At 39.7% G+C, this 144179-nt stretch overlaps 2 protein-coding genes, 1 long non-coding RNA gene and 1 other non-coding gene across 7 annotated transcripts; 1 reads left to right on the top strand and 3 right to left on the bottom strand.

Annotated features, from left to right (window-relative positions):
* Positions 1-5130: 5130 nt before the first annotated feature.
* Positions 5131-5237, bottom strand: LOC137952417 (small nucleolar RNA R71). Its single transcript, XR_011112250.1, has one exon. It is a non-coding gene; the product is annotated as a small nucleolar RNA R71 (small nucleolar RNA).
* A 22823-nt stretch (positions 5238-28060) lies between these two features.
* On the bottom strand, positions 28061-32927 carry LOC137951355 (probable protein phosphatase 2C 78). 3 transcript variants are annotated; one of them, XR_011112122.1, is made up of 5 exons: positions 32459-32927; positions 31651-32024; positions 29352-29588; positions 28958-29269; positions 28061-28436 (listed from the first exon to the last, which is right to left on the bottom strand). XR_011112122.1 is itself a non-coding variant. In XM_068797960.1 (5 exons), the coding sequence occupies exons 1-4, from the start codon at positions 32712-32714 to the stop codon at positions 29015-29017; spliced, it is 1122 nt and encodes a 373-aa protein (XP_068654061.1). In that variant the 5' UTR covers positions 32715-32927; the 3' UTR covers positions 28061-28436; positions 28987-29014. The 3 variants fall into 3 exon arrangements, 2 of the variants coding, with proteins under 2 accessions (XP_068654061.1, XP_068654060.1); XM_068797960.1 differs by having other exon boundaries at positions 28987-29269; XM_068797959.1 differs by lacking the exon at positions 28061-28436 and having other exon boundaries at positions 28495-29269.
* Positions 32928-43068: 10141 nt separating this feature from the next.
* Positions 43069-43750, top strand: LOC137952352 (uncharacterized). The gene is made up of 2 exons (XR_011112231.1): positions 43069-43340; positions 43457-43750. It is a non-coding gene; the product is annotated as an uncharacterized lncRNA (long non-coding RNA).
* Positions 43751-48331: 4581 nt separating this feature from the next.
* On the bottom strand, positions 48332-120552 carry LOC137951445 (uncharacterized). 2 transcript variants are annotated; one of them, XM_068798105.1, is made up of 17 exons: positions 120009-120552; positions 116520-116925; positions 116342-116413; positions 116169-116231; positions 101989-102177; positions 94316-94849; positions 87337-88092; positions 86955-87239; positions 79298-79453; positions 74589-74977; positions 73691-74492; positions 60734-61484; positions 60581-60639; positions 56456-56944; positions 49330-49368; positions 49005-49180; positions 48332-48892 (listed from the first exon to the last, which is right to left on the bottom strand). In XM_068798105.1, the coding sequence occupies exons 1-16, from the start codon at positions 120380-120382 to the stop codon at positions 49007-49009; spliced, it is 5538 nt and encodes a 1845-aa protein (XP_068654206.1). In that variant the 5' UTR covers positions 120383-120552; the 3' UTR covers positions 48332-48892; positions 49005-49006. The 2 variants fall into 2 exon arrangements, with proteins under 2 accessions (XP_068654206.1, XP_068654207.1); XM_068798106.1 differs by having other exon boundaries at positions 48332-49180; positions 116580-116925.
* Positions 120553-144179: the final 23627 nt, after the last annotated feature.

The following is a 144179-nucleotide window of genomic DNA, read 5'->3' as shown; positions in this document are numbered from 1 at the left end:
TCTTCACTGCACATGCACTTATTTTTAAGTAACCGACTGTCCCGGTGCATGTCCCTGGGTTAGCCTAAGCTGTTTCTGAAGTTATCTGTCTTTTGCAAGCAAGAGCATTTCCATTTGCATTCATACATTACAACAAGGAATTTCACTGAGATATAAAAGGAATGAGTTCAAATAGGCATACAAGACTATTCAAACTAACATAGATCAACACTAGATTTATATGTTCTCTTTTGCAACTAAGTTCCAAGTCTAATGCAATAGTAAGTTATCCCACTGAATTCCCATGGATCACAACAAATGATATCAAATTTCTAATAGGCATATTCTACACAGTTTTACGAAAAATTTTGAAACACATTTGAGCAACTTATTTTACGATACTAAGTGTTAGTCATATGCTAATGAGGAGTAAATTTTCTTCACTTTTCTTTTTATATTATTGATTTAGATGAATTTTGTGGGTAAATTCCATGCAAACCCTCACGAGACATAACTCGTCCACTACTGTAAAGTAGGGGTTTAACGGATTGTTGCATGCGCTAAATGCAATCGTGTTCCCTACGAAAGTGGCATTTTGTTTTCCAAGGCTTAATTTAGGTTCTATTGTTGTTTTGCTAGGGACTAGCAAAGATTTAGGTTTGGGGGTGTGATAGATGCCATATTTTGACGTGAGAACTAGGTTAATTATAATAGAATAACCCTTATAATTGTGTTATAGGTGGTTATTTATCGGTTTTTAAATGAAACATGCATTTATTGAATTTGGTATTAATCACTATCTATATTGCATATTTATCTCTCCTGAATTATATTTCATTGGTTTTAGGGTTTATTTCTTCCTGAAATGCTTTTTATGGATTCAATTATGGAATTTCAGGAGAATTTTGGTGGAGAAGGAGATATTTACCAAAATGCCATTAGTGAAAGGGAGGTGATTTTTTAGGGCAAATCGTATTGAAAAGGGGAGACCGTCGACCGAAACAAGGGAGGCCGCCTACCGAAAGAAGGGAGATCCGAGAGGATTTCTAGCCGTCGTTTGTCGTGCCACTGTCGTCCACCGCTGTTCGGCAACCGAGAACAGACCCGAGGAGAGCTCGAGAGAGTCTCCGTCGCAGCGAGTTCGACACTGCCAGTTTCTGCTCGCCAGGCCGAGAGGTGACCCGAGAGGGCTCCTCCGGCACCGATTTCGCATTCCGACCATCCTCCGGCGTCGATTACCCATTTTCGACCATTTCCAGAGTTACTCCGACTATGACCGAGACTCGAGAGAGCCAGTTAGAGGATTTCAGCTCCGTTCCGTTCTTCGCCGATCGTCACCTCCGTCCGTGGGTTTCTATCCTTCTTCGCCGGCGTCGTCTCTACATCCGGCCACTCGGTCTTGCTACCCGAAGCCATCAATTTCAGGAAATTGCAGCACCCGTGAGAACGAGTCTGTTGCCCGAGCGAGAGGAAGGAGAAGGGGAGTAATCCATCATTTTGGAATTTAATTTTCCTATAGTTTGTACTTAGGTTTTGAATGTTTATTAAATTTGATTTGAGAATTAATGTTTATCGAATATTTGATTAAATTGGACAGTTAGGGTAGGATTGTAATCTAGGTTGGATTTTGGTATTTTAATCAGATTTCTGTCTTTCACTCTATGCGCCCGAGAGGGGATAAATGCAAGGATTGAGAAATCGGATTCGTGGTTACGTGGCGCTCGAGAGAGGCATGAATCACGGTAAAATCCAGAGTTTATAATTTTAGCATCATCATAATAGGAAATTGATTCTCTGCATTCTATTGTAATTTGATCTCTGTCATTAACTCTAGGCGCCCGAGAGGGGCTAGACGCAAGGATTGAGAATCCGGATTCGTGGTTACGTGGTGCTCGAGAGAGGCACATATCACGGTAACATCCAGAGATACGTTTCCTGTTGTGCAAGTAGTTAATCAGATTATTGCTTGATAATTTAGGATATAATTAGTGTTTAGTTTAGATTAATTCATCATATTTGGTTAGGCTAGTTGACTGAAGAATACACAAAATTCAGTCCTCCCTGTGGATATGACCCTCGCTTCCCGCTAGATTACATGAACGATTCGAACGCTTGCGAGGTATAAAAGCCGATGTAATTAAATTTCACATCATGTTTTGGGCTCTGTTGCCGGGGAATACACTCATTGTTACTCCACCTGAATCAATGTAACCCATAAGCAATTACTTCAATAGAACAAAGAGGCAACAAATAATAATAAAATCCTAATCACATCACAATTAAGAGAAAATAGTAGAGTATGCCTGTTGTCTGACAATCTCACAACAGAAATATACCAATTTCAATCTTGACCTGCAACTTCTTTCAAATTACAATTCATCATCAAAGTTAAGGAAACTTATTGCTTCCAGATTTAAACCCATTTTACGCTATTACCAGCGCATTTTTGCTATTACCAGCATAATTTTTGTTTCACTGAATACTTTTGGTATTACCACCATTTTGTATTCGCCTTCACTGCACATGCACTTATTTTTAAGTAACCGACTGTTCCGGTGCATGTCCCTGGGTTAGCCTAGGCTGTTTCTGAAGTTATCTGTCTTTTGCAAGCAAGAGTATTTCCATTTGCATTCATACATTACAACAAGGAATTTCACTGAGATATAAAAAGGAATGAGTTCAAACAGGCATACAAGACTATTCAAACTAACATAGATCAACACTAGATTTATATGTTCTCTTTTGCAACTAAGTTCCAAGTCTAATGCAATAGTAAGTTATCCCACTGAATTCCCATGGATCACAACAAATGATATCAAATTTCTAATAGGCATATTCTACACAGTTTTACGAAAATTTTTGAAACACATTTAAGCAACTTATTTTACGATACTAAGTGTTAGTCATATGCTAATGAGGAGTAAATTTTCTTCACTTTTCTTTTTATATTATTGATTTAGATGAATTTTGTGGGTAAATTCCATGCAAACCCTCACGAGACATAACTCGTCCACTACTGTAAAGTAGGGGTTTAACGGCTTGTTGCATGCGCTAAATGCAATCGTGTTCCCTACGAAAATGGTATTTTGTTTTCCAAGGCTTAATTTAGGTTCTATTGTTGTTTTGTTAGGGACTAGCAAAGATTTAGGTTTGGGGGTGTGATAGATGCCATATTTTGACGTGAGAACTAGGTTAATTATAATAGAATAACCCTTATAATTGTGTTATAGGTGGTTATTTATCGATTTTTAAATGAAACATGCATTTATTGAATTTGGCATTAATCACTGTCTATATTGCATATTTATCTCTCCTGAATTATATTTCATTGGTTTTAGGGTTTATTTCTTCCTGAAATGCTTTTTATGGATTCAATTATGGAATTTCAGGAGAATTTTGGTGAGAAGGAGATATTTACCAAAATGCCATTAGTGAAAGGGATGTGATTTTTTGGGGCAAATTGTATTGAAAAGGGGAGACCGTCGACCGAAACAGGGAAGGCCGCCGACCGAAAGAAGGGAAATCCGAGAGGATTTCCAGCCGTCGTTCGTCGTGCCTCCGTCGTCCACCGTCGTTCGGCAACTGAGAACAAACCCGAGGAGAGCTCGAGAGAGTGTCCGTCGCGACGAGTTCGACCCTGCCAGTTTTTGCTCGCCAGGCCGAGAGGTGACCCGAGAGGGCTCCTCCGACGCCGATTCCACATTCCGACCATCTTCCGGCGTCGATTACCCATTTTTGACCATTTCCAGAGCTATTCCGACTCTGACCGAGATTCGAGAGAGCTGGTTAGAGGACTTCGGCTCCGTTCCATTCTTCGCTGGTCATCACCTCCGTTCGTGGGTTTCTATCCTTCTTCGTCGGCGTCGTCTCTACCTCCGGCCACTCGCTCTTGCTACCCAAAGTCATAAATTTCGGGAAATTGCAGCACCCGTGAGAACGAGTCTGCTGCCAGAGCGTTTGGAAGGAGAAGGGGAGTAATCCGTCACTTTGGAATTTAATTTTCCTATAGTTTGAACTTAGAGTTGATAATTTTAGCATCATCATAATAGGAAATTGATTCTCTGCATTCTATTGTAATTCGATCTTTGTCATTAACTCTAGGTGCCCGAGGGGGGCTGGACGCAAGGATTGAGAATCCGGATTCGTGGTTACAGGGCGCTTGAGAGAGGCATGTATCACGGTAAAATCCAGAGTTGACGTTTCCTATTGTACAAGTAGTTAATCAGATTATTGCTTGATAATTTAGGATATAATTAGTGTTTAGTTCAGATTAATTCATCATATTTGGTTAGGCCAGTTGACTGATGAATACACAAAATTCAGTCCTCCCTGTGGATATGACCCTCGCTTCCTGCTAGATTACATGAACGATTCGTACGCTTGCGAGGTATAAAAGCCGATGTAATTAAATTTCACATCAAGTTTTTGACGCCGTTGTCGGGGAGGCACGTATTAAGTATATTTCTTTGTTCTCCATGGTCTTAGGTTAGATTTATTTTTATTTTATTTTATTTTATTTTTTTCTTTCATAATTTTATCTTGGTGATTTTGTATGGAGTTATTTTTATTTCTTCTAGTTAGTTCGTATTTTCAGTAGTGAGTTTGTTAGCTTAATTTGATAGTTAGTTTTGTTTCTTTTTGTGTTTTTATGCACGGGTACCACTTCCTAGGTGTACCATTAGCTCCCTTTGTTGAAGAGGTGGAACATATTTGTAAGAAAACACCCGAAGTCAAGTTAGGAGCTACCATGGCCAATCAGGGTGAACCATTACAGTTACCTGCAGCAGGTGACCGTAGAGCCTGAGGGATTATTCTATCCCATCCCACTACACATCACCTTCTTGCATTATATTGCCACCGACTACTGCCACCAGTTATGAGTTGAAACTGGGTGCGATCCAACTCCTCCCTACATTCTATGGGTTGGAGATGGAGGACCCTTATTACCACATCAAGGAATTCTTAGATATTTGTGCGACTTTCAAATTCCAGAATTTCTCAGATGATTCTATCCGATTAAGACTTTTTCCATTTTCACTTAAGGATAAGGCCAAGTCTTGGCTTAATTCCTTAGAGGTGGGCAGCATTACTTCATGGGACACATTAGACACAAAATTTTTGTCCAAGTACTTTCCCATTCTGAGAACTACAACTCTCAGGAGAGAAATCTCCAACTTTATGCTGCAGGAGGGTGAACAATTTTATGAGGCTTGGGAGAAATGGAAGGATTTGATCCGTAGGTGTCCGCATCATGGGTTTGAGAAATGGAATTTAGTGCAATACTTTTATCAAGGTCTTACACCCCAGGTTAGATCCATGGTAGATGCAACGAGTGGTGGGAGTTTGATGGGTAAGAGTGCTAGTGAGGCGTGAGACTTCTTTGAAACGTTGAGTGATCAATCTCAGCAATGGGGTTCGTCATTTAATGTTGATAGGAGATCCCACGAAGCCAAACGAGGGGGTCTCTACGAGGTTAGTGAAACACCCATGCTCATGGCCAAGATTGAGGGGTTGACTAGAAAAATTGACGCCCTTATGGTGTCCAAGAGTTCACCTGCTCCTAAACCATCTACTGTCTGTGCCATATGCTCTGGTTCATCTCATCCCACACAAATGTGTCCATCTAGTTCATCCTACCCGGAGCTCATTAAGGACTTGAATGTAGTCCAGAATTTCCATAGACCAAACCAGAACGATCCTTTTTCGGAAACATATAATCCGGGTTGGGCTAGGCACCCAAATTTCTCATGGTCCAAGGGCCCACAGGTTGGGGATCCTCCAGGGTTTACTCAACCCCAAGCTCCAAGTCCACACTTCACTCAACAGCCATTGATTCCACAAAAACCTTCACTTAAGGATACACTTCAATTATTCATGCAGAATACACAGTCCTCCATTGCTAAACTTGAAATGCAAGTGAGTCAGTTGGCCAACCACATGAGTGAACAGGCACAAAATAGACTCCCGAGTCAAACCATTCCTAACCCCAAAAGCACACATGAGAGTGAGTTGAGTTCCAAACCCCACCATGAGCAAGCCAAAGCCATAACCACCCTTAGGAGTGGTCATGAGTTGAACAATGGGGTAGGGACCACTAAGTCTAAGGAGTCAAAGGATGACAATGGGGACACATCATTGAGTGAAGAACCTCTAAGTTCTCCACCAACAGTAAGGCAGATCCCTAACCAAGTCTCACCAGCTCCTTATCTGCAAAGGTTATCGGGCCCACCTAGGAAAGGAGATAGCATGCATGAAACGTTGAAACTGTTTAGTAAGGTTCACATTAACATTCCACTTCTTGATGCTATTAGGCAAGTCCCTGCCTATGCCCGATTTTTGAAAGACCTTTATACACAGAAGAGAAAACAACATGTTAACAAAAAGGTCTTTCTTACTGAGAATGTAAGCGCAATTCTAAAGCACAACATTCCTCCCAAAGTTAAAGATCCTGGATGCCCCACAATTTCATGTGTCATTGGTGAACATACCATCCAGAGAGCTCTTCTTGACTTAGGGGCAAGTGTGAATTTGCTTCCTTTCTTTGTGTACCAGCAATTAGGTTTGGGGGAATTGAAGCCTACTCCTATCACACTTCAACTAGCTGACCGTTCTGTCAAGATACCACGAGGAATAGTTGAAGATGTTTTGATAAAAGTGGACAAATTTTTGTTCCCGGTTGATTTCATTGTTCTTGATACAGAACCAGTAGTCAATGTGACCAACCAAATTCCTGTCATCCTAGGACATCCCTTCTTAGCCACATCTAATGCTATCATTCATTGTAAAAGTGGTGAGTTGGAGTTGTCTTTTAGAAATTTTAAGGTCTCGTTGAATGTGTTTAATGCCGGACACCATCCACTTGAGTTTGATGATCTCAATCCTGCATTTAAGATAGAGACTGTTATGCTTGATGACGATTCCACTCTTGAATCTTTTGAGTCTTACATAAAATTTTTAGACATGGACTATTTTGATGAGGAAACATATTTCTGAGAGGTTGACTCTTTACTCAGTTCTGGACCTCTGTTGGAGGAAGCTTATGAGGTTGTCACAACTGATCATCCACAGGATCTTCATCTTGACTTGGACAAACCTCTTGAAACTTCCAAGCTAGATCTTAAGCCACTTCCTCCCACGTTGAAGTATGCATTCTTGGGGCCCATGAACTCATTGCCAGTCATTATTGCCTCTGATTTGAGTACTGAGTAGGAGGAACAATTGACTGAAATTTTACAAGCACATAGAGAGGCATTGGGGTGGACTCTTGATGCCTTAAAAGGGATTAGCCCCTCCATATGCATTCATCGTATTCATTTGGAGGAGGGGACTAAAGCCTCACATGAGATGCAACGTAGGTTAAATCCCCATATGCTGGAGGTTGTGAGAGAAGAAGTCATCAGGTTGCTTGTGACAGGAATTATTTACCCTATTTCTGATAGCACCTGGGTGAGTCCAATTCAAGTTGTCCCTAAGAAAGGGGGGATAACGATAATGAAAAATGAGAGTGGTGAATTAATTCCCACAAGAACTACCACCAAGTGGCGTGTCTACATTGACTATAGAAAACTTAATTCCGCCACTAGGAAGGATCACTTCCCACTACCTTTCATTGATCAGGTGCTAGAGCGATTGGCCGACCACAATTTTTATTGCTTCTTAGATGGATACTCCGGCTACAATCAAATTCCCATTGCTCCAGAAGACCAGGAAAAGACCACATTCACGTGTCTGTTTAGCACCTATGTTTACAGACGCATGCCTTTTGGTTTATGCAATGCGCCCGCCACTTTCCAACGGTGCATGATGAGTATCTTTTTTGACATGATTGGTGATTTTTTAGAGGTCTTTATGGATGAATTTTCTGTGTTTGGCTCTAGTTTTGATACATGTCTGCACAATCTTTCACTCGTATTGTCCCGTTGCATTAAGTCCAATTTAGTCTTGAATTGGGAGAAATACCACTTCATGGTAAAAGAAGGAATTGTTTTAGGACATGTAGTGTCTAAGCGGGGTGTAGAAGTGGACAAAGCCAAGGTTGACCTAATTGCCAATCTGCCACCACCTACTTCTGTGAAGGGGGTGCGTTCTTTCCTTGGTCATGCTGGGTTCTATAGGTGCTTCATTAAGGACTTTAGCAAGATTTCTCGTCCTTTGACGAATTTGCTTGCTCAAGATGTTGGTTTTGCCTTTGATGATGCCTGTATTCATGCTTTTGAGACACTAAAGAAATGTTTGTCCACCGTACCCATTGTCAAACCCCCTACTTGGTCTTTGCCTTTTGAGTTGATGTGTGATGCCTTTGATTATGTATTGGGGGCTGTTTTGGGGCAAAAGATGGATAAAATTCCCTGTGTCATTCAGTATGCTGGCCGCACTCTTCATGATGCTCAATTGAATTACACTACCACTGAGAAGGAGTTGCTAGTTGTTGTGTTTGCCTTGAACAAATTTAGATCATATCTGTTAGGGTCAAAGGTTATAGTGTTCACTGATCATTCTGCTTTGAAGTACTTATTATCCATCAAGGACACTAAACCTCGCTTGATTAGATGGATCTTGCAATTGCAAGAATTTGACCTTGAGATTCGAGATAAGCAGGGTTGTGAGAATGTTGTTGTTGATCATCTATCTAGGATCTGTGTAGCATCTTAGGAAGGATTCCTTCCCTAATGAACAACTTCTCCAAGTATCCCAGTTGCCTTGGTTTGCTGACATAGTCAACTATCTTGTAACTCATAAGATTCCTGATTATTGGAGTAACCAAGATCGGTTGAAATTCTTTTCCCAAGTCAAACATTTTTTTTGGGATGACCCTTATTTGTTCAAGGTGTGTCCTGACCAAGTCATTAGGCGTTGTGTACCTGAGCATGACTTTGCCAACATTCTTGAATTTTGTCATTCCCACGCATGTGGTGGACATTTTGGTGCTAGAAAGACCGTGGCTAAAGTCTTGCAATGTGGTTTCTATTGGCCTTCATTATTTAGAGACGCCCATGAGTTTTGTCGTGTGTGTGATAGATGCCAACGGATTGGTTGTTTGTCTAGGAAGAACATGATGCCTCTTAACCCCATTCTTATTGTTGAATTGTTTGATGTGTGGGGTATTGACTTCATGGGTCATTTTCCTGTCTCGTTCGGCTATCAATACATCCTTGTTGCTGTTGAATATGTCTCTAGATGGATTGAAGCTATTGCATGTAAGACAAATGATCACAAAGTGGTGGTAAAGTTTTTAAAAGAAAACATCTTTAATCGGTTTGGTACCCGAGAGCGATCATCAGTGATGGGGGATCTCATTTTTGTAACATAACATTTGAGACGTTATTGAAGAAATACTCCATCACTCATCGGGTGTCCACTCCGTACCACCCGCAAACTTGTGGTCAAGTGGAAATCTCTAATAGGGAGATCAAATGGATTTTGGAGAAGATGGTTCACTTTGATAGGAAAGATTGGTCCACTCGATTGGATGATGCTTTATGGGCCTATCGAACCGCTTATAAGACTCCTATTGGGATGTCTCCATTTCGCCTAGTGTTCGGCAAAGCATGTCATCTACCTGTTGAGATTGAGCATAGAGCTTATTGGGCCATTAAGGCTTTGAATTTTGATTTGACTCAAGCAGGCGAGGAGAGGAAATTGCAATTGAATGAGTTGGAGGAGATACGTCATGATGCTTATGAGAATGCCAAACTGTATAAGGAGCGAACAAAAATTTTACATGATAAATCTATTTTTCGTAAGTCTTTTACTGTTGGGTAGAATGTTTTACTTTTTAACTCACGATTGCATTTGTTTCCAGGGAAGCTGAGATCCAGGTGGTCCGGTCCATTTGAGGTTACACAGGTGTTTCCTCATGGCGCTATTGAGATCCGCAATCACGGAGATGGGTTGGTCTTCAAAGTTAACGTTCAGAGGCTCAAACCGTATCGTGAGAATGTCCCCACACCGGAGGAGGTGATGGTGATTTTCTTGGAGGAACCTGTCATTTCATCTTGACTGCGTTAGAGTCTTGCTTATGACTATAAACTTAGCACATTGTGGGCAATCCCCACGTTTCTATCCCTTTTTACATTACAATTTTTATTTTTGGTTTATTCATTCTTATTTGGGATAACCTTTGGTGTACTCTGGTCTTGATTGATTGGAGGTCCCCCGGTGATGCCGGCCTCGTCATGGACTCGGGGTACTCTCTTGCTGGCTGAGAGCATAAATGGTTCCGGTAGTCGATGACCAGACTTTTGGTCCCTAGTTTGAGAGGTCTGTACTCAAATAACCGCTCTGGGATTGACCAGTTCGATCTTGAAGTATTGAATGAAAACCTTACGGTGAGTAACTTAAGGACTTGTGTTCAACGCGTGATTCCTACTGCCTTCAGTGGCCAGTCACACGGAGATTTCTTCAAAGTGTGATGTGGGATAGCGGTTTCATCTACGGATGATTACCTACGGGTACGACTGATATGAGTAAACCTTCTTCGAGGGAGACTATGTATCATTCCTGGGGGTCTTTATTGACTCTTCGGTATTATTGTTGATGACCAAACACATATGGTCCCACCTATTTTTTTTCCTTACACTGTTTTGGCTTTGCTTTACTTCTTGAGTGCCAATGGAGCATGTGGTTTCCATGAGTTTTATTATTCTTTAGATGTTATTTCTTTTTGTAGTCGTTCTGGTGTTTTAACTTTTCCACATTGAGGACAATGTCAGGTTTAGGTTTGGAAGGGGGAAACTGCTATTTTATGTCTTTGCAATGATTTTCTTTTGATTTTTGTTCGTGGTTTTCAAATTACTCCTCTTAGTATGTGTTTAATTTTAGTAGAGTTAAAATAAGTTGCTCAAATGTGTTTCAAATTTTTTCGTAAAACTGTGTAGAATATGCCTATTAGAAATCTGATCTCATTTGTTGAACGACTATTTTATGTCTTAGCAATGATTTTCTTTTTAATTTTGTTCGTGGTTTTCAAATTACTCCTCTTAGTGTGTGGTTAACTTTAGTAGAGTTAAAATAAGTTGCCCAAATGTGTTTCAAAATTTTTCATAAAACTGTGTAGAATATGCCTATTAGAAATTTGATGTCATTTGTTGTGATCCATGGGAATTCAGTGGAATAACTTACTATTGCATTAGACTTGGAACTTAATTGCAAAAGAGAACATGTAAATCTAGTGTTGATCTATGTTAGTCTGAATAGTGTTGTATGCCTGTTCGAACTCATTCCTTTTTATATCTCAGTGAAATTCCTTGTTGTGATGTATGAATGCAAACGGAAATGCTCTTGCTTGCAAAAGACAGATACCTTCAGAAACAGCCTGGGCTAACCCAGGGGCATGCACCGGAACAGTCGGTTACTTAAAAATAAGTGCATGTGCAGTGAAGACAAATACAAAATGGTGGTAATACCAAAAGTATTCAGTGAAACAAAAATTATGCTGGTAATAGCAAAAATGCGCTGGTAATAGCATAAAATGGGTTTAAATCTGGAAGCCATGAGTTTCCTTAACTTTGATGATGAATTGTAATTTGAAAGAAGTTGCAAGTCAAGATTGAAATTGGTATACTTCTATTGTGAGATTGTCAGACAACAGGCTTACTCTACTATTTTCTCTTAATTGTGATGTGACCAGGATTTTATTATTATGTGTTGCCTCTTTGCTCTATTGACGTAATTGCTTATGGGTCACATTGGTTCAGGTGGAGTAACAATGAGTGTATTTGGATTGATAATGTGTTATATTTTACATAGGTTTTCAAATTGAGCAGGGTTTCAAATGATTTTCAGATATTTTACGATACTAAGTGTTAGTCATATGCTAATGAGGAGTAAATTTTCTTCACTTTTCTTTTTATATTATTGATTTAGATGATTTTTTTGGGTAAATTCTATGCAAACTCTCACGAGACATAACTCGTCCACTACTGTAAAGTAGGGGTTTAACGGCTTGTTGCGTGCGCTAAATGCAATCGTGTTCCCTACGAAAGTGGCATTTTGTTTTCCTAGGTTTAATTTAGGTTCTATTGTTGTTTTGCTAGGGACTAGCAAAGATTTAGGTTTGGGGGTGTGATAGATTTCATATTCTGACATGAGAACTAGGTTAATTATAATAGAATAACCCTTATATTTGTGTTATAGGTGGTATTTATCGGTTTTCAAATGAAACATGCATTTATTGAATTTAGCATTAATCACTGTCTATATTGCATATTTATCTCTCCTGAATTATATTTCATTGCTTTTAGGGTTTATTTCTTCTTGAAATGCTTTTTATGGATTCAATTATGGAATTTCAGGAGAATTTTGGTGGAGAAGGAGATATTTACCAAAATGCCATTAGTGAAAGGGAGGTGATTTTTTAGGGCAAATCGTATTGAAAAGGGGAGACTGTCGACCGAAACAGGGGACCGTCGACCAAAACAGGGGAGGCCGCCGACCGAAAGAAGGGAGATTCGAGAGGATTTCCAGCCGTCGTTCGCCGTGCCATCGTCCACCGCCGTTCGGCAACCGAGAATAGACCCGAGGAGAGCTCGAGAGAGTCTCCGTCGCGGCAAGTTCGACACTGCCAGTTTCTGCTCGCCAGGCCGAGAGGTGACCTGAGAGGGCTCCTCCGACGCCGATTCTGCATTCCGACCATCCTTCGGCGTCGTTTACCCATTTTCGACCATTTCCAGAGCTATTCCGACTTCGACCGAAACTCGAGAGAGCCGGTTAGAGGACTTCAGCTCCGTTCTGTTCTTCACCGGTCGTCACCTCCGTCTGTGGGTTTCTATCCTTCTTCGCCGGCGTCGTCTCTACCTCCGGCCAATCGCTCTTGCTACCTGAAGCCATCAATTTTGGGAAATTGCAACACCCGTGAGAACGAGTCTGCTGCCTGAGCGAGAGGAAGGAGAAGGGGAGTAATCCGTTATTTTGGAATTTAATTTTCTTATAGTTTGAACTTAGGTTTTGAATGTTTATTAAATTTGATTTGAGAATTAATGTTTATCGAATATTTGTTTTCCGGATATTTGATTAAATTAGATAGTTAGGGTAGGATTGTAATCTAGGTTGGATTTTGGTATTTTAATCTGATTTCTGTCCTTCACTCTATGCGCCCGAGAGGGGACAGACGTAAGGATTGAGAAATCGGATTCGTGGTTACATGGCACTCGAGAGGCACGAATCACGATAAAATCTAGAGTTGATAATTTTAGCATCATCATAATAGGAAATTGATTATCTGCATTTTATTGTAATCTGATATCTATCGTTAACTCTAGGCGCTCGAGAGGGGCTAAACGCAAGGATTGAGCATCCGAATTCGTGGTTACGTGGCGCTCGAGAGAGGCACGTATCACGGTAAAATCCAAAATTGATGTTTCCTGTTTTGCAAGTAGTTAATCAAATTATTGCTTGATAATTTAGGATATAATTAGTGTTTAGTTTAGATTAATTCATCATATTTGGTTAGGCTAGTTGAGTGAAGAATACACAAAATTCAGTCTTCCCTGTGGATATGACCCTCTCTTCCCGCTAGATTACAAGAACGATTCGTACGCTTGCGAGGTATAAAAGCCGATGTAATTAAATTTCACATCAATGGCCATTTCATACGAGAGACATTCTAAACCGCCATATTATCTCTCAAACATATCTTCTCACTAGGACAAGTTGCAGACATTCTCACCAAACCAGTCACTCATAAGATCTTGTTCACCATTTATAGCAAGTTGGGCATTTATGATGTTTTCTCACCCCCAGCTTGAGGGGGAGTGTTACAAGGTGGGACCCACCATGACCACACGAGCGGGCATGATGAGTCATCACACGAGTTGAAATCCTTATGACATGAGTTGGAAGATTTAGCAATCATCCTTCATCAATGTAATTGATTTATCTTCCCTTGATTTATATAATGGAAATAGTATAAATAGGAGTCTTGGTTGAAGGGTTCAATCAAGTTCTCCACTTCTCAACCCGTGGAAGAATCTCTTTGTATCCTAAAGTCTTTTTCTCTCTTTTCTCTTCTCTCCTCTCTAACCGATCTCTCTCTCTCTCTCTCTCTCTCTCTCTCTCTCTCTCTTTGCTCTTTTTCTTTTCCCTCTCTCGTCTTGCTCGAGGTTTCAATCATGGGGTCCTAAATTCAACAACCATAACTTACCCATTAGCAAACCTTGGAAAGTATATTACGATACTTAAAGGAGCCCTAGGAAGATGATTGTTTTATAAGAAAAATGGCCACTTCAACATAGAAGGTTTCTCAGACACAGTAATAGGAAGTCCACTTCTGGATATTGTACTTTTGTTAGAAGGAACCTGGTTACATGAAGAAGCAAGAAACAAAATGTGGTTGCAAGATCTAGTACAGAAGTAGAATACAGGGCTATGGCTCACACAACCATTGAACTCCTACGAATCAAGTCCCTTCTTACCGAATTAGGATTTTATAAAGGAGGTTCTATAGGTCTATATTGTGATAACCAAGCAGCTATTCATATCACTTTGAATCCGGTCTTCCATGAAAGGACCAAACACATTGAGGTAAACTGCCACTTTATAGGGGAGAAATTTCAAGCGGGTATAATCTCCCTCAAACAAGTTTCATAACAAGAGCAAGTAACGAATATTCTTACTAAACTAGTTACGTCTAAGATCCTATCTTTTATATGTGACATGTTGGGTATTTATGATGTTTTTTCTCCTCCAGCTTGCTGGGGGGGGGGGGGGGGGGGGGGGGGTTGTTAGAAGGTGGACTCAAGCCCACACGTCTAAGGAAGAAAGCCCGCACATCTAAGGAAGAAAGCCCGCACATCCAAGAAGTGGCATATTGGTAAATAAGCAGACTTCTCATAAAGATGGCATAAAGATGTAATTGCTTGTCTATTTATGTCTCTTCTCATGTAATGTTGTAGCCCTAAGAACATTGTAAAAACTATAAATAGAGGCCCTTGGCTAAGAGGTAGAACACTAAGTTCTCTCCTCTTCTCAAATTTGTCCACACTCTCCTCTCCCTTCTCTTGGAAATCGATCTCTAAACTGTCTCTCCTTTCTCTCCTCTTCTCTTCTTCTCCTTCTTCTGCTTCTCCTCTCCCTCTTTGGCTCGAGATCATTATGTAGAGCTCCTAAATTCTAAAATTTCTTTTTAAATATAATTCTCCATATAAAGTCTTGTTCTTGATGGCATAAAACAACTCGAAAGTTGAAGTTTTCTGCTGTTGCAAGAAACTTTTTTTTCACTTGACCTTTATTGCTTCAAATGTCAATTTATTTTTATACAAAATCCGATCTCAAAGATTCTTTTTTATTTGGAAACTAGCCTAAAATATATTTCCAACGATGTATAATTTTATATATTAAATATATGTTAAGAGATTTAAAAAATCCAATGAAATACATGAATTGTGAAAGAAGACTGGGGGGGGGGGGGGGGGGGGGGGGGGGGTTAGTTAACATGACTCAGGACATGATCTTCATGCGTATTACTCAGTTCATGTCTTGATATCGTTAGGGAGTGCCAAACTTCATGTCATGTATATGATCATCCATGACTTAGGAGTTCATGTCCCAAGAGTAAACGACGGAAAGTGCTTTCTGCCTGATTTTGAGAATCATGTGCAGGGCTCTCTCTGGCGCACCCCTCTCTCGTTCCCGCAACTCTGTCATCTCCCTAAACCCCGAGATCTCCGTTCCCTCTCTCGTCTCCACCGTCCCTCTAAGGTCTCCCAATCTACGGCCTCTCCTTCTCGACCTCCGTTGTAGAGTACGGGAAACCGAGAGGCTCTGCGACGACTTCTCCTCTTCTCTCTCGGCGTTCCTCTCCTCCTCCCCCTCCTCCACCATCTCCCTCCCTCCCCCCCCCCCGCTAAGCTTCTCGGCCTCCCTCTTTTCTCCCTCTCGGCCTATCGTCAGAGCGCCACCTCTATTGACGTTGCCCGCTGGTTCGCTGCTGAGGAAGACGACAATGATTTAATTTTTCCTAAGTTAGGAAAAATTAAACTATCGTCATAAAAATCATTAATTTATAAATTTTCTTTATAAAAATAATTATTTTTATTTATTTAATATATTTATTTTATAATTACTATATTAAAATAGTGATTTAATAGTCATAATTAAAATATTGTTAAAATAAATATTTGATAAATTATTTTGGCATAATTATCCGATTGCTATAGTTAATTAAACCAATGGTTTTAAATTTTGTGATAATATATTATTAATTAATAATAAATATAATATATTATGTACAAATATATAGTGTGTTAAAGTTATGATTAGATCAATTTTTTCTCTTAAATTATTTATTTTTAGGTTAAAGTATATCATATGTTATTAATAAATTAATAACTCAATGTATTACTTTCGTTTTTGTTATTTATAAAGTTATTTATCTATTATTTATAATTAATCATGTGCATATTTCATTGGCTCAAATAATTACCATATTAATGCATAATAAAATATCTAATTCAATTAATACATATATTAATATATTTAATTATACATTAAATAACTTATTAGTGTAGTAATAATGGTTGTTTTACCTAATTTGGGGTTTAAGGATTATGTTGTAATTAAGTGTACTGTAAGGGTTTAGGGATTCTCTTGTTTTTTATGTTTTTCTCATGTTAGGGCACTAACACTGAAAATTGTTTTCCAGTGCACATGAAGTCGTCAATACTAACACCAAGTGCGAAGATTATCGTCATGTACATGATTGACATGATCTTCATGTAAGACATGAACTAGATCTTCAAAAATCCATTTGGGGGACTAACCCCCTAAAGGAAAAACGAGAAACTCCTCTTGTTTTTTTTTCTTCTTTTTCTTCCTTTTCTTCCTCCCCTTCTTCTCCATCTTATTCTCCTTTTCCATCTCAAATATTTCCCCACTCTGATATCATGTTAAATTTAGGATCCCATGATTAGAACCTCAAGCAAAGTAAGAGATGGAGAGGAGAAAAAAAGAAGAAGAGAGGAGAGAGAGTCTTTGGGCTAAGAGAAAACTTGGACAAATTAAGAGAAGGGGAGAGAGCTGGAATACTCTACCCCAAGCCAATGACCTTTATTTATAGTTTTTGAGAGAATATTATTATATCCATAATACCCTTAGGGCTACAAGCTTTACATAAGAAAAGACATAAGTAGACATATTCTTCCTTGACTAATTACATTTGTGTGTCATCTTTATGAGAAGTATTCTTATTTACCATGATGTCACCACTCTTGGATGTGTGTGCCGGCCTTGGTCGTGTGGGCTTAACCCCATCTTCCACAATTTTGAATTGATCTTATGCATGATTCTTTAGTTACACACCCAACTTGTTTTTAATTTGATAATCTTAATTCTGTCCCCTCCTTTTCAGAAGCCACCTACGCCAACAAATAGTACAAGAAAAGCAAGCCATTAGGAGAATAGCCTGGCTCGTGTTCAAGCATAGCCATGTATCTTATTTTCTAGTTTATTTGATTATTGTTAAGGTGAAACAATAAAGCATGTTGTAGCTTTCTTTCGCTCTCTTTTGAATTGTTGCTACACAAGGATTGCATAAAAAGTGGGAAGTTGAGTAAGCATTTTCTTTATTTTTCTTATTTTGTTGTCATACTTGATATGAATATAAGTTTTGCTTTGGTTAGGGGGTGTTCATTATTTCTTCTGTTATATGTTAGTGAGGCTTTCATAGGATAGTGAAAGGATTTCTTAATAACTTTAATGAGACCATTAGAGTTTTCATTCCTGGAATAAGTCATATTCATCATCGGTAAGGGTTTTCTTTTCTATTGGTGGGGTAGACTGGTCCTCCTTTATATCACTTACTGAGGCTTGATTAGCCTTAACCCAATTCTGTATACCATGGATTTAAAACACTAATTTATAGTATGTTACAATGTGGGACCCACCATGGCTATACAAGCTGGTGGGACCCACCATGAGCTCGAGAGGTGTGAAAAAGAGACCTCATACAAAGTGGCTTGAGCTAAGAGATAAAGAACATGTGCTGAAATAGAATAGAAGATTAAAAGATCAAGTGAGACCAACAAAGATACCATGAGTTGGTTCCTCTATCTACATGAGCTAGAAGATCATGTGGGACCCACAATATAAGACCATGAGTTGGCTCTCTAGCTTGATTCATGTCCTTAAAGAAGGTGTTTGTAGTTGCGTTAAATTAATCTCTTAAATAGATAATGTAATCTTATTATAAAAGGCTTATCTTAGATAGTTCTAGTTGGAATGTAATTAGGAGTCCTAATGTTAGTTGTACATGGACTCTATTACCTCCTCAACTTTAAATAGGGGTGATTGTAACTTGGACTTATCAAGCAAGTCTTTTTTTTTTTTTTCTCATCTCTAATGTGAATTGATCTCTCTCTAATATCCTTTATTTTTCTTCTCTTCGCTCATTACCCGAGAGCCTTTCTCTTTTTTCCTTTTTCGTTTCTTTCTCCCCTTGCTCGAGGTATTATTCATGGGGTCCTAAATTCAACATGGTATCAGAGCTACTAATTTATGATCCCCATTATGCTCTATGAAGATATGATTAAAAGCTGCTCATAGAAGGCTCCTTACGAAGCAAGATTGAAGCTCATGAGATAAGTATTTATTTTTTATATTATTAATTTTATGCTACTGGTTTTTGGTATTAAGAGGTGGTTTAGAGATGTCATTATGCATGTTTTCATCTTATGAAATTATGAGAATATATGCATCTTGGATTATCTTTGATTGAAAGAGATTATCAAGGTAGTTTTTGTCGGTTTGCACAATTCTTTGACCGAAACCGGTGCATATTGGATTTTTTTTATAAATATGTGGCAACAAGATTCCCGGATAAAGAAGGATGGTGTTGAGCCTTTTATGAGTCATTATCCATTAAAATTAATTACTTAGTTTTTATGCTAAGCCTCTCCATTAACCGAGTTGGTTAACACCTTCCACTTGGTCATATTTTGATTACTTGATTGGAGAACTATTTTACTTGATTTGCCTACTATGGCTGAAGATAATATGAGTCACAAGAGTAAAATACTCAGAATCACCACTGTACCCTTGTGGGGGGTATCAAATTTTATGAATTGGTTCACATCGGTTCATCAGTTTCTTATCACAAGGGACCTAGTTGGTCATCTCACTAACCATAGACCACATATTGATGAATATGATATATTTTATACCAAATGGTTAAAGGAGGATACATTGGTTATTAGTTGGCCTATCAATAGTATGGAAGAACATGTCTCCAATAATGTCATTCACCTAGAGACGACTAAACAAATTTGGGAGACATGCACTAAGTTGTATTCAAGCTCCGACAACTTACAAAGGCCATATGATATTTTACAACAAATGCTTACCACCAAACAAGGAGACACTATACATGAATATTTGGCCAGCTTTCGAGGCTTTCTTCAAGAATGGAAACTTGCCCAGCCAATCTCTATAGATATCTCTGTCTAGGATAAACAGAAAGAAACCTTGATAACTACCACATGCCTTGCTAACATTAAACCGCATCTTGAAGTTGCTAAGACTCACCTTCTTAACTTGTCCGTGGTTCCCACTTTCGATGGTGTATGTACTACACTTCTCCATATTCCAGGCGCTTCTCCCTCTACTACTGAAATACCATCCACAATGTACTTTGGACATAGGGGAACACCATCTGACCAAGGCTGAGGCCGAGGCAGATTTTATAGAGGAAGATGAAGAGGTGGAAAGACTAGTTTTGACCGAATAGATGGGAAGGAATTCACCCATTGTAAGAGATATGGCCACACTAGAGACACATGTTTTCACCTAAAACAATGCTCTATATGTGGTAGATTGGGCCACTCTCTCGAAATATGTTATAAAGCTAATGAGAATAAGGCTAACTAAGCCTTAGTGAGTGATACAAAAGTAAAGCAGTCTACCACAACAACTGCAAAGGATACTTTTACTGATGAAGACTATGAACTATTCCAGAAAATGAAGACCATGAAGGGGTCCTCCCCAAGTACTTCTTCACCAACCGCTACCACCACTGCTTCATGTATGTTTTCTGCCTCCTCTTCATCCTAGATAATTGACTTCGGAGCCTCCGAGCATATTACAAGTAACTGACATCTACTAGACTCAGTTTCTCTGTCTTTCACATAAATTTGTTACCATTGCTGATGGTTCACAAACTAAAGTTCAAGGGAAATGATCCACTTTTGTTACACCATCACTTTCGCTCACTGATATCCTTTTGGTTCCTAATTTCCCTTTGAATCTTTTATCGGTTGGTCAACTCACCAAATATTTTAATTGCTCTATCACTTTCTCACCCACTTCATGTGTGTTTCAAGATCTTACAACGAAGCAGGTGATTGGTGTAAGCCGTGAACAAGGGGGGCTCTACTACTTGGATGTGCCACAAATAAATACTGCATCCACCTGAGACACTGAAACTAGGTTATGGCACAACTAGTTGGGACATCCGTCCGCCCAATCTCTTCATCATATTTTTCTAAAGTGCAATCAGACCTTCATTGTGAAGCATGTCAAATGAGTAAACATCAAAGGTCTACATACTCACCTCGTCCAGAAATTAATAGTGTCTCTCCTTTTTTGTTAATTCATATTGATGTATGGGGAACCTTGAGTGTCTCCAACATTTCTCAAGTGAAATATTTTATTACATTCATTGATGACTTCACTCGTACCACTTAGTTATTTTTGTTTAAAGAGCTTTCTAAAATGCCATTGATATTTAAATCTTTTCATGCAATAGTACTCACTCAGTTTGGGCAGAAAATTAAAGTCCTTCGATTAGAGAATGCCAAAGAATACACATCCAAAGATCTTGACTCGTTTTGTCAAGAAAATGACATTATTCATCAGACATCATGTGCCTACACCCTTGAAAAAAATAGTGTAGCCGAACGGAAGAACTGTCATATTCTAGAGGTAGCTCGTAGTTTACTATATGCCATGCAAGTTCCATACTTTTATTGGCCTCATGCAGTTCTTACCACATGTTTTCTTATCAACCGGTTACCCTCTTCCGTTCTTGGTAAAAACTTTCCTACTCTTTATTATTACATGATGATGATCCTTTTTCATTGCCCTTGAGAGTCTTCGGTTGTCAATGTTTTGTCCATATTTCCTCCCCAAAATACAGTAAACTTGACCCCAAATCTGTAAAGTGTATCCTCTTAGGATACTCTCACACACAAAAGGGTTATGTTTGCTATAATCCATCTCTTCAGTGTTTATTTGTGTCTAGGGATGTAATATTTTTTGAAGACTTTCCATATTATTTTGATAATGCTCCTCCAGATTTATCTTCAGTACCAGGTTCTCCTCGACCGGTTGTGCCCCATGCTGCAAAAATTACACAGCCCCCAGAAACACTGGCTGACACCACACCTGCTGAGTTGTTGGATCCTAATGAGGTAAGTCCATCTTCTCCGATTATTTTTTGCCCAGAATATGATACTTGTCCTATTGTAGTTAGGAAAGAGCACCGATCATGCACCATGCATTCTACTTTTCATCCCATTACAAACTTTGTGTCTCATCATCGTCTATCCCCTGTTTGTTGTCAATTTTTATCAGCTATTTCATCCGTACCTATACACAGTCCTATCAGGAGGCTCTCAAACATCCAGGGTGGAAAGCGGCTATCGATGAAGAAATGCAGGCCCTTTATGAAAATCGGAGATGGGCTCTAGTCCCCCGTCCTTCAGATAAGAAACCCATCAGTTGCAAATGGGTATTTACAGTGAAACATAATCCGGATGGGTTCGCGGCTCGGTTGAAAGCTCACCTTGTTGCTAAAGGCTATACACAATGTTATGACATTGATTATGAAGAAACCTTCTCTCTAGTGGCTAAATTAAATTCGGTATATTTGTTATTATCTCTGGCAGCTAACTCTTCCTGGCAGGTCTATCAACTTGATGCCAAAAATGCTATTTTGAATGGGGATATAAAGGAGGACATTTATATGCAGCAACCACCTGAGTATGTGGTTGAGGGGGAGTTTGTATGTCGACTACAAAAATTTCTCTATGGTCTCAAACAGTCGCCTCCTGCATGGTTAGAAAATTTTAGCCAAGCACTCATACGGGCCAGATTTCACAGATGCTCTAGATATCACTCTGTCTTTATTAAATACACACCGACGGGCAAGGTAATTCTAGCCGTATATGTTGATGACATTATTATAACTGGTAGTGATCCCGAGGGCATCCAAAAGACAAAAGAAAGGATATGTGCTAAATTCAAGACAAAGGATCTTGGATTGCTCAAATATTTTTTGGGTATTGAAGTACTACAATCCAGACATGGAATTATATTATCTCAAAGGAAGTATGTCCTTGACCTACTGGAGGAGACCGGAATGCTAGGATGTAGACAAGTAGAAACTCTTATGGACTCAAATACAAAATTTTGTGCAGGTACTGGAGAAGAAGTAGATGTTGAAAAATATCAAAGATTGTTGGGAAGACTTATCTATCTCTGCATAACATGGCTTGATATTTCATATGCAGTCAGTGTGGTCAGTCAATATATGCACAAATTACAATTCAGTCATTGGCAAGCACTATAATGGATATTACGATATCTGAAAGGAGCACCAGGAAGAGGGTTCCTCTATAAAAATCATGGACACTTCAACATCGAAGGATTCTTAGATCCAGACTGGGCCGGATCCCTAGATGACAGAAAATCTACTTCGGGATATTGTACGATGGTTGGAGGAAACTTGATTACATGGAGTAAGAAACAAAATGTAGTTGCACGGTCTAGTGTGGAAGTAGAATACAGAGCCATGACACACACAGTCAGTGAACTCATACGGATCAGATCTCTTCTCATTGAACTGGGTTTTTACTAAGAAGCTCCTATGAACCTATATTGCGATAATCATGCTACAATTCACATCACATCAAATCCAGTCTCTCATTATAGAACAAAGCATATAGAAATAGACTACCACTTCAATGAGAAAAATTACTTGCCGGCATCTTATCTCTTTAGCATGTACCCTCATAAAACCAGGATGCAGACATTCTCACTAAAACAGTCACTCACAAAATTTTGTCCAACATTTGTAGCAAACTGGACATCTACGATGTTTTCTCACCCCCAGCTTGAGGGGGAGTGTTACAATGTGGGACTCACCATGGCTATACAAGTTGGTGGGACCCACCATGAGCTTGAGAGGTGTCAACAAGAGTCTTCATACAAAGTGGCTTGAGCTAAGAGATAAGAAACATATGCTAAAATAGAATAGAAGATTAGAAGATCAAGTGGGACCCACAAAGATACCACGAGTTGGTACCTCTATCTACATGAGTTGGAAGATCATGTGGGACCCAGAAGACAAGACCATGAGTTGGCTCTCTAACTTGATTCACATCCTTAAAGAAGGTGTTTGTAGTTGAGTTAAACTACTCTCTTAAATAGATAATGTAATCTTATCATAATAGGCTTATCTAAGAGAGTTCTAGTTGGAATGTAATTAGGAATCCTAAGGTTAGTTGTACATGGACTCTATCACCTTCTCAACTATAAATAGGGGTGATTGTAACTCGGACTTATCAAGCAAGATTCTTCTTTTTTTCTCCTCTCTCGTGTGAAGTGTTCTCTCTCTAATCTCCTTTTATTTTCCTTCTCTTATCTCTCTACCCAATAGCCTTTCTCTTTTTCTTTTCTCTCTCCCCTTGCTCGAGGTATTATTCATCCTAAATTCAACAGTATGACCATATTTCCCACAATGGGTGCATTCCCTACCGTCTGTTCTAACAAAACCATGCCTTCCACCTCTTTCCTTGTCCTCCTCTATAATTTCTTTCACGGCCTCTACCGCGATTGGTTGTTATTCCCCTATGCCCGGAGTACATAGCGGATGACACTTCAGTAGGAGAAGGAGAAAAAGAGTCTGGAATGTGGAGTAATGCGGCACATACATCATTAAAGGTGGGAATAGAAGAGGTGCTAAGGAGTTGACTTTTAGCAACTTTGAGATATGGCTTAATGTTTGCTAGGAAAATGACAGTGGCTAAGGCTTCCTTCTACTTGTCTTTGATAGAGACATTAGAGGAGATAGGCTAAGCTAGCTTCCATTCTTTAAGAAGGCCTCTAAAATGAGCCAAATATTCATGGATATTTTCTCCTTGTTTAGTGTTGAACATTCTTTGGAGAATATCATATAATATGTGAAAGTTGTCGGAGCTAGAGTACAACTTAACACATGTCTCCCAAATTTGTTTAGCGTTGTCGTGATGAATAACATTGTTGGAGACAGGTTCTTCCATGTTGTGGATGAGCCAACTAATTTACCAAAGTGTCATTTTTTAACTACATAGCATAAGCAACATCTTCTTCATCAATGGGTGGCCCAAGTTTAGTGAGGTGACCAAGTAGGTCCCTTGTTATAAGGAACCGTCAAACCGATGTGAACCAGTTCAAGAAATTTGATTTCCATCATAAGGGTATGGTAGTAATCTTGAGAATATCATTCTTGTTACCCATGTATTCTTTAGCCATAAGAGGCAATTCAATGGTAATAATATACTCAATTTTGAATTAGTCCAAGTAAGCAGCTTGGTGATTCAAGTACAACCAAGGCTAGCTCAGGTGGATGGGAGGAAAACCCGAGCTTATCAAGTCTTTAGGCAAGGAGGTAACCCTCTTAGGCCAGTCAACTTGTGGGCCAAAAATTTCTATAATTAATTCTCTAGTTTTCCTTCTAGAGAGTAGCAAAAATCAATCAATAAGCATGAGTTCAAGGTAAGGTAACAACTCCGAATTAGATCTCTCCAAAATCATTCCAAAAATATATTTGACTCCAGCTTAGGATAAAGCAATCTAGATTCAATTCCTCATGAATTAGGAAAAATGTGATTGATCTAAAGTCAAACAAAATCAGGCCTAATCAAGAAGATATTGTGAGATCTTCAAAAACAATAATTTTTTTTCAAATGGATTGGCGTCAAGTAGACTTTCAAATGACCATTTTCTTTATTATTTTGTACTTGATTCATTTTATGTAAAACACAATATTCTATTCTTGAATTTCCAAGAACAATCAGCCAACTCGTGGCTCTAAAAAAATTCTCCAAAAAATCGCAAAACCGAGTAGAGTTCTTCAAACAAATCGGTTAATGGAGAAGGTTAGCATAGAAACTAAGTAATTAGATTTATGAAATCCAATGGATAAAAAATCACTCATAATAGGCTCAAGAACATTTTAATTCATTAGGATAATCTTGTTTCCACAAAATTATGCAGAAAATATCAACATAAACCGAATTTCAGCCAAGAGCTTGCAAACCGACAAAACTGCCTTGGTAAACTTCATCTAATTCAATATGCATAAATCTCAATAATTTCATAAGATGAAGACAACATAAGATCATCTCTGAATCATTTTCTAAAGATCCGAAAACCAAGAGCATGAGGTAATAATAAAAAGAATGAAAAATTTATGTCATAAGCTTCAATCTTGCTTCACAAAGAGCCTTCTATGAGTAGCTTTGATCATAACTTAAAACATTCTTTTGACGTGGGGATCCTAAATTTGATGTTTTAATACCATGTTGAATTTAGGACCCCATGATTGAAACCTCGAGCAAACTACTAATTATGAAATACATTATTTTGGATTTCCTATTGTACTAGAAGGTATAGTGATAGTAATTGAATATATTTTGATAAATACTAAAACCATTACTAGTTTTGTATTTACACTATGTGGTGGGACAGTCGCTTGAAAATCTTTTAAGCAGACCTTGATTACCAAATCTACTATGGAGGTTGAAATGGTAGCCTTAGAGTTAGCTGGTGGAGAAACTGAATGGTTTAGGGGTCTATTATCAACAACCCCATGATAAATAAGCCAATTCTAGTTATCTTAATTAATTGCAACAATCAGGCAACGATAGTGAAAATTAAAAATCATAATTCATAGTCATTCAAGCATATTGAGCTTCAATATAAAATTTTGAGAAAACTCACATCCATATAAATTATAATCTTGAGTTATATTAAATCAGTGGTAAACTTAGCACATCATTCGAACAAGGGTTTGTCAAGAGGACAAGTACAATATGCTTCGAGAGGATGGGATTAAAGCCTACTACATGAGTCACCGTCAATGGCAACCCAACCTATCTAAATGGAAATCCTAAGATGAAGGTTCAATGGGAAAAACAAGTTGAATGAGTGACTAGTAGGAGCACCAAACTAAAGTGAATTTAGTTCACGATTCATCTTTATGAATTAGGTGCTTATCTGCACTGGATATGAGGATGGAATATTTCCTTGATGATATCGAGGCAACTATAACTGGGTATAGAGTTGCAGTATGCCCTTGGAGATATCACCAATATGAGTTTGACTATGGGGCCATAGTATAATAGAAAATTAAGGATTTTTCTCTAAAAGGCACTCACAAGACAAGATAGTTGCACATGGTCGTAATGTGCAACCTCGATGGAACTCACATGCAAGATTAACATTTAGTTGTTCGAGTTTCTCAAAGCTTATACATAAAGTCCAAGTTCAATATTCATTCACTTAGGACCGATGTGGGTGTTGAAATACCAATTAGATGCAAGTTCAAGTCCGAAAGACACTTGTCCCAGAGGTTTTTAAAAAAATGAAGGGAACACCTGCAAGTGAAAGGCTTGCATGTGTGCCTCTCTTCCCTCTTTGTTCTCTTTCTCTTCTTTTATTTTCTTTAGTCCCACATTACTTTGTGAATTGGGGACTTAAGAGGCTTATAAGCGTCAACCCTTCTTTCCTCTTTCAGCACGTGTAAGATACATGCATGCGTGTGATCGAGGCACCCAGGGCATTGATGATTTGAATCGTTAGATCAAAGCCATTATAGATATGAATCGTCAGATCGAAGCAGTTATAGATTTGAACAATTTTGGGAATCGATGATCTAAACTGTCATATCAAAGCGATTACAGATCTTGACAGTCAAATCAACTCGGAGATAAAAGAGTGGATTTTCCTACAAGGGGTAGAAAGCTTTATAAATAATGTTTTAGAACGTGAGAGTGTAACAAAGAAAAAATTTTGAGCTCTGAAAAGCTTTCTGAATAAAAGAAAGTGTTCTTTGTGTTCCTAAGAAAAGTTCAAGTACTCTTGAAAGAAAAGGAGGAAAATTCCTCTCTTCAATCCGGTTCAAATAGTTAGAAAAAGTCTTGCAGAGTTCATGGGCTTGCTTATTACTATGCACATCTAAGAAAAAAATATTTATTGTATCTTAAGGCGAGATCGTCAACATCCGGTGCACTATAGGTGGCGAATCTGTTTCGAAGATAGTGAATACACACACCTCGGACCTAATTGAGGTGTTATTTAATAAATTATTTATTATTTATCTGATTGGTGTAACGGATCAACAAAAGGTACATATTGGCACCAAGCTATTTATTATTTATAACGAATGGAATGAAGTTCAAAATCTTTTTCCTTCTCTACTTGATGAAATTTTGGAATATACACCCTTAAAATTTGTAATAAAGCCTTTTTAAATTTATTTATTTTTATTTATATGTGATTTTATCCATAAACTACTTATTGTTGGATGTGCCAATGCTGCAAAATAAGACATGGTTGAAAAATGATCCATGTTGCAAGTTAGAGCAAGGCTACGATTGTCACAGGTTGAAAGACAAGAATATCCAACCTGGTTGTAGCATGGATAGGGTTCGATTCCTTACATTCCACCCCAAATCTGCATGGAATAATCCCAATTAGCAAGTTTTAACTCAATTATTCCTATTAACATTATTCAAAAAAAGGTAAATATTTATGTATATAAATAGATTAAATTGTCACAATAATAGTATTTTATAATTTAAAAATATTATTAATCATAATGTGCTAATAAAAAGAGAGGGTTTCATCCCTAGGGTCAGTGATGGTCAAGTTTACATAGACGGGGCAAGAACTGGTTTATCGAATTGATTTCAGGTTTAAAAAAATGAAACTGGAAGATAGCAATTAAGATAAAGGGTATTACGTAAAAAAAATCTATGTTAATCAACTCACAAACGAGTTTGAAAAATCTCAAACTCATTTGTTATAATTAACAAATATTATTCCAAGTTTAAGGTTAAATCAAACTATGTAAAAACTGAATTGAACCGAACAAAAAACTCTCAGCCAAGAGTTGATCGCAAGCCATTTTGACACAGTACCATCCCAACCTGCTCCTCCATTTCGGTCCGCACCAAAAGAATGGATTAAGCTTTCTTTTGATTTTTTGTTCATGTAGGCAAGACGAGGACAGTTGATTCCTGGACGCCACTCCTCACCCTCTATTGAAACTGTGCTCAACCTTTTCAAGGACACCTCAAGACAAGACCCTTTTCGTCCACGACAAGAGGCACGCCAGTACTGAACTGCTTAATAAACCTCTCAAGAACATAGTTCAATTCAAAGGGGGATGGAAAAAAAAATATATCATGGAAGCCCCAATAAACCTGGATCAATAGAAACAACCAATGTGTGACCTATCTAATACGAGCTTTTACTGCTACAAGTTAGAAATTTCACATGGAAATATTTGCAAGTTAGAAGAAGAAATTGATTATGTAAAATGTTGATTTAATACACTTTTCCGGTAATTCTAGCAATTACTCCAAGGGCTAAAACATGAAATCACAGTGAACAACAAAATCGATTCAAATGGAGAAAAATTGCTACATGTTCAAAACCCTAAACAGAAAAACAAAGGCACCCAAATGAATGAAATAATGAAAGAAACATGAACTAATCTTCAAGTAGCAGACAGTTAAGAAAAAGGCCAAAGAGTGATACCCAACTTAAATTAGGCAGCAGCTTTGATATATCAGTTTTTTTTTTTCTCTAGCAAGTCCAAATTATGTACATCACTTCCCAGATCTTATTCAAAACTCTCCTATCATCAGCTCTCCATGTCTGCTCCGCATATCATACGCATGTTCTAGAGATTTGAGTATCTATTATCTATTCTAGTTAATACCTTTCATTATTCACAAGTACTCCTCATACCCTCTGTTGGGCTTCTTCCAGAGTCAATTTAGGTCAAGGACTGAATTGGGTGTGGTTCGTCTGAGTTGTAAGAGAAGATGTCAATGGGTGAACTTGTGCAGTCGACATCTCTTTCTCGCAATCTTGTGCCTTGGGGGTGATCGAGATAGATGACGATAACAGTAATGTCATCATGGAAGTGCCGTCTAATACCCTTCTCAATCTTTTTAATGTCATCATACCTCATTTCCCTTTTCTTTGCAGCCTCACAGAGGGCAGCTCTAACTAATCTCTTTGCTATTCCCTGAAAAAGTTGTCAATGGATTTAGATGTCAGTCAAAGAGGAAGAAGTTCCTGAATAATGACATGGGAGGATGCCAACTTACGGCTTTTGGGTTCTGGAACACAATCTCAACGGCTGCTTGGTCACTTAATTGCTCCCATAATCCATCTGATGCAAATATCAAGAACATATCCTGTGGTCTGAGCTTTCGAATGTGAATTGATGGCTCTGCCGTCATTACGGGTCTCTTGAGAGGAATTGGAGCTCCAAACTGCTGGAATAATGGATCCCTACTGAATTCTGGTTTCTTTAGATAGACATCTCCAATAGATCTTGACACCTAGGAAATCAAATGTAAGATTTGAAGTCCAATTTTGAAACAGAAAAGAAGATCAATGGACTAACAATAGAAACTCCCTTTCATCAAACAAACATATGGACTAATAATGCATGGAAAATTATAAGAATTCATGTTATCAAATGCTTGGACAGCTATGGCGCTAAAAAGATAAGATCATAACAGTTTAGATAATTATACAGATATAGACAGGATATAGTATTGCTGTTTGTGTTACATATCCTTGTTGCAAAGCAAATTTCAGATGACTTACAAAAATTATAAACATCCATACAAAAAAAAAAAAAAAGGAAGGAACAAAAACCAAACTGGCTGAAATCCAAACATCTGGTAACTAAACCATCAGTCCATCAATATAGAAACTACAAGAAGATGAAGGAAATGTAAGGCTGACCACAGCTAATATAAAGTAGTTGGAACCAATGAACAGAAGAACATTCTCATCTGAACAATACCACCATAACTACTACATGAGGTCAAAAAGTAAAAATGGTCTGACAACTTCAGGGAAAAGAAAGGCTTCAAAAATAGAAGAGAATCACAAACCAAATAGAGAATCGAGAAAACATTAAAAAGCAGCAGTTACCCATGTGGGAAGGATTACATGCACATTCCAAACTCTAGAAACCACCAATTAGGAATCATATAATGAAACATGTTCCCTGCAACCATACAAGTTATGGGCTTATTTCTTTTTAATATTGAAATTAGCTGATTGTAAGGCATTCCAAGTTTAAAAAAACCTGACCTGCCACTGATTTTGCATGAAGAGGAATACACTTCCAACTATATTTCAGAACAAGAAACATGCTCCAACTTATGTTTCATCAATTGTTCCAATATAGGGTTGGAAAATAAAGAGCTAGCCTATAACCAACAACAAGACTTTCCAGGAATGAAACTATCAGATTATGAATATAATTCAGAAATTTACACTTGAACTAAACTAATGATGGGATAAGCATTTGTCAGAATAAAAAAGAAATGAATGGCTCTACTGGGTCTCTGATTCATTAAGATCATCAATGAGGAAGGCCAACATAGTCAATAGGCAGGTATTTTCCTACAGAATTCTAAAAGAAGATGCATTGGTTCCTCAGAAGAAAGTTTTGTTTGTTTCAATAGATTGATATGCCATGAATAGGTAGCACCATAATAATCCCACAGTATATCCAACAAATTCTTGGTTTTAAGTTTTGGCACCAACTCAAGCATTTGAATCAGCTTTCACAGTCCTGACCTGCTTAGGTTATGAATTTGAATTGGTATAGGAAAACATCCTTCCCACCCTGCTTTTCAATTAACCTTGAAAGATAGCCTCTATAACAAATACCATGCATACATAGCTTAGTAAAAAAAAAGTGAGAAAAATATATATATAATTGTCTTAAGAAACTCTTTTTTGAATAAACATGAAACTATTTGATGGAAGTTCACAGTCAAAAAGAAGTCAATTGCAAGGCAAACCTTTGTAGAAAAGAATAGCACCATAAATTTTTTGATAGTAGTCATTAGCAATTTAAATTGTTTCAGAACATGTGATGAATTTCTACCTTGATTAACCTCTTAAGCTTGGTTTTAATGTTTCCCAATAAACAAAATAAAGTAAGCACTTTGAACAGTATACTCTTGTTCCTGCTGTCCCACAAACTTTATTGTATATTTGAATAGATAAAGACAAACGAACAAACAGTTCACCCTGCATTAGATCTTAAACCTTACATGGAAATTAAATATTTTCCAATATAAATTGAACCATAGCACCAACACAGAAAGAGAATTTACTTCATTTAATACTGCACATTTGTCCTTTATTTATAAATCACAATAAAAAGAAAACACTAATTAGCATCATAATTTAGTTTAGAACTGACAACTCGAGATCAATCCTACGAATAAGTGAATTGTCAAAATTGCAATTTGAACTGTACAGCTGGCCAAAAGTGTGTCAGGTTATAAAACCAACATTTGTATGCTTGCGGCAATGTTCCAAGGCCTCATTAAGACGTTAAAATGGTCCCAAATATCAAAACATTATCAATACCTGAATTATACCCTTTATCCGCCAAACTCCGCGTGTGAAGACAACAATATGAGCATCGTCAGGATGAAGCGCCACAAGCTCCTTCCTGATCTCTTCCTCTGCAACATTATGATCTCTTGACAACCGTTCTGCAACTACTGGTAGGACTCCCTTGCCTGAACCTTGCCGACCAAGTACGGCCCGTGAATCCCCTAAATTTGCAACATACAGAACATCACCAGAGATTGCCCCTACAAGACAACAGGATCCAACAGAGGCTATTCCCGGGCTTTTAGGCCATGTATTCTTCACAAAATGCAAAAAGTCCTCTTCTGTGGCGTCAATAGCTTTCTTTATGACATCCGCAGATAAACCCCCCTGTTCGGAAGCCAATTCTGGTATAGGCAAATGAACGAAGATAATCAGGTTAACTGACATGCAGACAATGTAAAAAAAAAAAAAAAACCAGCAGAAAAAATCAAATTAGATAAAAAAAAAATGAATCTTAAAATACGGAGATGAACGCGCAAAAAGGAGAAGACAAAAATAAAAAAAAACAGAACAACCCTATATTCGTAAAATCAAAACTTTAAGAAAAGGTACAATACATACTCTATTTCAGTAAAACGCATATCAAAAGAATCACAAATTAAGTTAAGAAAATAAAATAAGATATAAAATCGCACTAGAATCAACCGGCGATAACGTAAATATAAAACTGAAATGGATTTAACGATAACAAACTTCAAAAACGCAAAGACTCAAAGATTTTTTTTTTTTAAGAAGACGATGGGACGCGAGGATGAACCAGCAGGCTCACGGACTCAACTGTGGAGATGAGAGAACAGATTGTTGTTCACAAAACGGGAGGCCTCCGGTCCACCATGCCCGTCATAGACACCAACATATGTCCCCAAAGGAGACGTGAACACCTGGCTCTGATCTTCAAGCCTCGAATTGGCCTGAACGACTGCAATCGAGAAGTCGCCCGTCGCATGCGGCTTCAAGTCCATATGCCACATGAGTCCATCGCCGTTCCGGCGGCCAAAGCAGCGGCTCAACGGCCTGAATATCGTATGCAACATTTTCCACCAATCTCTATCACTCTCCAAAATTTTTCCCCGTCTCTCGCTCTAGGATTGCCTGTGGCTCAATGGGTATCTAGAGAGACAAACAAGGAAAAAGGATTTGACAAGGAGGGAGTCTCCAAGGATCAGAAAGTCGCGTCGACGCCGCGTTGGAATGGAGAGGAAGACGGGATCGAGGGCACTTTTCTACGCGTGAGTTCCCTTTTTTCCTTCTCCTTTTCAGTTTTCTCCTCTCTCTCTCCCCATTTGCTTTTGTATTTCTTTTCAATTGTTTTCATTTTTAAACGTCCAAAACGGTTTGATCCCGTGAGAAAAAATAGCATAAGAAGCGGGTGAGAGCAGCAATATGAGATGGACACGATGGCGATTGTTGGTTCCAGTGCGCAGTCACTGCTCAACACATGGAAGAGAAGAACGAGCTCAGGATACTATTAATGTTGCAATTATTATCGGTGCACTATTGCTTGAGACTTAGTTTCTGTGAGATGCGTCTAAAGAAGTTAAACCCGGTCCATTCTTTGGTCCAAACCTTCGACATCTCAATAGACCTTTCAATGGAGGAAAAACAGTCCAAACGATCATGTTTATACGTAAACTATGGGCTAAAAAGAAGTCAATCTTGTTAGAAAGTGAACAAGAAATTTCCATGAAAGCAACAAAAAAAATAAAATTCTTTCCCCTTGTCATACGTTATATTTTCCGTCTTCTTCCACAAGCCCATCAAGCTCTCTACCTTCCACTAAACAACCAGAAGAAACACGCTTGACTTTGACTGGTTCTTCCAGAGGAAAAAGAAGTCATTTTGCAGGCATATCTATGGCTGTTGAATGGCAGCATCAAGGGCCAGAGTCGTTTCTGTGTTTCCGCAGAAAGACCCTCTGTTTTTGGGAGTCAGTACTGGCCAATACATCTCATTCAAAGTGAGACTATGAGATGAAACCAGTTCTGTTTGGTGCGAATGCAAAAAGATTATTAGGTCACGATCACAGCATTGGAATATAATGTAATCCTCAAGTGGATGAATATTTTCAGATATAAAATACATGGTGGGTTTGGTTTGAAAGATGGTGAAAGTGACACAAACGACACCCATTTACGTTTGGTGGTGAAAAGTATTGTTGAAGTATGACTCTGGTTTTCTTGAATTTCTTATGATTCTTCTATACGGTATAAGAGTGGTTTTCTTGAATTTCTTATGATTCTTCTATATGGTATAAGAGTAGAGCTAGACGATCTCTCTATCTACGACAACTCTTCGTTATCTCTTTTTGACTCTCTCTTCTCCGCTGTGTCGAGGCTCTTATTGGTAGTTTTCAGCATGTTGTTGGTACCACTCGACGATTTCGCCAAATATGAGCTCAACGTTGTCGTCGAGCTCTCCGATGAGCTGGTGCCACATACCCGGGTAAATCTGTAAGGTCTTGTTCTTGCTCTGGGTCCACTATGCAGGCTGGATCGCACATCGTGTCGTCTCCAACCTGCATGATCAACAACGACAACTCCACCTCCTGGAACTTATTTTGCACCTATGTTCGTTCTAGAGCATGTCTGAATTGCAATAGCACAACCACTTCTAGCACTCCTCTGAATCGTTGAAACTACCATCGATCCAACTCTAGCGGAGACTCAAAAAGCCGTCGACAACCACTTTGGAACCACTGGTGCAACCTTCTGACATCTTGCGCCATCAACCCCCCCTCTACTTCAACGACTTAGCAAGTTTCAACTCGATTTACGAGGTCTAACATATTTCTCTCGCCAGTCTTCCAACTCGTCAACATAAACTTATTCTTCCCTTATCGACCCCGGCCCTGGACCTACATCGGATGCTGCCAGTGGTGTCATGCACAAGGATACACTGTTCCACAACGTCTTGTCTTTTGTCAGATGTATCTACACTTGTTACCACAGCCAGCTCATCGCTCCACTCCTCAATGCCAACCACGATCATATCTTGCAACCACCACCTCTTCTGTTTATTCTACTTGGCTTTTGTATAATGGATAATCACACCATGTTACATTAGACTTGAGTAATCTCTCTGTTCATACTCCTCATGACGACACTGATGACATTGTGATTGGTGATGGCACAAATGTCCCTATTACACATATCGGTTCCAAATTTCTCTCTACACCCTCCTGCACTTTTTCCTAAAATAATATTCTTTGTGTTCTTACCTAAAATAATATTTTTTATGTTCCTACCATGTAAAAGAATTTTATTTTTATCTCTCAGTTTTGTCAATCTAATCATACTTCCATTGAATTTTTACCTACTTCTTTCCTTGTGAATGATCTTCACACGGGAGCAATACTTTTATAGGGTCGAACTAAAAATGGTGTGTACGAGTGGTCGTCGTCCTCAGCACCGTTAGTAGCCATTTTTCTGGGGTCTAGACTACTTAGTATGTATGACATCATCACTTAGGTCATCCGTACTCTCCAATTCTAAGGCACATTATCTCTACTTTTTAGTTAGATTTATTGCATCCTCTGAATTTTAGTTTCAATTGCAATTCTTGTCAATGCAATAAAAGTTACAAATTACCATTCTTTCACTCATCTCTTGCCTCTTCTTCCGCTATTGACATTATTTTTTTCGATGTTTGGATCTCTCCTATTTATTCTATTGATGATTTCAAATATTATGTTATTTTTGTCGATCACTTTACAAACTATATCTGGTTTTATCCTCTCAAATAAAAATCACATGTGTTTGATACATTTATCTAGTGCTAATATCTTCTTTAAAACTTATTTGGTAAATGGATTAAAACACTTTATTCTGATAATGGAGGGGAATATTAAGCAATGTCCTCTTTTCTGGCTACCAATGTCATTTCTCATCTCATGTCTCCTCCACATACACCTGAATACAATAGGTATTCCAAACAATGACATCGTCATATTGTTGAAACAGGTATGTCTCTTATTTCGCATGCCTCCATACCTCTATCTTACTGGTCTTATGCTTTCTCCATTATTGTCTATCTCATCAACCATTTACCTACTCCCATGTTTAATCTTCTTTCACCATATGTCAAACTTGTTGGCACACCTAACTACTCTAAACTCTAAAGTTTTGGTTATCTCTATTATCCGTGGCTCAGATCATACTCTTCCCATAAAGTCACTCCACGTTCCTCTCCTTGTGTCTTTCTTAGGTACTGTGCCACTCAAAGTACTATTTATGTCTTGAACCCACTACCTCTTGTCTTTATACGTCACGTCATGTTAAATTTGTTGAGTCTATCTTCCCCTTCACTACACTTCAGTATCACCTTGATTGTCCTTCATCCGACACACTGTTATGGCCCACATTGACCCCTGGTCCTAGGTTAAGTACATATGTCTTCCGCTCTTAACAGGGCGGTCTTTTGGGTAGTATTGGCTAGGTGCTTAACATTTGGTATCAGAGCTTTGGCTAGGTCGTGAATTCGATTCCCAGCGGACGTAGGAATTCCGCGGGTCCAGGACGCGGTCGCCACCGGCACCCGTCGCTACGTGTTAAGCCGCCGTGGTCGTTGGCTCGCAAAGGGGGGTGTGGTGTTATGACCCACATTGACCCCTGGTCCTGGGTTAAGTACCTATGTCTTCTACTCCTAACAAACCGGTCTTTTGGGTAACATTGGCTAGGTGCTTAACACACACTCTCCCACTAGTGTTTCTCTTTGTCCTTATTTTCGGTTACCGGTACATCAACCACTGATTCGATCCTAGTACCCTCTATAAGCTCCATCCAAGACCTCGTACTTAACCCCACTCCAACACCTAACCCCACTCAACCTCCTCCCTCATCGGCCCACCCACACCCATCATCCCTACCTTCTTCCTCCCTCCCCGTGTTATTGTCACTAGATCCAAGAACAACATTAATAAGCTCATTAAAATATTAAACCTCACAGCCCAACTTCCAACATCTGCCAACCGTGAACCAACAACTGTGGCTCAAGCTCTCACCGATCCCAATTGGCGTCAGGCTATATCTGATGAGTATGATACTCTTGTTCAGAGTGGGACATGAGAACTTGTTCCCTCAGAAACCTCGTAGAATATGGTTGAATACAAATGTATTTTTCATACTAAATATCTCTTTGATGGCCCTATTGACAAGTACAAGGCTCACTTAGTTGCCAAGGGGTTTCATTAGCACCCTGTGATTGATTATCATGACAGCTTTAGTCCCATTGTCAAGCCTACAACTATTCACATTGTTCTTAACCTTGCTATATGTCGTGGCTAGTCACTTCAACAACTTGATGTCAATAATGCGTTTCTCCAAGGTACCCTGCCTAAGATTTTTTTATGGCATAACCACTGGGCTTCATTGTAGTGATCATCCCCACCATGTCTACAAACTTTGCAAGGCTATTTATGATCTCAAGCAAGCTCTACGTGCTTGGTATAATGAGTTGCACCAGTTTCTTATCACCTCTGGTTTCACCGACACCCATGCAGATTCCTCTCTATTTATCTCTCACATAGGCATTGTTGTGTTGTATATTTTGGTTTATGTGGATGACATCATTATTACAAGAGACAATGATCAATCTATTGCAACGTTCATCTACATTCTTGCTCACTGACTTCCACTCAAGAATTTTGGCTCACTGACTTACTTTCTGGACATAGAAGTGGTTCCTCATTCTCAAGACTTACTTCTATCTCAACGCCGATATATTTCTAATCTACTTGCATGCACACGCATGATAAATGCAAAGCCTGTACCTACGCCTCTTGCCACAACATGTACACTCACATTTTATTTTAGCATGACACTCGGATCCATCTAAATATCAGATTGTTGTTAGTATTCTCCAATATTTGTCTCTTACAAGCCCTGATATTGCCTATGTGGTAAATAAGTTGTCTCAGTTTATGCATTGCCCTACTATTGACCATTAAGATGTTGTCAAGTGATTGTTGCACTATCTTTGTGGGACTCTGGATCATGGTGTTGTCTTCCATTGACAATCTTCTTTATCTCTCCATGCCTTCTCTGATGTTGACTGGGTATGATTTCAGTTTCACAAGTGTTTATTTTATTTACCTAGGTCGCAATCCTATTACTTACACTTATAAGAAGCAACAGACTATAGCTCACTCCTCGATTGAGGCAAAGTATTGCTCTATTACAACCACTACAGTTGAGATCTGTTGGATTCGCTCTTTTCTCGCTGAACTTGGTGTTTTTCTTCCACAACAACTAGTGCTTTATTGTGACAATTTCGGTGCTATAAATCTATGTTCCAATCTAGTATTTCACTCTCACATGAAACGTGTTGATTTGGATTACCACTTCATTCGTGAACAAGTTTAGGGTGGCATTCTTCGGGTTACCCATGTCTCCTCTGCTAATCAATTGGTTGATGCTTTCACTAAACCACTTCCGCGAATATGCTCCATCCTCTTGAAGACCAAGATTGGACTCTCCTCTCAGAGCTCTATCTTGCGGGGGCATGATAGAGATAACATGATAACGGATAATACTTATCTTGTATGATAGCTATGTAATCTTAGTGATAACGCTTATCATGTAAAATTTTCTCTCTTTGTAACATATAAATACCTATATTGATGAATGTAAAATATGGTGAAATATTTCTTTTGATTCTTCTATACCGCGTCTCTAGTAATGGATGGGGCGGGGCGACCTTGATTCTGTCTCAGTCGGAGATGCCAAGCTCGGTGAGAACTATCTATTATTTTATGAAGAAGGTCAGAGAGAAACAAGCGGAGGTGATTTTGAATGCACCAAACAGGTCTCATTCACATTTGGCCACAAAATTTAACCCATATTGTCACTATTATGCGATTAAAATCATTTGAAGTAGTAATCGTTTGCAAACGTAAACTCAAACGAAATAACTTCATATTTGACTAGAATGTTTTCATATGAAAGTGCTACAGAACTGCTCTGGTTGAATGCAATTTTCCCCTCTTAGACAAGTACGAAACCCATAGGAGATATTCTTCATTTACCTAAAATCCAAAAAAAAAAATCTTTAAAAAGCATTTATTTGAATTTTTTCCCTATGATTTAAAAATTATACTAGTGTTTTGGCACGCACAAGACGATTCATTGACCTTCAGAAATTCGGCTCCCGGATGGTTGGAGCATGAAGAAGGAGATCCATCCCCCATAAGTGAATCACATGAACCGGAGTAAATGAAGTTTTAGGTGGAGATCTCATCTGCTGCGTTTGACAAGGACGAGAGACACTTTCGGTTCGGCTTCTTGGACGGTTTCTTATGAGAAGCGAGACTATCCCTTTCTTCAACATGTGACCATCGTTATGGAAGGTCGAAAGTGGAAAAAGCAGACGCGTTCTCTCGGCCTTCCTGGATTCTTCTCCTACGAAGGCAACATATGATTGATCTCGAGCTTCAGCTGTCAACTAATGGCGGATGACCTTATTTATGGTACAGAGACGAAGAAGACGACGGGTGTCACCCCAATTTAGAAGGTTCATCTGGAGTACACAGCTGGCTTTAATGGAGGTGTATCAATGTCAAGACTTAATATAAAGATTTTAACAGGGCCTGAGGTTTTGAAAGACTTTTGAATGCAGGAAGAAAAAAAAAAGTCTTATCATCTATGTGATCGTTTTAAGGAAAAAAGTACCTTTGAAAACGATAGACACTCAGTGCTGCAGAAATGGAACTCACCCACCTTGCTCGATCTATTATATCCCACTCTATTACCCGTTGTGTAACATTTCAAATGTACGTACTTATTTTCTTCTTTCAGCCTTTCAACATTCAACAGGTTCACAAATAGCTCCGGCTCTCCTCGGCTCCACCTTGCTTCGGTTCGAATTATCTCGATCTTGGATCGTGATCATAATGGGGCTTGTTTAAGTAAATGATCCGTACTTGAGTGAACCTTGGTTTGGTTAAAAAACTTACAAGTCAGCTCATTACTTAACCAGGCTTCAGAGTTTGGCAAACTTTAGGGAATTGGGGATTCCGGGCTTGGGAAAATTGAGAGTTCGGGTGTTCACCGTTCAAGATTCTTCGATCTTTCCTAAGTTTAAATAGAGTCTACAAGAAAAGAATTGGACTACAATCTGTCCCTTTAAGGAAGTTTTGGTTTTTTGTTCGATTTCATCCACTATTTCTACGATGTTCTTCCTCAATTTCTTTAATCTTCATCGTTCAATCGATTTTTGTACCCGATATTGGGTGTCATCGACGGAAGTGACGAAATAAACTGGAGGTAAGCTAATCTACCCCCCCTCTCGCCTTTCTCTTTCGTGTCGACTTCTGTTTGGGTTTTTAAAAAATACAATTTATCCATGATTAGCGAAGGGGAGATATGGCAAAAGGGAGAAATATCCCTCTATTAAAAAAATTCTCCCTTTCTTGAAGATGTCTCCAACTCTCGAGTGATAGTAAGTGGTTCGAGCTGCATTATTCTCGCTTCTGATCCTGAATATGACATCTAATTGTTTCACGTCAAAGAAAATATTGTTTTGTGATTGATTGCATTAAAATCTTGTATATGTTTCCACTTGGAATAAACAACCAAGGTAATCCATTATTCTGGCAAACCTAATTTTATCATCCTTCCAGAGTTGTATTGACTTGTTCGCTGAAGAATGCCCTAGTCCTATGAATCCCATTATGATTCCTTTTAATTTTTTAAAAATCATAATGAGGCAAAATAGAATAATTACTTGAATCTCATTTAATTCAGATTGCATATTAAATGTTGACTAAGGAAAGATTAGTTAGTCCCCACCACTCGGTGGATAACCTAACAAACGTGGCCAATCTCAATGGTGATTGAAACAGTTCAAACTGCAGGCAACACAATTAGTTAGTCCCCCACTTACTAGCCGAGGCAACCAATTTCAACATCTAGATAGCAAGTGCCACACATTTGAGAAGTTGCTTCTTCCTCTACGACGACTAAGTTAATGCCTAATATCCGCATAATTAACAACTCTCCACTTGTCATTCTATCTCCTCTCTCATCTATGTGTCTACATTTATTTGTTAATCTTTCTTTTTTTGGATTTATCTTTGTTGTTTGGATTGCTTTTTTTTATGTTTTTAATTTATAACTTTTTTATAAAAGTAAGAATGTCAACACCTCCTACTCAATTGACATCAATAGTGTAACATTTCAAATTTACTTACTTTTTTCTTGTTTCAGGAATCTAGTCTATGCCTCCAGTCATCTTGAATTGCACCTATTCTTGTGAGGTTAGTGTTTTAAACTAATGGTAAAATCATATTGTTGTCTATTATTTTGATGATAATAAAATGTGCAGTTTGAAAGTGAAACATAAATATCTCAAGAACACTAGAATGTAAGTAGATAGCCAACCGAACTTTGATTCTTAAGCACATTTATATTTTGGAGTTTTAGTTAATGAAACATTTCAAAAATCATGTTTTTAACTAAATACATATTAATGTTTAAAACCTGCTAGAACACTTTATGAAAAATTTTATTATGCTTTTAAGCCATTTCAATATATTGGCAATCGGCATGATCAATCATATTATTGTTCATGATTGATCATCCAAAGTACAATTTGGCAAGCAAAATAAAGCATGATCACTCCAGCTAGTATTATCGATCATACAATGTCTTATCAAAATGAGCTATAAAACATTATCGATCCAGATTGGATCAATTGATCATACTGTCTAGGCATAAAGAAATATAAAGCATAATCAATCATACCAACTGGTTTGCTCAATTGAACAAAAGTATGATAGAAAGGGACATAAAACATGATTGATCATACGCCTCTACATGATCTGTCATACCGATTTTTGCATTGCTAGAGCTACAAAGCATGATTGATCAATCTTGTTTTCTTGAAAGGGATGAAAACATGTTGATTAATGCTATGATCAATGAATAACCCTAAGGAACCAAAAAAATATAACCATTATACATTGTTTGTAACTTTTTGCTAACAAGCAAATAACGACTATTTTGGTTGGAAAACTTATAAATAGGCCTCCAAACTTATAGATGATCAAGAAATGAGTTTATATTGTCATACAAAACTCTAGAAAAAATATTTTGTACTTTCAATTCCCATTTCACCATTTTGAGATAAAAATGTGGCATTTTCTCACATCGCTCATTTTCCCTCAATTTTCCTTTCATATATGGTTCCATCAAGGTCCATACAATTAATCTCACATCCTTAAAGGTTTGGAAGCTTGAATCTCACTTGGAGAAGGGTTATCTTTCCAAAAGAAAGATTGTAAGTTTGATTTTATCTGTTGTATTTTTATAGTTTATTTGATAGATATCTAATACCTTAAAGTTAGAATAATTGACATTCTAGAGCCTACAATCTAGAAACAGAGTGTCCACTAGAGTCGATATCTAGTTATGTAATTGAATCTCTAGGGAAGAGATCAATTTGTGTAATTGGAGATTACACATAGCTTAAAGAAATATTATTTTTGTATACTTTCATAGGGGCAAATTATATAACATCAACACCATCGACCATATGTTATAAGAAATACTCATATTGCTTAATGAGTTAAAACCATCATAGGCAAGGCCTAAGCATACATTCCTAGAGTTTATATTTTGTTGAATTTCTCAAGCTATTTGCTTCATCTACATCTTTGCATGTCACCTCATATCCTTGGTTGTTTCCTTTGATGTAAACAACCATTGAAGTCCTATCTTTAGTGGGAAATGATGCAGGACTTTATGAGGCACTAGTTTTCACTTATTTATTAATTGCACGTACCTCGGCTCACCACATTGTGGTTAATTGTTCTCCTTCTAAGATTCCTTCCAAGCCAAGATACAATTTTTTTTATACACATGTATCTTATCATAACGAAATTCAACCTAACACAAGAAAGCAACTTACTTGAAGGGAAAACTCCTTTCATAAGTGGGAGTATACAATCCATTACTTTGTTGTTCATGTTTCATATTATCTTAATATGGAGCAAATGGATAAGAAACTCTTACTTAAAAAAGCTCTGAAAACTAGGATGCAGTTCTCTATTGGCATCCATGACAAGTGTGTAAATTTGTCATTGTCATGTGTTCTTTGTCATAAGCATTCAGTAGGATCATGACTTCCATAAGCATTTTGTGTTCATTATCCTCTCAATGATCGTCTAAGCTCTAGAAGTTGCCCTTGACAGGTAGCCTCATGGCTATCAAACTCTTTCCTATGAAATGTCCATTAGCCATAACTTGATAATTCTTTCGATCAAGTCCAAAGGAAGCCAACAGTGACAGCTTAAAAGCAACGTGAAAATTTGCAATTTACAGACGGACTCTTGGGAGTTGCGGTAGAGAATGGAAGTCTTTACCAACCCATCTCTACAGACGGGGGACTCTTGGGAGTTGCGGTAGAGAATTGGAAGTCTTTACCAACCCTCTCTGTAATTTGTATTCCTTTAAATATTCGCGGAGACTGATCATCTCAAGCAGAAAGGCATAGCGGGTAAAAGAAGCCTTTGCGATCGGTTCCCAGGTATTCCCTCCTTTACCCGATCGCGCCTCTTCAAAGCAAACAAGAATGCAGGCAGTCGTGATTCCTCCCACTCTTACCACTGCCTATGGCCTTCCTCTATGTGCTACAGGGATCACGCATCGTTTTAATGTCTCCCAGCAGTATGTTTCTCTGTTCAAGTTTGGACCAAAGCAAAAGAGGGGAAAAGAAGCCCATGGCCTCTGTTTTTTAGTTTTCTTTTTTTCCGATTTTGTAACTTTTCCTTGTTGTTGTGCAGGGTATCAGATCATGAGCACCGGAGGAAAGTATTGAAGGAGAGGAGATCTAGGGAGAATCTCACAGCGAACGGGGAAGTGAGTTTTGGGAGATTGCTGGAAAAAGTGATGAGAGAAGTGTTTGGTGAAGAACAGGAACTGTATCACAGGCTTTCTGCTAGGGCTGCCTAGGGTTGATTGTAGAAGGCTCCATATTTTTTTCCCTATTTATTCCTTCCCCGTGATGTAACAATGATTCTTCTTCCCTTTTCTTGTTAATGTTTCTTTGTATAATCCAATCTGGGTGGTTGTTTTGATGCATCTCGCACTATTTCGTTGAGAAAATTTCATCTTGTAGACGATCTGTTCTACTGCAAATTATAGTACTACAGGCAAATATTTTATCTTCTTCACTAAAAAAAAGAATTTAAAACCTTCACAGATGGATAGGCTTCCCTCTCTGGGGGGGATAAAGAAAAGAAAGATGAACACTAATCATAAAAAAAAGGCTGGAGAAACCTCCATGCCCCTATGGAATCTTAAACAATCTGAGTTCCCTTGATTCCCGGCCTCATCATATATGAATATCTGCTAGTTTGCCAAGATCTATTAGTTCGAAGCCCCAGGTTATCTCACTTCTCAAAGTGCTCTCTCATGAAAATATTAGGATATGAGAGAAGAGAAGAGAAGGAGCTCCAGAAAAAAGAAAAAAAAGTTAGTGGGGACCTTCCGAGTTGCCCCTTCGCCCTTTGTACGTTTTTCTTCGAGAGAAAGCTGCCATTGTTGACGTTGAAGGACCTTTGCCAGGAGCTCCCATTTTTCTCATTGACTGTCCTTTTCGGCTGAGGGAGTGACGAAACGAGGAAGAGGCTAAATTACCATAGAGAAAGGAAATAGCAAGACTCATGAGAGATGACCCCGGAAACCTGTGTTTCTAGTGCGTGTATAATAGGTTGTAGCAAATATTTGGGAAATGGGAACGCCTTCCGCTGGAATCTGAAATTCTGAATCGTTCATCTTCTCGCGATGATTACTTCTCAGTTTTGATAGCAGATACCAGGGTAGATTTAAGTTTTGAATAAACAGACAAAGGTGATGAAAGATGTCTTCAGTGATGAAAGATGCTTTTAAGCTCCATCAGACACATATGACAGGTGTAAATGAAAAGATGAAAGCGACCAAAATGGTTAATTCTAATCATTTTGGGATAGGACTTAGACCCAACTTCACAACTTTCATGGTTATGGGGGCTCACCCTGCACGTAAGAGGTTGTCTTGGATTTTTTCCTAAACCACAAGTCAAGAGTGGCGGAGGTAAGGATTAAAACCCTTGTGAGGACACACACAAACTTAACATGTTCGATTATAAAACAACCAAATTCGCCTGGATAGTGCATGCTAAATTTCGTAAGAGTCTATTTTGAACCCCACAGAAAAGAAAAGAAAACGAGAATTTGACCATTATTATTCTAAAAAATAATTAGTGAAAAAAAGAATTTAATCATTGTCTAAATTTGATTAAACCCTTTGATTTTTTTCAACTTTTAAATATTTTGTGTGGTTCAAACAGTCATGGGAATAGTCTTTCTCCTATTACCCTTAAAAAGTGGATGGTTTCTTGCTACCATTAGGTGGTCATATATTTAAACCTTTTCCTTGTGTCCTAACTTCTAGTTAGGGTGGTCAGAGTCATTTTCTTCACTTGTATTTATTTTGTTTGTTTTTGTCTAATTGGACGTCTCAAATCTGTTTGTTACCCCAGGAGAGAAGGGAGCAAATTAATGTTGAAAGACCCAGAGTTTTTGTGATGTTCAAGATGCCGCTAATTAGCATGTCTTCCCTAGCTTAAGGGAAAGAAAAAGTATAAGTGTGTAAGTATGAAGTTAAATCTAATTACCATTCTACAAGTGCAAACTCAAGAACTCAAACCACGAAGAAACCGAAGATCACATAAACGCCGCAATGCAATGACAAGCCGCATAAGTTGAAAATTTTGTGTGCGTGTTTTTTTTTTATGTTTCAAAATAGGGAACAATGAGATATATTCTATAAGAAGCAAAAGCAGTGTTCTAGCTTGAGAGAGAATGCTAGAAGTTGTTGTCTTGCATCAATGAGATTTTACTTATACTCTAAAAAAAGTACTTTCCTATATAAAGTAGGGATTACAAGTTGTAGGGAAATGGATATAATTTTGAATGTTGTTTTAAAGTTATAAATAGGATCAAATGGTCTCTAAACTCTAATCTCTACTACCCTTTTTTTCTCACAAATTCTAAAAAAATGTTAATCCCTAAATGGATCTCTTGGACCACACTGAAACATCTCAAGGAAAATATTTAATCAATTCATAGAAACAAAGCCATGATCTATAAAATTGGGTCCAAGTACTTTGGAAGCCTCTTTTCCAACTAATAAACTCAATATCTTTATACTCACTAATCCATGTGGGACTATTCCTTAATACTCCCCCTCACATGTAGGCCCTCTTTTGTGGCTCTACATTTATATAATTTGGGTGGAGGCCCACATATGAGTACCTGCTCTGATACTATGTAAAGTTGGGTCCAAGGCACATCCCAAAATGACTAGCCATCTTAGGAATCCTCTTTCCCAACTAATAAACTCAAGATATTTATATGACCCTTGTGTAAGTAGTCCTAATATGGTTATTCAGTCAATTTCACACACATGGGAGGAGGATTGTATAATAAGACAAGTTATGCATCTGATATCAAATACAATATACAAAATGCTCCACAAGTAGCTAATGTTTTTGCATTCATCAACCTCTCTACCGAGGAAAAAAAATTGTTTAATTTTTGGAAAAGAGAAGTACTTCTCTAACTTGTTGTAATTTGAGTACAATTAATCTATTTTTATAATAGAGGAAACAAGTAGGATCCAATTACAATTAAAACCTTTTATGACTAAAACCTTCTACGAGACATAAAATTGGAAACTCTTTTTTGTCCGGCTAGGACTTCTTTATCAGTCATCGAAGCTCCTCTCCTATTCAAGAGAGTCTACTTGCTAGATTCAAATTGTACTCATCGACACTAAAGGAGGAATGCCGCATAGATTTTGTTGGGGCAGCCATATCCGATAGTCAACATAGAGTTTTGGGAGTAGTAGAGATAATAATGCAAACAAATGCCACGGGATAATTGGCACCTAATTTCCGAAAACAAGGAACAAGAAAAGATTTAGTTAATAAGAGTCCACAAAAAAATTTAACACAAGACCTCGAGATTAAACAAATAGTAGGTGGCATTTGAAGAAGCACCATAGAAAAGAACAAGATTTGAAGAAGAACTCTCCATATGTAAAGAGGTTAGCCATCATGTTTCTAAACTTAGGCATGAAATTGCTTTTGAAGCTTAGGACATGTAAATTACTTCCAAAACCATGTTTTCCAAGCTTGGAGGTTGATTGATCGATCAATGAAAATGCATGATCGATTACCACCTATGCAACCTTATGTTAACGGTCCAAAACGACTAATTTCGTCAAGAAACTTTTAAATAGGGACCCTAACTCATTCCATAGTAGTTGATGAACATTTATTTACAAACCTACTCACTAAAAAATCATTTTTTAAGTACACTCTTTCATTCTTATCTATTTGCAAGAGAAATTTTACTTCAAAAATTATTATCTTTGTGCCTAAAGGTGTTGGAACTTGGAGACAATCTAGGAGTTACTATCTCTCATTGAAGGTGTAAGTTTTATATTTCTCTTATGTATTTTCACTGTCAAACAAAAACGGGTTTTTAAGAGCCATTAAGTCTTAGAAGGAAAATTGCCCACTAGAGCTAAAATGTAGTTGTATTCAATCTCTTTGGAGAGATTTGGATTGTGTAATACACGTAGCTTAAAAGAGAGCCGAATCTCCTTGTTTGTAATTTCAGCTAATAGATCTTATTTGTGAATATTTTTTAGCAAGAGTTCTTGGACAATGATTATCACTAGGAGCACATTGCAATAAAAAAATCTTAACCTCCTTAGTGATATGTGAAATTTTACTTAAGTTCTTTAACTTATCTTGTACATTTAAGTACTCAAAATTTTATTTTATATTCTCAATTCCCTTTGTTTTGAGAAGTCACCTAGGCCAACAAAGTTTACTTTTGAGTTTTGCACTTAGGTTGGAATAAACCTCGTGATAAGGAAAAGTAAGAAACAAAGCATAATAGCAAATTCTAGTGCAGAAGCTAATATGGGTCTTGAAGGGTGATGAGACCCTTAATGTTTAATTTGGGTCCAATGCTCACATACACACAAGTCAAATAATTAAATTCCAAACATTTGCTATCATCAAATTAGACTAATAATGGTCATGAGACCAACAAAGATTCCCATGAATCATTAATGTAATTTTTTTTTTTTGTTCTTTATATTGATTCACCCTTCACCTAGTTATATGCCCTAAGTGTATATGCTTACATAGAGTTTCTCTAGTTCTTTCTAGGACTGATACTGACGACCATGATCAAGCTTCAACAAATCGATTACAGGGGTTACATAGAGGGGTTTCAACAAGCATGGGCCTCTTGGCTCCTTCATGGAATAATTATCAAGGATAACAATTGGTCAATATTTTCAAAGTCTTAGGAAGGCCCCATCACCCTCCTAGCCATCATGCGGACTCCTCCGTCCCCTATTTCTATGCCTGCTCAACTTCTTCTGGCCGTGGTTCCATGATGTTTTGATAAATTTGAAACATTTTTAACTTAAATTGCTCCATGTGGATTCATCAGACTTAAAAAGATCTTTTATTGGGAGAACTTCATAAAGAAAATCGTATTGGCCAAATTGTCTCTTATTTGAGATTACCGACCACGATTTCTGTTTTGGGTAGCTTCGTCTTTCACTTTTCGATGTAAAAACTGCCCAGAGATTCCATACAACCAAATTGGAACTTGAAAAGTAAAATGGGGCTAAAACACAAGAGGTAAAATAAAGAAAAATCACTTTGATTGAGGCATTTTGAAAGAAGAGAAAATCAAGTGAATGAAGCACCACGGTTACATTAATGAACTGATCAGTGTAAGAGCATCTTATCTACTAGAATATGGAAATAACTTATGAGATCGTCAATGGATGTTCGATGCTTTGGTCTTCCGTCGCTGCCCCTCTTTATTCAGAAACGAAATGAACGGAAGTCCGTACACCTTTTTCATTTCTTTTATCTTCGATCACATGGATTATAACACATTTGCTCTCCCTCCCTCTTTGAGGGAGACTTAATTAACTCTGCAGGTGTTCAAATCTTGGCTTCGTGTCTCATCTTTTCTCAATCTTAACCGATCCTGAGTACATTTCATCAGTTGTATCTGAAAACCTCTTCCTAATTAACTCTGCAGGTGTTCAAATCTTGTCTTCGTGTCTCGTCTTTTCTCAATCTTCCCCGATCCTGAGTACATCTCATCAGTTGTATCTGCAAACCTCTTCCTAAATCACTACAAATGTGGATGGCCAATGGTTAACACTATCAATTCAATACGTTGGGTAAATTAACAATTTTGCATTCAACCATGAAAGGACAATAACAGTACAAGTAAGATTTTGCACCACTAAAGTAACGATGTGCTCATAGGATTGGCAAAGAAATGCTTCTGATAAACCAATTCCACTCTTCTCTTGCCCGCATCCAAAAGAGCTGGAGGGCCGCTGAAGGTTGTTTGATGCATCTTTCTCACAATGAGATGATTATCTAAAATCATCAAGTCCAAGAGTTTCCTGCAGTTCTAGATAAAGTATAAAGACAAAAACTCAGAGACCTCAGATGATTCTTATAGGAAAATAAAACCCAATCAGGTGTTTTGTCATCGGCATAAGAAAGGAACAGGTGCAAGCATAAACAAAATTCTCATGACTTTGTGGAGATTTGACGTACCTGGGGATTCAAGACATCCATCCTTCGAGTAAGATCCTCCTGCCATTAATCACAAAAAAAAAAAAAAAATGCTTCAAGTCAATTGCAGGACTATAATCCTCTCAAAATGTTCATAGGCTGATTATAGTTGCAGAGTGAAACAAACCGTAGTTAGCAGAGTTGGTGGTAAAAAAGTCTGCGAGTTTAAAGTTGTAAATGTACCCAACATTTAGGGTTTCTTGTCCAATAGTAGGAATTGTTATGAGTGGGAGCATCATCCTACATTAGTTTGGGATTTAAAAGTGCTTATTAATTGGGAAAAGATCCTTATCTTCAATTAGCCATCTGGGGAGGAAATGATCCAATTTTAACATGGTATCAGAGCCACCCAAGACTGTTGTCTTTTGTAGCTTATGTCTGATCTCAACTAATCAATTGTATATTCTCCATATCTTGAGCTAGGTTATTGATTTAGACCTGAACGAATGTGTAATGATGGTTTCTCTGCCATGCTAGATCAAATTAAAAACGATTAACTGACCCATGTACTACAGTCAGAGAAAGTGAAAACCAACTTCAAGTCAATCACTTGCAGGCCTATCAAAAGGAAAGTATCAACCAGCTCATGACACATCTCACCAACCAAATTGGTGAGGGTCATCCCAAGGAGCCCAAATCGAACAAGTTTAGTAGAAACATAACTGAGGACATGTTAGTATACATCAACTAAGACACAAAGCCTACACCAGCGTAATCAACCTGGGCAGGCTAGGTTGAATTCTCCAAAGTTTCAAAGGACACCAATTGATCCAGTCTGTTAAGTCGGCTAGTTTTAAAAGACCACCAGATCATAGGAAGATAACTTCTTGTGGTAGACAAGATGGGGTTTCTGAGAAACAAATTTATATCCTCTGGACACTCAAAATACTACCATTCAAGAAGCTCAAGAAGTTCGGTCCACACTTCTCCCCTTGCCATCTCCTCCGACATCTAAAGGTCCTCAGAAAGATGTTTTGCCTTTAGAAAAGGTGTCTGTGCACGAACCAAGCATGCCATATTGAGGAATGTTTGTTTTGATCATCACGAAACCTTGAATTCTCCAAGGTGGAACGCTTCAATGAATGAAGAAATGCAAACTTTAGTGTCAGAGGTACATGGAGTATTGTGGGATCCTCCTTCAAATGCTGCCATAGTAGGGTGCAAGTAAGTGTATACTATGAAGCACAATGCTGATGAGTCTATAGAGAGATATTTCCCAGAGATATGGTGTAGATTTCTTTGATACTTTTTCTTCAGTGGAAAAATTAAGCTCTATGCACATTTAAATCTTTGTTCTTGTACACAAGGGGTGGCCCTTCTATCAAGTTGACATTAAAAATGCTCTTTTAATTGGGGATCTTTAGGAGAAAAGGTATAAGGGGCAACCCCCTGGGTCTGCTGCTCAAGGGGAAATTGGTAAGTTTGCAAACTTCATAACGCAATCTATGGGTCGAGGTAAGCCCAAGGGCATGGTTGACAAATTGAGTAGTCACTGGTTTTGGGTTTTCACATAGTGACTATGATCACTTTCTATTTGTATTGATTTCTAAGAGTAACAAAGTTAGCATTGAGGAGGTCAAAATTCATTTTCAGACAGAATCTTTGACACATGAGATATTTCCTAGGCATTTGAAGAGTTGAAGACACATTTGTGGCAGGTGTTAAAGATCAAGTTATACTCTTATTACTCTGTTTTAGTTGCACTTTCCCTTCTATTAGAAGCCTTATTTACTTAATCTCAGACAAGGTTATTATAGTCATTATGTAATATTTCAGCTTGTTATAAATAGAAGAAGAGGGCTAATTGAGTCTCTTCTCCTTGAGTTTCCTCTTTCTCTAACTTCTCCTTCTCAAGTATCTCATTTAGTGCTTCAACTCCTTCTTGTTCTCTTGTTCTTTTCTTCTCTTTTTCAATCTTCTCTAAACAAGGTTAGATATGAATTGGCCCTAGAATTTAACGTAATATCAGAGCAAGGGTACTAGGGCCTTATTTTTACGGCTCAAACTATTCAAAAACTGCTGCATAAAGGCATGTATGATTGCTGAGAGGGGTGGAATGGACTCGACTAGATAAGCATAACTGTATCAAATTTTTTCTTCATCCTTGCAAACCTAGTTTCTGGACTTCCAATCCTTTCTCTATGAGCACTACATGACTAGAGAAAATTCTGTTTTTTTAGCCGTGGTCATGTCCAGCTCTTTATTTTTCAGCCTCATGTTAGCTGCATTCAACAGTCTCGAGTAGCAGCTCATTAAAACCAAAAAATAAATTTGACCACTCCTGGGTCATTCCTGAGATTTTGTTGTTTACTTGGCAAAAAACTGAGTTTTATAACATAAAACCCTAAATTAGAGAAATTTCAGAAAAAAATTCATATTTTTTGTTTTTATTTTTATTTTGAGAAAGTGCTGAGAATTGTATTAAACAGATAAAATAACATCAGAAACAAAGTGCTGAGATTTTTCGTTTTGAAAATCCTAAAGATTGTCTAGTCAATTTCAATATTTTTGCAAGAGAAAAAGAATCATACACTAGACTTCATGTGCCCATACCCCTCAACAAAACGGCGTTAGAAAGCGGAAAACAAACATCTATTAGATGTTGTTGAGCATTGTTATTGTTTATGGATGTTCCTTAGTTTTACTAGCCATGTACAATTCTCATCGCATGCAATCTTATCATCGCATGCCTTCTACTATTCTTTGTCACAAAACTCCCTTTGCATCTCTTTTTCCTTCTTTTCAACTATTTCCTCTTCTTGTGAGAGTATTTAGTTGTGTTCATTTTGTTCATGACTTATCTCTTGGTAAAAATAAACTTGATCAAAAGGCTTTGAAATGGATCTTCTTTCAATACTCTAAAAATCAAGGGCTAGTATGTGTCAGCCCTCATTATACAATATTGTTATCTTAGCAGACATCACCTTCTTTGAGGATCAACCACTATTTCAGTGTTAGTATCACTTCACCAGATTTCAGCCCATCTACAGGTAGGCCTAGACCTATTGTGCCACTGGACCAGTTTCCCTACACTAGTGGAACCACTATCTGAACCACCACCTGAGCCAGCTTCTCCAATCGCCAACCAATCACCAATGCATTCTCCTGATTCTAAGGTTAATATTTCCCCTTATTCACCTATTGTTTTCAGCCTCCATTATGATGATATGTCATTCACAAACCTACCTTTTTTTGTGTGCAGTCAAAATCAACTTCGTCCACCTCTTATTCTATTTCTAACTTTGTCCTCGAACTGTTCTTCCTTTTTAACAACCTTGTCCTTTGTGACCATTCCCAGGAATTACAAAGACACTCTAAAAGATCTAGGATAGAGAGTTGTCATGGAAGAGGAGATGACAGAGATTATGTTGAATTTATAGAAAAGTGAAATACTTCATTGACATCAATAACTTGTTGTAATCAGAGTACATGAACCTCTATTTATAATAGAGGAAGGTAGCAGAGTCCAATTACAATAAAACTACCCTTGTCCCAATTACACCCAAACTCTAACACTTAAGGTAAGTCCTAACATAATTAGGTAACTCAATATTGATAAAAGACAAATATAACTTAAACTAAAACTCTTATTGGACGTGACCCTAAGATAAAGATACTTTTGTGAGTCCTTCTTGATCTTCCAACTGATGTGATAAGGATGCCAGCTCTTGGTAATCATTGTGGGTCCTACTTCTTATGGGTTTGGGCCCATCTTGTGGGCCTTCCTTGGTCATGTGGCCCATCTTATAATAATTTTACATATGTGGGCCTTCCTTGGTCGTTTGGGCTTGATCTTATATTCCAACAGATGATAATCACACTTGGAATTTGACACTACTATTGGCAAGAACACATGGGATGTAGAAGGGTTTTTATAGTAAAACATAACCCAAAGGGTAGCATTACTAGGCTAAAGGCAAGGTTAGTTGCAAAAGGTTAGATTCAATCATATGAAATAAATTATGAAGAAACCTTCTCTCCGGTAGCTAAACTTAATTCTGTTTGAGTTTATCTCCATTGCCGTAAATTCCAATTTATTTATTCATCAGTTAGATGTTAAAAATGAAACTTTCAATGCTGATCTCCATGAGGAAGTCTACATCTCCAATATGGCAAACCTCCCAAATAGAAGAACAAAGATGGCAAAGGTATGCACATAGCTACCTAGTTTTTCGTTTTCTTTTTTAATAGGTACAGGTCATCTCTAACAAACCAACAAAAGGTCGTCCCAAAAGAGGTGTCTTTCGCTATGTCTAGAAGGCCCATAGTTCCCCACCAGACACCAAATGTTACCTGAGCATTTGCCACGCAGCTTCATTCCCAGGGCATAGCTACCCTGAAAGTTATCCATCACCTCAATGGCATTGGTATCCCAGAGGAGAAAGATGCCACCCGTCGAGCCAATGACATCCACAATGATCCAGCCGGGCTCTCTTAGAGGCCAAATATCACGAACGAAGCCTAGCGGAAGAGATGCCACCTTAGTCTCTTGAAGCACGACAATGGTAGATTTAGTATAGGCGAGGGGTGAGTGTCAGTAGGTTGTAATTGAGGACTGGCTCGAGATTGGTTTGACAGGTTAATTTTTGGGGGAGGTTGAGTGTGGTGAAGGGTTGTACCATGTTTGTGGATGAGAGATATACGGGGAGGACGTTGTGGGCATGGGGATAAACAAGGGTGAGGAGCCGGAGGGGCAGCAGCACGGCTTGTGACAGGATTGCAAGGGGAAGACCGCACTTCCTAGGGAGGAGTGAAGCCAGCACACGCTGTTCTCTATGCATTGCCAGGTTGTGGGGTATTGCCAACTGGCTTCACTACATTAGGGTACTCCACGTGTCGGAAGTCAGACATAGTTCCAATGTTGATTCGGATCCAGAATCAAGCATTATCAACCAATACACATATGAAATGCACTCCAACGTATTGTCGGAGGAGGTTGATGAGCACCCGGGCCTCATCAAGTCGAAGCCAGTGCTCAGTAAGTGGGTCTGAAGCAATGATGGATCTGAACTCCTCCATGATGTCGGAGAAGACCAAAGGCTGCCAAAGCTCCACTGGAAAACCTGTTATGTTCACCCATTGCCCAAACTGATTGGATGGCGTCAATGGAAGCCATTCAGTTATTCCCAGGATTCATTCAGGGGGATGAGGAGCGGGTCGCCAATGTCTCTGGTTGGGTATGGAAGTGTACGGGCCAGGTTTGGAGGGTGAGGAAGGAGATTCTGGGGGTGCATGTGAGGTTTAGCCGATCCAACAATCACTAGAGAATGCTGGATTTGTCGGTTTCGGGGGTGGAGTGGATGTTAATAGACCATGCCAAGGCAAGCCACCCATCACGGAGAAGGTTTGAGGGTAAGCGAATGATTTTCTTAGGCTCGGTAAGGGGGGAGGGAGGAGGGTGCTGGTTCAGAGAAGCTTGCAACGGTAGGCTTTTTCGGAGGGTATGGTTTGCTTTGGGGGAGGAAGGAGAAAGGTCGTGTGAGGGAGAAAAGGTTTTGGCTTGGCTCAGGAAGAAAAGGTGGAAAAGCTAGGATATTGTCACCAGAGGTCGCCGGAAAACTCGCCGACACCGGAACCGGCGCCGGAGAAAAGCTCTAGAGAGCTTCTGCCAGTTCGTTCCAGCCGAAGCCGGAGTATGTGCTCTCAGTGCTCTCAGGGATGAAGAGGCGAGCAAGGATTGTGCTCCCTCACCGCTGCGTGATTCTGCAGTCACGGCGACCAAGGAGAGAGGTCACAAAGAAAAGGAAAACCATATTTCCAGACGCGTGTCCTCCTTGATTTATCTTCCGTGCAGCGAAGGAACTGCTGGATGAAGGCTGAGATGGCTGTTGTGGAGACACAGACGAAGGAGAGCTTCGTCCCTCTCACCGAACTGATTCTCACGACAGTTCCCAAGCTCCAGACGACTTTTTCGATTGTAACTTGATTTTTCCCGTAAGAAAAATCGAAATATCTGCTGTCTTCTTCTTCGCTGAGAGGGCCGTCCATTCCACATCCTTGGAAAAATGTTTATGTGACCAGCAATGAAGAACATCCAAGTGGGGAGAAGAATGGAAGATGAAGATTTTTTCAGCCCAAAGCATTTAAAACAAAGGAAGATTGAAGAACTAAAACACGTATGCTATTAGACTTCATCCTATGAGACTCTTGTAAGACTCCACCATATTAATTCTTCTTCTTAGACTCTTTAACCATGAGAGTCATGTAAAACTCCTCCATGTTTGCTTCTTCAACATTGAGAATGTATATTTGTGCCATGATCTTTTCTTTCCAATGTTGTACAATTGTGCATTCACGTCCAATATTGTGCTAGAAAGCCAAAATATAGAAAACAAGCTCTCCAATCCAGAGCTCTTTGCTTCGGGTCATAGGCTGCTCGTCGTTAAAAGTAGCGTGTAGTTGGTTCATGAAGCACATGTTGGCAACTTTTGGGATGTTGACGAAGGACATGTTTTCCCCATTTTTCACTATCGCCTTGATTGATGGAAGACCTCAAATGAGGCTCTCTCCGATGGTGAAGGGAGTCCAACCATATTGGAAGAAGAAATCATTCCTATCTAGGTCAGGAGTCTTTTTCGCTCCAAACTCACCTTCTCACAAAGGTCTGCCCATGGTCCGTGCACCACACCCACCATATAGTCCGTCCAACACCTTCTCCATCTCTCTGCATATTCACCCTTGATCTCTCACTCTTGCCTTGTCGGTCTTCGTATGTGGACAGGTTCAGTATTTTGAAAATGTGTCCATTAAAGGCATTATTGTACTTGTGTAATTACAACATTGGTTAATGCGTATTTAAGGAAGAGGAGTCCTGCTTGGATCCTAATTGCAATTTCTCTTTTTGATGACTAACTCCATGTGACTTCTCTCTCTATTTTCTCCTAAAATCTCTCTAACACACCTTTACACCAATGCACAACCTCTCTCATCTCTAAGTCTTCTAACATCTGGTAACTCAGAAATTTCAAGCTTTGAAGAATAGAAATGAACATGCGCAATCAGTTCAATAAATTGAGGCAGTAGCATTGTTGGATCAGTTCTACATATAATGGATAAAGTACTCGATTTAATGAATAAAAAACACAAGAAAAGCACAAGGATAATGTACCTCCAACATTCCAGGATTTTGCATAACAGTCCCCAAAATACGACGTACGAAGCCTCTGTAAACAATAGTATTTGTGCTGCCATCTCCATTCAACCATGGTAAGATAGGGTATGATGTATGAGAACCATTTGAGTCTATGCAAGTCTCAGTCCTCGCTGCTTCAGTTGGAGAGGCTTTGCCCTGCATATAATCTTCAAACCTAGAAGCATCACCACCAGGCTCAGCGTCTCTGCAAGGTTGACTATCTTCTTTTGGCATATTTATTAAGGTGATTTTATGCCCATCGCAGAGGTTTATACTTGTTTCCTTCTGCAAGCTGCTTTCTTTCCAGGTATCATGTTGAGTAACTGACAAAGGGATCCCTTCCATCCCAGCAGGTTTTAAGGGAGAGGGAGTCTTGATGTAGCAATAAGGACCAGCAACTGAGCTAAGAAAGTACTTGGGCTTATATGAAGCATCAACTATACGCATGCACTCAAAAGCATTGACCTATATAAACTTCATTATTAGCGCATAGAAAATTATATATAAAACAAAGACCTCAGCAAGCGGACAGCAAATATAAGTTCCAATTAATTTAACAAAAAAAGTTAAAACTAGTATAGAGGAAGAAAACCATGATATATTCTTTTCAGAATAATTAATTTTTTTTAAAACAGATTGACTTTTTTATTCTTTTCTACCAGTGCAACAGTCCTGGCTAAACTTTGTCTAATCAAACTTGATTTTGGTACCTACTCATATTTCCCTGCTCATTCCAATTTAACATAAGCCTCAATGTGAAGATTATTATCCCAAAAACACATATTTGATTATTCTAATGAACTTTCACATCTGTAAAACTCTTTTCAGAGATGATAAATATTATTTGAGAAAGAAATACCACAAGAAATAAACAGGCAGGGGCAGCAAAAATTACATCAGCAAATGAGTTTCTATAAAATTTGAGGCAAGTTATCTGAAGAAGCCTAAGTACCCAAAGTATCTTATAATATCAGACCTCCAGGAAGAAGACTATATGTCACAACCATAGGGTTTGAGGGGAGAAAGTGTGCAAGGTCAAAATATTTATTTATGGGCTCAAGCAATCTCCACAAGCCTAGCTTGATAAATTTAATAGAGTGGAGACTAGTTTCAGGTTTAAGAGATATGAAGTGAATCACTGCGTTTTTTGACAAACATACTAACCAAAAAGTAATTTTAATGGTTGTGAAAGTTGATGACATAATACTGACAGGTATTAGAGGAAGAATTCAACAAAGTTATGCAAGGTTTTTCAAATAAAAGATCCCGGTCTTCTAAAATATTTCTTTGGGATAGAGGTGCTACAATCTCAGCATGGCATAATTCTATCACAAAGGAAGTATGTGTTGAACTTGGACAAGCAACAAGTATACTTGTGTGTAGACCTGTTGACAAACCTATGGATCCGAAAATCGAACTGTGTTGAGTCAAGCAATGAATCAGCTCACACATATTTTCGTGAAAGCAGTTGCAACCAGTTCTGTTCAAAATTTGTGTTCCAATTGTGTATGCACTTACTAAGGAGTGTTGAAGAATATGTAATAACTTAGTCTTTTCTTCTTTACTTTGTGAATCATTGTATAACCCAAGAAAGAACAAGGGTATTACTATGATTACCTGGAACATTCCGCCTATCGGTTACCTTAAACTAAACTTTGATGGTAGTGCCTTCGGGTGTCCTGGGCCATCGGGATTTGGTAGTGTCATCCATGATGACCGCAGCAACCTCCTTCTCTCCTATGCCGGCCCCTTGGACATCTCAGACTCCATCTCGACGGAGCTTGTTGGGTTGCTTCATTGGTTGATGTCCATCCGTGATCGTTTATCTGGTCCCCTCATTTTTTAGGGAGACTCTAAAGTGATCATTGATTGGTGCGCCAAGTCCAAGTCTCCTCCCTGGTGCCATTGGGACATCTTTCTGGATATTTGTAACATCTTTCCTCCCTAGACTGTGTTTGGAATCATGTTCCTAGATCAGCTAATCATCTTGCGGATGCTCAAGCTAAATGGGGCACATCCCTCCAAACTTTTGATGTGGTGGGAGCCCCCCCCCCCCCCCCCCCCCCCCCCCCCCCCTCTAGGTAACTTTTGCTCTCTTTATAAATTCACACTTTACATAAAAAAATATAAATTATGTACCTTTTACAGGCAATATATATAGTACAAGGAAAGGAGCTCGAGCCCTCATTTTTGGAGCTCCTCCAACTTGTCCTCTATCTTCTCTTGTCCTCTCTTCTCTTTTCTTACTTGCTACTACTCTTTTTTCACCTGTTCTCTTCTTCACCTTCTTCTTTCATCTCTCAAAGGCCGACACAACATGATTCAAGGTCCTAGACTTTACTAGTGCTGAGAAATTTAACTCTGTTTGTTAAAAATTAAGAACTTTATTTCTGACGTCAAACATTGATGCTTACATGCTAATTGAAGCACCTTAGTTTCTTCCTGCTATTGGTGTTTGGATTTACTGGTTAGGATATTTGATCATTGTCATATCAGCATGCTATTTTTGAAGACAGATTGTTGGACTATTTTACATGGCTGAATCTTGAGTTATTTTGGCTGAGTTCTGGGGAAGCACCATTGTGTTTATGGATTCATCCCTCCTGTCATTTACTGAAGTCTTTAGTGTGTTTGGTAGGATGAAACATAAGGGTTTGTTGAGGATCGAGATTGAGTGATTCTTGTCATATGACTTGTTTCGAGCCTGTTTGGTGGCCGAAGTTTAAGTATTGATGTTGATTGTCAAAGTGTAGTTATTGTGATCTTGTGGCAGGATTATCCAGGACTGATATCTTTCCCCTGTGGTCTGAGGCTGTAGTGAGGTTTATGACATATGTGAAAGAATTTTTGTATGTCTAAGAATGTACCCGTATTGTAGTGAGGTTTATGACATATGCGAAAGAATTTTTGTACGTCTAAGAATGTACCTGTCTTCTGCCATTATCCCATACCATCTCAAAATTGTGAAGAGGACTCGATTTTATTTGATAAGATCAATTCCTAATATTTGAAGGTTTCCCTTGACGCCCAGTGTTTCCAAAGCTTTGGATTACTCAGATTACATCTTTTACGATTCTCCCACACCATCTCAAAATTGTGAAGAGGAATCTCTTTTATTTGATAAGGTCAATTTCTTATATTTTGTTTTGGAACTCCTTCCATTAGCCCTTTTTAGTTACTTTGTGTTGTTCGAACTTTCTATAAATATTTTTTTCTCTAGTTTTGAGAATTTAGCATGTCCCTTTACTTGAGGCATTTCATGTCCGTGGCACTATGTTCCTAAATCTGCCAACTCTTCGGCTGATAAATTAGCTAAACATGGGACCTCTCTATAATCTCTCACTGTTTGGGATGGTCCCTCTAACATGTAATTCAACTCTATTGTAGCTTCCTCTATTAATAAAATCAACACTATTTAACCTTTATTTGAGTTTCTCAGGTTGGTCTTCTTAAGTTGATGTGTACGGGAGATTTTACCCAGGGTGATTTATGATCCTTAAGTGGGTTTTCTAGTGCTGTCATTCAGTTACTATTTTTTTTTCTACTTAGTTATTGTTATCTATTTTGTGTTCAAAATAAACACTTTTTTTATTTGAATTTTTTTATTTGTGTCACCCATATTTCTTCTACCCTTTTCTTGGGTTGTGCTCTCTAGTTAGGATTATGAGATCTCTTACTCCTTAAGGATCAATACTCAATCTCTAACTAATTTTAGAAAGTCACATAAATAAGTTACATGAAAAGGACCAGAATACCTCTCCTCAAAACCTCACTTTATAATGCAATGACTTCCTAATTTCTGACTCAAATCAACTCAACAAAGCAGAACTAAACTATGCAATAAAGACTAATATTACACAATGAGAAAAGACATATCCTTAATATCACATTTACTAACACATCTATTGCAGGAGATCAAGGTGGATCTCCAGCATCATCTTTATTATGTGAAACATGACTGTGCCTAGAAAACATCAATCTGGACCCGATAATAAAGTAACGAAACATTGCACTGACAGTGGTCTAACAAGAAGAAGACAAGAAGTAAAAGACTCCAAAAGATGGTGATCTCAAATAAAATTTAAAGTCAGTATCAAGTACCTTTATAACTAGTCCAAAAACCTGAAGCCCATCCACGATAATTTCAGCAGGTTTATAACCTAAAAGAAGTGAAGACTTTTATATTGAGAATACAAAGGGAAAAGAGTATATCCAAATCTAATGCATCCTAAGATGATTGAAAGTAAAACACACCTTGCACGACCTTGAGAATAGAAATTTCTTCCAGGCTTAATCCTTGCTGACCAGCTTCACAGATAATATGATAAACAGTACTAAAGAACTCAGGGCACAAGGAGATTCCTTGTCTTTCAAGAGTGGACATTGTGATCTCAACATAGTTCATAATGCATTCCCATAGTGATGTGTCATGGCTTACTACTGAGACCCCACGAGCTAAAGTGTTGCTTGTGTTCAAATTCTCAGAGACAGATGGACTACCAAGTCTCAGAAAGTCAGAACCCGATTTATCTTGATGTATTTCATCACCTAAGAAGAGATCTATAACCCCTGTTTTTGACAGAGCAGCACGATTTATAGATATCATTATACCTGGGAAACCTTTCTCCCTCCGAGAACCAAATTCACCATCAATTTGACAATGGGACTTGTGCTTTTTTGCGAGCTCAAGACAGGACAATTCAGTTTTATCAGTTTTACGCTTCATACCCCTCTGCTCCTCAGCCTCTCCAACACCTTCATTTGGTAAGCATGGAGCAATTAAGAGCTCTCCTAAAGAGACAGATGCAAACAGATGAAAGATATCACCGCATTGTAAATCCTCTGAAAGTTTAGCTCCATCCTCCATTAGATCTGTCTCTCTTCTATGCAGCCATTTATCAAAGTTGGCAGCCCTCTTCCCAGTGTTAATTGGAAAAGGCGAAGATGAAGCACTGTGCCAAAACCTTTTAGAAAGGACAAAAGGTTGACTGCCCTGTCCATTTATCTGTGACAAATGTTTAAAGAATAATATATCAGATAAAACGAATATTAATTCTACTCACCATAAGAGCTGCACTTCCTTCAAAAAGGTTTTCTTTTTCAAAATGTTAAAATAATTAAAAAAAAGATCAGATAAAGAAGGTTATTTATAAAAGGATTGACAAATGGTCTAGACTCAATCATTTCAAGTACATAAAATATACAATAATTGTAAATAAACTTAGCATCCCAAATAGGAGCATTCAGAAAGGTCCCATGAAAATGTGATAGGTACATGTCAAGAAGGGTGAAACAAATTGTATAGCATCTGTTAGATCAGTCATGTGTTATAGATCAGAACAATAGGAAGAGGAAACAACATCTACAGCAGTTACAGGGTGGATGAGCGAGAATGTTGACATGAAATGCTACAAATCCAAAATATACAAAATAAAATATTAATGCATCAGCAGACTTGTATAAGCAAAAGTACATGAAGATATAAGTGAGAGTCATTATGTTGCGTGAGAAAAAGTCCCACATTGAGAAGTGTTAAGAAAAATTATTAAATTATAAAGTTGCATAGTAAACCTCCTAAGTGGCTAGTCACTTTGGGAAGGAACCGGATTCAACCCAACAATGCTACAAGAAGTTGATAAGTGTTAAGAAAAATGATTGGCCCCTTTCTCTTTTCAGCAGCATGAGGATGCCACCTTAGTAGCAATAAGGTTGAGAAGTGTATACGAAGAAGAAGAAAAAGATGGAGGAGGAAAGATAAAGTATTAGTACACAACTTTTTCCTTGTTTTAAGGAATAGTCCCACATGGATTAGTGAATATAAAGATCTTGAGTTTATTAGTTGGGAAAAAGGTTTTCTAATTTGGCTAGTCATTTTGGAATGAGCCTTGGATCCAACTTAACATGGTATCAGAGCGGGTACTCATATGTGGGCCTACACCCAAATTATCCATTTGTAGAGCCACAAAAGAGGGCCTACACCTAAACTATCCACTTGTAGAGCTACAAAAGAGGGCCTATACCTAAACTATCCACTTGTAGAGCTACAAAAGAGGGCCTACATGTGAGGGGGAGTGTTAAGGAATAGTCCCACGTAGATTAGTGAGTACAAAGATCTTGAGTTTATTACTTGGGAAAAATGTTTCTTAAGTTGGCTAGTCATTTTGGGATGGGCTTTGAACCCAACTTCACATGGTATCAGAGCAGGTACTCGTATGTGGGCCTACACCTAAACTATCCACTTGTAGAGCCACAAAAGAAGGCTTACACCTAAACTATTCACTCAAAAGAGGGCCTACACCTAAAAATACCCACTTGTAGAGCCACAAAACAGAGCCTACACCTAAATTATCCAATTGTAGAGCCACAAAAGAGGGCCTACACCTAAACTATCCACTTGTAGAGCTACAAAAGAGGGCCTACACCTAAAAATATCCACTTGTAGAGCCACAAAAGAGAGCCTACACCTAAATTATCCACTTGTAGAGCCACAAAAGAGGGCCTATATGTGAGAGGGAGTGTAAGGAACAGTCCCCCATGGATTAGTGAGTACAAAGATCTTGAGTTTATTAGTTGGGAAAGAGGTTTCCTAAGTTGGCTAGTCATTTTGAGATGGGCCTTGGACCCAACTTAACACACATAGTTTGTCTCAATTTCTTTTGATTTCAATTTGTTTATTAAGAGTCTTATTGGTTTATGAATATTAAAGTTCTTCCAACTCTTATAAGTTCCTCACATTTGGTCACACACATGGGAGAAATTGATGTTCTATTCAGTTGTGAGTTTTAAGTATTTTTGTTCTGCACCGTCTTGTACCTCTCAGAGATGCTCCCAAGAATATCCCAGCAAGCTGCTGTTAACACCCCGTTTTTATCTGCTAGGAGCGCTTAGAGCTACTATTCCTTGAGGAAAAATCATTGTCATTGTGGTCTGATGTTGGATACCTGGGACCCCAATGCAGGAGAATCCAGAGCTTTGGTTGACAGAAGCTCAGTTTTTTTGCAAACTGAGTTGTATAGATCCCAGAATTGCTCCTAGAAGAGATCTGATGTTGTTTATATAAGACCAACATCGAGCCTTTAGACCATTGGTGCTGTTGATTTTTTCAATCCGTCCTTTGAAACAGGCAACGGACTTTTCAGAAGCTACATTTCTGAGATTAGACCCTACTCTTTCCCATCGAGCGCCTGAGCTCGTCTCTCCACTCCCGTTCTCAAACCATGGACTCTGCAATGTCTCTTTAGAGGCAGAAGATAACTAATCAAAAAACAGAAACAACGAAACGCTAAGGAGTACAAGACTTTTTCCCACGCAACACATTCGAGATAGTTGGACATGCTTGACAGAGACTGATATGTGCACAATGTCACTAGAAAAAAACGGAGAAAAAATGACATGTATGGGGCCATCTTCAGATGACTATCTGCGGCAATTTTTGAGGAAATATTCTGCACCATTAGGGGAGAGTGATTTTACAGAGGCAAAGCTTCAGGCTTTGCTCCATAGGCTGAAAATGTATCAGGCATGTTGGATTTTTGGGTTGAGCCTGATTCCATCAAAAGTCTAGCCACTTTGGAAGCCAATTGTTCAACCTTATAACCCGTTAACATAATTTTTCTTCTTTTTTTCAATGTGGAACTTTTTCCTACTCAACACTCTCCTTCACATTCAGGCTAACACATAACGAGTCTGAGATGTGAGCACAAACTCTCTAATGGGACACAAAACCTTCTAATGGGATACAAACCCTCTAATGGGGTGCACAAACTCTTTTATAGAGCCCACAACACAGATAATTTTGGGAGCACAAACTGGGCCTCAACCCATACACAACCTGCTCTGGATACCATGTTGGATTTTCTTTTTGCTAAATCCCACATTTCTTTATCAAAAAACTGGTGCTATATACAAAGACCAAAATCTTCCAGTTAAAAGCTTTAGTACACTAACAGACAAGTGACAAATCAGGCATAGACTAATTATAGGTTCCGTATGGTTGTCCCAAACGGCACCAGCCTTCTATAGTCCCTCCTCCCTAATGCTCAAGTGTCAAGTACTCGTCCAAGGAGCTACTGAGTATTCTGTAATGCCACCTCCCTTGGTGACAACCATCCTTGATCCCTCTAACCGGGTCTTGCTGAGGCAAGCCCTACCACAGATGCCAACCCAAATGTTTTTTTTATTTTTTTTAAATGGTGCTGATAATTTTATAAGAAAGAAGCAATTACATAAAAGGGCCATCCCAAACAATGAGGGATTGGAGGGAGGTCCCAGCTTGAGCTAGTTTATCAGTAAAAGAGTTTGCCGATTAGTTAACATGGTTCCAAGAGCAACAGATAACAAATACAATGTCAGAGATGGAATGCAATGTAGGCCAATGGCACCAAGGAGTGGGGGAAGCTGAAACCGATCCCCAACCAATAACAATGCTAGAGTCACCTTCAATGAGGAGGTGCCCAGAGAGCTTTTCTTTGAAGACAATTAGGCCATGTAGGAGAGCAGAGACTTCGGCGGTGGTAGAGTTAGCAAGCCCTAAGGGTACCACATAAGACAAAAATTGCCTTACCCGAGGAGTTTCAAAAGACGCCCCCAGAGCTAGTAGGTCCTAGGCATCCCAAAGCGCTACCGTCAAAGTTTAGGCGGGAGGGGTGAAAGTTTAGGGGGGGGGGGGGGGGGGGGGGGGGGGGGGGGGGAGCGGCGTTGATCCGTTGCTGGAGGCTTGGAAGGACCGGACATGTGTGCATAGATACACCAATTAATTCGAAGTGGCATCCCCTTGAGCGCCAAGAATTCATGACGAGAGTGAAGCCAGCTAGAAATAAGGCCCACGGCCGACTCAATAGTGTTGTCAACACCGATGAACTTATGATTAAAATGCCTGTTGTTATGCTCCAGCCAAATGCACCAGGGAACATGAGTAAGACAGGTAGATAAGAGGATTTTGCCGAGCTTGGGGAGAGGGGTGCACATAACCAGACGAATGGTTCCAATTAAATCTTGAGGAATATTCATTCAGACTTTAAGAATAACTATAGTAGAGAAGGACATGCTGAACTGATTCATTGCAAGTGTCACAGAGAGGGCAAACAGCATTGGGGTTGGAAAAACTATGCCTGTGAAGATTGTCGGCAGTAAGTATCTTCTCTCTGATGGTTGTCCATATGAAGAACTTAATTTTGTATGGGGAGGATAGTTTTCAGGCTGTAGCGGCATCATGCATGCTCGAAGGGGTTAGCCGTCCAGCCTTTGATATGATAATACGTAGAGGTCAACGAGAAGAGGCAGTTCTTGTTCGGTTTCCAAATCATCCTATCTGGTATATACCCCATATCTCTATAGGCACAAGAGTAGATAGAAGAGCACAAAGGTCATTGGTCTCATCTTCACAAAGACTCCATCTAAAGTGGAAATCCCAGGATCGATTGCGCCATACATCCACAATAAAGGTGTCTTGCCGCCTAGAAATAATGAAAAGAGAACCGAATGCGCCCATACGGGGGCAGTTACCACACCAAACATCCCGCTAGAAAAGGAGCCTCTGACTATTACCAACAAAGAAAGAAGTGGCGCTTTTGAATAGTGGGAGCAAGGGGAGGAGGGTTTTCATATGGGGGATAGGCACCGGCATCTCCCCCCTTCAGTCCACCAAAGAATTGGACATTGTAGCTTAAAGGCCAACAAAGGTTTCCAGCAAGAAGCACGTCGAACATTGAAGTTCCATATCCACTTGAGGAGAAGAGCTTGATTCATTTGTTTAGTGGGCCAGACACCAAGCCTACCCAGCAATTGGGGAAGGTAAACATCCTTCCAGTTGACAAGATGATATCAGGAGTCATCAGATCCTTGCCAAAGGAAACACTTTCTACTGGTATCAATTCTTTTGTAAACAGAGATCGGGCAATACATGAAGAGGAGAGAGTAGTTCGGGAGGCCAGCAAGACAAGATTTCAAGAGGGTGAGTCTGCCTGGTGGAGAGGAGCTTGCCACGCCAAGTAACCAGCCGATGATCAAATTTCTCAATCAGAGGTGACCAAAGATTAGCACTTGGTCTGCTATCAAAGAGATGGAGACCGAGGTAGGTTGATGGAGTGGTGCCCAATGAACACCCCAGAAAATCAGCCATAAGCATCAAAGTCTCTTGAGTCAAATGTGCTACCCAAAGACGGTAATTTTTCACCAATTAATCAACTGACCCGAAGAGATCTTGAATAATCCGATAAAGGCTCAGAATTTGCTGACCTGGTCCATAGTACCAACTCCAAAACAAACCGTGTCATCTGCGAACTAAATAATAGGGACGTTAAAATCAGCATGATCAGCAATTGGCAACAGCCATCCCTTCTCTTTGGCCGAGTATACCAAAGAAGAGACATATTCAACAATGACATTGAAAAACAGCAAAAATAGAGGGTCGCCCTACCGAATGCCACGAGAGCCCTTGAAGTGACCACATACACTGTTCGTTGATAAGAATAAGAGGCAGAGGACATGCGATTGTTGATCCGAAAGTGCCATCTTTGGCCAAAACCCATTTTGGTGAGGAGGCAATGAAGAAACCTCCAGTTGACCCTATCAAAAGCCTTTTCAAAGTCCAATTTGACCACAAACCGGGGGAGTTTCATCATCTTGAAGTAGTGCAAAAGCTCAAGGCTCAACATTGTCGAATCAAGGATATTTCGGCGTTTAATGAAAGCGCATAGCCCATGATGGATGACAAGGGGCTGGACAGCTTTGAACCGATTGGCAAGGAATCTAGCGAGGATCTTGTAAGTGCTCGTGGTGAGACTGATTGGGCGGAAATCTGAGGGTTGCTCAACATTGGTTTTCATGGGAACGAGGGCAATGAAAGAAGCCTTGATGCTTCGATATGTTATTCCTCGGAGATAGAAGTCTTGAACCATGGCTAAAATGTCCTCTTGAATGATAGGCCAGCAGCAACGATAAAACTCACCAATATAACCATCAGATCCGGGAGCACGGTCATAAGGGAGGCCAAGGGTAGCTTTTTCAATCTCACGCGCAGAGAAGGGGAGCTCAATCAGACTAGCAGCCATAGCCGGAATTCGTGCAAGTTGAACATTCTGGATGAAAACACTTGAGGGCCAAGTTTCCGTATAAAGATCTACAAAAAAGCTCACCAACGAGTTAGTAATGGAGGGCCGATCGGAGGTTACCTCGCCATTATCACACAGCGAAGTAATCCAATTGGCACAACGCCTAGCAGAGGCCACAACATGGAAAAAATTTGTGTTGGCATCACCCTCAGAGAGCCACTTAAAGCGATCTAGTTGTTTCCAACAAATGAGCTCATTATGAGGGAAAGTTTGAAGTTGGTTTTGAATGGAAAGATGTTCAACTAATTCTTTGGACGAGAGACACCTGATTTGTTTAGTAGCGTTGAGTATAGCAAGCTGGTTAAGGAGATAGCACTTTTCATCCAACTATTGAGACCGGTGCTCCAAGGACCAAGATTTGACGTGTTGTTTGAGTAACTTAAGTTTTTGAGGGAAGTACCAACCTCGCGGCCCATGAACATCAAGACCAGGCCAGCGATTCGAAACAACCGAGATAAAGCTGTTGTCATTGAGCCAAGAATTTAAAAACCAAAATGGTGAGGGACTGCAACGTCCGAAATGAGTGTCAAGCAAGATGGGCCAAAAGATCAGAGACGTGTGCCCAAGAACTCTACCAGTCACATTATCATAGAGTCACAACCAGTCCTCATTGGCTAAAAAGTGGTCCAATTTATATAGAATTGGCGGTTGATGACCATTAGACCAAGTGAAAGACTTCTCCGATGAAGTCTACAAACTACCACATTGAGGTTGTAATTCAGTTAGCTGGGGTGGGGCTTTTCATAGCAATACCAAGTCGCATTAAAGTCTCCCGCAAGGAGGGGGAGCTGCCAATTTTCTCATGTAGTAAGGAGATCATCCCGGAATAGTTGAAGATCATGGAATCTAGTCGGACCATATACACTAACGAGGCACCAGGTGCTCCTTCTATCACGAATCTAGATACAGATAGAGAAGGTCCCCAGGATGCTATCAGAAACCTCAATGATTTGTGAGTCCCAAATAAGAAGGATGTAGCCAAAAATGCCACTAGCGTCGTGCTTTAGCCAGTCAAAGTCTCGGGACAACCAGATGTCTCGAACGGTAGTAGTGGATAGTGAAGAGGCCTTTGTCTCTTGAAGGATGATAAGATTTGCTGTGGAAGAAGATAGAAGGTTTAAGATGCTTACCCGACATCGAGCAGAGCCAATTCCACACACATTCCAAGAGACGATGATCATTTTCCAAGCTTCTTTTGAAATTCTGGGGATGGCTGATTGCCAGGTAGAGTGCCAGGATAGACGACACTCATAATTGGCCAACTCCATCTGGGCCCATGTATCCTCGTCGAACTTGTGTTTTTTTATTGGAGAGCCTCTATATAGGTCTGGGCACACTTGCCTCAAAGGAGTTCTGAGGAGCGAGCATCTTTTGCTCATCTGACCCAAGACATTCTCGAGCTGCACTGCTTCATGTACATATGACCTAGTCAAGCCACTACAACTTTGCAATCGGACCTCCAATATGCTCAAAGCTTCATGCAGAGAGTGTTTTCGACAAGCTACGACACACTTGTGTAGACATGCAGGCTCCAAGTAGCATCGAGTTGAGTGAGCCCCAACATCAACATAAGTAAAATTACCCGTTGATACTCTACTGGCCCATTCTCCTGTAATCTTAGCAAGTGCCCAAAATGCCAATGCTGAGTGTTTTGGGAACCACTACACAAAGTAGCGGGGATACATCCTCCTGCGAAAATGCCCCAAAAACGGCGAACCAGATTCTCCTATCATGCTAGTTTGCCCACTTGGTCTGGACTCCCAATACTGTGCCTCGGGAAACTTAACTGATACTGTCCTCTCACTCATTGAATCCAAACTCCCAAAGATAGGTAAAATGATTATGTCATGTTGTATTGGTCATATCATTTGGGCACTCTGGAAAAAAACGTAACAGGAGGAAATTCAATTTCAAAACCTCTCCTATTGAGGTTCTGACAGAGCAAATCACAAGCCAAGTAATTGTTTGGCTCCTGAACAAAAAAGAATTCAGAAACTTAGTGATACAAACTTCAAGGAAAATTGGCAGACGATCGCTGGTCTCTCTCAGCCCTTTCGCCCCCCGACCATGGCTATTTGGGCCCTCCCTCCTGGACATTTAAAGCTCAACTTTGATGGAAGTCCTCTCGGTTGCCCGAGTCCAGCAGGGTTATGGGGAGTCATCCACAATGCAAATGGTGACCTCCTGTTCTCATATGCAAACCCCCTTGGCAACTCCAACTCTACAACAGCGGACTGTTGCACGACCTCAAAATTTTCTCTACCCACCTCTCCAGTCCCCTCTGCATTGATGGAGATTCAAAGGTAGTCATCAATTGGTGTGCAAACTCTGCCAGGCCTCTGTGGCATCACTGGGATATGTTTAAGGACATATGTAATTTATCTTCTCATTTAAGCTATAATTGGAATCACATTCCTCGCTCTACTAATCACTTGGCAAACACCCAGGCCAGGGCAGACATTTCTTTCCAACACTTTGTTGTAGAGACAGGCCCCCGGACCTAGGTTTGTATTTTCTTCTCTTTTCCTCTTTTATCAATATACGCACTCTTAAAAAAAAAAAAAAGTAGCGGGGATACAAAAGAAAATAAGTTATCAATGCCCATGAACTCCCCTCACAAGTAAACTAGAAACAAAATTGCAAGGACATCTACAGACTTCGCTTTACACCATATTGCTTTATTCAAGTTGCTCGCTTCCTTGATAGTCTGGGTTTAGAGTATGATGTAATTAGGGCTCAACTACTAGCCAATAATGATGTGACTAAACTAAAATAGGCATTTAACAAAGTCATACATGTAGAAGGTGTAGGGCCAAGGAAGAATGATAAAAACACCGTCTTTTGATGCTACGACTCTCAACCTTCAGTCATCTTATAATAAGTGTTAAGGAATAGTCCCACATAGATTAGTGAATACAAAGATCTTGAGTTTATTAGTTGGTAAAGAGGTTTCCTAAGTTGGCTAGTTATTTTGGGATAGGGCCTTGGACCCAATTTAACATGGTATCAGAGCAGGTACTCATATGTGGGCCTACACCTAAAAACTATCTACTTGTAGAGCCACAAAAGAAGGCCTACATCTAAAAACTATCCACTTGTAGAGCCACAAAAGAGGGCTTACACCTAAACTGCCTACTCCTAAATTATCCACTTGTAGAGCCACAAAAGATGGTCTACACGTGAGGGGGAGTGTTAAGGAATAGTCCCACATAGATTAGTGAGTACAAAGATCTTGAGTTTATTAGTTGGTAAAGATGTTTCCTAAGTTGGGTAGTCATTTTGGGATAGGGCCTTCGACCCAATTTAACAATAAGGTTGAGAACCAAAGTAGTGGGAGTTATGGTAGAGGATGTGGACCAGATTCCTGTACTTGTGGTCGTGGCCGTAGTGATTGAAGGGATAGGAAATGCATCCAGTGTGGAAAGACCAAACATTTCTCCTATACATATTGGAAGAAATTTGGGAAGCCAACTTGGGCTAACTCTATTGTGACTGGTCCCAAATTATTCCCTTATCCATGTCCTCAGGAAGAAATTCAGTAACTACTTTAGAGACTTGGTCAGTTGACCACTACTCTTTATGTCCTTTTCGCTCTGCAAATTGATTTTGAGTCACAAAAGTCAAGGGTATGGATTCAAAGGCAGATTCTTTTGAATAAATTGGCTGATCACGATATGACTTCTGGAAAAGATGGAATTCAAGCAAACCTACATCTGACAGGCCATCATCTGGAATTTCTGCTTCAAACACCAAAAGTGGTATAGATCAAAGTTTGGCCACAAAGCCCATTGTCTACTACACACCTACTAGCTGTTATGGTTACTATTTGCCACGGTATGAGGCAAACTATCCTAAATGGGAAGATCAAGGTTATGTATTTGTTGGGGCTGGATCAGACATGCAATACTCGGTATTCAATCTTCTAATCGCTCTATGGTTTACCATATGCCTGGTTACAATGCTTACACTCCAGGAACTTTGACATGTTCAGATGGGCAATGTGTAGGGCAACAATCATACTTCCATTGTTTGGACATGATGCCACATCACCATAATCTTATGATTTATCATTGCCTTTAGGTATTTCCACGAACCAAGTTGCTAGTGCTGGTCCAAGATCAAATGGTGCTACTTCAAGTCATGCAACTTCACTAAAGTCGAAAAGCTCAAACTCCATCAACATAAACATTCCTAAGGATGACAAAGTTTCTGCTCTTCCTGCTAATTCAAGATCATGGCCTCCTATTTCACAAAGCTTTTCTGTTACAACTCCTCATTTTGAACCTTTACATAAGGCTCTACCATCCAAACCGCTGGTTTAGCAAAAGAGTATCGCTATCCTACACCATTCTCCCCTTACTCTAACCTGTGGCATGGTAACTTTTATTCTCAAGACGACTAGTCACTTAAGAGGCTTATTGCTGAACTTTATAACCCATTAACTTTTCTTCACATTTTTCAATGTGGGACTTGTCCCCACTCACCACTCTCCCTCACGTCTAGGCTTACACATAACAGGCCTGAGACATGAACATGAACCCTCTAATGGGGTACATAAACTCCTTCATGGAGCCCACAACACAGATAACTTGAGGAACACAACCTGCTTTGATACCATGTTAGATTTTTTGGGTTGAGCCTGATTAGATCCCAAAATGACTAGCCACTTAGGTGGCCTATCACTCTACCCTTATAATCCATTAACTTTTCTTCTCATTTTTATATGTGAGACTTTTTCTCACTTAATAAGGCAACATTTTGATAGACCTCTTATTGTTGAAGGTCATTTTGTTGTGGTTAAGTGGTTCTTTTCAGGAACAAGGCCTCCTTGGGAATCTGGCACTATCAAGATTAAATCAAGAATTTATGCCATCGTTTGTCTTTAAAACAGTGTGAGCATACTTTGAGGAGTGCCAATGGCCTGGCTGATAATTTGGCACAGATAGCTATTGCTCTTTCTCATCCGATTGAAAGTCACACTTATTGGTTAATTTTGTTTGTTTTAGTCCTCTGCAACTGCTTTTGATTTGGGATTGCTTGTATATTTTTTCTTTGCTTGCTTTTGTTTCCTTTTTTGATTTTTTTGGAAAAGCACTTGTTTCTGTTTCTTAAGCAGTCATTTTGGCTGGGTCATGGCCTGTTTAGCCTTTAGTAGTTTGTAACCTGTTTCTTTCTCTTTCTCAAAATGAAATATCTCGACATTCTTATTAGAAAAAAAAATGGATGGAAGTGGTGAATGAAAACTGAGAAAATTCTAAATTGTCGTCAAACCAGAGAGAGGAGAGAAAACCTAGTTTTTTTTTTTTTTTGAACAGTAATGCAAATTCGGTAATTGCTAATGTAAAACATTAGGCCACAAATCCACCCTTCTCTCATTAAAAAACAGATGAGGAAAAGGAGAGACATGTGGTTAGAAGAAGGTCAAAATCCTCTACAGATAAGAAAATACAAAATGACCCACAGCCACCACAATTACTTTAGTAATAATGAAAACATAAAAATATAAAAGAATTTCCTAAATAAAATATATATGCAGCGAATAGAAATGAATCTCCCTATAAGAAGATATTGCAAGGCAACACCAGTAGGCGCTAATAAATCTACAATGAAATTGACACACCACAAGTTACTATGCTTCTCAATCTAGTAGAACCTACAGAACTCGCAAAACTCAGAGCAAGGATAAGGCTCTCTTAATGATGATGGCAAACCAAGCATAATTAGAATAACGGTGCATCAAATTCTACAATGTGGTCCAACTAACTAGAATCCAAGTCTTTGAAAATTCAGCTGATGTCAGATCCATACAGTAAAAAATGGCCAAGGTATTCCCGAAGCTATTGCTATCAAGGCAGTCAGAGTGAAAGGGTGTTTTTGGGAAAATAATGAAATGGAGTAATACCCTTTACCTAAGATCATTATACAGTTTAGGTAATTTGACTACAATAAGGCTAATTTTATTTATCATTTGTAGACTTTCTTTCCACCAATAGCACTAGAATGCCTAGGTTATTCAGTTATTCAATAACATCAGTCAAGGCTACTGAAAGTAGTGACACTTGACTCTGGCTTCTACTAGAAAGCGAGACAGAAAAATTACCATGAATTTCTTCTCTCTTAGGTAATTAAAGGCAGCAAACAAATCAACCTCCGAATATTGTCTTAGAGTCTCCAACAGCAACTTTGGCACCTCAGTCGAAGAAGAATAACTTAAGAAGACCACCTTCAGGAGCTCCACCGCATTGGCAACTGCCAATGAGTCACATGCTTTCCTGCGAACACCTGGGCCTCCATTATTCAAAAGCTTGAGAAACTTACCAGAAAGCCTATGGCAACTTCTTGTTTTACTCTTTCCACCTGAGATAAAGACAGATGATTCTCTCTTCTGTCTTTTAACAGGATTAGATGACAAAGCCGACTCATATTCCTTGTAGCCTTCTCGACTGTGAGAAGAAGAGTTCATTTCAGTTGTCAAAGGAAAATATGGCCACTCTTTTTCATGTCTCAATCCCACTCTTTTTGAAGATTCTCCCTTAGCCATCTGTTTGCATAGAAGCACCTCATCCAGAGCCATCTTAATAGTTGGATCCTCAAAATCATCCCATTGTGACCCCAGAGTATTTGGCTGTGATGCTTTAGAATGAGCAACACTATCTTCAATTGCACAATCATGAGCACTTTGTTCCTTTTCATGTAAACTTAAATGCACAGCATAACGCTCACTAAGAAAATTACAGAGATTTAATACAGCTCTTCTAACATTTGAATCATTTTTTAATGCTGACATTCTTCTCCTGCATGTATCTGGAGGTGCTGGTAGATCAGAAACTGAGGCCCAATCAACACGGTTAAATTTTGCCCCAAGAGCAGCTCGATGTCTGGTATATTGCATCACCAATTGCCTACAAGAATTAAATAAATAAAAAATGAGGATTAAAAGGAACCGGTCAACTTTTCACTAGGAATGCTGAATCTGAGATCATATTATTCTTAGTTACCTATCAGAGCTGTCAGTCCATATAAATTTTGACCTCCGAGATGGCTTTAGCCTTGAAAATGCACATTGGCTAATAAAAGAATTGCCTCTCTCTTCTTCTTCACTAGAATCAACTTCATCTCTATCATGTTCTTGGTCCAGTGGGGGAAGGCTGCAGTTTTCCTGATCCACGCTTTTCATTTTATCACCAGAAGGGGCAGATTTTGTAAGTCCACCACACTCTTTAATCATATAGTCTGATTTTACAACATTTGGTGATATCTGATCTAATGATCTCTTTCTTCTACAAGCAGTTGAGCCACAATCATTAGTTGGATGATCAATCTCTTGTTCTTTGTTTTTCAAAGCTGAAGTCCTGAACCTTCGCCTATCATAGCAAACACGAAGAACCTGCAAAGAATGTCCTCAAAATCACAAAACAATCCCATTTCAGAAAATAAATTACAAAAAAAAAATCCAAAAAGGTAAAATATGCACCATATCCATTAGAAAACAACCCCATAAACGAAAAACAATAATAAATGGCTTAAAGTTCACAGAAAAAAGAAGTACAAAAAAAGCATAGCACATATTGCAGCAACAACAAATTGGATAGATAGTACTCCAAAAAAAAAAAAATCCAAAAAGTTAAATTCTTACATTAGGAAATTTGTTTCTCGAAATGGAGAAAATGAGATTTCATTAAAGAAAAGGAATATAAAAAAAAATGCTCATGGATACCTGGGAGAAATGAACATCAAATCAAATTCAAAATGAGATACAAAAAAATACATGTAAACCAAGAATAAAACCATAATGGTTATTCCAACTGAAAAGAATCACATACAACAAGATTTTGTAGGCAAACCCCCAATATAGTCAAGGAATCAGTCAGAAGATTAGCACAATGAGGAACATGTGCCCGTGAGAAAGTCAGAGATCAACAAATATTCACGATCTCCTCATAAACCAGTAAAGAATGTCATGTAGGTGACTTATTGTTTGACATCCAGCAAATAATGAATGCCAGATCATTTTCCACTATGATGGGGCAAGAAAGAAACAGAGCCCAAAGTTCCACCCCAATGGAAATGCAATAATAAAAAGGAGCGGAGTATAACTGACCAATTTTTCCTTCCCAATCCCATGTATCAGTAGGCAATTCTTGTTAGTTTTATCATATGAAATGTTCAAAGTATGAAAACTTCAAATGATATGGTCACCAACATGGTCCATGAGTTCTACCTGATGATATGGTCATTCGATGTTGGCGCAGATGTCACCGACATGGTCCATGAGTTCTACCATCAGAGCATCACATTTAAGAGCATCAGGTCTTCTTTCATTGCCCTAGTACCCAAAAGACCTGTGGTGGAATAACCTGCTGACTTTTGGCCCATAAGTCTCACTACCAACACTGTCTATTGTCATTCATCAGGGACAAAGCGCCTTTATCAAAGGAAGGAACGTTCTGGATTCAGCAATAGCTAGTACGAGCTTCTCCACTACTTCAAGACCTTAAACCTCCCTCGTTTCATCCTCAAGCTGGACTTTGAAAAAGAATTTGACCAGATCAATTGGCAGCTGCTTGATTCTCTGTTGGACAAAATGGGTTTTGGGCAAAATGGTGATTCTGGATTCAAAGTTGCATTTCCTCTGCCAGCTAATCTATACACCTCAATAGGACTATGTGTAGTTACTTTAAGGGAACCCAAGGCATCCGATAGGGCGAAACATTAACCCCCCTTTTTTCAACTTGGAGGCAAAATACCTTTCCTCCAAGGTCTACTCGGTCGAAGAGATTGGATGGTTATTCCCTACTACTAAGCAAGCTGCTTTCGACATCCCGATTCTTCCGTTTGCCGATGACACCATATGCTTTGGGGTGGGCACCATGTACCAGATCAGAAAACTACGGCCTGTTCTCGGACTTTTTCGAGCTGGAATCGGGACAACTAATAAACTGGAGGAAAACCACTCTCCTTGGATACTATATTGGTAATGCAGTTCTCCACGACATGGCTGGTTTTCTGGGTTGCTCTTTGGACAGCACTCTGTCCACATATCTGGGTCTTCTTTAATTTGATTCTCGTACCAATGCTGCCTTATGGTCCCCACTCATTGAAAAGTTCGAGAAGAGACTGGCCACTTGGTGTGGCAAACTCCTATCCACTTTGGGCAGACTTACTATGCTGAAATCCAGCTTGGTTGGCCTGCCCAACTACCTCCTATCTTTTATGCGTTGTCCGGCCTCTATCTGCTCTAAGATCGACACCATCAGACAACACTTTCTTTGGAGAGGTTTCAAGGATACTTTTAGATATTGTCTTGTCAGTTGGAAGGAGATTTGCCTCCCTCGGCTCTAGGGTGGGCTGGATAGTTGCCCCACAAAAAAATGAATCGTGCCCTCCTCCTCAATGGATATAGAATTTCAATACCAAGCACTACGGCTTGTGGCAAAACATGGTGGGTTTTATGCTTCAGCATTTTGGCCATTGGTGGCAGGAGGGAGGCGTCACCGCCTACTATCCCCGATCTGGAAATCTCTCTATTAACTGCTCCCCACCTTCAAAACTGTGACATCCTTCTATGCTGAGAATGGGAGGACTCTCCTTTTCTAGAACGATGATTGGTGCGGCCCCCGTCCTCTCATTCAGGAGTTTCCTGGGCTCTCTAGGATCTCCTCTCGGTTAACCTGCTCGGTGGCTGAAGCATGGAACAACCAATCTTGGAATCTTTACTTTCATCGGGGCTTAAATGACACGGAAGTCGATGCCCTCTGCTCTCTCTTATCCAGCCTCAACAACATAATCTTGTGTGATCATATCCACGATAAGTTGATTGGGAAGCCTAATGCTAATGGTCTCTTCACGGTTGCCTCCGCTTATTGCCACATTAGCAGATGGGTTTCCAACTCTCCGGAGCATAATGCCTATGCAGCGTGGAAACTCACAGCCCCTAAATAAATTAAGTTCTTCGTATGGACGGCCATTCAGGAGCAAACCCTTACTATTGACAATCTTCACAAACGCAGATTCACCACTCCCAACATTACTTGCCCTCTTTGCAGCACACGTGAAGAGTCCATTCAGCATGTTCTCCTCCACTGCAGCTACTCTTGGGGTGTTTGGATGGCCATGTTTTAGAAAATTGGCATCCAACTAGGTCTCCATAGGGATCTCTTTGGCACCATCCAGATGGTGTTAGGGACTCATTTGCCTAAAATTAGCAAATTACTTCTCTCCGCTTGCCTGGCTCATGTCCCTTGGTGTCTTTGGCTGGAGTGCAACAACTAACGCTTCGACTTCAAGTTCAGCAATATTGAGAGCATTGTCACTTCCACAGTGGGTCTCATCTCTAGTTGGATTCACACCAGAAAGGAATTTGCCCCCCAGGCGGGAATATCTCTTTGATGGAACTAGCATCTCCTGGCTCATATGTCGGGTATGTTAAGTTATGGAGCCTAATTAATGCCTTACGCTAAGTCGGTATGCGGGTTAACCTTCGCGGTAAGGTCATTATGGGGGCAGGGATCCCCCAGATCCACGATATATTGACTATTGTTTCATTAAGGGTAGTTTGGGATTTACACTTGTAATCCGGTTACCCTAATTTTCTCTTTATATTTGGGGGCGCCATTGTTAGGGTTTTATCATCCAAAGTATTATCATTGGAGCATCACCAGTTGCAGTCAAGAGAGGTTAGAGAAAAACCACCTGTAAGTGTGTACGATTTCTCTTGTAAACTATTTCATCTTCATAGTGGATTATTGCAGCGGCGGAAGACAGGACGTAGTCTCACCTTGAGGCGAACCTGTATAAATCTTGTCTTTTTTCGTGCTTGTTTTTCCTTTCTTCCGCGATTATTATTATTGTTCTTGTTAGTTTGGAATTAGGACGTCTAATTCCTAACAAGGTCATCATAAACCTCCTACCATGGTCGAGTGGACTCCTCCCAGTGATAGCATCAAACTAAACTTCAACGCTAGTGCCTTGGGGTGCCCAGGCCTGGTGGGTGCTAGGGGTGTCTTCAAAAATCACAGAGGCGAAGTCATCCTATCCTATGATGGTCTGGTCGGTATTGTGGATTCAACCACCGCTAAGGTGATTGCCCTTCATTATGGAGTTAAAGTTTTCAAGGACCGTCTTCAAAGAAAGCTCCTTATTGAAGGGGATTCCAAAGTTGTCATCAGTTGGTGCTCGGGATCCGCCCCTGCCATGGCGTCATTGGCCCATCCTATCCACTATCTCAAATTTGGTATCTACCATGTTTTGTTCATGGCATGATGTACCTAGATCGGTCAATTCCTCGGCCGACAGATTAGTTAAGCTTGGAACCTCTCTGCAATCTGTCATTGTTTGGGATAGTCCCCTAATATGTAATTCAACTCTTTTGTAGCTCCCTCTATTAATAAAATCAGTACCATTAAAAAAAAAACCTTCAAATGATACAAGCAGATGCACTTTCAAGTGGCATGTCATCATGATTAAAACATAATGCTTCCAACTAGAAGGTCGAGCACACAAATATCATTAAAGAGAAAATATGGGAATGACGACTATCCACATGCTTACCTCCACAATCTGCAGCCAGAGTTATAAGATTAAAAGCTTGATCACACTATTGGATACTTCAAGGAATAATGAGGGGTATAGAACCACAAAACAAACAATAACAACTACTTTGTCATCTACCAATACATCAACAGTCACAAAGAAACATGAGAGTAACCTGTTCCAAGGTTAGGTTCAAATCCCTTGCAATTTTGTCACATTCTTTGAAAGAAATTTTTCTCTCTTGATCATCATTGCCCACTCGCTTGAGCAGCTCTGCTCTTTGTTCAGCTGTCATGACCCGCTCTGAAGACCATGACCGACAAAAGTAGACCTGTAACAATTCAGTATTAATTTTTATTAGCAAATAAAGGTAAAAATATGAACAACAAACACTATATTAGGCCAAGCAGAACCTTAGAGTTCATACTGATTTACTTGATTCATAGGAAGATAGGTCCCCCCTCCCTCTGATATTTTTTCCTGATGTAATTTTCTCTTTGCTCTAATAAAATTTCAGCATCATTTAAAAAAAAAAAAAAGGAAGATAGAGATGGTGAGTTTAGGACAAGAGAAAGAAGATGGCTTTAGGATCAGAGAAAGAAGAGGCTTTAGGAACAGAGAAAGAAGATATCTTTAGGACCAGATAAAGAGATGTAGGCTCTCATGAATGAAGGAGAAATGGTCAAGGTCAGTTTTAAGCTCCAAAGTTGCTTGTATGTATATTCAAAAGCTAACAACGAATAATACATTTAAAAAAATTCATTGTAATTTTCCAAAGACTAAACATGTAGAGATACATTAGTAAAACTACTTATAGAGTAACAAGCAGTAGGAAAAACAAACCTGACCCAAGAATCCTGTTTTCTTTTTTTGAAGATAATGACAAGAATTTCAATAAAGAGAGGAAAATACATTTACAAAAGGCTGTGAAAGAAGGTGGTCTCATGAATACAGCACCAATGGCAGAGGATGCTGTAGAACAAAAGGGAGAACCTTTATTTTCTTTTTATTGAAAGAAATGAGTTTTATTTATTTTTTTAAATGATGCAGAATTTTATTAAGAGAGCTCAAATGATGCTGACATTGAGAGATTGCTGGAAGGTTCCGAATTTTGCTAATTTATCAGCCAAAGAATTGGCTAATCTAGGAACGAGGTTCCAATTACAATGAATGGATGACACAATGTCAGCAATACAATCAGTGATTGGCCACTGGCACCAAGGGGGGGAGTTATCTTTTGAACATCAGTTGATGACAGTTTTTGAGTCTCCTTCGATAAGCAGTTTGCCATGAAGCCGCTCTTTAAAGATTTGGAGGCCAAATAGAAAAGCACTCACTTCAGCAGTGTTTGAATCAGCAATTCCCACCGGCCTAGCATAGAATAGAATAGGGTCTCCACTGTTGTCTTTGAAAACACCACCAGCTCCAGCCGGCCTAGGATAGCCTAAAGCATTGCCATCAAAATTGAGTTTGATGCAACCGTAAGGGGGAGGATCCCAGGTGGCCACAACCGGATACAAGGGCCCGCCATATGCGTAATCAAACCCCAATTTTGCCAAAGGGAAACGCCCAATAGAGAAGCAAACTCCTTCTAGAATGTAACCAACTCGAGATAAGGCCCACTGCCTGAGAAGCTATATTATCCGGGGTGCAAGCCTTGGAGTTGAATCTCCGGTTATTTCGCTAGAGCCATATGCACCATGGGACATGTGCAAAGCATGCCAAGAGAATTATCTTGCCCAACCTAGGAAGGCGGATCCCCATAACCATCTCATAGGTTCCGAAAAGGTCCTGATGTATCACCATTTGGAGACCAATCTTCTGAAATATCTTCATTCAGACTTGCCAAGACAACTCACAATGTAAGAGAACATGTTGGACTGTCTCGTCACACACACCACAAAGGGGACAAGTACAATTGGGGCAGTGTAACCTCTTTTATGGAGGTTGTCAGAGGTGAGGATCTATTACCTGATGGTTGTCCACACAAAGAATTTGGTTTTACAAGGCGTTGAGAGCTTCCATGTCAAGTTTGCCTTGTGCTCATGCATGCTGTAATCTTGCTTTCTAATATGAGAGTAGGCGGATTCAACTGTGAATCGGCCATTAATGTTGGGCTTCCACTCCATTTTATCAACTGCATGCTCACAAATAGTAATGTTGCTGAGTCTGGAGAAGAGAGAGCAAAAAGCCGAAGTTTCCTCATCATTTAATCCCCGAAAAAACGTGAGACTCCATGAGTGATCTCTCCAAGAATCAGCCACTGAGCAAGAGAGGTCCCTCGCCACCCTAGAGAGCCCCGGGAAGTCCTCGGAGACGGGGCGAGGGTTGCACCATTCATCTGACCAAAAGAGGAGGGTCCTTCCATTACCTGTGTGAAAGGAAGTTGCATCTCTGAATATTGTGAGGAGCTTTTGAATTGATTTCCATATCGAGGATAGGAGGCGAGTAGCGCCATCCTCCCTCCACCAGGCACCCAAAGGTTGAAGATAGAACCTGACCATATCATCCCATAAGTTGTTATGTTTGATGTTGAAGTTCCAGATCCATTTGAGCAAAAGGGCATTGTTCATCTCCTTTGTAGGCCGGATGCCTAAACCACACCGATTGTGGGGCATGCAAATATCCTTCCAACTTACCAAATGATATCTAAAGGTGTCCTCTGATCCTCTCCAGAGAAAAAGCCGACAAATGGCGTTAATCCTGTTGCAAACGGAGGCCGAACAGTGCATAAAGGATAATAAATAGTTTGACAGTCCTGCCAAACAAGACTTGAGGAGAGTGAGTCGCCCTACAGTAGATAAAAGTTTGCCCCTCCATGTAGCTAGTCTCTTCTCAAATTTCTCAATGAGGGGGGACCAAAGCATCGTCGAAGGCCGAGAGTCAAAGAGTGGGAGTCCAAGATATGTAACTGGAAAATTTCCCACTGAACACCCCAAATAGTCAGCCATACCTTGAAGCACAGGTGAGTCGATATGATAGCCTAGGAGATTGGTTTTCTTCCAATTAATGTTCTGACCAGAATCCAATTCAAATAGACCCAATACAACACACAATTTTCGGATCTGATCCATAGTACCAACCCCAAAACAAATGGTATCATCTGCAAACTGAAGGATCGACACATCAAAGGTTGCACAGTCCGTCGTGGGGAGGAGCCAACCCAAGTTTTTGGCCGAATAGATCAAAGAGGTTAGATATTCCGCTACCACATTGAAGAGCAAAAAGAAATGAGTTTTATTAAGCAAAGACAACGAGCTACAAGCAATTAAGGACGGGATCATGAAACAACAAGAGATTTGAGGGGGATCGCACTCCTAACAAGAGCATCAGCGAAAGAATTCGTTGAATGCGGAACATGAGTCCATACACAAGAAATAAAGAGGAAATATCCTTGATATCATATAAAGCATTCCAGTGGCGTCAAGGGAGATCAGAAAAGGAAGACGAGCACCAGAAGATCACCACCTTAGAGTCACCTTTTAGTGATGAGGGGTCCCAGCAAATGATCACTAAAGAAAATGAAGCCCTATCAGAGGACCATGAGCTCCACAATAGTAGAGTTTGATGCCCCCAGATGTCTTGAATAAGTGAGGAGAGTGGTGCCATCCGCATGGCACCACAAAAACCGGCTGGACATGGATTACCGAGCGAAATGTCGTCAAAGTTGAACTTGAGAAAGCCCAGTGATGGAGGAGTTCACTCATGAACAGGTGGGCAAGACGACGAGACAGACATCTGGGCAATAAAACGTCAATTGTTGCGGATAGGGGTGCCTCCTAGATGGCCAAACTCCTTTCTAGTAAGGGCCCAAGAAGATATCTACCCAATGATGCCCGTTGCAACTTCATTGGAGTTGGCAAACTTGAATTTGAAGCAACAGTTGTTTCTTTCCCTCCAAAGTCTCCAAGGAATGTGGCCCAGGAAGCCAAAGAGGAGCATTTTGCCCTAAACAAGGAAGAAGGTACCTAAGAAGTTGGTGGCATGTGGGAATGAAATCACAAGGGAGGCAAAACTGGATATTCATGATATTGAGCACCTGAGTCCATACCTTCCAAGAAAAATAGCAATGGAAAGAGTATGTGGGAGACACTTTCCTCGAAAAGGCAGTAAATGGGGCAATAGATAGTAGGTCCCATATTAACACGCTTCCGAAGATTGTCTAGTGTCAGAATTTTGTTGTGTGCTCCAAATAAAAAATCTGATCTTTGGAGGGGTAGAGAGGTGTCAAGCAAGTGTCGCATGATGTTGTCCAAGACTTGACACCCAACCAGAAAGGTAGAGGTAGACTGAGGCTACCAAAAATTTCCCACTATTACCATGCTTCCAAACAATCTTGTCCTCAAGCTGGGTACAAAGAGAGACAGAGCCAAGGTCCACCAAGAGGACGTGGATTTGGCATCATTGAGACCCCATCTGAGATGAAGATTCCAGCAAGAGTCAGTCGTCCACGAATCAGCCACAATGATGGGGTTGTTGCAGCTAAGGGCTAGCACTTAGGGGTAGGTATCCTTGAGAGGTCCTGGGTCACGCCACCAATCAACCCAAAACTGGTTGAAGCGAACGTTCCCAACAGAATATCGCACCGCCTCAGCAAAGGTATGCAGCAGTAGGAAGATAGAGCGCCAAATAGGAGAGATCTTGTGGAGCGATCGGCCACTAGTCCACTATCGTGTCATCCAATTGAGCCTAACAGCAACCATGCACCTCCAAATGAAGTGAGAGGTGTTGAACTTCCAGATCCACTTGAGAAGGAGAGCAGAGTTCATGGTTTTGGTAAGGTGGATACCCAATGCACCAGAGGCCTTCGGTTGACGAACCTCCTTCCAATTCATGAGATGATATTTGAAGCCATTATCTGCTCCCCTCCAAAGAAATCTTCTTTTGATGCAGTCCAAGTGAAGGCAGATGGACATCGGACAAGAGAGGAATGAGAGGTAGTAGTTGGGGAGACCAACAAGACATGAATTGAGGAGGGTACACCGGTCGGCCTTGGAGAGGAGCCTTCCCCACCAAGTAGCCAATCTGCACTCCACCTACTCAACCAGTGGAGCCCAGAAATCTTTGCGGGGGTAGCTATTACAGAGGGGGAGGCCCAGGTAAGCGGCGGGTAGAGTGGCAGTGGTACATCCAAGGCAATCAGCATGGCCTGAAGAGCCTCAACAATGATATGGAATCCCATAATGGTGGCTTTAAATCGATTGATCTTCTACCCAAACGAGATCTGAAACAGCCCAAAGAGGGTAACCAAAGGGTGTCATTCACAAATTGCAATATGAGGATGCCAAACTCCGGTTGCTCGTCAATACGGGAAAGCCAGCCATAAGTCTTTGCTGACAAGACCAAGGTGGCCAAGCACTCAGCAATAAGATTGAATAGAAGGGGGGAGAGGGGATCTCCCAGGAAAATTCCGCTGGTCCTCTAAAGTAGCCACAGAATGTTCCTTTGAGGATGGAATAAAAAGTTGAGGAGATGCAGGTCCTTATGAAAAACTGCCAACGAGAACTGAAACCCATCCGGTAAAGGATGTTGTTCAGCAACTGCCAGTTGATCCAGTCAAACACTTTCTCTAGGTTTAATTTGATGACAATCTTGGGCTTTCTAGAGCGTTTGAAGGGATCTACCATGGCGGAGTCGAGGATGGAGCGCCCCATGAGAAAGGCACTCTATCCGCGATGGATGACAAAGGGGAGGGTTAGAAACCAAGCTAGCAGGCCTGAAGTTCCGGGGATGCTCCACAACAGATTTCTTGGGGATGAGTGCAATGAAGGATGCACCCATAGCCCAATATGTGATCCCTTTGTGATAGAAACTCCGGACCATGGAGGTAATATCATCCTTGAGGGCTAGCCAACATCTACAATAGAATTCTCCATTGAAACCATCAGCGCTCGGGGCATGTTCAGTTGGCATACCAAGCACCGCATCCTCAAGCTCCTTAGTGGAGAAAGGGAGCTCTAAGAGGGAGGTAACACAAGGAGAGCTTCTGGATAGCTGGAGTAGTTGGATGGTAGGGCGAATGGGGCACTCTTCAGTGTATAAACCTTCAAAAAATCTAATAATAGCATTAGTAATAGAGGCTTTATCTAAGGTGACTTCATTGTTGATGCATAATGAACTAACCCGGTTAGTCCTCCTAGGGGCCGAAGCAACGGCATGAAAAAATTGGTGTCTTCATCTCCCTCTCGTTGAATGCACTCACAATGAGAGAGGAATTGCACAGGAGGGAAGTGTGAAGAGTGAATTCTGCGAGAGAGGGCCTCTGCTCTTCCAAATCGTCAAGTTGAGAGATCTGAGATAGGAGTGGAGATCTCTCATGAGTGGCAGCAGTGTGATGATCAGACAACCAGGCATTGAGTTTTCCTTTAGCGGCCTTGAGCTTTTGGTGAAGTCTGCACCTAAAGGCAACAATGGTGTAGGTGCCAATCAGCAAGGAGGCAATCAAAGTCCTTGGAAGAACCTAGGAATTCTTGAATCTGAATAGTTTGGCTCCCCATCTGCCAGCCTTGGTATCCAGCAAGATAGGCCAATGGTCAAAGTCGGCTCAACTGATGACCTGGCCGATGGTGTTCCCATATAACCTAAACAATCCCCATTAGCGAGGAAGTAATCAAGCTTGAAGAGAATGGGTTGAGCTTGTCCGTTGGACCAAGTGAAGGTTTTTTATGAGGTGCATATTTCGTCAAGCTAGCAGCTTCCAATGAAGTCGGCAAAGTCATGCATATATGAGGAGATGCATGGGGTTGGAGGGGATTGCTCGTTGCAATACCGAATGGCATTGAAATCACTGGCAAACAGCCACAATTGGCTCCATGTCCGCGTGAGGGGCACGAATTCATCCCAGAAAGCTTGCCTTTCCAAAAACCAAGTAGAGCCAAACACGTGTAAGACACCAAACGGCTCCAAAGCAGTGATAATGAAGGGATAGGGCGATTGAGAAAGTGCCCTTGATATTATCAAGGACATCGACCAGGATTGAGTTCTAGAGGATTAGGATGCCCCCGACATGTCCTATTGAGTCCAGGGAGGTCCAGCCGAGGGATGCGCAACTTCAGAGGTCATGGGCAACCGAGTCACCCATAGACTAGGCATTGGTTTCTTGGAGGATAACGATGGAAGAGTTGCCAGAGGCAAGAAGATTTCTAAATGTTATTCCGTTGAGAGCAGACTCCATGGACATTCCATGAGGAATGATCATTTCTTTCTGGGCTTGGTTTTGTTGATTCCTTTGCTACCATCATCTCCAGGTAATGGCCTTTATATACAACCCCCATGAACTCCTGACACAGTGTGACCATTGCAAACACTTATCTTGACATAAGTCCACAATCTCATCGTATACATGCCAAACTCTCCAAGCAGCTCGAGACCAGAATAAGAGATTGCAATGAAACTCCACCGCAAGCTAAATTATCAGGCCATAAATTTGCACTACATACATGAACCCATTAAACCTGGATGAGCTGGATAAACCACAAAAATCATCATAATAAATTATATGCTCCAAGAAAGAGCTCTATCATATGCAAACCAACTAATTACTATTTTACTACAAACCAGTCCCCCTCCAAAACAAACGGCTAGATAAGTGCCCAGAAGTGCATAAAATTCCACCTCCATGGATACAAATAGCACAGAAGGTGCAGAGAACACTTGGATAAGTGACCAGAGCCTGGATTCAAAAAGTGACTAGATCATTCTGTTTGTACCCTAACTTCATTTTTGAATGAAGGATCCTGTTCCAAGCCAGTTTAGCCTGGGTTTTATAACATTTGAACACACACAACTACACACTATACAGCATGTAAGTAAGGTTTTAAAAAAGCTCTTACCTCACGAACAGATGATCCTGGAAAAGCATGTGATGCAGCTATCGGATCTGCAGCAGCATAACAGTACTCCAAGGTTTTCCAGTATGCATTAACAGCCTCCCTGTTTGATAAGACAAAATCATGTCTTACTCTCGGTCGCAAGTCAGAAAAATTGCCACTTGACAATGGTAGGCCCCTCAACAAGGGTTCCTCTAAGTATGGCTTGAGTTCCAAGGCATATGTAAGAACAGCACTCGAAACCATTTCTTCCGTCTCCATCTGTTCTTTTTCACCAAATCGAATCAACTACAAATCAAATAAACAGATCATGTTAGAAAAAATTAATTTAAAATTCAGTCATGTTTTTAAGAATATAAACTACATGATACTCCAATAGTGGTACCTTTAACCTGCATAAAAAGTTGATAATCCCGGAGAGTCGCCCAGTTGCCTGAGTATCCATGAGTCGCTTGTACTCTTGAACTGGAAGATCTGAAAGACACAAACCGAGCTGACAATTCTCAACCAGATCATCAATCTTTTGTGCAGATCCTGCAACTTGTAAAAATAATTCAAGAGGCATTGCCTTCAAAGTTTCATCCATAGCAAACAATCTGAAAGTTCTCCTGGAATGCTTCAATTCGTAGCCGTCGGATTCGGTAGATAAAACATCAACCCACTCAGGTAAACTGCTGAGATGGGCGAATAAAAATGTATGCAACAGTTTTGCACGCACCATCTTCGCAGGGACATATCCATTTGCACGCATCACTTCAATTTTTGCAGCTTGGCTATCAGAATCCACTCGGCCAGAGAATCTCTTAATGCCTGTCAATACAGGCAGTACTTGGTCATTGGTCAATCGAGCTAATCCATGACCACGACTTTGCATCTCAAACCGTCTGGCTCTTTCATGAATTTGACCCAAGAGTTCAGAGGACAAAAATTCAACCGATGGATTCAAAACAACTTCTATTGGTCGGTAACGCCCACAGTTAGACACATTAGGAATATTAACCAGAATGCATTTACAGTGCCCCTCACTTTGTAGTTTTTGCAAATGACGAGTTAATGTCTTTCTGGCCATTGTGGTGGGTTTATCCTTCTCAAAATTCTCAAGCCACCTATAAAGCTCGACCGCTAGAGTAAACTTCTCATGCTGTAAAAGAAATGCAATATTGACATATTAGAATTTGACTGACAAAAAAACCACTGCAAAAAAAATAAGAATATATCAAACTCCAACTAAGATCTAAGGATAGCTATCATCTTATACATAACTTAAGGAATTCCTGCAGGATAAAATAATCTACAGTGATTTATCTTAACAGAGTAACAGAACAAGAACATTGAGGTGGATGTGTGGAAAAAAATAAGAAACAAAACAGAAATGAAGAACTAGCTAGCAATTAGGAGAAGCACATACTAGACAAGAAAATAATGGAGAACCATTGAGATGTGTTGAAATATATATATATTTAAAGAGTATTATGGTCATTTCACTGCACGTGTTTCCCCATTGAGATCTGGAGAGTTCCATATTTGAGATCAGTTTTGAGCAAGATATAAATGTAATTATGGAATTAAGTAGTGTTCAAAGGTATATGCCACAACCGCCCCTTTCTTCAGCAACTCCAGCAGAAAAACTCTCAATGACCAAAAGGATTTAGCTAGAAAGACCTTTCACTACTAAGAGCTAGAACATGCAGTCTCTATGATGCCACTGGACAAGGCCCCCGGTCCATATGGTTCCATATGAGTTCTTTAGAGCTACCTGGAGTTCCATGGCCAAAGACATCCATACCATGATGAATGATTTCTCTGATAATGGCATCATCACCTTCCGAAGCATTTGAGCATCCTTCATCAGGCTAGTGCCTAAGAAAGACAATGTAGAAAAGGTGTCGGACTTCAAACCAATCAGCCTAATATCTAGCCCATACAAGATCATATCCCGCATTCTCGCTACAAAGGCTAAAATCAGTGATCCCCCACATTATCAGCAAGAAGTAAAGCTCTTTATGGAAGGAAGAGTTATCCTTGATGCAGCCATGAGTGTTCATAAGGTGTTGGACTGCTTTAAGAAAGGTACTAGCTCAAGAATCATCTAAAGCTCGAATTTGAGAACGCATTCGACCAAGTGTGTTGGCAGTATCTTGACTCTTTAGTGGAATGTATGGAGTTAGGTCTAAGTGGAGGAGTTGGATCTGCAACTGTCTGTCTTCTGTCTGATACTCTATTCTAATTAACAGCTGCACTTATGTGTTCTTCCAAGGCTCCAAAGATCCTCTCTCCCCATTCCTTTGAAAAAAGGTTGCTGGTGGTCTTACAGGTCTATTCCTGCTGGTGAGAGATATCGATTGGCTTTCCCCTTTGTTTCCAGATGATAAATTGGAAATTCCTATCAACCAATATGCAGATGACACAATCATCTCCAGGTAAGGAATATTAGATCAGGTTATGTGTATCGAAGCTCTCCTTCACATCTTCGAACTAATGTTGGGGTAGAATTAATTGGCAAAAATCAACAGCTTCAACCTTGACCGGCAAGCACTTGAAGCCTTGGACTCCCGTCTCAATGTTGCTCTGCCTCCATGATAGGCATATACCTAGGACTCCTGCTCTTCACTAGCAGAATAGATAAGACATTGTGGAGTTCAGTAACGGAGAAACAACATAACCCTCTCTCTACATGGGAAGGAAGGAATGATATAGAAAGCTGGGAGATTAACTCTAATTCAATCTAACATGGCTGGCATTCCTACCTGCTGACTATCCCTCTATTATCCGGCAAGTGTCACCAACACCATTGAGAAAATTATGAGGACCTTCATGTGGAAAGGCACATTCAACGGCCTTTTTTTTTGGAAACTGACATCCAAAGGCTTCAGAAAGGATTGGGGATTCAGATAATTATAGAAACCAGTGTTGCTCTACTTACTAATAGTGCGGAAGACTAAATACGAACTGTACTCTTCCTTGGGCCCCTTTCATCCTAAGAAAGCTAGGAGAGCTGAATGAATTATGGCATCATGGGAGAGGTTCTCCAAGTTAGTTGTCGCCTATTTGGAGATACATCTATAAGACCTTCAATCAATTCTCTTCCAACATCAACATCTTCCCGTCAAAAATCATCCAGAAATGGTAACTGTGTTCACTTCTGGTACGACAAATGGTGCCTCAACTCTCCCCTCAAAGATCAATTCCCCCAACTCTGGCAAGGAACCCACACATTCTTCCCTCAAATCTCCTTGTGAATGGCTCTCTACGAGGCATTGATTAGAGTACCTACTTCTGGTGCTCTTTAAATGACCTAGAGGCAACCTTTTAACCCAGCTGGACCAAATGATTTTCCACTCTTCCCAGTCAGACAAGCTAGTTTAGTTGCCTTCAACAGATGGAAAATTCTCCACCACCTCTTGCTATGCAGTCTTAACTGCTTGTGGCCCTTCTCCCAACATTCCCGCAGCGGCTTGGAGTCTTTCAGGACCACTAAGGTCAATTCATATGGAATGCCCTCCATGGGAAGATCCTCAGAGAGAGAACCTTATTTGGCAAGATTCTCACATTCCTACTGCTGCCTTCTATGTGGCCTTGCCAAAGAATCTATTGACCACTTGGTACTCGCCAGTACACATGGCAAATCTGGGACCACTTCTTCGGCTTGTTCAAGGTCCCTATTTGTCTTCAAAACTCACTCACAGCACTCTGCTGTCCTTGTATGGAACCGAGACTCCTTGTTGAGGAAAATAATGCTTAAGGTCTGCTAAGAGTACATTCCTTAGTGTTTGAAATGAATGGAACAAGAGGTGCTTCCAGCAGGGTGGCAATGGTTGCAAAGACATTCTCCCTAGTTGTTTATTGGCTAGGATCTCTTGAGCTATTTAAGGAAGTTAGTGGAGACTCTTTGAGGAACAGCTGGTTTCAGATCTCCCGCCTTTTCCATTCCAAGCTACCCCCTGTTGTCTTTTGGAATTCTCAAATACAACCATCATCGAGCTCAATTTTGACGGCTCTAGGTGGAGTTTTCAGAGACTCTGCTACTAACATCCTCGCCTTCTTTGCAGGTAATGTTGGCAGCTCAGAGTTGCAGGGCATATTCTCATTATTTACTTTCATGTGTGAGTCTTCCTCTTTAAAGTTTGTTGCTCATGTCGATGGTATTGGCATAGTTCAGTCCACTCCTATGTCATTAGACTCAGTTTTATTGGTACCCATGTTTCCTATCAATTTATTGTTAGTCACTCATATTACTAAATGTTTGAATTGTTATATCACTTTCTTATCTACTCATTATATGTTTGAGAACCTGCAGATGAGGAGAACAATTGGTTCAGGGTGTGAAAGAAACACTCTACCACTGGGAGGCTGTACCAATGGAGTCACCTTCAATGCAACAAGCAACTACATCACCTTACCAGTGGCTTTTGTTGTTAGGACATCCCTCTCAAGCTTAACTACATCAATTGTTTTTGTCATTGCCTTCAAACCTGTTGTTTCAATGTAAATCAAGTCAGCTTGGGAAGCACCATCTAACGTCTTTTCCATCTAGTCCAAGTCATAGAAGTTCAAGTGTGTTTAAAGTCATTCACTTAGATGTATGAAGCCTATGAATCCAAGTGACTTAAGTTATTAGTATTTGAGTCTTTTATTGGTGACTTTAGTAGAACTCTCTAGATGTATCTCCAACAGGAGAAATCCGAAGTCTTTCATGCATCCTTAAGTTTTTATAATAAAATCAAAAATCAATTTGGTGCTCACTTCATGTGTTATGATCTAACAATGAGCTTGAATTTAATATGTTCTGATCTGACAATTAGCTTGAATTTATGAGCTGCATATTTGACTCTTTTTTGTGATCAAATGGTATTATTCATCAATCCTCAGAGAAAAATGGGGTAGATCTATTAGATGTTGCCCACTACAAGCTTCAAAACCTAACTACATATGCTATTTCAAATACAGGTTCTGAAGTCTTATTAGAGCAATACTATCCTTACTACAGGTTTTCCAATTAATCGCATGCCTTTTTTTTTGAGAAAAACGAAGTTTTATTCCAAGGAAAAAAAATACAAACCAAGAGCTAGAGGAGCCCTCCCATTACAACAAGGGAATGGAGAGAGGGGCCTCTCTTAGCAGGAGAATCTGCAAGGGAATTGACAGAACAAGGCACATGAGCCCAATTACAGTTAAGAGAAGGCAAAATATCCAAAATTTGGTTGAAAACAGGCCAATGCCTCCAAGGAGGGTGGATGTAGGATGTGCACCAACTGATGATCACTTCAGAGTCTCCTTTAATAATTAAGTGCCTGCGGAGGTACTCATGGAAGATGAGGAGGCCATTGACAAAAGCAAGGAGCTTCGTGGAAGACCGGCATAGGAGATGAGAGTATTGCTGTCAGAATCTCTAAAAGCACCGCTGAAACCAGCAGCCCCCGGATTTTCTCAGGCATAACAATCAAAGTTGAGGAACCACATCACACTCCAAGCTTCAAAGACTAAAGAAATCTGTTTGATCTTTGTTCCATGTGTTCAGTACTCTTGATAAATGATCTCCACAGCCTATCAAGTATGTCTTTCTTGGTTATCCTTGTTGTCAAAAGGGGTACAAGCACTATGGTCCCCCCACAAGAAAACTTATACCACATGACCTTTTTTTAAAAAATATGTCATATTTTCCTCATCCAATGAGTCTCATGAGCCTTCACTTGTGGACCTTGATATTGTGTTACATGTTCAAGTGGGGAATGCATCTTGCCTACGTACTACTCCTAAACTAAGCCACTCAAGATTTATCAACACAGCAAGCCTCCAAAGATGGCCATTAAAGGGCCTCTCCTTCATCCTTGTTAGTACCCTCTTCATTTGAGGCTTTTGAGGTAGGTGATTTGGACCTTCTAGTTGATCTTGGAAAGGGTGTTTAGTCTCGTACTCAATATCCCCTAGCTTAGTATGCTTCATTTGAATCTTTGTCCTCTCCTCACAAGATGTTTGCCTTGTTGATGTCATCGTGTTCTTTTCCTAGTTCCTGCAAGATGCATTGGCTCCCCCTGACAAAAAGGTCGTAGATGTTGAGATGGATGCATTAATTGCCAGAGGTACCAGGGCTTCATATGATCCACCATCAGATGCTGCTATTATTGAATGTTGTTGGGTTTACATAGTTAAATAAAATGTCAATGGGTACATTGAACTGTATAAAGAAAAGTTAATGGCTAAAGATTATGCTCAAACATTTTCTCCTATAGCCAAATTAAGTTCTATGTGTATCCTGATTTTTTGAGGCAATGAATAAAGGCTGGTGCATGTTTCATTTAGACATAAAAAATGCCTTCATATACAGCAACTTACGGGAGTTGTACATGCTGCAACCTCTTACATATGTTGCTGAAGGGGGAGTTTGGAAAGGATTTGTAGACTGAAAAAAAGCCTTTTATGATATAAAGCTGGGCCTGAGGGCTTGGATCAATAAATTCAGCGAAGAAGTCTAGTCATTTGGGCCATTCCTTGTTTGTTATGAAGAGATCGTCCAGGATTGTAGTCTTGATAGTATATTTAGATGCATTGAACTTTCAGGAAGTAATGCAAAAGACATTGCAGAAACCAAAGAGTACCTCAAAGGTCATTATCAAATGAAGCATTCTTGGTATAATAGTGGCTAGAAGGCAGGAGTTGTTTTGTTATAGAGAAAATATACCACAAATATGCCACAAGAAGATCGTTTATAAAAGCCAAAACCAGTTGAGACGCCTATGGAAGTTGACCATGATAACAATCTAAAACTTCTAGACAGGACCATGTATAGAAAACTAGTGGGCAAACAAATTTATGCAACCATGACTATACTAGAATCTCATATGCAGTGAATGAGGTAAGTCGATTTATAAACATTCCTACAAAAAACTCGTCTAGAAATAGCACAAAAGATCTTGAAATACCTAAAAGTTGCATCTGAGAAGGCCACATGATTTTGTAAGTCAAAGATATTCTGAAGCAGATTATGCATGGCCTAAGTTGGATAGGAAATCAACTACGAGTATTTTGCAACGAAAAAAAAATCTTATATTCGAATAACATAGTTACATGTGAAAGGCCTTTAAAGGCCTCTGGGACAAAATGATAATCAAACAGTAATAAAGAGTTAAATAAGTGATTTAACCAAAATGCCCCTTTGAGCAGTGTACACGTATAATAAAACATAAAGAAACTAAAAGACAACAAGAAGATTCACAAGCATCTTCAATTTCCATAAGGGCAACAAAAATGGTTTTAGAATTTAAGATAAAACTAAGCTTTTTAAACAAGAAACAGCTCAAACATAAAATCATTACATGGCCCTATCAAATAAACAAAGAACTTAGCTTGCTCATGCTGCACAATACCTGCAACTTCTCAAGTATCCTTTGTTCCCTCTGCATATTGGTTGCAGTCAGCGTGAGGCATGCATACCTCCTAGATCCCCGGAAATTCACTTGGGTTGACAAACTAGAAGATTTAACTGGCAGATCCACACCTGTATCAGTAACCATATTCCGCATATCTTGTTTCACATCCACTTCTTGACGTGCAATCTCATGGTCCAGAACTAAAGGATCTTTATGACACTGTAGTTGCTCATTTTGGTCATCACTACATATTTTAGAAGAACCAAAATCCACTTCTGCATTTTTCACCGGACACTCATCTGGGGAGGAAGGTGAGGACTGTCCATGTGGAAGTAAATACCTTGTGGAAACTAGAGAGAGTTGATCTTCACCATTAATCTCCTGGTTGCCCACAGAATTTCTTCTTGTAGTAGCTCGATAGCATACACACTTTTTGAGACTCTCAGGCTGTTGCTGCACTCCAAACCTCGAGAACAAACTAGTAATCCGTCTGTGATTTCGTTTGCTGTTGAGTCCAAGTCGCTTGCATACCTGTTTAATTATGCAGAGTACAAAACCAGTCAAGCATACAAATAAACCTCAAAAAAAAAAAAAAAAAACATGGTATAAGACTGGCATAATTGAGTAGCTGATGACTTCTACTAATAAAATGTTGGACAGAGGGAGTTACATGAGCAAAGTAGAGAAAATAGGAGGCGGTTGAGGTCGACAACTGGTAGGACAGACAGGGCCACAAATCTACATACTAAAATAACCTTAAGGTTTTATCATGTCCAGCATAGGCCAGATACAACCTGATCAAGAGAGAATCTACAAACTTCAATACAAGGATAAAAAATGGGAACAGAAGATCAAAGGTGACACGAACACCAGTTGAAAGAGCTTTAGAATACAATGCTCATATTTAGAGATTGTATTTTACCGAAGCTCACGCATAGCGGGATGATATGGGAAAGGCTATACCAATATGTATGTAAAAATATTGTAACCAGAGGTATTTTTGCCATTTACAGTTACAGGTAAAATAGTAATTGTATCATGTTAACTGTTTTATTCCATAAGTTTTCTGCTTCAGACCATTTTAGAATTATACCGTAACTTAAGAGAGAGGAGTAAATAAGTCATTGTACTTGTAAAGAAGAAGATTTGAGAGAGAAAGAGGGAGAAAAGATTGGGAGAGGAAAGGAAGAAGAAGCAGCCAAGACTGCGTTGGAGTTCATGCCAGAAAAGCATGAGTTCTCCCCATTTATTAATCACTTAAGTGATAATTACAGGAAAGGACAAAAATTCCCTCAGTTGTAAAAACTCTTATAACTCATATAATACAGCTCTGATATGAATGAAACTTGAAACATACGAATTTAATGAAATTATCTATCTAACAGAACTATGCTAAGATAAAACAAAATATGAAAAATAACCAAAATACCCTCAAACTATTATTTTAGTACTCCCCCTTAAGATGGAGTTTAGATATCAAACAATCCCACCTTGTCACAAAAAAACCAAGTCTTCATGTCTTTTCAGAGGTTTTGTAAACACATCTCCAAGTTGATCTGATGACTTCACATATGGAGTAATCACCTTTCCTTACATAACTGCATCTTTGATAAAATGACAATCAACCTCTATATGTTTAGTTCTCTCGTGGAATACAGCATTGCTTGCAATGAAGATAGCAACACGATTGTCACACTTCATAACCATGGGTTTTGGAATATGAAAACCAAACTCAAGAAACATAGACTTACCCACATAAACTCGCTAACAGTGTGAATCATTGATCTATATTTGGTCTTTGCACTCGACCTAGCCACAACTGTTTGTTTCTTACTTTTCTAACTTACTTATTTTTTATTTTTATTTTTTTTTGAAAATGTTTTTATATCCAACTTACTAAGTTACCCCTAGCAAAGCAACAATAGTCTGAAATAGACCGCTTATCTATTTTACATCCAACATAATCTGCATCAGAATATCTAAGCACATCTATTTTGTCATTCTAAGTATACAACAAACGTTTTCCAAGAACACCTTTCAAATAATTTAAAATCCTCTACGTAACTCAAATGAGAGCCTTTTCGGATCTAATTTGCAATTTAGAGCTCCTCGAAATTCCAGTCTGGAAAAAAATTTACTTGGTCCAATGGACAAAGCCCCACTATTCTTTCCAAATTAGACCGTTTTTTGGCAAATAATGACTGGCTGCACCTCTTCCCCAACACCTCCGGCCAAGTCCTCAATAAAATTGGATCTAACCATTGGTCAATCCTAATAAATACTCACCCCCCAACCTGGGGTCGCCCTCCATTCCGTTTCTAAAGCTGCTCTACTGGAGCGGCCTTTCTCACCTAAAGAAATTGATGCAGCTGCACTTGGTCTGCCGAAGGATCGTGCCCCAGGTCCAGACGGTTTCAACAGTGAATTTTACAAAAAAAATTTGGGGAGTTATCAGAAGTGATGTACATGCCTTTGTAAATAACTTCCATCAAGTAGGAATCACCCACAAATCCATTGGTGCCTCTTTCATTGCCCTTATCCCCAAAAAAAACCAACTCAACCCTCCCTCAAGACTTCAGACCTATCAGCCTGACCACAAGCTCATACAAAATTTTAGCACGGATCCTTTCCAACTGTCTAAAGGCCATCTTCCCCCGTGTTATTAGTCCATGTCAAAGTGTCTTTATCCATGGCCGGAATATCCTGGACTCAACTATGGCAGCTCATGAACGTTTTCACTCCTTTAAAAAATCAAACCAACTAAGAGTTGTCATCAAATTAGACTTCAAGAAGGCCTTTGACTGGGTCAACTAGAAGTTGATTGACCACCTCTTCAGTGAAATGGGTTTCACCACCCACTAGAGATTTTGGATGAGAAGTTGCATTTCCAATGCCTCATATTCGGTTATAGTCAATGGTACACCATGTGGGTACTTCAAAGGCACAAGGGGTATTAGGCAAGGAGATCCACTCTCTCCTTTCATCTTCACACTTATTGGGGAGCACTTGGCTGCCATGGTCATACTGGCTAAAAGGTCAAGATGGTTGAGCCCTATCTTCCATGATCCTGCTCAAGACATTGCCCTCCTTCAATATGTGGATGACACAATCTTCTTCTGCGAAGGCTCTTTAAATCAAATTCACAACATCAAAGCCCTGCTTAACTTATTTGAAATCTCATCTGGCCAAAAAGTCAGTTGGGCAAAATCATCTATTACTAGCTTTAACATTGAACCAAAAAAGGAAGGAGGCCCTGTTTAGCAAGGTATCGTAATCTTTTTCTTTGTTAATACAGCTTATACATCTTATTTCAAAAAAAAAAAAAAAATTTGAACCAAATCTACTCAACTCAATGGCAAGCTATCTTGAATGTGATACTGAGATGTCTACAGGTACCTATCTGGGGCTCTCCATGACCCCTCGACTCCCTTCCAAAGCTTCTTGGCACCCAGTCATTGAGAGATTGGAAGGGCGCTTGGCCACCTGGAGAGGGAAATTCCTTTCTAAAGCGAGCAAACTGGTTCTGATTAAATCCTACTTACATGGAATTCCTAGCTACTATTTGTCCATGTTCCGATGTCCTGTTTCTATCAAAAACAGAATCGAGCTACTCAAAAGGAGATTTCTATGGGGAAGTCCCAATGGGCAAAAACAAATATCACTTAGTAAAATGGGATGAGGTATGCAAACCAAAATTCCTTGGAGGTTTGGGTATTCGGGATATTGCCACTACACATACTGCCCTTCTCCTTAAATGAATCTGGAAATTCAACCTCTACCCTGCCTTAATTTGGAAAACTTTAGTAGCAGCAAAAGCCAACAAGCATTTGGGTTGGTGGACGGAGGAGGGAAGGTACTCTTCTCTCATCCTACTTCTTCCAGATTTTAAGAAAGCAGTAAAATGCTATGTTGGCAATGGTACCTCAACAATTTTTTGGGCTGATTGGTGGACTGACCACTCCAGCCTCAAAATCAGCCATGAATCAATCTCTAGCCTCTCCAAAAAATTTGATGTCCTTATCTCTGACATGTGGTCTGAAACTGGGGAATGAAATTTAAATCTCAAAAGACATCTTTCGGTTTATGAAGCCATTTTGGCCTCCAATCTCCTATCAAACCTTCCTGCAGTCAAGCCGCGTAACACAAATGATACATTGATTTGGACTCCCTGCTCAAAAGGGTCTTTCACCACTGCCTCAGCTTACAACTTCCTCTATAACACATCCACATCCACGGCTGCTTGGAACCTCCTTGCCCCACCTCATGCAAAATTTTTCATTTGGACAACATGCAGGAATATAATCTTCACCTCTGATCTTTAATCTGGCGGGGTACCCAAGTCCTGGACCCTCTATGCCCTTTCTGTAAAAATGCTCTAGAAATAGCCAATCACATTCTCCTATCCATTATGCCCACTTTGTCTAGACTTTTCTTTTAAATAAGATTGGGCTCCAATATTGTGTTGCTTCAAATTTGTCATCTACTATCCTCTCACTCATTGACACCAGACTCCCAAAGTTAGGAAAGCTGATTACATCCTGTTGCATAGGTCATATCCTATGGGGACTATGGAAAAAAAGAAACAGGAGGAAATTCAAATTCAAATTTTCCCCCACCGAAAATTTGTTTGATCAAATAACGGGCCAAGTATCTATTTGGCTTCTAAACTGAAAAGAATTTAGAAACTTCAGTTGCACAAACTTCAGGGAAAATTGACAGCTAGTTGTTGGGCTCTCTCAGCCCTCTCGCCCCCGATCATGGCTATTTGGACCCCCCCATCAGCGTGCCACTTCAAGCTTAATTTCAATCGGAGTGCTCTTGGCTGCCCTGGTCCTGCAAGCTATGGAGGAGTTATACATAATGCAAACGACGATCTCCTCTTATCCTTTGTGGGCACCCTTGGAAACTCCGATTGCACAACAGCAAAACTTTCGGGATTGCTAAACGGAATTCAAATTTTCTCAAATCAGCTCACGGGCCCACTCTGCATTGAGGGCTACTCAAAGGTCGTCATTAACTGGTGTGCAAAATCCATCAGACCTCCGTGGCGTCACTGGGATATGTACTCAGAAATATGTAATTTAAGTTCTCATTTGATTTGTACTTGGAAGCACATTCCTCGCTCTACCAACCACTTGGCAAACATCCAAGCCAAGGCGGGCATTTCACTCCAACACCTTGTTGTGGAGGAAAGCCCTCTGACCTAGGTTTGATTGTACTTGTACTTCTCTTTTTTATAGTCTATTCACACATTTTTCAAAATTAAAACTCAAATAAAAGCCTTATTACACAAAACATCACTTTCCCTAATTCAGTTTACCCAGCGCAGGTGAGTGGGCCCCACAATTCAAGAAATTAGGGCACAACTTCACTCCAAGCACACAAACCAGTAATGGACAACAGTTACACTCTTCAATTCAAGTGGAAACTTGAATAAAAAATAGTTTAATTGCATGTAAAATGGATGACACGGGTTGTGCAGAGGATGACGCAAGCCCTAGGCAGGCTGTGCAGGCAAAAATGAAGCTAGGGCTTCAAATAGGATCCCTTAAAAGGCTTCAAAACATAGTAATTATCCATTTGATGGTAGGAGCCATCAACCAATTGGTTACGGCAAAAGAGGAAAAAAATTCTTACCCTACCAGTCCAGAAATTGTTAGAAGAACCTTCAATAGGGTTGTTGAATGAAGAAGAAGTTAAAAAAAACTGAAGATCAGCCCAAGACTGCCTTCACTGCTCTGATACTGTGTACAAAAGAAGATTTGAGAGAGAAAGAGGGAGAAAAGATTAAGAGAGGAGAGGAAGAAGAAGCAACCAAGGCTGCATTGGAATTTGTGCCCAAAAGTACAAGCTCGCCCCTTTTATCAATTACTTAAGTAGTAATTAAAAAAAAGGACAGAAAGCAAGATTATAGCATGCATGAGCACAAGGCAAACCTGGCATGGAAGCTCTCAGAGCCTAGTAAAATTAAATTTTTCGTGTGGACGGCCATTAGGGAACAGATCCTCACCTCTGACAACCTCCATAAAAGAGGCTACACAACACCCGATCGTACTTGTCCCCTTTTTGGTGTGTGTGACGAGATAGTCCAGGATGTTCTCTTACATTGTGATTTTTCTTGGCAAGTCTGGATGAAGATACTTCAAAAGATTGTATTACGAACATTGTGTCATCCATTCATTGTAATTGGAACCTCGTTCCTAGATCAACCAATTATTTGCCTGATAAATTGGCTAAATTCGGAACCTCCCAGCAATCTCTCATTGTTTGGGAAGGTTTCCCTTGTTGTAATCTACCCGTTTGAGCTCTCATAATAAAATTCAACATCATTTAAAAAAATAAAAAAAATAAGAAAAGCCCTTATGCTGAAATGGATTTGGAACTTGAAATGTCAAACACAACAGCCTATGGAGGAATATGGTCAGGTTCTATCTTCAATTTTCGGGTGATTGATGGAGGGAGGGTGGTGTCACTCGTCTATTACCCCCGATTTGGAAGTCAGTCCACAAGCTACTCCCAGCATTCAGAGATGCGACATCTTTCTACGCTGAAAATGGGAGGACCCTCCTCTTCTAATCGGATGACTGGTGCGGCACCCACTACCTCTCAGAGGACTTCTCAGGGCTCTCCAAGGTGGCTAGAGACCTCTCATGCTCTGTGGTCGACTCTTGAAGTGACCATTTGTGGAGTCTTCCATTTCGTCGGGGACTAAATGATGAGGAAACATCCAATTTTTGCTCTCCTTTCTAGGCTTAGCAGCATTACTATCCGAGAGCATGTGGTTGATAAACTGACATGGAAGCCCAGCATCAATGGCCGTTTCACATTAGCTTCCGCCTATTCTCACATCAGAGAATACGATTCCAGCCTACCTGAGCATAAGGCAAACTTGGCATTGAAGCTTTCAGCGCTTAGCAAGATCAATTGTTTTTATGTTGACTGCCATTAGAGACCAGATTCTTTCCTCTGATAAGCTCCACAAAAGATGCTTCATCGCTCCTGACCGTACTTGTCCTCTCTGTGGTGTGTGTGACGAGACAGTCCAGCATGTTCTTCTGCACTGTGCGTTGAAAGTGGCTTTTCCTACTACTTTTGTACATTCTTTCTCTTAATGCATTTTTCACTATTCTCCCCCAAAAAAAAAAACTCCCCTTGAAGGCTTGTTCACAAAAAACTTGATGGTTTTCTGGGAGACATGGGAGGAGGCAGAGTCATCCGGTCTCACTTGGGCAACATTGTTGGAGTGTATTCTGCTCCCCTAAGCCAATTCAACTCCACTAAGGCAGAGCTTTGAATCCCTTCTCTGTGGTCTTCAGATTCATAGTGGTTCTTGATATTGTTTTATGGAAAGTAACTCTTTCCATTTGTGGTGCTTTTGCTGGTTATGGTGATTTTTTTGAATTTTCTGTTTTCGAGCTTGATGTTTTCAGCAGGCCCTTTCTTTCTCCTTTCTCTTGTAATTCTCTCCGCTTCTTAATGAAACTTTCATCATTCTCAAAAAATAAATAAATAAATGTATACAATTTCAGTTGAAGGTAGATATTCCTAATCATAAGTTTAGAAGTTGCAAAGCACAGAATTCCTTCTCACTCTCAATAAGACCTGTAAAAAAAACTACTATCAAAATAACAAAAATACAATAAACACAATCCAGAAACTTAAAAATATACCTCTGTGACAAGTATTCCATGTTGCCCTGCTGCTTGAATCATGTTATATATTTGCTGATCAACAGGAAGCTCTACAACCTGTTCAGTAATTTGACCCCTTTTTGCACATTGAGTTGGCTGATCAGGATCTAGATCATCATTTTCACAACTTGGTTCAAACTTTTTCAGTAAGCGTAAGCATTTAACCACCTGCAAAAGGATAAAAGACTGGCCCATCAATTACCTATTGTGACTACCTCTAAACAATTGGAAGTATCTGCAAAAAGCCCATAATAAGAACCACAACGGGCATTTAATGCAAAAGACATGTTAAATGTAAGAAGTTATGTTTTAGGATTATTTGAATTGGCTTCTGGTCAGAACATAAACTGGAAGAAAACCACTCTTCTAGGTTACCACATCGATCCAGCTGGGCTTGGGGATATGGCTGACTACTTGGGTTGCTCCTTGGGAAATTTGCCAGTTACATATCTAGGGCTCCCACTTTTTGACTCTCGGCCTTCGGCATTGCTCTGGTCCCCCCTCATTGAGAAATTTGAGAAGAGACTAGCTACTTGGAGGGGTAAGCTTCTATCTACAACGGGGTATCCCACTCTCCTCAAGTCTTGTTTGGCAAGGCTGTCAAACTATCTGCTATCATTCATACACTGTCCTACCTCCATTTGCTCCAAGATTGACGCCATCCGTCGGCGCTCTCTGAAGAAGATCAGAAGACACCTTCAGATATCATTTGGTTAATTGGAAGGATATTTGCATGCCCCGTACCAAGGGAGGATTAGGCATCCAGCTTACGAAGGCAATGAACAAAGCTCTTATGTTCAAATGGATTTGGAACTTCAACGTCAAGCATAACAACCTATGGAGAGATATGATCAGATTCTACCTTCAATTTTCAGGTGCCTGGTGGAGAGTGGGTGGCGTCACTCGCCTCCTATCCCCGATATGGAAATCAATTTATAAGGTCCTTCCAGTATTCAGAGATGCTACTTCCTCTCACACGGGCAATGGAAGGACCCTCCTCTTCTAGTCAGATGAGTGGTGCGGCCCCCGCCCCCTCTCTGAGGACTTCCCGAGTCTCTCTAGGGTGGCTAGGGACCTCTCCTGCTCAGTGGTTGATTCTTGGAAGGATCAGTCGTGGAGTCTCATGTTCCGTCGGGGACTAAATGATGAGGAAACTTCAGTTTTTTGCTCTTTCCTATCCAAACTCAACAGTACTATTTTCCGGGAGCATGCAGTTGATAAACTGACTTGGAAGCCTAGCATTAATGGCCGATTCACTGTTACTTCTGCCTACTCTCATATCAAAAAGCAAGACTACAGTATGCATGAGCACAAGGAAAATTTGGCTTGGAAGCTCTCAGTGCCAAGTAAAATCAAGTTTTTCGTGTGGTCGGTCATCATAGAACAGATCCTCACATCTGACAACCTTCATAGAAGAGGTTTCACCGGCCCTAATCGTTCTTGTACCCTTTGTGGGGTGTGCGATGAGACAGTCCAGCATGTTCTCTTACATTGTGGATTTTCTTGGTAAGTCTGGATGAAGAGTTTTTAGAAGATTGGGCTCCAAATGGAGCTACATTAGGACCGCTTCAGCACCTATGAGATGGTTAGGTGGATCCGCGTTCCTCGGTTGGGCAAGTTAAGTCTTTCAGCATGTCTTACACATGTCCCATGGTGCATATGGCTCGAGCGAAATAACCGAAGATTCAACTCCAAAACTAGCACCCCGAACAATATGGCTTCCCATGTTGTAGGCCTTATCTCGAAGTAGTTACATACCATAAAGGAGTTTGTCGCTCTATCGGGTGTTTCCCTTCGGGAAAACTAGCCATCTGGGATCCTCCCCCTTGCGACTACATCAAACTCAATTTTGATGGTAGTGCTATTGGTTATCCTGGGCCGGCTGGAGCAAGTGGTGTTTTCAGAAGTAACAATAAAGACCGTATTCTTTCTTATGTTGGACCGGTGGGCATTACTGATTCAAATGTTGTTGTAGTAACATTGCAGAAATGTCTTCTCCGGCTAGACCTCCTGAAATGGCAATACGATCTAGACCTCCCATAGGACACTTCAAATTAAACTTCGATGGAAGTGCGTTTGGATGTCCGGGGCCTGCTGGATATGGCGGAGTAATTCATGATGAAAATGGGAACATTCTTTTTTCATATGCGGGTCCAATTGGGATATCAGATTCAACAAGTGCTGAGTTACACAGGCTGTATAACAGGCAAAAACTTTTCAAGGAAAAGCTGGAGGGCCTCCTTTATGTTGAAGGCGATTCAAAAGTTATTATCAGTTGGTGTACGAAGCCTTCCAAACTCATTGGGAGTTATTTAAGGATATATGTACTTTAATTTCCCAAATTCAATGTAAGTGGAATCACATTCCAAGATCTGCTAATTATTTTGCTAACATTCAAGCTAAAAAAGGCGTTTCCCTCCAACAGTTTGTTGTGGAGGAAGGCCTCTCTAGCTAGGTATTGTATTCTCTATCTTCTTTGCAATATATTCACACCTTTCTCTCAAAAAAAAAAAAAAAAAGTGTTCTTCTATTCGGCCTCCGAATCTTCAAGGAACGTCTACAAGGCAAGCTTATTGTTGAAGGAGACTCAAAGATCGTCATCAGTTGGTGTTCAAAAGATAATTCCCCCCCTGGCGCCACTAGCCTATCACCGATTGTATTACTGACATTGTGTCATCTATTCATTATAATTGGAATTTCATTCCTAGATTAGCCAACTCTTTGGCTGATAAATTGGCTAAATTCAGAACTTCCCAACAATCTCTCATTGTTTGGGAAGGTTTCCCTTCTTTGTCATTTGCTCTCTTGAGCTTTTGTCTTAATAAAATTCAGCATCATTTCAAAAAAAAAAAAAAATTGCAAACAGTAATGTAGAAAAAAACAGAGAAGAAAGACTGCTCTTAGAAAAAAGCAATGAACATTTCAAAAAAAAAGAAAGAAGCAGTGAAGAAAGTCTGAACCAAAAAAAAATTAAGAACAATTATACTCCTTGAAGTGAAATATGAAAAAATTTGAAGCTCCTATAGCAAAGAATAAATCATAACACGACTACAAGAATGCAAATAACTTAAAAAATTAAAGTTTTGGTCTAAATTAATTGTGGAATTTTGAAACAAATAGTTACAAAGAGAATGTATATACATAACCAATACCAAACTTTTGAACCTAACACCAAAACAAAAGGCAGAAATAGCCACATGGAAACACTAAAAGAACAAATGATTTTTTTTTTTTTAGAATAATGAGAATTTGATTGAAGGAGAGAGATTACAAGATAGTTTACAAAGAGAAATCACACGTTCTTACAGGTGTTTTTCTCTAACCTCTCTCAGGTTGCAATTCAAAGTCCCTCTCCGTGATAATGATGAAACCCTAATAGCTGCCCCCCCCCCCCCCCCCCCCCCCCCCATTATAAAGAGAAAAGTAGGGCAACTGCTTTACAAGAGTTAAATTTCCAAACTACCCTTAATGAAACAACAATCAATATATCGTGGACCTTTCGGGGGCTCCGCCCCCCCTTCCAACCCCCACGATAACCTAACCACGAAGGCCGATGTGTACCGACTCAGCATAAGGCGTTGATTAGGCTCCACAATTTAACAGGTTAGCCCAGATAGCTTGGGCAAAATGCCAGTGGAGTAAGACATGGGTGGCAAATTCTGGAACACAGCGGCAGAAGGGACAAGACGGGTCAAGGACTTGAGTTCCCCGTCTGATCAAGGCGTCGGATGTGAAGATTTTGTTCTTACAAGCACACTAGGTGAAAAAGTTAGCACGAGGGGGAGCAAGGAGAGACCAGACCAGTGTAGCTAGGAGGTGAGGCTGAGAGGTGTTGATCCCATGCAAGAGATTATAAGCCGAAGCCACAATGAAGGAGCCTTTTGGGCAAAGAGTCAAAATAAGAGTGTCTGGAATATGGTTACAGGTTTTGACATTAGCTAGGCAGGAGAGAAGGTTGGAGGCCATCAAAGTTTCAGAATCAGTAAGGGCTCTACAAAAATGAAGATTTCATCTGCTAGAGCAAAACCAGATGTCAACAATGGCAGCAAAAGGGAGGCTGGAGAGGCTCAAGATGGAGCTGAAGGTTTTAGCCAGCAGTTTATCGCCCAACCACCAATCCGTCCAGAATTTAGTCCAATGCCCATTCCCGGGGTAACACTTAATAGCATCCGAGAATTTGGGAATGAGGAGGGAGACTTTTCACCAGATTGGCGACAACTTATAGCGACGGCCACCATCAGGCCACCAACCATCTGTCTTGTCATCTTTGGCAGCAACCAGAGCCCTCCAAATCAAAGCAAGAAAGGAGTTAAATCGCCAAATCCATTTGAAGAGGTAAGCAGAGTTTTGATGCCAAGCCCACCGACATACATAGGCTAGCAAATGTCAGATCACTTAACAAGATGATATTTTCTTTCACCATTGGGTCCACCCCAGAGAAAACGTCGCTTGAGGCATTCCAATCGATTCTTGACAAAGGTTGCGCAGTGGAAAAGGGATAGGAAATAACTGGAAATTCCATGAAGGCACGACTTAATAAGGGTGAGTTTGCCCGCCTTGGAAAGAAACTTACCCCGCCAAGTGGCCAGACCACCTTCCATTCATTCAATCGCAGGATGCTAGCTTTGCTTGGTCAAGGTGCCAAACATCAGGGGTAAACCAAGGTACATGCTGGGGAGGTTGGCTATTTTGCAGCCAAGATAGTCGGCCATGGCAAGAAGAGCATTTTGATCCACATTGAATCCAGAGATGGAGGATTTGGCCCAACTAACTTTTTGGCACAAGGAAAGTTTGAAGCGATTTAGCAAGGCCTTCAGGTGAATAACTTGATCCATCGTGCCCGCTCCAAAAAGGATGGTATCGATGTATTGGAGAATGGCAATGTCTTGATTGGCGTCATTAGAGATGGGGTTGAGCCAACCAGTAAATTTGGCATGTCGGACCATAGCGGAGAAGTATTCAACAATGATGGTGAAAAGGAAAGGAGACAAGGGATTGCCATGTTTGATCCTCCGACATCCGTAGAAGTGCCCACAGGATTTGCCATTAACCAATAAGGAGTAACAAACAGTGGAAATACAGTTGTGCATCCAAAAGGGCCAGGGAGTACCTAATCCCATTTGATCAAAAAGATGATCGAGAAACTTCGCGTTTACGAGGTCAAAAAGGTTTTTCAAAGTCCAATTTGATGACAATTCTAGGGAGGTTGGTCCACTTAAAGGAATTGAGAAGCTCGTGTGAGGCCATTGCAAAGTCGAGGACTTTTCGACCTTTGATGAAGGCGCTTAGGCAGGGATGGATAATCTGTGGGAGGACAGCGCGAAAGCGATTAGCCAAGAGACGAGTGATGACCTTGTAGGTGCTAGTAGTGAGACTGATTGACATCAAGTCCCAGGGGTGCTCAATGTTGATCTTCTTTGGGAACAAGGCGATGAAGGAAGCACAATGGCACGATGAGTAATACCACACTGGTGGAAGCTGTTGACGAAAGAGTAAACATCGTTGCAGATGATCTCCCAGTGATGATGATAGAACTTCTTATTGAAGCCATCTGGCCCAGGGGCACAATCCGTCGGCATCTCGAGAGCAGCAAGGTCAATTTCAGTGGGGGTAAAGGAGAGTTCAAGTCAGCATCCTGGTTGGCAATGTGGTGGTGTTGAAGTTGGTGCAAAACAGGCCGATTGTATCGCTACTCGGTGTAAAGATTTGTGAAAAGCTTAACAAGGACATTAGTGATAGAGAGACTATCCGTAATCACCTGACCCTCACTGTTTAAGAAGGTGATACAGTTAGCTCTCCTTCTAGCCAAAGCGATGGAGTAGAAAAATTTAGTGTTTCCATCTCCATTGATCAACCAACGGAACCTGGCCCGCTACTTCCAATGAGGGCTTTCATTGTACATGATTTCATGAAATTCATGATTTAGTTCATTGCAAAGAGTTAACTCAGGGATAGAAAGGGACTTTTGCTCCTCTAGGAGATTGAGCTTCGAAATCCAATTGTGAACAGAGTCCTTACGGCACGCAGCAGCAGCACGGCGATTGTTTGACCAGAGACGAATCTTAGCTTTCAGAGTCTTCAATTTGAGTGGAAAAGCCCAACTAGGATTTAGGTTAGCTGGTATAGATTACCAGCAGCTAACAAGAGTGGAAATAAAACTCCGATCTTGAAGCCAACTATTCTCGAACAGGAAAGGAGAGCGGCCCCAAGAGGGCGGATGAGTGTTTATAAGGATTGGTCAATGATCCAAGCAAGCACAATTGAGGATGTGACCAAAAGTATTTCCATACGGTTGGCGCTAGTCCGAGATAGCGAGGAACCTATCGAGTTTGGAGAGGATCGGGTGGAACTGCCCATTCGACTAGGTGAATTCTTTCTCAGAGAGTGGGATTTTTGAGAGTTCGAGGCAACCAATAAGGTCAGCGAAGGCCCGCATGGTGGAGGTGATTCTAGTGAATGGAGGGGACTTCTCAAAGTAGAGACGGATGCCATTGAAGTCCCCAACGAGGAGCCAGGGGAGGTTCCAAAATTGGACAAGGTAGAAGAGCTCATCTCAGAAGTTGGCTTGATCATGATGCCGAGTGGGGCCGTAAATGCCCACAAGGGCCCAAGTGTGACCCAGGAAAATCCCATAACTGGATTCTTATGGTATACGTACCCGGGAGAGTGAGAGTGGCTTCAACAATGTAGGAGTTCCAAATAATGAGGATGTCGCCGGCGTGGCCAACAGCATTAATAACGATCCACTCCGGGTCCGAAGAGTACCAGAGGTCACGAATGACAAAGTTATCAAGAGATTGTGTTTTTGTTTCTTAAAAAATTACAATAGAAAGTTTACAATTAGAAAGGATAGATTTGACGGTAGCACGTTTGGAGTGCGAGCCAATTCCTCTAATGTTCCAAGAAAGGATGATCATTGGGAGGGATGTTGGGGGATTGGTGCATCCTCCTCACCACCATTCAGCCGGCCATTGTAGATTTCGTCAAACCGAACTGCGACCTCCATCATCTTAGCCATTAATCATGCGGGTATCGATGCTTTTCAGGCTAAAGAGCCTCAATAAACCATCGGGATTGCTCGTTGGGGGAGGAGAGGGATGGCCGCCCACGAGCAGGAGCAGAGTGGGAACCGATGGGGAGTGTAGTAGACTCACAAGATTCTACTGGCACAGCTTTCTAGGACCGAGATCTACCTCATTGCCAAAAGTAGGTGTATTGAATCAGGGTTGCAGATTATTGGGTTGTCGGGATAGACGGGGAAGATTCGGCATCAGAGAGTTCTACTGGGGAGGGCGTGTTTGGCTTCATGATAGAAAGCGGTGGGGGGCACAGGAGCGAAGGGGCTCGGGTTCATAGAAGTGGTTGCTCGACAGAGAGTGTGTGGGCCCGATGGTGAAAGTTGAAACGGTTGCCAAATGTCAAGAAGGGGATTTTGAAACGGAGATTCAGGTACCGCGTGATTCCACATGAGACATGGCTTCGTGCCATGAATCAGATCAACAAGCGGTGCTTGGTCAGAGTTATCCAGGTGATTTGATAGAGGAGCACTCGATCTCTGAGACTATCAGAGAGAACTTGACATAAAGTCAAAGTGAGTTGATTGCCTTCAGTTTCCAAGGCGACCAGCTGGTTGGGTGAGGAAGAGGGGAGATTTGACAAGAGAGGGAATAGGCGGAGGCAGAGGAGGTTGCTAGGTGTCAACAGAGGGTTTTTTTTTAGAAAACTGGGTGGAGTGTGGCTCCATGTGGCAGGCGGTGTCAGGGCAAGAGAGGCTTCCAGAGAAGGCCACTGTAAGGAAGCCTCCAAAAGATAAGGTTGGGTGCTTCGGGGGCGGTGACTGTTAGAAAAAAATTGACATGGGTTCAAAACAGGCCTGCAAATTGCAATTTTCGAAGGATTTAATTAACAACCCGACAACATCGACAGGGGGTTAGGGTCGATGGGGATGGTTGAGCTGGCGGGAAGAACTGTCAAGTTCTAGAAGGGCGGGAATATCGAGGGGACGAGAAAATATTTTGAAATTTGAATTTGGGCAAGTGACGAGGGTTTGAGTGAGCTTGGCGTGAGTCAAGACCAAGTCGAGGGGGCTAGGGTGGTTGGCGAGAGCCTGAGTGGACTTGGTGCGAGTCGGGGCTGAACCGGGGGAGCAGGTAAAGCTGAGTTGGAGAGCTCGCGAGTTGGGGATCATGGGGGGGACGACTTCCGGATCATTGAAAGCAAGGTGAATCCAGAAGGCAGAGTTGTCGAAAATAATTTTGATAGTTTTAGGGCCGCTTACCAAGTGGATTGGTCGAATGAAGAACTTCGCCTGGTGCAGCTCCTTGAGCTAATCAGTGCTACCATCAATCTGAAGAAGGTCGCCATAGATGCCAGTAATACAATCGATGGTGTGCCTGCATCAAAGCTCAACTGCCACAAGCAGTTACCCATTGGCCCGGTTGGAAACACGTCAAGGCCAGAGAGCAGTTCAAGAGCTACTTAAGAGGGGACACAATGTCAGCGATAGCGGTTTTCGCCAAGATTCTATCTTTTGCATTCTTGAAGAGGATTAACCAATGAAGTTCAGTGATATGAGAGACGATAGCCGTTTCCATGAGAAGAAGCATGTTGACGAGCCATTGCGAGATGAGGGACTCAGATAAACAGAGTGGATGGGTGGTGGCCACAATGGCGTTGGAGAGGCGGTTTGTTCCGTCGGAGAGGGCCTAGGCCGGGAGGGTGAAGCATGTGAACTCTGGGGTATGTTGAACCAGGGGAAGAGGGGACGGAGGGGAGGCGGGGGGTCAAGTTGGCCGGAGGAGAGGGAGCAGAGGGGGGATTCAGCGGTGGGGTATGAGGGTGCGGTAATGGTAGCTAAGGAAAGTGAAGGGTATTGGTTGGGCTAGGCTGTGTGGTGTTCGAAGGTGGATGGAGAGGCGAAGTTTGGGCTGTTGTGTGGGAGATTTGCAGAATGCAAATGTGGAGGGTGGAGCAGCCGAAGTCAGTATTTGTGAGTTGGGGTATGAAGAGAATTCCCATGGTCGAGTTTCTACGGCATTTGAGTGATTCTACACTCCAGTGAGCCAAGGTGGTATTGGGTAGAGAGGTGGAAAACAAAGTCACCGGCCCACAAAGTGTGGGCGTTGCTCTATCCGGTATTAGCTAATAGAACCTTGTCAAGTAGATGGATGAACGAGTCTACGACGGTGATTAGTATGATGATGAAGGATCGCTTCGTCCCAATCTTGGAGAGGATGCGGGTGGCGTCACCGGATTGTTCGTGCGTCTTCCAGATGGTAGTGAGTGTCTTCCCATGTCAAAACATGAAGATAGGATTTTGGGCAATCGAGGCTAGGTGGATTCTTCTGTGTGAGGTTAGGCTGACCACCATTTGACAGCCGCTGTCAAAATCTCCCCGAGGTCCTAGTGTCGCTTGCGTGCCATGCTGCTACTACTTTTGCTGGAGAGACCTTGCACCATTGGAATCGGTGCCAAGGCCCGCCTGAGGAGGCATGGGGGAGACAATGACAAGGCGATCCTAAGTGGAGAAATGCCAAGTGAGAGGGGGGACAAGGGGGCATTCCCCATTCAAGACCTCGAGACACCGCTCGGGAATCTTGAGAACGCAATTTTCTCCCTTCTTTTTCTAAGCTTAATATTCTCCATCTCTCATTGAAGCCCATTTTGCAAAGGAACTAGCTCAGATTTGAAGTATCACGTGGTCAGCTAAGAGGATGTCTGCCTTCCCAAGTTTAGTGGAGGCCTCAGGATCCGTCTAACCAAATACATGAATCGTGCTCTGCTGCTAAAATGGATTTGGAGATTCAAAACGGTCGTTCCTAACCTCTGGAAAGAAATGGTGCATGCAAAGCTCGGCATTTCCTCGATTTGGTGGACCAGGGGGGAAATAGAAGGCGTTTATCTTCTATCTAGAGATCTCTCTATCTCCTTCTCCCGATTTTCTCCTCAGTGATCCGCTTTCATGTGGGCAACGGTCAGTCTAATCAGATTTTGGGAAGATTGGAGGTCGAACGAAGCGCCTTTGCATAACTCTTTTCTGACCCTCTTCAGGCTCTCCATGCAAAGGAGGATTTTAGTTGCTAAAGTTGTTTGTGATAGGGGTTGGGACCTTCATCCTCACCAAGGCCTATCGGATCCGGAAGCTCTGGAGGCTGGTCACCTATTGCACGCCATTCAGCCGACCAGGATTCAGGCTAGCAGACCAGATAAGTTAATATGGTGGCCTGATAAGAGTGGTACATTTTCAGTCTCCTCCGCTTACCTCGCAATCCGAGGATGGCTCACTCGCAGCTCAGAGCATGCGGTGGATCTCACTTGGTGTCTCAACGCCCCCCCAAAAGTGAAGTTCTTCATGTGGAGTGTCTGCCTCAACAAAATTCTTTCGGCTGAAGATGTCAGGAAGTGCGGCCAACTCGAGGTGGACACCATTTGTCCTTTTTGCCGATCTGCAGAGAAAACCGCCAGCCACCTACTCCTCTTATGCCCTTTCTCTTAAGGGATTTGGATGGTGATTCTTAGTTTATTGGTATCCAGCTCTACTTTTCTGCGAATCTCCCTGACGCATGTCGGATGCTTATTAGATCTACCGTCCCCGACCTTGGAAGAATGATGATCTCTGCTTGCTCGGTTTTCATTCCTTGGGGTCTCTGGTTAGAGAGCAACCAAAGGTTGTTCAGCGCCAAGTTAGAATCCTAGGAGAGAATCGTTGAAATTATCTCGGGGAATATTTCCACTTGGCTTCACACTAAGAACACCTTCTCCCCCTTCACTGGTGTTGCCTTGCCCAGCTCCATATGTCTTCAAAGCCCCCAACTGTAACTGAGTGGACCCCGCCGACGACCGATGTCCTTAAGTTAAACTTTGATGGTTCTCTCTTGGCAACCCAAGGAAGGCTGGTTTCGGTGGAGTTGTTCGTGACTCTCTGGGCAATCAAATCGTCTCCTTTAGTGGCCCACTCAGTATTGCGGACTCCACGACGGCTGAGCTCCACGGCGTCATCAATAGGCTTTTAGTCTTTCGTGATCACTGTGTTGGCCCCATTCACATCGAGGGAGATTCTAAGGTAGTGATTGGTTGGTGTGAGCAATCCTTAGCGCCTCCATGCCGTCACGAGGACACTTTTTTTGAAATTATGGAAATTGTCAGCCTTTCTTATTGTTTTTGGTCTCACATCCCGAGATCAACGAATTTTGTGGCCGATGTTCTGGCCAAGCCGGGAGCCTCCTTGCAATCCCTTGTTGTTAAGGGTTAGCTCCTCTATGTTTGTTTCTCTTTGTTCTCCCTCTTAATAAAATCACCTTTCATAAAAAAAAAAAGTCAAGGAATGCCCAGTTGACCTGGTCAAAAGCCTTTCAATGTCCAACTTAAGAATAGCTCCAGGTTGGCCACTATCATGTAAGGTGTGCAAGATTACATGGGTGGATAAGGCTATGTCTAGGATTTCTCTTCAATTGAGGACAGTATTTTGGTTATTATTGATTTTACTCGAAAAGACCTTGTTGAGCTTCATGGCAAGACTTCAGCAACGAGCTTGTAAGAGTTGGAAATGAGGCTAATGGGACGAAAGTCACCTAGAGTGTTCACTTGATGTCACTATCTCTCGACACTATGAAACCACTTTTTGTACTTTATTTTCATGTGAGTCACCTTTCCCTTTACCTCCTCGTGTATTTGGGTGTGTTGTTTTGTTCACAATTTGTCTCTTGGAGGCAATAAATTTGACACCAAGTGTCACGCGGTTAGATTTAGGCTAGGTTCGTCTAGCCAAGCGGAATATCTACCCCATGCGGCCTAGCTCTTCCCAAGAACTAGTCAGCCTCCTTGAGCCTCGGATCCTCCAACCAATACTTCACACAAGAAGTTGCAAGCCAAATGGGACAACGAAAACACCAAGGTATAGAAGAGAAAAGCATACTTTGTATTGAGAATACAAGATTACAAAGGGTGGCCAAACACTCTTGAAGGCCAAGGCTAAAAACTCTCTCTATACACTAAAAGAGTAAAGAAGGCTAAGGATTTTTTGACCCCTTTTACAATGGGAGAGGCCTCTCTATTTATAGTCTCTCCCTAGGCCTTTTGAAATCTCTAAAAACGCTCAAAAACCCGTCAGATCCCAAAAATTCGGTTTCTGGCTTCAAGGGCGCCTGGCGACCTGGTCGCCAGGAAACCCCATTTCGCGCGGGGCGCCTCAGGAAACCCCATTTCGCGTGGGGCGCCTAAGGAAACCCCATTTCTCGCGGGCGCCTGGCGCCTCAGGAAACCCCATTTCGCACGCGGCGCCAAGCCTGCCGCGCGCGCGCGCGCGCCTGGAGTCTTGCCCGCGCGCGTTGGCGCCTGGCGTCCTGAGGAAACCCCATTTCGCCCCGCCTGGAAGTCTGGTCGTGCGCGGGCAACCCCATTTCGCCCCGCCTGGAGTCCTGGCCGTGCGCCAGCAACCCCATTTCGCCCAGCCAGGATTCCTGGTCGCCCCAACCCCATTTCGCCCCGCCAGAAGTGTCTGCTGGCGTGCTGCCTTGTGTCTGAGCTGGCTGCTGGGGTTGTTGTGCACCTTTTTGGTTGGCCATCCGTTTGGCAAGCTCAAGTGTGTCTTCTTTTGCTGAAGTTGATGTCGGGCCAGCCATATCTGTGTGCCCCTCTGGGCCGTGCCATTGCACTTGGCCTTGGCCGTTGCTTCTATTGTTGTGCACTGGACTTGCACAGTCTTCTACCTTGGTGTTTGGCCACACCATGGCTTCATCCTCCGTCTCACCAAGGCTCCTAAATGTATTTTTCTAGGATACTCTAAAAATCAGAAAGGCTCTATGTTTCACCATCCTCCTATGAAAATCAGTCTTCCACCATCTTCTGGTGTTGTTGTTTATGGTACTCCCTTAGATGATAGACCTTCCTCGGAATTATACCCAAAAACAAGCCAACACCTTGCATCCGATCTCCAAATTTATTTATGCCCATTTGTTATCTCCCAGTTATCATGTTTTTGTTACAGTTGCATTTTTTATAACCATTCCACAGAATTATGAAGAAGCCATGGGTCATTCAGGATGGAGAGCAGCCATGGAAGAGGCGATAACAGCATGTATCAAAATGGTACATGGGACCTCACTCCCTTACCTTCTACAAAGAAGGTCGTGAGCTGTAGCTTATGGAAGGATGTTATTCTCTTAAAGGCTCAGCTAGTTAGACGTTTCAGATTTCACGTCCGAGGAGGTCATAGGGTTAAATTTTGGACTGAGGAACAGATACAAGACTCAGCATTAGTACTTACTTTTCCTTCGCTTCTTAATATTAAAATTTTGATTTTTCAAGTTTTTCTGAACGATTTTTGGAACTTTAATTTTAGAAGAAATCATTAAAAAGGGGAGATCTGGAGGTAAGCAATCTTCTTTCTCTTCTTCATAGTTATTTTATAAAAAGATCACTCAGGAAGATGAATTCTACCTTCAGGTTACTTCTTTGTAGCATCTTTTTAGAAAGTTAGCTTACGTCCATCTCATGGGCATGAAGCTCCTTCATTTGTTTTCTTTGGTGAACGAAGAGCAAAATTTTGACCATTGAATGTCCCAAAAAAAGGTATAGTGTACAATGTAGAACTATAAATTTTGCAACTCTGCATTGGACTCTGAAGATCATATTTTCATTCATTGCCCCTACTCCAAATTTGTCTAGAGTTCTTCAGCTGCTTTCCTTCAGTTTTTTCAAATCTTATGCACTAACTTTGAAAAAGTCTTTAATTAGGAATGGTAGTAACTATATTCACTTCCTGTTAACATATGTGCTTGCCTATTAGTTCTGCTTTGCTAACTTATCTAATAAAAAGTAGATTCATAAAAAATGTAAATATCAATTAACCAAGGAGAAATGAAGTTATATACAGGATATAATATTCTGCTCTGCGATAGCATTGTTATATTTCCCTCTTAGTTTTTTGGGTGAAATTAGAGAAGTAGGGGACAGAGAACGTCAAATATGGGGCAATCATCAAAGTAAAAATGCACATTCTATAACATGAGATTTTCTTTTTTGGTAAATTCTTTATGACCATTACCTTGTGCTAACTAAAAACAAGATAGTAAATCATTTATCTTAGGCATAAAAGGAAATGTTTGTAAAAATCAGTAAAATTTAAAATCACTAAAGTACATGAATAGAGAAAACGCAACCTTCTTGTTGACCTCTGCCTTGAATTCCTCAATACATCCAGCTTCTTTTAGACGTTTACAAATCTGGGTCATCAAGATGTACCAAGGATAAGAAATCCATAAGAAATAAGAAGTAATCACTATCACATAGCAAATTGTACAAGATAAAACATATTCTAGATACAAAATCTCACATTTCTCCAAGCTCGATGGCCTGCAGTCCCCCGATAGCCGAGATCCTTTTTAATATCCGACACAACAAGGACCTTATCCAAAAAAGAAAGAGAAAAATCATAATGGCAGGAAAGAGGAACCAGCACATGAAATGATGATAATCTATTCAAACGGCATCAGTATTGCGTGTATATTAACCTTGCCACCAGTTTCAAGTTTATCACACAGAGCTGTCATTGATGGAAGAAAATCTCTTACAAGCACATCTTCTTTGATAACCTCACAAGGAACGGCATCTCCACCAAGAGAATTTTTGTCTGGATTATTACCACTTCCTAGTATATCCTGCCTTGTAATCTCAACTCTCTGCTGGGGACTCATGTTTAAATGTTTACCATAGCGATATAAATACAACAAGTTTGTATGCACAATAGGTGTCGTTTTAATCCCATTTTGACCATGTGCATCAGATTCTTTTGTTCTCACAGTAGTGGATCGTCTTACAAGCAATCCTTGGCATTCAAGATATCTCACTACAAAGAACATGCTGTTTCCAGAGACACCGAACGCCTTAGCAAGTTCACTTTGTGTTATACCATTTGTTCTGCACATAGGACATTTTTTAAGAATAATGAGAATTTAATTGAAAGCGCAAAGAAAAGAAAATACAAATTACAAGAAAGCCACTAATAAAAAGTCAAATGCAAAAGGAACAACAAAAAACGGAAAACCTCTTTTTTAAGGGCGAGGTGATTCATAAAAGATGAAATATATATAAAAAAAAAAAAAGGCAGGGAGGGGAGGGTAGCCCCTCAACACCAACTGAAAGATCTGCCTTGTCAGCAGCTTGATTAGCTGACCGAGAGACATGACACCAAACAACAACAAAAAAGGATAACAAGAGAACATAATTTCATCATAATAATGTTGAAAATGCCAGACAGGAGTAGCAGCATCAGGACTAGGGGTGTAAACGGATCCAGATAAAACCAGGTGCCATATCCAAAAAGTCAGATAAAATCCGAAATATTGGCTCTTTCGAATCCTTAGTGGAGATTCAGATCCAAAACCTCATCCAGAAACACACACCCCACCCCCCATTTCCCCCTCATCACTCCCAAATACCCCCGATCCCATTTTGGCATTTCCCCCCTTTCTGTTCTCTCTACCAAACCCTAACAGAGACTCTCCCTAACGCCGCTCCCCTTGCTGCTGCCTCCCTGCTGATTTCACCTCACCACCGATCTTTAGACAAGAACTCTTCTTTCCAGAAGAAATGTCTCCCCATGTCTTTGACACCTTTTTTTTTCTCCCTCTCTAATCTCTTATTCTGTTTCCCATATCAAACCCTACCTTCTGCTGCCTAGAATTTCCTCTCTCGAAACAACAGCCACCACCATCCACCTCCATCGTTCTATCTTTTTCTCCCTCTTCTCCCTTATCACTCCATTCAGAACATTGAATATCATCATTCTCTCTTTTTTCTCCCAATTCTCCCTATTTCTCTTCCACCTCTATTGTTCTCTATTTCTCCCTTGATTCTCCCATATTTCTTCATTTGGAAGATGGAACAACATGCCAGCTCTCTCTCTCTCAGCTTTTCTCTCCCTCTCTCTCAGCATCGATTACCTCTGATATTCGTCTTCTCTACAGCAAAGGGGCATTTGGGTTTCGTCTAGTCCATTTTAATAAAGAGGATAAAAGAGATCTTGTGATCTTTGATGGGCTCATTATCGCTGGTGTTTCCATTGATATCAAGTGCTTCTGTGAGAAACCGAGGAGAGAGACTGCTTCGATGTTCACTTTCCATGAAGTATTTGATGATTTTGCTTCCGTCAGTATAGTTAATACTAAATCCTTTTTTCCCCTCTTGTTTCTGGTTTTGATGTCTAAGGTAGACTGGATTATAAATTGGCATTTTGTCGTTTTTCTGTTTTCATGGGAGCATTCGGTAGGTCAAATTAAATTTGACTTAATATTCTAGGTTTCCGTTTTAGTGAACTCTCAACAAATCCAAAAAGAGGAACACCCATCCTAGCAAGCACTTCTGCCAAACCATTTGAAGACCTTGACATGAGTCAAGCACTTCATCATACAAACTCCAAAACCTCCAAGGGGACCTAAGCATAGATGAGAACTATCCTACTACCACATTTGAATCACCCGTGAACCACCTGAGGCATAGAGACATGTTGTCTTATAAATTCTCAAACACCACAAAAATGACTAGAGCTCAACCTTTGCAGAATCACACTCAACAAAAGAAGCGAAAAGGTATACCCTAACAATCTGTCCTAAATGGGACCCAAGGATACTTCCACCTCTTGCAGGACCCAAAATCCTCAAAATGAAATTTTAACCACCCCTCAAGAGAAAAGGGGGTTGCCATGGGGAAATTCTAACATTCCTAGGGCCAACAAAGGCAGTGTGAGAAGCTGCTCTCATTGGGTAGAGAATTTGACTCCTAACAGATTTTTACCACTTAAGTGAAAGAGGAGCAAAATACTAAAATGCCCACGAGTACAAGACTTCATAATACACACTACATATGAAGGAATAAAATGACCAGAAAAATATAACAGACTTATGAACGAACTTCCTATAGTGCTATGACACAGATAGAAATACAAAAAATAACCCTAAACTCATTTTCTAACAACATCTAGGAACAGCACTTGAAAATTGCTGAAATGAAAGCAACCTACTAACCCAAAATCAGGTAGAGTGAATCATACACTCTATGACCTATAGAATGTGATTGGTTCTCAAATCTCCTAGCATTTCTCTCTTCCCACAAGATCCAAACAAATGCATGAAACCGTCAACCAACATTATTTTCCAGGTTCAGATAATGAATTTTCAATATTGGTACAAGCAAATCAAAAAAATTAAGAAATACAAGAAAGCAAGGCAAACAATCACAGCATAGCATAAATTACAGCAAAAGCAAATGGGCAATGTATAAATGTATAATCATTATCACAACATAGACATGCTGCTTAACTAAAATAGGTAAACCATTTACATCACTGACAAGTGAAAAGTATCGGATGCTCTCGTTATTGAAAAACAAGCAACATTGAAATAAGTTAAACTGCTTACTGGTAAGATTCTCCTGGATGAGTTAACTGCTTACTGGAAATATTTTCCTTTCCCGAATTAGCAGAAATTTATCTGATTGCCACCACTTCCAATAATTTCATGGCACTTTTGCAAAGATAGGGTTCAAGGGGTACTTAGGGCCTTTACAGAGAGGCAATTAGCTGAATGATCATAACACTCACAGAAAGTATTTACAATATACTTCTTCTAGATTCAATGCTTTAAAGATTTTTCACCTCATAAGTGTCTCCTCACTTAAGAATCACATATTTGAAGTTTTTAAGGCATAAGTGCATATACTGGTTAACAAAGGAATGGAAACCCAAGCCCTTTTCAAGTCTCCCAATTTTTAATAATGTTATGCAAACTGCTTATTATCGTTAAGCTACTCGCAGCTTCGGTAAATCTTAACTCCTTTTATCAAAAAGCTACCTTACATTATTAAACAACATTGTCATACAATTCCAACTTGTTAGCACTTCAGCTCTTCAAACTAAGAAAATATTCCGTTGTAGAGATTCAACAAGTATATAATACATAGTCACCAACCAACAGAATAATGATAAAAGCTGAAAATTTATTAACCTAGCAATAGCAAGCTGCTCCAGAGTCTGCCGTTGGTGAGCAGAGAGTTCCGCGTCACTATACTTAAGATCGTACAGTCCTAAAGAGCTGTCAATTAAATGATCTGCAGCAATAATCTTTAACCCCAATTTCTCTGATTCTTCTACTGATTGAATGGAGGGATTATGAGGACTCAATGCGGAGCCATGAGCCTCGAATCGAAGGGCCGGCAAGTTTAGAATAGCGTTCCAGATGGCCTGCTTGACGCCATCGCAGAGATGCAGACCAGATGAAGAGAGAGGATTCCGCAACAGTGGCCATAAATCATTGAGCGTAAGTCCATCAGACTTTCTAGTGCAGACTTCGTTCAGGGCTTCCGCAACGATCACATCCATTGTCCAAGTCCGGAAATTTTTTGGGAACACGGTTTACAAGTGAACATTAGTTAGGAGAATGCAGCCTCCAGCTGCGCTTTCACTGTGAATGCAAGGTCTTCAAATTTGCACTCTGCAACCTCGAAGAGGACCACCAGCGACCACTTCGTGTTCCGGACACGATGCACTGGCTGAAACTTAGACAGCGAAGGACGAGTTCTGAAACGAGCTACTTAAAAGAATTTTTTAAACAGAAAATAATAGAGCTTTTTAATTAAATACCTAAAAAATATTTATTTAAATGCAAACCTTTCATAAATATTTATTTAAATGCCACTTGAAGGCGACACGCAGTGACGCAGGTACTTCTTTCCGGCATTAGCAGAAACCCCATGCCAAGAAAAACAGAATAAAAATTAATTTGAAGTTCTTATCATAAGTATAATATACAATTTTCATCATAATTTTATTTTAAAAAATCCATTACTTCATTATTTTATTTTGAAAGATCTAAAGATATACTTATTAGATGTGAATAAATATGTAAATATCTATTTAATTAATTAATATATTGAAATTTTTATAAAAACTATTTTTGCTAGGGTGAAGTCAACTTCTAGGAGTGTGGATTTTGAGTTCAATAGAAAATAATTACAAAAAAATTAATAAAACTACGAATATTCTATATGAACAAACTAAATTTATTTATTCTAAATATTTACTTATTTTAAAATTTTAAAATAATTGAATATAAAATTTTTATTAATACTCTTAATTAAGTCTCCATATGTAATCTACATCCTTTTTATTTTAATATATTAAAATATTAAAATTCAATTTTTAATTAAAATTAGAAAATGCATAGTGTGAATTATGACACAATAATCAATATATCGTGGACAAAGGGTAAGGTGTTAATTATAGGCTCCACAACTTAACAATCTCCCACTTGGAGACTAATTCATTATCAATATCTCCTGCAGCGGCAATAGCTCACAGAGAAGTCCAATTGAAGTTGCACACAACTTTAGTTTTTCAATCGTAACAGTCTTTGTCAACATATCAGCTGAATTCTAACTTCCTTGAATCTTCTCAAGTGTTAAGACTCCGTCTTCCAGAGTCAATCTGATAAAGTGATAATGCACCTGTATGTGCTTTGTTATGGTATCATAAACATGATTTTTTGCTAAATGAATAGCACTCTCACTATCACAATACAACACATTCTTCCAAGCTTGAGACCTAATTATTCTCAGAAAGAATTCAACCATACCATCTCTTTGCTGACTTCGGTCACGACAACATATGCCGCCTCAATGGTGGAAAGAGCAACTATCTTTTGCCACTTAGATACACAACTAACTGTTGTACCACCCAATATGGATACATATCCAGTAGTACTCTTCCTGCCATCAATGTCTCCAGTCATGTCAGCATCTACATAACTCTTTCTTTTGATGCTTCTGAGATAAACTCTCCTCCATCTTCTTCTATTGTTTTTGGCCCAACATATGATATGAGACCAATTGCCCTCCATAATGAACCTTGGATCACTGCAGGTAGACGACCATCCACAACCAATCCCATTGGTAGCTTTATTTCCACACACCACCTATTCATACCTTGTGTTTCATCTTCAACTACAATGTCATCCTCCTCCATTCCTAATACGTATGATGAGGCATTACTTGATACAAGATGGAAGGTTGCCATGCATTAGGAGATTCATGCCATATATAGCAACCATACTTGGGATTTGACTTCCCTTCCATCAACTGAAAGGGTAGTGGGCTGTAAATTTTACCCTTAAATCTAACCTTGATGGTATTGTGGTGAGGTATAAAGCTAGACTGATTGCAAAAGGCTACACTCAATCTTTTGTTATTTTTCTTAGCTAGCGAAGATGAATTATGTTTGACTTCTTGTTTCTTTAGCGACCAATTCTAAATAAGTCATATATAAGTTGGATGTTAAAAATGCACTCAATGGTGACCTATCAGAAGAGGTCTACGTGTGCCAACCACTAGGTTATGTGGTTGAGGGGGAGAAGATGTGTCGCCTAAATAAGGGTATATATGGGTTGAAATAATCTCTTTGTTCCTGGTTCAACAAATTTTCTATTGTGGTTATTCGCCTGGGGTTCTCATGATGCCAAAGTGATCACTCCGTATTTACAAAAACATCTAGGAAACTTATGATTCTTATGGTTGCTTATGTTGATGATATTATTATTATTGGGAGTAATACTGAGGGTATTCAACAAACAAAAAAGACTTAAATAAAGAATTTCAAATCAAAGAGCTAGGACTCCTTGAACATTTCTTGGGCATAGAATATTTGCAATCCTGTCATGGTATTATTTTGTCTCAAATAAAGTATGTTCTCGATTTAATAAAAGATATTGCAATATTTGGATTAAAGCCTATTGATACACCAATGGAACCAAACAGTAAATCATGTGTTGAATTTGGGGATATAGTTGATGTTGGACTGTACCAACTTTTGGTTTGAAACTTAAATTATTTCACAATCACAAGACCTTATATATCTTATTTCATGAGTGTCATCAGTCAAATATGCATAATAGTTTCATAGGATAACAATAGAGAGAGAGAGTACTCCAATACGTAAAGAAAAATTTACGTCAAAGGTTACTATATAAATGCCATGGACAACTAATATCGAGGGATGCAAATTGGGTTAGCTGTCCAAATGATAGAAAATCAACTTCCAATTATTGTGTAACTATAGGAGGTACTTTTGTCACATCAAGAAACAAAAAAGAAAATGTTGTGGCTAAAACAAAAAAGAAAACGTTGTGGCTAGGTTAAGTGTTGAAGCATATTACAGGGCCATGACTCATGTCGTAAGTGAATTATTATGGCTAAAATCTTTGATGATAGAGTTCAGGTTTCAGAACTAAGCCTTTGAACCTCCATTGTAACCACCAAGCAACCATTCACAATGCAAACAATCTTGTTTTTCATGAAAAAATCAAGCACATTGAAATTGACTAAATATTTGTTCGAGAAAATTGCAAGCATGTGTCATATCCATGCAATATGTTCCTTCCAAGAACCAATTAGTAGATATTTTCACAAAAGCTCCTCCTGCAAGCTCCCTCTCAATTACATGTACCAAGTTGGGGATATTTGATGTTTTTGCACCAGCTTGAGGAGGGTGTTGAAGTTGTATGAGTGACATCTATTCTCATTGAGTGTGTGGAATGAGTTGAAATTATGATAGATTTTATGTTCATTTTTTTACTCATGTACTAGGGTTTCTACCCTAGAACTATGAGTATCAAGCTAAGGGGGAGGGCACAAAAATTCGTGCTCAAATTCCTCACTTTCTCTATCTCTTTTCATGCCTACCTTCTCTCCAGAACTCTTTACTCTCATTTCCTTCTTTCTCCCTCTCCTTCCCCAAAATCTTAGTTGTTCTAGGCATGAAACTCTAGAATCTAAAAAATATTTGTTTCAATTTATTGTCATCTAAGAACATCATATATCTTCATTGCTTTCTTCCACTTCTTCGTCTTCTCTTCTGACTTCATCTTGTTCTTCATCGTGTCAGTCCCCTATCACAACTTCATCTTCTTCTTCTATATCCTCTTAGTTGTCTTCATCCTCAACCACTGATACACCTATACAATCCAGAGGAACATCTAATTTTTTCAACTCACCAACATCTATTGACTGTAGGTTGACTCTCATATTGCTTTTGATGATAACAAAACTTAATTGACCTAACAACTTGAAAATCCAAGTATTTCAGATACTTCACCTTCAAGAGTAATTGCGTCACAAGGTCTGAAGTGTCAAAGCCAAACTTAAGACCTCAAGCATATTTGAAGAACGTCTCTTGAAGAAGAAGGAAGAAGACAATGACAAGATTAGAGTTCAACTGTAATAGAGAAGTGTCTAAAATCAATCACTTTTGTAGAGAGCATTCTCAACTCCCTTTCCTTAAGTAAATAAATGAAATCAGACTTTTAGGTCGTAACTTGCATTTAGACTTCTTTAGGATCGTCAAAACATCGCAGTTAGAGAAAAAACATTCTCATGCTTTAAAAGTCAACACTTTTGAATTGCCATAGGAATGATCGATCAACCACTTGTAATGATTGATCATCTAGAACTATCCAGGCCAAAAATATAAAGCATGATTGGTCAACCATAGTCAATTGACCAATCATCCAAAACATGGCCATTTCATGCTACGATCATCCCATCGGATTGATCGATCATCTCTGTCCAGGCAAGCAATTTTTTTCATGGAATTAACAATCATCCCACCTATTTAATCGATTAGTTACAAGCTTGCCAGTAAGCGACTTCAAGAATGATCAATCATAGAAAAATATAGTGATAGATCATACTCGTATTGCACAATCAGAGGAAATCTCAATTGATCAATCATCCAATGATAATAATCTATCAATTTAAATTTTTTGGACCAATGACAACATATTGATCAATCGGTCTATTGATCAATAAGCCACTGTCTAACAGAAAACTAGCCATTATAATCAATTGATTGATCAATCACTTTATAGTGATCGATCAATCATAGTACTATCTTTTTAATATGGGCAAATAACGGCTAGTTTTAATTGGGGAAGCTATAAATACCCCCACCAAACCATGAGTCAAGAGGTGAATGAGCATTAATTGGTATATCTTCAAGCCACTACTCTTTATCTTGCAATTTTTCATCAAAAGTGCTTTAGAGAGATAGAGAGAGAGTCACACACTTTGAAATCCCTATTCTCTTTTAATCATCCTTTGCATTCATGATAGTCCAAACTCCTTGATTATTTTACAACATGCTACAAAGGAGGAATCAACTTGAATCTCTCAAGGAGAAGCATCTCTCCAAGTAAGGGTGTAACTTTTTTCCTTTCTTTTTATGTATTTGTGAAATGTTCATATAGAACCTTTTAACCTAGATAGAAAGTTCTAGCTAAAGCTAGAATCTAACAACAATCTCTTGGGGAGATTGGATTTGTGTAAGTAGTGTATTGAGCTACATGTGGCCAAAGAGAGCTTGAATCTCTTTTGTATTTTTCAGCTATTAGAGCATATAGTGGATTTTTTCCCAAGCAAGGGTTCTTGAGCGGTGACTACCACTAAGGGAACATCGACAATAAAGATCTATTTGTCCCTGTGGTGTGTGCATATGATACTTTAATTTGAATTAATTTTATGAATGAATTTTTAATTAAACACACAACTCGCTTTTAATTCACCCCCCCCCCCCCCCCCCCCCCCCCCCCCCCCCCCCCCCTCTTGATTGGGCCAACAACATCATCATCCACTTGGTAAATATGGCGATTGTCATTTGACAACTTTTGTTGGTACGTAATTGTTTCATCAATTGTGGATAATTGTTGTTCTAACACATCAAACACATTTCTCATAAATTCATTTTAAACTATGCGCCATGAACCACCACTTTTTAGGTCTTCCATGTAATACACCTATTAAGTTTGAAACATTAAAGCAAACCGGTCGTCATTGCACCAATTTAGTGATATATTAACACTAGTAAATGACTAAAATGCCTTAATACCATGACTTCTATTGCTTATATAAAACCACTTGCATTCGAGCAATTAAATTGAATTATTATCCAAGTTCCATAATCAATTAAATAGAGTCTTATCTATGCTACCTCTCTTATAACCATTTTTCTCTAAGAATTCTTTTAATCTTTCATACCATGCTCTAGGAGCTTGCTTTAACCCATATATTGCTTTATATAGTTTATATTCACGGTCATGCATGCTCATGTCTTCAAAACCTTCAAGTTGTTCAACTTAAATTTCTTCTTGAATGTACCCATTTAGGAATACACTCTTTACATCCATTTGGTAAAAATTGAAATTCATGTCACAAGCATAGGCTAAAAGTATTTGAATTGCCCCTAGTCTTGCCACGATTGCCTATGTTTCTTCGAAATCAATTTCTTTATTTTGGTTATATCCTTTGGCAATGACCTACTTTTGTTTCTCACTACTTGGTTTTCCTCATTGTCTTTGTTCCTAGAAACCCATTTACTACTCATGACTTGTTGATTTTGGGGTCTAGGTACTATTGTCCAGACTTTATTTCTTTGATTCAATTCTTCTTGCATTGTTGTAATCCAAAAGTCATCTTTTTCAGTTTCAACAAAGCTTTTGGGCTTTACTTGGGAAACGAAGGCACTATTTGCTATAGTTTCGTGACTAGCTCTGCTAGTTGCAATTTAGCTTTGAGGATGACTAATGATTTTTTCTAGGCGGTGATAGCCATGAACCTATAGTTCTTTGGTTCCATAGGTAGCTCTTCTTGGTTATTTGGGTCATTTGGGTTCTCTTCAATATTTTGATCTTGAAGTTGAGATCTCGGGGATGAATCAAAGGGGTTTCCTCTTTGTCATCTGAAATGTGGGTTGGGGTTGGAACTGGCAAAACAGATTCATCAAACTCAAGATGTACCAACTCCTTCACTCTCATAAATATCTTGTTATAAACTCTATATATTGTTGGTCCAGATGGAAGGGGGTGAATTGAGAATATCAAATTAAAAACAAGTTGTTCGTGAAACTAAAAATCATGAATAAAAGCAATTCAAGATAAAATGAAACATGCACACCACATGGACAAAGAGATTTTTGTTGTCAATGTTCCACAAGTGGTAGTCACCGCTAAAAAACTCTTGGTTGGGAAAATTCTACTATTTTAAAAAGCTCTAATAGTTGGAATTACAAAAGAGATTTTGGCTCTCTTTGGCCATGTGTAGCTCAATAGACGATTTTTACAACGTGAATCTCTCCAAGAGATTACTAATAGATTCTAGCTCTTGCTAGTCATTTCTATCTAGACTATATAAGTTCTTGATGAATCTTTCACTAATTCAATAAAAAGAAAGATAAAAATACACCCTTAGTTGGAGAGATGCTTCTCCTTGAGAGATTCAAGATTTCCCTTCCTTTGTAGCACGACGTGAAATGATGAAGGATCTTTGACTATGAGAATGCAAATATTTTATGAATGATAAATGAACATTTTCAAAGTGTGAGACTCTCTCTTTCACTCTAAAACACTTTCAAGGGAATTTTACAAGATAGAGAATAATGACTTGAGTATTCGCCAATAAATGTTAATTCACTTCTCTTTACATGAATTGGTGGGCTATTTATAGTTCCCCAACTCAAACTAGTCATTATTTGCCCATTTGTAAAAAATTGTACATTATATGATCGATCATTGAAAAGTGATTGATTGATCAATGGATCATAATGACTACTTTTCTAATAGGGTTTAGGGTTTAAGGTCTTGGGTTATGTACTTGGCTTTTCGCTACCTAACAGGCCGGTCTTTTGGGTAGTATTGGCTAGGTGTTTAACATTTGGTATTAGAGCGGGTACCCACGTCGCGAGTTCGAATCCTGGCGTGAGCAAACTTAGCTGAGGGGGCTAGAGGCTGGATTAAAACTACTGGTAGGGTCACAAAAAGGTGGGTCGGGCAAGTGTCGCTAGAGTGGGCCATCACTATATAGAGGAGGGGGCGACCTAGAGGTTGTATTAAAATTATTGGTAGGGTCACAAAAAAGGTGGGTCGGACCAGTGTAGCTATGGTGGGTAGTCGGTGTCGGAGCTAGGTGGTTCCATCCACCACTGATGGGTTAGGTACTTGGCTTTCCGCACTTAACAGACCGTCTTTTGGGATGAATTGGCTAGGCGTTTGACATGGTATCAGAGCTGGGCACGCCACGTCCCATGTTCGAATCCCGTGAGAGGCGGTCAAGAATGGGCGGGGTGGGTATCAAAGTGGTTATGTCCACTCTTGTAAGTGGTAGCTTTTCGCACCTAACAGATCGGTCTGTTGGGTTGTATTGGCTAGCCATAGTCATGGTATCAGAGTTGGGTACCACATTTCGCGTTCGAATCCCGGGTGAAGCTGCAAGGAACGGGAACGGTGGGTGTCAGAGCTAGGTGGTTCCGTCCACCACTGATGGGTTAGGTACTTGGCTTTTCGCACTTAACAGATCGGTCTTTTGGGATGTATAGGCTTGACATTTGACAGTCGGTTCTTGAAGGTGAAGTATCTAAAATACTTAGATTTTCAAGTTGTTAGATCAATTAAGTTTTGTTATCATCAAACCCAAGATAGGAGTCAACCTACAGTCAACATATGCCTTACTATGAGTTTAATAACCTAAGAAAATTTCTATATCAGCTCTAGATTCAAACTTCCCTAATCTTTTCGTTAGTTATTTCTATTCAAAACAATTTGCTTCCAAAGGTTCTAAAGTAGGTAATGTTTGAAAGGGTGCTCATATAAAACTCATAAGGAGTTTTTTTAAGGAGGGGCCTTATGCTTACTCTATTTATGATATAACTAGCAATATTTATAGGTTTGGCCAAAAATTACGTGGCATGTTGTATGCATGTAGCATAACTCTAGCAATCTCAATTACGGTTCTTTCTTCTCTCAATAACACCATTTTGTTGAGGAGTTCGAGGAACAAATAATGTATGGTCTATTCCTCAAAGTGTGAATTTTAAAATTCTCCTCCATGGTCACTCCTAATTTTGACAATTATAGCCTTGCTCCTTTTGAACTTTTTCACATGGTTTGGCAAAGGTAAAAAAAACATCATCATTGTGAGCGAGGAAATCTACCCATGTGAGCCTAGAATAGTCATCTACCATGACTAAGATGAGATGCTTTCCATTTAGGCTTAAGGCTCAAGTAGTTCCAACTGAATACATGTGAATTAGTTGAATAGATTGAGAGGTTGAAACAACATTCTTTGAATTAAGGAATTTTTGTGTTGATTTCCAAGTTGGCTAGCATCATAAGGTATCTCTCTTATAAACTTTTGGTTTGGTAGTCCTCTTACTAGGTGTTCCTTTACTAATTTGTTCAAGGAATTTATTTCTATGTGTCTTAATCTCTTATGCCATAACCAAGATTCAATAATTTTTGCACCCAAATAAATGGCACTAGTTGAGGGTAAATCAATTATGTTCAAAACATAAAAGTTTCTATTTCTATGTCCCTCTAGAACTAGTTAATCATTTTCATTCTTTACTAAGCATTTGTCCTTTTCAAATGAGACTTTGTTACCCTTATCACAAAAATTGACTAATGCTAAGTAAATCATGCGTAAACCCTTTTATGTAATAGACATCAAATATGAAAGTGGACGAGGTACCAATTTTACCAATTCTTTTGATGGTACATTTTCTAATGTCTCCAAATGTTACAATACCACCGTCTTTCGGTTTGAGTTCCACAAACTTCTTCCTATCACCGGTCATGTGCCTCGAGCATCTGCTATCCAAAATCCAAACATTTTCGGTGCCTTGGCTCGGAGACACAACCACATCACAAGAGACTTAGCCCTTTGTGATCCATTTTAAATTGGATCTCTTTCGGATAATGTTTGAAATACTAGGTGATTTGGGAAACCAAACTAGTTTGCCTAAGTTTTTGTGGCTTGCCACAACCCTTTTGTGTTTTGGGTCCCTAATCTTGTTTGATGCCATTTGCATTCTGAATTTGGCAAATGTGGGCATAATGACCCATTTCATTACAATTGTGGCATTGAATGTGAGGAATGAAAGTGAATTTCCTGGTTTATCTTTTCTTGTTCTTCCCAACTATACTCCTAGGTGTGGGTTTGTGTGATAGAATTTTGACTTGTTATTCCAAATGCAAGCTCTTCTTTTCAAAATAAAGTCTATCACACGATAGCTTGTACATCAACCACTTTGCCCTGAAGCATTGGCCATATGGCTTTCGTTTGCTTCCTTCAAGACACAAAGCTCATCTTTGAGTCTTGCAATCTCATGTCATTGAGTTTTGAATATTTCTTTGTACTTATTTAGTCTATGAATAGATTTTTCTAGAAGCTTTTCAAGTTCATTTTCATAGACCAAGTCACTTACCTCTTTCTAAGTGGTAGACTCATCATCATCTTCAATTTCGATGAGTCGTACATTGGTCTCTTCTTCCTCGGAGTGGTTCGACTAATCTTCCATATCATCCCAAGTTGATATATGTTAGGAATTAGACACCTTAATTTAATACTATCGAGAGCAATAATAATTGCAGAAGAAGAAACAATCAAGTACAAACACACAATATTTATACAGGTTCACCGTAAGGTGAGACTACGTCCTGTCCTTCTGTCGCTGCAATCATTCTCTATGGTGAAGAAGAAGTTTACAAGAGAAAACTGCACACACCATTCTCTCTTCATTTTTTTTCTAACCTCTCTCTCACTCTTATGGTTGTCAATAACCCTAATCATGACACCCCCAATAGCTAGGAGAAATACAAGTGTAAAATCTTCAAACTACCCTTAATGAAATAACAGTCAATATATCGTGGATCTGTGTGCTAACTTTGCATAAGGCGTTACTTAGATTCCACAACTTAACAAGATCAAGATTTCCTTCTTCTTCTTTTTGGATTTTTGCATGATGATGGGGTTGTTCCTTCTAAGTTTGGACATTTGTTCCTTCTATGCTCTGGTTTTCCAAACTCAAAACAAATATTAGTCTTCTTAAAAGATTTATCATTTGAGTTCTGGTTTGGCCTTTTCTAAAAAATTTCTTTGTAAATGTTTAGTTATGATACTCATCTCATCGGAGCTTTCTTCACTAGAGTCATTTTCCACACTAGCTTTGAACTTTAGATCAATGGTTTTTCTTTTGGGTTGCTCTTCCACTACTTCTTGAGGTTCTAACTCATATGTAGAGGTGGCATTGAGCCGAGTTGAGCTGAGCCCGAACCTGCCTATGTTCGAGCCGAGCTTGAGCTTAAACATTCATTTAAAACATTTCAAAAAATACAAGTCTCGAGTTTGTGCTCCAACATACATTTAAAACTTTTAAAAAAATACACGTCAATTAAATTGTATATAAAAGTATGCATACATTTTACATAAAATTAGGGATGACCTCAACTTAAAATTGGGCATGAGGGTGACATCGAATCCAGCTGAGTCTGAACCTTGTTCAAGCCGAGGTTGATTTAAATATTTTGAACTCGAGCTCGACAGACCCCTAGCCTCGAACTAAAATTGTAATCAAACTCGAACCTAATAATTTTAACCGAGTTCGAATTCGAGCTCTAGCTGAGTTCGAGCTTAACCAACATTTAATACTCTATATAAAATAAATGTCTAATAAATTATATATAAAATTATGCATACATTTTAAAAAAAGAATGATAAGGGAGGTTCATGATTGAATTTCAATAATGGATTAGAACGCACCAATATTAATCTTTTTTACTCAAAATGTTGTCTAAATTATTTTTTAATTTTTGAATCTGGCCATAAATATACTATGGCCTCCTCAGTGCCCCAAGTTGAAAATTTATATTCTAGGAAAAACTAGAAATATTTTTCCTATGATACATATTTCCAAAAAAAAACTTTAAATAAAATCCTATTACTATTAGTGACTTTTTAGAAAATTACAAGAAATATTTTAAAATTTTCATAGGAAAGCTAATGGACTTCTTATTGCCTCTTTTAGGGACATAAATAAAAATTAATAATCAATCTAATATATTACTATACTTATCGATACATTTTTAATCAAATAAAATATCAAACACAAAATTACTATAAAAATTCGATCGAGCTCGGCTCGAGATTTGGGTATACTGAATCGAGGTGGCTCGGTTCGAAGCCACCCCTATATCCTTCTCCCCAACCACAAATATATTCATATTAATAATCCTTGCAATAAAATCATAATATGAGGGTCACAATTGCTATCAAATCATAAAAGACTAAATATATCTCCATCTCCATTACACTACAATTTATGTTAAATAATAAATTAATTAGATTCTAATCATGGCTCTAATGGTCAAATCCCCCCCCCCCCCCCACACTCGATTCATTTATTAAAATTCAGATTTCATCTATAATAACATTTGATAAGACCTTTTTTCTTAGTTCCTTTCACGTGCCTCCATTAACCAATCACGACCAACCGTGCGTGCATTCACTTGGTCTTAAATGTTTTTATTTAAAAATTTAAAAATCCTCTTAAATTATTAATTAATTTATAAAGACGTATTAAAGATTTAAAAACCTATTGAAAGTATGGATAAGATAAGAGTCAAGAGGGGTGATTGTTCGGTTCCAAAATATTCAGGGTGCCTTGAAGGGCACGAAACAGTTGCACTCCCCCAATGTTACGAAGAGGGTCCGATTTCGAAGCGGAACGAGACAAAAGCGCCAACAGAGACAGTGTCCAGAAAAAACATTATGTAAATGATGAAATGACACCTGTAACGGAAGGAAGATTTATATTAAATAAACCGCGCTTAAAATAAATTAATGGAAGTGGATGGTGGAGATTGATTTAGACTATGTGATCGGTGGCTATGGGTTCTATCTATTTGGTCGCCAATGCCAAATCTAGCCAACGACGCTGAAGACAAGAAAACGCCCGTGGCTCTGACCATTGATCGCCACAATTTTCTTTTTCCTGCTCCGGGACGTTCCGATATCGCTCCGGTCAATCAACGGTGAGTGACAGGAAAAGTGTCCGAGGAGATAAAGAGGCGGCGGCGGTGACCAGGAATGGCGGGATAGAAGGAGGAGGAGGAGGTGGAAATGGGGCCTCGCTGTCGAACCTGACCGAGAGGAGCGGGTCAGGGACGGGAGGGCCGGGGGATATCCCGGAGAGCGACGACCATAGAATTGGCGGCGACGAAAAGGCAGAAGGCGGTCGGCGAGACGGCTATTGACAACGACAGCAGCAGCGGCCGGAGGGGCTCGGCGGTGACGATGGGAGGAAGAATTCCCCCCCCCCCCCCCCTCGCTCTCTCTCCTACTCCACTCGGCGCTCCACTCCCGCTTCCCAGTCCCAAATCCTGTGCCACTCGTTAAATTAATGAGCCGATTCGCGAGTTTTCGTGGCGAAGCTTGATTTGGTCGAGCTCCGGCTCGTTAATTTAAACTTGCCGATCTTGGATCTCGAACTCGCTCAAGATTTGGGTATACCAAATCGAATCGAGCCGAAATCGAGCCTAGCTCGAGCTGCTCGTGAGCCGGCTCGGTTCAAAGCCACCCCGACTCGTATGTAGGGAGAATTCCAAGTAGCTCTTCTGAGCTCATTGTACCAAGGAAAAGATATGTGAAGAATTATCCTATCTCAAATGAAGAATTATCATATCTCAACATTTTCTACCATTGTGACAAAAGATCTTGGACTACCTAAATACTTTATGGGTATTAAAGTATTACAGTCCAAACATGAGATTATCCTATCTCAAATGAAGTATGTTTTTTATCTGCTAGAGGAAACATGAATGTGTTAGGAATTAGATGGCCTAATTCCAAACTAACGATAACAATAATAATAAATGCGAAAGAAGAGAAAAACAAGCACAAAAAAACACATCAAGATTTATACAAGTTCGCCTCAAGGTGAGACTATGTCCTTGTTAGGAATTAGACGCCCAAATTCTAAACTGTTGGAAGATATGGCCCAAGCCTACACGACCAAGGAAGACCCACATATCCAAAGGTATTAGAAGATGAGTACAATCCTATAAGACCAAGGAAGACCCATGCATCCAAGAGATATAGAAGTCGGACTCAAGGCCCACATATCAAAGAGAAGGCTCATATGCCCACATACAATGATGACAAGATGGTAAATAAAGAATCATCTCATAGAGATTGTATTGATGTAATTAAGTTATTGTTCCAGGGTTAAAACCCTAAACCCTAAACCCTAAGTTTACGGGTATTATTGTAATACATTAGTTTGATTAATTTATAAATAGAGCTTCAAGGGGAGGGTTATGATCATCAAGTCCATAACACTTCTTCCTCCAGTTTTCTCCTAATTGGTCTCTCTCCCTTTTTCTCCATGAGCTAAATTCATGAAGTTCTGAAAATCAACATGGTATTAGAGCAATGATTTTCAGGACATGTTGATTTTCAGGAATCATAGGTATGGTTTTCTAGGATTTCTAAAACTTTTTTTTTTCCTTATCATATTGATGGTTTTTTTTCATAGTTTCAGGACGTTCATTTTTGTTATTATTGCTTATTTTCTTATGCTTCATGGCAACGTGGAGTTCCAGTGGTTCTTGATGGCATTGTCCGGAGTGTCGACTCTGCCAGTTGCACTGGATCTTGTTGAGATCTTTGCTGATGTCGGAGATAGCGAGAACCTTCATCTAGCTACACTGACTCTATTTAATCACCATTGACCAGTTCGTTTTTGCATCTAAAGTCTTCAAATAAGATGAAGTTTACCAAAAGACCTAATTGTCCCATAGCTTACAGTCCAAACTCTCATAATAGCTCAAGCAACTTAAACCATTGTTTTCAAAATTGAATATATCAAGTTGGTTCCAATAGGATTGTTCATTCAAACAGGCATCTGCACCCTTCTCAAAAATCTAAAACCATATGAGAGGCCAAAACCAGACAATACACCCATTTCCAACGGTTTGACCAAAGAAACCCCAAGTTGGTAAGCCCTTCAATTGCCTAGATTGTTGTTTTAAACATATATATGTTTGATTTGAAAAATACAGTAGTAAGCTTTTTTTACTTTTACAAATGGACATCTCCACGTTGGATCATATTTGGAAATTTTAACACATTTATGGTACAAGAAACAGGACTTTGTACCTGCTCCTGATGAAAGAGTGCCAAGTTAAACTATTGATTACATAATTACATGGCCTTCCAGCACTTTCATGTGACCTTCTCATGTATACATTGACAGCAACATCATGGCTAGCACTGTCCATTGCTCATGGCATGGTTTTTCTCCAGAACAGCCTTCTCTTAATTTCCATATATGGATACCATCTATACGATGGCAATTGCCTTGTTCCTGATACTTCATTTACCCTTTAAGTCTATAGTGACAGGATTTCGTTTTCCATGTTTATTGTGAAGCTTTTTATGGTGCAAGCCACAAAACATCACATATTTTACAGAATCTTAATGTTTAGTGCCCTCTCAGAGACATAAAAATTTTGTAAAACAGAGAACCGAAAAATAAGAACAGAGGTTGAACGAATGGTTTTCCGATGATCTATTCTTCTCCGTTTAGGAGGTATTTATAATACATTACAAGGTGATTTTAGGATCAATTTAGATCCTAAAATCAAGGAATAAAATATAATCACGGGATCGGAGGAAACAATCACGCTATACAGTTTCCTCCGATCACGTTATACAGCTATACATTCCAACACTCCCCCTCAAGTTGGTGCATAGATATCAGTCAAACCCAACTTGTCAATTATACCATGAAATGCTTTCCCTGATACTGCCTTCGTGAGCATATCCGCCATTTGACTCGCAGATTGAATGAAGGGGAATTGTATAATCTTTGCATCGAGGTTCTCTTTGATGAAATGACGATCAACTTCAACATGTTTAGTGCGATCATGTTGAACTGGATTTTGTGCAATTGCGATAGCTGCCTTGTTATCACAGTGAAGATTCATAGGTTTGTCGTATTCAATCCCTAGGTCTCTCAGTATATTCCGTATCCATAACAACTCGCATACACCATGAGCCATACCTCGAAATTCAGCTTCAGCACTTGATCTGGATACTACCTTCTGTTTTTTGCTTCTCCAAGTGACAAGATTCCCTTCCACAAAAGTAAAGTAACCCGATGTGGATCTTCTGGTTGTCTGATCACCTGCCCAATCAGAGTCTGTATACCCTTCAATACTAGAGATACCATTTTTTGAGAATAACAAACCTTTTCCTGGAGCACTCTTTAAGTATCTCAAGATCCGATATACTGCTTCCATATGTTCTTCACTTGGTGCATGCATGAACTGGCTCACAACGCTTACTGCATATGCTACATCGGGCCTTGTGTGGGATAGGTAGATTAATCTTCCAACTAATCGCTGATAACGCCCTTTGTCTGCTGGAATTTGATCTGGAAGAATTCCGAGTTTATGATGCATTTCCATCAGCGTCTCTATTGGTTTACAGTCAAGCATTCCGGTTTCAGCTAGAAGATCCAACACATATTTTCGCTGTGAAAGGAAGACTCCATGTTTCGATCTTGCAACTTCAATCCCCAAAAAATATTTAAGTTGTCCGAGATCCTTCATTTCAAATTTAGTAGCTAAATACTCCTGTAAAGCTTGCATTTCACCTGGGTCATCTCCTGTCACGACCATATCATCAACATATACAATTAATGCTGTTACATTTCTTTCTTTGTGTTTTATAAACAAAGTATGATCTGAGTTACTTTGTTTATAACCAAACTCCTTCATTGTATTCGAGAATCTCCCAAACCATGCTCTAGGTGACTGTTTCAACCCATACAATGACTTCTTCAATTTACAAACTTTACCTCGAGACAAAGAACCATTTTTTATACCTGGTGGTAGTTCCATGTAGACTTCTTCTTCTAAGTCTCCATTGAGGAAGGCATTTTTAACGTCAAATTGTTGCAGAGGCCAGTCTCGATTTGCTGCTATAGATATAAGAATACGAATTGTATTGATCTTAGCTACTGGTGCAAAAGTATCCTGATAGTCTATTCCATACCTTTGCGTATATCCTTTTGCAACTAGCCGAGCTTTATATCTGTCAATGCTTCCATCCGGTTTGAGTTTCAATGTGAACACCCATCGACATCCAATTGTTTTTACTCCTTTAGGTTGGGGAACAAGTTCCCAAGTGGCATTTTTTTGTAGAGCCTCCATCTCTTCGTTCATCGCTTTTTTCCATTTTGGATCAGCTAATGCATCCTGCACATTACTAGGAATAGAAACCCTGGATAATTGATCAACAGTAAATGCATATGATTTAGTCAACCTATGGGAGGACACATAGTTATTGATTGAGTATTTGGTCTTTGCTTCAAGATCAGGTTCATACTGTTTTTTTGGAACTCCCCTATTCAATCTTTGTGGATATCTAGAGGTTATGTTTTCTGTAGGAAGACATGTTTCAGTAGACTCATCAAACATAGGATTCGTATTTACCTGAGGAGGAACATTCTGGGTTGATTCTTCAGTTGTTGGTGCAGACGGGGGCAACTCTGGGGGTTCTTCAGGTGAAATTACTGAATCATAGTCTTGTTGCACATCATGACACTTAAAAAATTCATTCACCGCTTCTAACTCCTCAATAACTTTGGCACCTCTTTCAACATCTCCGTTAACTTCATGTGGAACATTCTCTTCATTTGAACTCTCCCCCTGAAGAGATGTCCAAGAAACTCCCCCTGAATAATAAGGGACTGATTCATGGAATGAGACATCTAAAGTCACATGGAGCTTGTTGGTGTGTGGATCATAACACCAATATCCTTTTTGAAAATCAGAGAAGCCAACAAATACACATCGCTTGGCACATGGATCAAGTTTATTTCGCAAGATCTTTGGGATATGAACATAAGCGGTACACCCAAAAATTCGGGGTTCAAGATTTGGAAGATGGGGAATTGAAATCAGGGATTGCAGCTTATGTAGAGGAGTTTGAAAATCCAGTACTTTAGAAGGGGTGCGATTGATGAGGTAGGCAGCAGATGTGATAGCTTCACCCCAATAAAATCGAGGCATGTTCATGCCAAAGAGAGAGGCACGTACTACTTCCAAAAGTTGTCTATTCTTTCTTTCTGCCAATCCATTCTGTTGGGGAGTATAGGTGCAAGAAGTCTGGTGACGAATTCCATGGGTAGTCAGAAAAGTTTCGAGAGAAGCATTAACAAACTCAGTACCATTGTCAGATTGCAAAACACGAATCTGCTTTTGGTATTGAGTATGTATCATAGTATGGAATTTATGAAATGCTAGACTCACATCACTTTTGTGGATAAGCAGAGATACCCAAGTCATTCTAGTGCATTCATCAATAAAAGTCACAAAGTAACGGGCTCTAGAAATAGAGGGAATCTTGGCTGGACCCCAAACATCAGAATGAATAACCGCAAAAGGTTCGAAACTTTTATTCAAACTCGGGAAATAAGCAATACGGTGGCTTTTAGCCAATTCACATGTGTCACAATGAAAATGCACATCAGTCAAACCTGAAAAAAGTTGAGGTCGCAATTTCTTAAGATAACCAAAGGAAAGGTGGCCTAATCGTCGGTGCCATAACCATACAGTTGTTTGAGCATTATCTTCACTACTAGCTTGATTTGTCTGACTGATTTTCGATCCCCCGTTTTCTTGCAACTCCAAATAGTAGAGTTTGCCCCGTCTAACACCATAACCAAGAATCTTCCGGGTTAGAATGTCCTGAAAGACACAAAATGAGGGCCAAAAAGTTACAGTACAAGCAAGAGTGGAAGTAATTTGGCTAACAGACAAAAGGTTATATTCAAGAGAGGGAACCACAAGGACAGTATCTAATGTCAGATTATTGGATAAGATAACAGATCCTTCCCCAGTAATAGGAGAGGTACTACCATTAGCTGTTGAAATAACAGATTGTGGAGAGGGTAGGATGGATTGTAACTGACTGGGATCCCTTGTCATGTGATCGGATGCACCTGTATCAATAATCCAAGGTCTATTCTTAGAATGTACAGAAAATACTAATGCATGATCGAGAATACCTGGATGAGCAACATTTGCAGTAGGTAGCTCCTGATTATCTTCCATGGATGTCACCATAGCTTTCCCAGCAGTCTTGTTACGGGGATTTTTCGAGAAATCCCACCACTCCGGATAGCCAATAATCTCATAACACCGGTGTTGTGAATGTCCTTTTTTTCCGCAGTGAATACATACACGATTGTTACCTTTGCCAGAGGATTGAGGGTTCCGACTGTTTGATGATCCTTGTCGGCTTTGGTTGACCAACATCGCCGAGTTCTCGGAGACTGGGCGATAGCTTCCCATTGTCTGTCTCTGTTGATATTCGCGTCTGACATAGGCATAGGTACTTTCCAAATCAAGTTTGGGATCTTTTCGCAAAATTTCTCCACGAACTTGATCAAATTCGGAGTCAAGCCCACTGAGAAAAATATGAACCCGAAGCCTAGCCATTGCAGAGTGCAACTGGATTAGCCCTTCGACTGTTCCTTCCTGAGATATAGTTCGATGATCAATCTCTTGGAAAATAGCAACCAGTTCATTGTAGTATGTGGATAATGGTCTACCATTTTGTTTGGTAGAAAAAGATCTCTGGTTCAGCTCAAATATACAAGTTTCATCGGATCCATCATAGAATGTTTTTGATACTGCTTCCCATATCTCCTTGGCAGTGGAGAGGCGAATAAATCGCTGCATGAGTAATGGACTCATGGAGTCAATAAGCCAACTTTTAACTCTTTGATTTTCAGTAATCCAAACTCCAAGATTAGCATCACCAGATGCTGGTTTTTTTGTTTCGCCGGTGAGGTATCCAGCTTTGTTGCGTGCGCCAATTCGCATCTCCATGAGTTGGGACCATAATGAATAATTGGTCTCATCGAGGATAATTCCAGTTGGAAACGCAAAATTATCTTGGTGGACTATAATCTGTGGTGATGGGATAAGGTCGGTAGATGCGCCTGTAGGGGTGGCCATCGATCTGATTTTTTTTTATTTTTTTTTAAATCCGGTCCTGTTTGGTTCAGTCCTGTCCGGTTCGATCTGGTCCGGTTCGGTACGATCAGGGCGGATTCAATTCTGGTCCGCTCCAGTGCTGGTCTGATCCGGTTCGAGTTTAGACCGGTTCGGTCCGATTCGGTCGACCCGCCGGTCTGGGTCGACAAAATAAATCAACAGTACCTAAGTTTAAAAAACATACCGTCGTCTTCGGCAACGGCAGCGGAGCGTCACCTTCGGTTCGGAAAAGGGTGGTGATGCCGTCGTCGGTGCTCGTCGGCGATCGTCGGCGATCGTCGGAACTCGTCGGCGACGTGATTCCGACGACGTAAAAAAAAAAAAAACGTTTCGTCTTCGGCAGCCTTCGTCTTCGGCAACGGCTGTCTTCGTCGTCGGCAACGGCAACCTTCGTCTTCGGCAACGGCAGCGGAGCGTCGGATTCTGTCGTAACAGTGTGGTGGTGCCGTCGTCGGCGTCGGCGACGTTCTTTTTGCGTCGGGACAGCCGGAACAGAGTTCTGCAACTCCGACGGATTTTTCCTTCCTCCGGCTTCCTCCTTCGGCGATTACAGGAGCACTTAGCTCCGACTTTCTGCGACGGAAAAGAGAGGAAAAAACTCCTGCTCTGATACCATGTAAAACAGAGAACCGAAAAATAAGAACAGAGGTTGAACGAATGGTTTTCCGATGATCTATTCTTCTCCGTTTAGGAGGTATTTATAATACATTACAAGGTGATTTTAGGATCAATTTAGATCCTAAAATCAAGGAATAAAATATAATCACGGGATCGGAGGAAACAATCACGCTATACAGTTTCCTCCGATCACGTTATACAGCTATACATTCCAACAAATTTCACAAAACATATCATGCGCCATGGGAATGTGTGTTTGTTCTCATTTTAGCAAACTCAGTTTCATCTATTTAACCCAATCAAAATGCCCAGTAAAGTATCAGATACATAACCAATTCAACTCGATTGAAGAATTAGGATGGCAATTTCCAACATGGTTTCTTATACCATTTACAGTAGCCTTGCAACCAGATCGATGACAGGTTATTAACTTTCATAAGAAGAAGCAGGAATTTTTTTTTTTTAAAAGAAATGTAAGCGACAAACAAAAACATATCTGTTTCATACAGAAATTGATACAGAATCTCTGCAAATACTTTTCTCCATAAAGAATAAAGAATTAACTCTCGACAGTGATACGTGTGTATGTAAATCTTATAAGGGAAAACAGGCAAAAATCAATGAATGTATTGAATTTGCAACAAGGAATAACATCCAATAAGATAGAAATGACCCGACCAGTGCTTTAATAAGAAAGTTTTTTATTGTGAAAAAATAAAAAGTGAAGTGACTGGGAAGATGACAATCAGTGACTGCGTTATTAAAGAAAGACGAAGACAATGTCTTCTTGAAACTTCTTCAACTGAAAAGAACGCCAAGAAATCGATTAGCTATATCACATCGACTTACCGCAACCTGTATAAATCTTCTCGACGATCTTATCTTTGAGCAACATTATGGGCAAATGAGATGAAAGAGATGGCTTGCAAGGAGGAGGAGAAGAAGCCGAACTAGAAGAAGCGGAAAGTGCCATCAGGCCTGAGGTATCCCGCCTTCCGCAATACGACAAGCATCAAGGACCACAAAAAACAGAGGGCGGAAGCTGATAAACTTCTTAAACACAATGACAAATAACCACCTGTTTAATTTATTTACAAAAATACCCTACTTTGACAACTGCACTTGTCTACCGTCGAAATAATTAGAATGTTTTTTGATAATTTTCAGGAAACTTTTTTGCCGGAACACATTTCATTAACTTTAAGTTTTCTAAAAGAAAATATAAAATTTAAATATTAGTTATTAAAAAAACACCTTAAAACCTTATAAGTTCCCAAAAATACCTATAAAATCTTAAACAAAAGACCTTTCAAATAATCAAATGAAAGACACTGAAAAAAATGCGAAGGAAACGGGAACTCGAGAGCCAGTTCTACTCATTCCTTCACATCTTCTTCAATATCCTTCATTTGATTATTTGAGGAGACTTTTGTTTATGCTTTGGTAAATACTTTTGGGAAATTCCGAGGTTTCATGTTGCAAACGATTGGGAATTGGAATCTAGAGGTGTTTTTTTGGCTCTACAAAAAAAGATAACAGAGAGAATTTTCATTTATGGTTTAGTAATTATCTTTGGGATGAGGTGCTTTGTGCTTTTTTATTACTAAAATTTGAAACAACAATGAAAGTATTCGTAGTCAAGGTGAAATTTAGAAAATGTTGCACCAAAACTAATTTATTTTTTCTGAGTTTTTTATGTGATTCAATATGTTTCAAATTTGGCAGTGTACGCATCTGCAAAATCGTAGATGTAAGGAAATGAACGCAATGAGTCTTATGATCTCTCCAAGTGTATTATTATATTCTGTTCCATAGTTAAATTAAAGAAAAACTTTTCTCTGGTTGGTTGACTGGAGTAATGAAATTAAAAGTGTTAATTAAATTGAAATAATTTTCTAATTAAACTATAAAATTAAATTTTATTAGAATAATTATAAGGTAATAAAATGAGTATCAATAAATAAGATTTTTAAAAATTAAATCGGGTTTTTTAATATTTTAAAGGGTTTAATATATATTAAATCGATATTGAAAGGTATGAAATTTATTAGAATATAATTTTTTATAGGTTAATATAAATTTTATAATTTATTAAAATAATAGAAGGAAATAAAATACATTCCGACTAATAATATTTTTAAAAACTTAAATAATTTTTTTCAAAATTTTTAAAAATTTTAAAATATCTTTTTTCTATTTTTAATTATATATATTTTATTAGTTAATTTATAAAATATAAATTTATTAAAATAAATAGAAGGTAAACGAAAAATAAGATTGTTAAAAACTAAAATAACTTTCAAAAAAAATTAAATTTCTAAATATCTTAAATCGATAATCATAGATGTTAATCATATTTGAAGAAGTTTTTTAATAATTAATATTAATATTTAAAATTTTATTTTAATAAATTAAGTTATTGCAATGCGTTCCAGCAAAAAAAATTGACATCTATATAACAATTTACTTATTATTTTTTAATTTTAAAATATCTTAAATCGATAATAAAAGGTGTTAAAAAAGTAAGATTTTTAATTAATTAATATATGTATTTTATATTTTATTATTATAAATATTATGTAATTAAAAGTGTTGTGAAAAATTTTATTTCTAAACTCTACAATAATTTTTTGAAATATTTTTCAAATATATAGAAAAATAAATAGCTCAGTATTGAAGCCGTTTTTAAATTTTTTCAAACATTTCCAAAAATAAATAAAATCAGGCTCAAACGTCGGCCCTTTTGCAAGCAAATTAATTATGGGGGCACTTCCCTCTCCTATACCCTTTCTACTCCAAAGTGCCTTCAAATAAAGTAGAAGGGACACTACCCCTTCAAAAATATGTTTATTTTGAAACTCCAAAATTTCATTAAAAATGTATCACAATATATCTGTTGAAGATCTACTCAGTGCCATCTTTATGAAATAATTCTTTATTTAACATAATGCCACCTCTCTTTGATGTGTGGGCCTTCCTTGGTTGTGTGGGTTTGAGCCCATCATTCACCTCTCTTGGGCATGTAGGCCTTCCTTGGTTGCATGGGCTTGATCTCATCTTCCAACAGGAAGAAATACACGAATCTCCCATTATCGGACTTGAAAGCTTCCTCAAAACTAACCATAGGGTGAAAAGCTCTTTTTTTGGATGGACCTCAAGTTTGATGTCAACCGTTTGTGGCCAATTGTAATGTTTGCCAAAAAATCAAATACAATACAACTACCCCAACAGGACTATTTCAACCTCTACCAATTCCAAAATAAAAATAAAAATGGGAGGATGAATCTATGGACTTTATCAAATGACTACCTCCTTCCAAAGGTAAAACAATTATCTATGTCATAGTGGATAGGCTAAGCAAGTATGCTCATTTTTGTGTCTTAAAGCATTCCTATACCACAAGGACCATGATCAAAGCATATGTTAGTCTTGTGGCCAAATTGCATGGGATGCCACAAACTATAGTCTTAGGTTGAAACTCCGTCTTCCTAAGTTCCTTTTGGAGGAAACTTTTTCTCTTCTTGGGTATGACTCTACTAATGAGTACCACTTACCATCCTTAGACAAATGACCAAACATAAGTAGTTATTGATGCTTGGAAACCTACTCACATGG

Source organism: Aristolochia californica, unplaced genomic scaffold (genome assembly GCF_029961685.1).
Source record: "Aristolochia californica isolate CCGP_79_NKW_82.1479 unplaced genomic scaffold, dmAriCali1.0.hap1 SCAF_15, whole genome shotgun sequence".
Classification (NCBI taxonomy): Eukaryota; Viridiplantae; Streptophyta; class Magnoliopsida; order Piperales; family Aristolochiaceae; genus Aristolochia; species Aristolochia californica.
Note: the sequence above shows the minus strand (reverse complement) of the source record. Positions and strands in the feature narration are given on the sequence as shown.

Bases quoted from the DNA above. Each gene is read 5' to 3' on its own strand.
- LOC137951355 (XM_068797960.1), bottom strand. From the start codon at position 32,714: ATGTTGCATACGATATTCAGGCCGTTGAGCCGCTGCTTTGGCCGCCGG. The intron at 32,025-32,458 runs GTTGAGTCCGTG...TGCCTATACCAG, and splicing joins TCTGTTCTCTCATCTCCACA to AATTGGCTTCCGAACAGGGG. The intron at 29,589-31,650 runs GTATTGATAATG...TTGATTTCCTAG, and splicing joins GGATAAAGGGTATAATTCAG to GTGTCAAGATCTATTGGAGA.
- LOC137951445 (XM_068798105.1), bottom strand. From the start codon at position 120,382: ATGGATGTGATCGTTGCGGAAGCCCTGAACGAAGTCTGCACTAGAAAG. The intron at 102,178-116,168 runs GTTGCGTTTTCT...ATCCTTTTGCAG, and splicing joins AGGCAGAGGTCAACAAGAAG to GTGGTTAAATGCTTACGCTT. The intron at 94,850-101,988 runs GTATATTTTTAA...ATAATTAAACAG, and splicing joins ATGGAATACTTGTCACAGAG to GTATGCAAGCGACTTGGACT.